We start from the raw sequence: 135448 nt of genomic DNA, 5'->3' as shown, positions 1-135448 counted from the left end.
AAATGTACAGTAAGTGGTAATTAGGTCGGGGAGGAAAAGGAAGAAGGACATCTTAGATATACAGTAAGTGGTAATTAGGTCGGGGAGGAAAAGGAAGAAGGACGTGTTAAATATACAGTAAGTGGTAATTAGGTCGGGGAGGAAAAGGAAGAAGGACGTGTTAAATATACAGTTAAATATACAGTAAGTGGTAATTAGGTCGGGGAGGAAAAGGAAGAAGGACGTGTTAAATATACAGTAAGTGGTAATTAGGTCGGGGAGGAAAAGGAAGAAGGACGTGTTAAATATACAGTAAGTGGTAATTAGGTCGGGGAGGAAAAGGAAGAAGGACGTGTTAATATACAGTAAGTGGTAATTAGGTCGGTGAGGAAAAGGAAGAAGGACGTGTTAAATATACAGTAAGTGGTAATTAGGTCGTTAAATATACAGTAAGTGGTAATTAGGTCGGGGAGGAAAAGGAAGAAGGACGTGTTAAATATACAGTAAGTGGTAGGAAAAGGAAGAAGGACGTGTTAAATATACAGTAAGTGGTAATTAGGTCGGGGAGGAAAAGGAAGAAGGACGTGTTAAATATACAGTAAGTGGTAATTAGGTCGGGGAGGAAAAGGAAGAAGGACGTGTTAAATATACAGTAAGTGGTAATTAGGTCGGGGAGGAAAAGGAGGAAGGACGTGTTAAATATACAGTAAGTGGTAATTAGGTCGGGGAGGAAAAGGAAGAAGGACGTGTTAAATATACAGTAAGTGGTAATTAGGTCGGGGAGGAAAAGGAAGAAGGACGTGTTAAATATACAGTAAGTGGTAATTAGGTCGGGGAGGAAAAGGAAGAAGGACATCTTAGATATACAGTAAGTGGTAATTAGGTCGGGGAGGAAAAGGAAGAAGGACGTGTTAAATATACAGTAAGTGGTAATTAGGTCGGGGAGGAAAAGGAAGAACGTGTTAAATATACAGTAAGTGGTAATTAGGTCGGGGAGGAAAAGGAAGAAGGACGTGTTAAATATACAGTAAGTGGTAATTAGGTCGGGGAGGAAAAGGAAGAAGGACGTGTTAAATATACAGTAAGTGGTAATTAGGTCGGGAGGAAAAGGAAGAAGGACGTGTTAAATATACAGTAAGTGGTAATTAGGTCGGGGAGGAAAAGGAAGAAGGACGTGTTAAATATACAGTAAGTGGTAATTAGGTCGGGGAGGAAAAGGAAGAAGGACGTGTTAAATATACAGTAAGTAAGTGGTAATTAGGTCGGGGAGGAAAAGGAAGAAGGACGTGTTAAATATACAGTAAGTGGTAATTAGGTCGGGGAGGAAAAGGAAGAAGGACGTGTTAAATGTACAGTAAGTGGTAATTAGGTCGGGGAGGAAAAGGAAGAAGGACGTGTTAAATGTACAGTAAGTGGTAATTAGGTCGGGGAGGAAAAGGAAGAAGGACGTGTTAAATATACAGTAAGTGGTAATTAGGTCGGGGAGGAAAAGGAAGAAGGACGTGTTAAATGTACAGTAAATGGTAATTAGGTCGGGGAGGGAAAAGAAGTTTTATCATAATTTTCAGAATCAATGCCTTTTATTGACAAAGGCATCGTCAAATGGGATGGTTAATAGGCAAGCTTTTTCAATCATTTTCCTTGGTGGCTTGAGTAGAACGTGTTTATAGAATGATGGGTAGAATTTATAGAAGTCATAAAAAGAATTAAACAACTTAAGGGAGGTAACTCGTAAATGATCACACAACAAGGTTATATTTACTACATAACCTGATCACATATACAGACAAATCCTATATACAAATGACTGTTACTCATCAAATGATGCATGTAAGTTACGTAATTAACTATCAATGTGAAATGGAAGGTATTTGATTGCTAGATTGACCTTTAGTCCATGATAAGTAAATAATAAATAGGTCGTAACTTTAACAACAAGTAATTCATAGGTATGTTTAAATTTATAACTTTAACTCTACTATATAACAAGAGAAATAAACCTATCAAAAGTCAGAGGAAGATATGTAAAGATATTTATACAGTTTTCACTGGGTATGCAATCTACAAAAACAGTTTGTTCTAGTGAACTGAAGAAAAAAGACATAGAGTCTTTGTACTGGAAAATAAAATTAATTATATTTTAGAACCGTATAAGTATATACATGTAAGTCAATCAACAAAAACACACTGATGAGGAATGAAATCAACAGCTACATTGAAGTAGTACGTAACAGTGACAGAACAATTCAAATAAGGGTTGATTTATGTAAAATGTTGAGAAAGGTGTTCCCCAATTTTTTTTTATTTATGAATTAATTAATTTCATATCAGTTTATCTATTTAATGAAATATATAAAATACGGATTTTACATAATACTTCACAGAAAATAAAAAGTAGCTACTTATAATTTGTATCCCAACTTTATCAATCATAAGTATTACCAATAACTGTAGTTCATAGAAAACGGAGCCAAATGTAGGGATATTAGTACAGTAATTGCTTAATTATATTGTTCATGTTTTATTCTCGTCTTTGAAATTAAAAAGATTTTTTTCACAACAACTCGGGAACAAGTTAAACTAACTTACATGAATTAATTTTCTCATCCGGATGGAGGCGCGCGAGGGTTCTTACTGCAGGTGAAACACGTAGTACCGGAGGAAAACCCACGTGGTGGGGTATACCTTTCCATGTCCGTTCCGGCAACCCGTATACCTTGGTGAAAGTGGAGTGCGTTCCGATTGCGCAACAAACTATGCCTTTCTCAATAATCATCACTTGATTTTTTCTTTTTTTCATTGCCTTTCTTTCGTTTCTATTTTGTCTTCGACTTTATTTATTGTTTCGCTTCTATTTCGTCTTCACCTTTGTTTTTTAATTCGTTTCTATTTAGTCTTCCCCTCTGTTTTTTTAATTCGTTTCTATTTTGTCCTCGCATTTCTCATGTTACTATTTTGTTATTTTATCCTACCCTTTCTTTTGTTCATATTCTGATATCTTTTCATTGACATGTGGGTATGTTTTTTCTTTTGTACTTTGTAGATATAATTATTTCACTTGTTGAAAATCTCCAGTAGATTGCGCTGCACTAGTTATCATACAAAAGTTGTGTTTAATCTCTCGCTGCTCTGTTACTCTCTAGTTGTCTCTTTGAGTAAACTTACTGGTTACAAAGCCCTGTCATTTTTTTTATTTCAGATCTAACAATAGATTGACATTTAGAATACGGAGTACAAATCATAAGTATACATTCAGTGAATACTTCCTCTTCTGTATGAAGGTGATCTACAAAGTTATACTCCAACACATATTCAGCTATCAAAAGTGATGAGATTTTTCTGGATTGAAACCTTGTAAAACCTTGTCAAGTTGAATAGCATTGAGAGCAGTATAAACCTGATAGTATATTTGCTACTAAACCGTTAATAACACAAAGGTTTGTCTAAGGTAAAATTGTTGTACATGTAGACCAGGTAAAACAAAACGACGTACGAGTCCTGTAAATTTTCTGAAGGAAAAATAAAAGGGTTTTACCTGTTACTACACACACCCATGTGGTAGACGTCGATGTCAGACGGACACAGGTAGAGAATTCTGGACAGGTATGGTTACGGCATGTTCCCATCAAAGTTTCATCCTAAAATATTGTAGAAACGTAAGGTTTTTGTTATTTAATTTTGAAGCGGTATTTGAAATATTTATGACTGTTGAATAAGTATTCTAATAAAAAAATCTTACCGGAGAAACATTGGCCCTGTTTCCATAAATAGACCTGGACTTTGCTTGAAATTGCCCTGGTGCCGTGCTGGAATCGTCTTCGATAAGTCGACATCGTAAATCTGGTGTATTGTATGTGAAGGATTTACATCCCGATTCCAAACCACAATGTCGAGCACAGTCATACAAACCAACCTCACTGATAGACTTAAATCCCGTACTGGACAAATAAAAGTTAGGCTGAAATCGGGGCACATCTAGTTGTATTCCACGAGTAAGAGCTAACATAGAAAATATTAGCACCGATGTTTTTAACGACATGGTTCAAGGAGTTATGGTTTGTCAAAATTCCCAATCAACTATTTCATACTAGTTTTGTCAATTAGATAATTCACTCGATGGCATTCCAGCGAGTGCGAATTTGTGTTTAACGAAAATAAGTCATATCAATAAGAACAATGGCACGCGACAAATCTATATCATAGAAACATTAAAAGACACATTACAGATACCAACAATTTTTATTACTGAAAACGATTAGAGAGTAAACTTGTAAGTATTTTAATATTTAAAAATCGTTAACCCATTTCAAATATTTGCACTGTTAAGTGTTGTTTGTATCCCAAATGGGCCATTATCACATACGTATTTGTAACGGGTGAAATAATCTATGCTTTTCGTTTGTATTGGATTAAGTGTCATATTTTGCTCCTATGTGACCTGTTGTCTGAAATTAAACAAAATAAATCCGTTTTTAGAACAAAAAGTATCAATATATCCAATATTTTGTAGTAAACATAAGGGTTTTTTTTTATTTAACAACACAAAAGATACATTTGGTTGCCTTTGGATGTGTTTAGTAGATGTCAGCATGTCTATTGATAAAGTTCACTAAGTAGAGTTATTTTCAACTGTATTTATAGCAATACACAAAATGAAACGCCACTTCGTCTTGGTCCGCTCGTAATGAGTAAAATCCCAGGTTACGCAACTTTAACTAAGAAATGGAAGTGACAGAATAATCTACCTATATCGCTATGGTAAAGATAAACTTATCTGAGAAATATTCAAAACGACATCATGCTTTTGTACCGATATAAAAGCTGTTGAAGCTCACTCTTTGTAAGATTACCTCCCTCAGATCGTAACTGACAATTTTTTTTCTATTTCATTTATCTATTTTCATTTCTATCAACTTAAACCACAATTATTTAAAGATATTCATTTCAGTTTTAGAATATTTATATTTCGCAATGTTTTCCTTCTGCTTTGTGTACACAATGGTTTTAACACCAAACACATGTCTACAGTCTTTCACAGTATTATCACACATGACAAACATTGTCTGTCCTGTACGTGGTGTATTTACATATGGTAAGTCGCTGTCTGTGAAAACAGCTGGATGGTTCTCCAAACCACATCTGAAAAATTGTCGGTTTCCTAGGAGAAAATACCAACCAAAGTTTTCAGATTTAGAGAAAGGGGTAAACTTCATTCCTTAACCAGACAGCAGAGCCTCGATTTTATCCTAGTAGAAGAAAGTACATTACATGTATTATCTCTCGTTATAGCAGCAGTTTTCGGATTCATAGTAAAATACAGACATAAATTTACAGGAGTTCAGACTTCTAGACAAACACCTGTATGATGACGTATCGTTCTGTGTCACAGAAGTATTTGTACGTTACAAGTTTTATAAATAAGGATATGGTAATAAAAACGATAATATTTGTACATTACAAGTTTTATAAATAAGAACAGATAATAAAAACGATAATATTTGTACGTCACAAGTTTTATAAATAAGGATATGGTAATAAAAACGATAATATTTGTACGTTACAAGTTTTATAAATAAGGACAGATAATAAAAACGTTAGTATTTGTACGTCAAAAAAATTATAAATAAGGACAGATAATAAAAATGATAATATTTGTACGTCACAAGTTTTATAAATAAGAACAGATAATAAAAACGTTAGTATTTGTACGTCACAAGTTTTATAAATAAGAACAGATAATAAAAACGATAATATTTGTACGTCACAAGTTTTATAAATAAGGACAGATAATAAAAACGTTAGTATTTGTACGTCAAAAAAATTATAAATAAGGACAAATAATAAAAACGATAATATTTGTACGTCACAAGTTTTATAAATAAGAACAGATAATAAAAACGATAATATTTGTACGTCACAAGTTTTATAAATAAGATCAGATAATAAAAACGATAATATTTGTACGTCACAAGTTTTATAAATAAGGACAGATAATAAAAACGTTAGTATTTGTACGTCACAAGTTTTATAAATAAGGACAGATAATAAAAACGATAATATTTGTACGTCACAAGTTTTATAAATAAGGAGATGGTAATAAAAACGATAATATTTGTACGTCACAAGTTTTATAAATAAGGACAGATAATAAAAACGATAATATTTGTACGTCACAAGTTTTATAAATAAGGATATGGTAATAAAAACGATAATATTTGTACGTTACAAGTTTTATAAATAAGGACAGATAATAAAAACGATAATATTTGTACGTCACAAGTTTTATAAATAAGGACAGATAATAAAAACGTTAGTATTTGTACGTCACAAGTTTTATAAATAAGGACAGATAATAAAAACGATAATATTTGTACGTCACAAGTTTTATAAATAAGAACAGATAATAAAAACGATAATGTTTGTACGTCACAAGTTTTATAAATAAGGACAGATAATAAAAACGATAATATTTGTACGTCACAAAAAATATTTTTGCAGTATTTATATTTTTCATTTTTCAAATATAAACAGTTCATTGATTTTACCCTAAAGTCACGCGACTATAAATCAGATTTCACAACACAACGTGCTTTGTGTTTCTTCAGAAATTATTTACATTTTCGTGGAGTGGAGTGATACGATTTCCAGAATGGATTAAGCATGGGAATTTTAAATAGGAAATCACTCCTTGTGTCAGTAACTGACGCTATTTTGTTTGTAACAGATTCTACGTGTTGTAATTTGGACTGTCAGATCGACGTGTGGCAGACGAAGTTGTAAAAGTTCTTAATCAAGTATGTTATTGTGATAATAATGTTTGAAAATAAATGTGTTCTGTTTTAATGTGATAGGTTTATAAAATTACTTATTTGAAGCAAATATGTGAAGGTCTCTTGCAAGTCCAACAACTTCAAATGTGTCAGCACACTGTATATTGATACCAAAGTGAAAGTAACCGGCGGTCAGTTTTGTGTACCTATAGCAGGCCTCTGGATTTATTCATTTCTACACCGACCGAATCACTGTTTATTGTAGTAAAGAGTCTGTTATACCAAACTTTGGCGTAGTAATGATATTATACATATAGTTCACTTTACGTAGCGTGTGGCAAATTTAATTAATCCGAACTTGTAAGAAATAAGGTCGCATTGTAGGTCTATCTGTCTGTCTCTGTTTCTTTGCTTATCAACTAAATATTAAAATTAAAAATGATATGAACGATCTCACAGCAGTGATACGATATGCTGACAATAAAAAATAACGTCTCATATATCAAAACTCGAAAAATCGCCATTTCAATCTACGAAACATCGGATCTACTTCCGGTACAATGGTGTCCTGTGTGATTAGACCTAGAACAACATAGAATTCAACTAGTGTGTGAAAGAAAACCCAATGTTAAATAATTCATCACATAGAAGTACATTTAATCAACAAGGCTTTCTCTTGTTACCTGTAAACGAGGTCATGATTTTTTCACAAAATACATTGAAATCGACGTAACATGTAAAAAGACTTCATGGAGACGGAGCGCCTTCCATACCACGGAGCTTTAGATCTATACATTCGGACAATGGCGCCCAGGAATATTTATCTCGCTGAGATAAAAATGTTTCGTTCTCTGGAGAAAATCGAGAGCTAGACGAGACAATTCGAGGGCCAATCTGGAAGAATCCAATCATAGCGTGTGGTCGTATATGTGTTGACCGTAGGGACGAATACAATCCGAAGGACAGGGTTAATAGGGGCAATATATTCAGACCGTCATTATATTAAGTGGCAGATATATTGGATCGTCATGGAAGGAGACCGAGGATGTAAACGATATGTTCCGCTGTTTCAGAAAGACCATGTCTACATCACTATGGGGAGTGCCTATAGAGAGGCAGGATTATGATTTTCCAGACGGAAACTTGACAAAAGTACCATATCGAAGAGATGTGATAATGTAAGGGTTGATATTCCTCGCTGTTTAAAATAAAATGAAATCGCGATACCTTGAACGAAATTTAAAGAGAACAAGACAGCCATGGACCTTATATATAACCCTCAGAATGATGTTTCAGGAAACATTTGGTTGAAATCTGTACCGGGGTAAGAGAACAAAAGTTCAAAGCAAAATCCCCGAAGTTTTCCATCCAGACTGTCCTCATTCATTGGCCCAAGGGGTCGGAATACCTCCAGGTATATAAATCACAATTGTCCTCTCCGGATGTTTCAGACTAAATTTTGTTAAAATCTTCCCGGACATATCTGAAGTAAAGAATTTCAAAGTCTTAACTCAAAATTTCCCCTAGCTGGCCTCACGCAACCATTAGATCTTAGGGGCCGTTTCACCTTCTTACAATGGACTTCCTCAACAATGTTCCATGTAAGATTTAGTTGAAATCTGTCTAGTCATATTTGAGGAGAAGAATTTAAAACTTAACCCCCCCCCCCCAATATACACGAACAGGCTTCCAAACCCCTTGTTGAAATCTATGCAGATATATCAGAGACGACGAATTTTAATGCCTAACCCTTAATTTTCCATAACATATCTCACCTTCCGGTCCCTATGTATCACAACATCTTCAGTTACACATGTTATAATCGTTTTCCCCGTAGTTAAAAGATCAATGAGCTTAGATGAAGTAAAACAGCAAGATTTTAAGATGCAACATTACACATATAATGATTTTTATTTCAACTATATCCTAAATGTACAATATGTATATGATAATAACACCGAGCTTACATCTAATTGCTACATTCTATGGTGTGTGTTCCTATTACCTTCAAAACACTTATTGTTATATACGATATATGGTTTAAGAGGAAATGACGTAATATCTATAATTCTCTAACCTCTTGTCCAAGTCTAACTAGAGTGTAGTTTTCCTAATGTTTCTGTGAGAGAAAATAAATTAATTTAGCCTGTAAACACGTGCATTACGAGAAAGAATATATATAGAACATCGAAACGATACATGCTTAATGAGAATACAGAGAAGCTGTCAATTAAAGACCTACACAGTTTTAACAGCACTGAGCAGGCGATATACTGATGTCCACTTAAACCAATCTGTAACTATATAATGTACATTGATTGTCTACATCACATCCGCTTGTTAATTCTATTTTCACAAAAAGATCGCCACTCCCCCTTGATGACGTATTTCCGGTTTGCCTTAATCATCCGAGTAGCGAACTGAACATTCTACCGAGGACTGATCGTTTGCGGCCGTCATAGAAACCTGCATTCATGGCAAAGCACCGAGCTGCCATAGAATCGCACAAACAAGATCGTCGTTTACAAATGTCGATGTCCACTGCAAAGAGAGACAAACAATTTTTTTCAATTTTTCTATATTACCCATGATACATATTAAGATTTATATATAGGAACCATTAGATCCTCAAACTCTTTATTGTTTTAGGGAGAAAAAAATTTCCGTTAAAACGTTTCAGAAAATTCCTTCCACGTCACATGTCCATCATTTGATAGGTGATAGAAAAGCAGAATATTCGAACTTCATAAGTAGATTTCAGACTGTGTTGTGATAACGAATTGTATAGATGTCTGTTTCAGGAGACTTCAAACAATGTGTTGTGTACCTGTTTTACTTTGTGTTTATTCCTGGAACATATTTTTGTCATTACAACTGCTTTCTGTGTACAAAGCAGAAATTATTAGTGTACATCCGGATGTGTGTTACTTACAACATTGGAAGTGACCGTTCTCCATGAACCATCTATACCGGGCAGTATATGGTTTCATCCTCACGAAGGACGGCTCCATGAGACAGTCATGCATGTTCACCTGGTCGTAACAGCGGTCATGATGCATGCAGCATCTGCAATGACGTCAGTGAATCACATAAACATCTAAATAACCTTGTAGATGTTATAGGAAGAATCAGATTTACATAGTCATCAAAACAGCTTTCTGAAAAAGTTGATAATCTATATCAGGACTCATTTACGGCTAGTTAATAGACACAATTCAGCGATGTGCTCTGGTCGATGGTTTTCTACCAAATCATTGGCAGCAATTGCAAAATCAATCGTTTTTGGTCAAGTGTTGAACAATTCTCTTTTTCTTCTGTGTTGTTTTTAGTTAATCTTATTAACGCCGTGTTGGCCGCAAACAATTTGCAATTTCTCACGCACTGCTTTCGAAAATTTAACATTTCTTTTCAATGCAGCCGACGGCCTGATAAGGATGCACAGGTGAAGTAATTATTTTCCTAGCCATATTTTTGAGTGCCATTCGGTACTACTGATAGACCACTGAAGACGTTCGAATTGTGCATGTTAACTGTCTTTTCTTCGCTTCGATTTATCTATCAGCACTTTTCTTTTGGGTAACAAACTGTTATGGAGTCGTTGAGGGAGATAGATAAAGATTGCTGTATCTGAGATTTACAAGTCAAACGGACCGGGAAGTCTGTTACGTACAAACTTTATGTTTAATGTAAAAATGTTTCTATTAGGAATAAATTCCTTAACAAAAAGACAGGCTGTGTTTAAAACTCTGTGCACAGACTGGAATGCATATCAACTTTCTGGGTTGTTCATGGTTTAGTTTATACATGTACATTTACAGACCTCGTTCTCGTAAAATGTCATCCCAAAAATTTGGTTTTAGCTACTTTCTAATATTTAAAATAGGTCATGGACAGATATACAGTTTAGAATATTCTGTCTAATATTGAGGCCAAACAACAGGACTGGTTTCCAATAGGTGTATTGGTTAAGCTGACATTCTAGGAACACTTAAACCTATATATCGTATATCTAGTCCAGGTGATAGATACAGAGGTAATCTCTAAGCTTAACACCTGTGAACAAACTTGGACCGTTCGGCATATTCCATGAAGAAAGCCGTTGACGAATCAACCTTTCTTTTAATTCACTAATTATCGTTACTAAGACATACACCACAACCATTCTCGGTATTTCAGGGGTTACGTCACTTCCGCTCTCTGTACCCCTGGGACATTCCATGGCAAAATTGAAGTTTCCATATGTGATATCTTTTGGACAAGTCAAAAAGACTAGTTTGATTCTTTGGTGTGCATCAAATGAATCTCGAGGTTGATTAACAGTATGTTGTACCGGATTTAAAGTTGAGTGTCGCTCCATTGTAATCATTAAAGAAGCGGATTAGTTTGCAAAATGGTCAGATATTTTTTTAAACTGGTTGTAGACCAATCAAATTTCTTAAATGTCCAAGGGCTATGGGTTATCGAGGGTGAACGACAATCTATCTCTAAGTAAGGAAATAATGGACGTTCTCTGCCCATCTATCGTAGTCATGGATGTTTCAGAAAATTTTCGATACTAATGAAAATTAAGACTACAGAACAACGATATAAAGGAGTATCTAGGCCGACTAACAATGTATAGACAGCTTATCAAACTAGGAAATTCCTTGTCAACAATACTTACTCGTCGATAGGGTCAAGAGGTACGCCATGTCCTCCCATCCCGCAGTAGTTCCCGTACCCGTTAAAATCCAGCCCGCTCCTTCCGGTTAGCAGCTTGATCATGGTACCGAACTCCCGAATACTCCTCTTGGCTCGCCGGGCTTCGGCTCCTGCAACCAAATCGTTTTATATTTTATATTAATTGTAAACATGTCTTGTTTTCGGGCAATAAGAAATTATGGTAATCTAAAAGTGCATGAACTAGCAAAATAGGCACACAATCTTCAAAAAAGGAAGTTTTACATTTAGAAGGTTTCAGTTAAATCTCTGAGTTATTAGCAATGTCATATTTAAATAGACTAAACACATGTTCTATCAGATGAACTGTATTTTAATTGGAATAGAATTCGCAAATTACGACATGTAAACAAAGGAATGCACGTACAACACGTAATATAAGTACAAGATTTAATAGTTGCCACAGAATATAATAACACGTATATGTATATAAAACATGTATTTAAAATTTTGTCACAAAATATTTAAAAACTTTGAATTACTAAATTTTCTAAAAATATGAATGAAAAAAAGTCAAATAAATGGTGAATAAGAAAATGAGATACCTAATACTTACCATAGCAGCTCCCCCACCACAGCAGAATGAGAGTTAAAATCCAGCTTAGTCGCATTAGACCTCTCAAACCTGGCAAAAATAAAGAGGAAAAATAGCAAAAAATAAAGGCAAAGCCTCTGTCTACATAAACAATGCAATATTTTCTAAAAATTAAGTCCTTAGCAAAAAATCAAAGGAAAGAAAGTGCAATCTGTACCAATTTCTTAACTTCTGGAACTCACTTTCAGAAAATCTGCCCATTGCTGTACAGTTGATACAACGGAAACAGTTCTGTACATGACTACATGTACATATTCACAGTCTGATTAACATACACTCATTTTATTGGCCTATTGATAGATCGGTACTGTCCTGCCATTTATTGTCATTTATATATTCCTGGCGTTACGTTGATATATAATGCAGTTGTGTGGTTTGACAGGATATATTTTTCTAATTCGTGCACAGAGCTTTCCTTTTCGTTAGAGAATCTGACATATCCATGATTTCGCGTACGGGGAAGCAGATCCTACATTTAATAAATTTCTTGTCCTTTTTCCAGACGAAGACATCATCGAACTATCTGGCAGAGAAATTTAAGTATTTTGCTATGTCTTCGTATCATATTCAGATCAACTAGTCCACCAATTCAACGTCGTATAAAAACATCGCGTTTCTCAGACTTTTCGGTTTTACACGTAGGTACACAAGCCAGTCTATCTTGTAACTTGTGGTTAAAATTAACCGATATACCTGGACCGTGTATGAAAACACCTTAAGCACATCTTAGGTGTTACAACTGCCACCAGTAATGTGATTCCCGGTTAATATTGTACACTGAGGATCACAGAGATGTTTATCAACAGCGCTAAGCCAGGTCAATAAAATAACACACAGATCCCTCAAGGCAACAAAAGAAACAATGTATGTCCGTAGATATGTTTTATATGCCTGGTTTTATTACTGTTATGTCGTATTTTTGCCTTGTCACAGTGACTTAAGGCAAAGCGATAAACTGTAAACCGACATTTATGCAGTGTGATTTCGTGACAACAAGGCGATTTTAAAGCTCACCCCGACAAATTGAAACTGGATGCGAAAAGCCAAAATGGTCCTTATCAAAGTTCACTTAGTTCTAGAAATATTTAGCGTAAAGCATGATGTCCATAAGGCCTATTCTGCTTACCTGTTTATAACGACGATGTCTCTGTTAGTTTCATTATACATTTGAGGGTGTAAAACTGTGTGAAAGCTTTACATAACAGGGGAAGGATTTTCAGACCAACGTTTCCCTTCGTTTCCCTTAAATGGCCCCTTCGTTTGCCTCGAGATTCTTAATTTGATAGAAAAGAGCCCTTTTAATCGAAGGAACTCCAGATCAAATTTTCTCTTAATCCTTGTATCCAGAAAGAAGGATTTAAGGATTCGCCATTATTTGTCATGCCGTGAGTTAAGTCTTCTTTTTGTATGCGAAATAAAATCCAATTCACCCAAGGATATCCCAGACTAAAGTTAAAAAAAAAACAATCTGACCTCTAAATCGATGAAACGAGCGTAAGATATGAACTAAAGAAAAAAATAAGATGAAGACGTGAAAAGTGCAAGGAGGATAAGGGCAGGTGTTTGGGAAGAGTTAGCACCTTCTGCTTCATTGAAGATAGACGCCGTGTAAATGTTGGTAAGTAAGTAATGCCATGTTCTCAAAGAGGAAATCACAAAGTATACCACGAACATCGGACACATCTTATAAGATTACAATATCATGATGACTACCGTAAAACCTCCACTTCACGAACCTGCATCTCTCTCAGCTGTCTTCTCTCGTAAAAATCGTAATATAGGGAATAAGCCATTAAATATCGACTGCTACAAATAAACACATCTTATAAGAGCTGCATCATCACTATCCAGAAAGGGAACAAAATAAAGCGGACATTCCTCGCTGTTTGTATACTAAGTGGCAAGCCGTCCCCGTGGAGAGTGGCTGATGTAGAGAGTCTGTAGTGTTCTTGGTTCCCATTTCCGGTGGGTATATACGATAAAAACGATCTGTTATTTAAGGACAAGACATCATCAGTATAATTAAGAATTAAACTGAAAAACTTTGGAAATTTTTTTTTATATTTGTATAAATGAGTTGCTCGATTAAGTCGATGCCAATGCGAAACCAGGCTTAAAATAACCATGTAAAAGTATTCGAAGTTGCCAACTAGAACCAAAATCATAAGTTAGAGGTATTTATATAAGGGTTATCAATAATGTTAATACTGATAATAATAAAAACATCAAAAACCAAACAAAAAATATACTTTTTGGATTAAGTCATTATAATTCCAAAAGAGGTTTCCATTTTCTTAAATCTGTTTTCAAAATATCCTTTAATCAGCTCACTTTTACTGTTATTTACAAATTTTTGAACCAGGAAATGATCTTTTATAACACTGATGAGTGCATTGCTGTTAAGGGTTTGGTGAGCCGAGGTTTTTCTTCTTTTTGGAATGCTGGTTATTACACCATGCGTCATAGTTTATGGTAAGGACAACAAAATTACCGAAATCTTTCCAAAAAAATCTGAAGTGAATCCGTCTGACCCAGGACTTTTATTATCTTTTATGTCTATGAAAGTTTTCCCTGCTCCATCAAATGCTATGCTACCCTCAATGTTTTCATATTCGGTATTACTTAGTGTTTTAAACTTTTAATTCTGCAGATGGATTTCTAAATAAATATTACTAACATCTCGATATTAATATAATATTTTTATAAAAAGACCGAACTTCTGCCAAAATATCCTCTTGGTTTATAATGACCTCATTTCTCTCTGAATCTTTGGAATAATTTTTGAACTTAAGTTTCTATTTTCTGAATTTAAGAAGTTTTCCCCTGTTTCCTCTATTCCTATTCATCATTGTTTACAGTTGTACAGGAAGCTCACAGAAGGCATTCATCTCCATTGTACCAGAAATACACTTAGGATACTTTTTCACACTCCACCAAGGCCTGAACAAAAAGAACAGTTCAAATATTTATGTCAAAGGTCAAATCAGAGCCCACACTGAGAATTAAGGTCTTATGAGAAAATCAGTCAATCTTCATAATTACAAGAGCTCTCATGAACGTCAGGAAATCCATTTGTAAAATTCCGAAATAATTATCTTTCGTCAAACATTCAGTTCCACCAGAATACAACATAGAGATAAACGTATATGTATATAAATACACGTACACATGTAAGCGGACATATTACCTGTAGATCTGTATGTTCTGAGAACAGTAATGACATCTGTCGAAAGAACACGTCTTGTGCAAAAATAATATAAAGCCAGCCATTCTAACAACTATAACATGAAAAGAATGTAGCTTACCACAGAGTTCCACATAATCCAAGACCAGCTAAACAAACAAACACTGCGAAGCAAATGAGTGGTAGTGTACCCTAGGGGTAGCTGAGGATGTCACGTGATCAAAGTGAATGATCGTTTAAATATCGTTTAGTGCACTTCCTAGTACGAGTTATACATCTATTTCTAATTGACATGTTCCTGGTCGTTATATAGCATTACATACAGTATATATATGTAACCATCATGTCGTGTCAACCGTAGGAGATCATGTTGTTGTGTAAGAGAGACATTTCAGTGACAGAAGCTACATATTTATGCGGATTACTAAATTCATTAGATATAATTTTAAAGTTCGTTACACATTATGAATTACAGAAAATTCATCGATGGGAGAAAAAAGATTGATAAAGCTGAGGAATCATCGTTGTTTTATATATTTATTATAATTACCATTATCATTCTATTTAAATCTAAACATAGATTCCTATATCATGACCTACATAATTAATGATATTCATTGCATTCTTTTGTTTCATTGTTTGTTTATGTATATTGTTTGTAAGTTTGTCCCTGTTGTTTCCTTTGTTTGTGTATATTGTTTGTAAGTTTGTCCCTGTTGTTTCCCTTGTTTGTGTATATTGTTTGTAAGTTTGTCCCTGTTGTTTCCCTTGTTTGTGTATATTGTTTGTAAGTTTGTCCCTGTTGTTTCCCTTGTTTGTGTATATTGTTTGTAAGTTTGTCCCTGTTGTTTCCCTTGTTTGTGTATATTGTTTGTAAGTTTGTCCCTGTTGTTTCCCTTGTTTGTGTATATTGTTTGTAAGTTTGTCCCTGTTGTTTCCTTTGTTTGTGTATATTGTTTGTAAGTTTGTCCCTGTTGTTTCCTTTGTTTGTGTATATTGTTTGTAAGTCTGCCCCTATTGTTTCCTTTGTTTGTGTATATTGTTTGTAAGTCTGTCCCTATTGTTTCCTGTTTGTATATATTGTTTGTAAGTCTGTCCCTATTGTTTCCTTTGTTTGTGTATGTTGTCTGTAAGTCTGTCCCTATTGCTTCCTTTGTTTGTGTATATTGTTTGTAAGTCTGTCCCTATTGTTTCCTGTTTGTATATATTGTTTGTAAGTCTGTCCCTATTGTTTCCTTTGTTTGTGTATATTGTTTGTAAGTCTGTCTCTATTGCTTCCTTTGTTTATGTATATTGTTTGTAAGTCTGTCCCTGTTGTTTCCCTTGTTTGTGTATATAGTTTGTTAGTTTGTCCCAATTGTTTCCTATGTGTATATTGTTTATCAATTTGTCCCAATTGTTTCCTTTGTTTGTGTATATTGTTTGTAAGTTTGTCCCAATTGTTTCCTTTGTTTGTGCATATTGTTTATTAGTTTGTCCCTATTGCTTCCTTTGTTTGTGTATATTGTTTGTTAGTTTGTCCCTGTTGTTTCCTTTGTTTGTGTATATTGTTTGTTAGTTTGTTAGTCCCTTAAAGATAAAAGGTTGGTGAACAAGAGTTTAAATATTGGAATCGTTTGAAAGATGAGGATTTGGCTGCAGTTAATCAGAACACAGTCGGTCTGGCGAGCCAGCAAAGACCTCAGCCCAGTCCACATCAAGCACTCATACATATGTGCTGCCTGTATCAAGAGACCAACCCAATGTGTTGTCTCTTCCGCCAAGTCATACTAAACTGGTGACTCGTCTAAAGGGTCATCTTAAACTGGTGACTCGTCTAAAGGGTCATCCTAAACTGGTGACTCGTCTAAAGGGTCATCCCAAACTAGTGACTCGTCTAAAGGGTCTACCCAAACTAGTGTTTCGTCTAAAGGGTCATCCCAAACTGGTGACTCGTCTAAAGGGTCATCCAAAACTAGTGACTCGTCTAAAGGGTCATCGCAAACTGGTGACTCGTCTAAAGGGTCATCTCAAACTGGTGGCTCGTCTAAAGGGTCATCCTAAACTGGTGACTCGTCTAAAGGGTCATCCCAAACTGGTGACTCATCTAAAGGGTCATCGCAAAGTGGTGACTCGTCTAAAGGGTCATCCCAAACTGGTGATTCGTCTAAAGGGTCATCCTAAACTGGTGACTCGTCTAAAGGGTCATCCAAAACTAGTGACTCGTCTAAAGGGTCATCGTAAACTGGTGACTCGTCAAGAGGACCATCCGAAAATGGTGATTCATCTAAAGGGTCATCCCAACGTGCTGCAATAATGACATATAAATGGCATCGATCTTACCGGCAATACCTGCAAATGCAATAACACCTAATGTACAAAAAACTAACACGTAGAGAACACCTGGTACCATCGGGCAGGTGAATGCCTTCCAACATCTGGTACATGCCATCAGGCAGGTGAATGCTTTCTCCAACATCTGGTACCATCAGGCAGATGAATGCTTTCCAACATTTGGTACATACCATCAGGCAGGTGAATGCCTTCCAATATCTGGTACCAACAGGCAAGTGAATGCTTTCCAACATCTGGTACATACCATCAGGCAGGTGAATGCTTTCCAACATCTGGTACATACCATTAGGCAGGTGAATGCTTTCCAACATCTGGTACATGCCATCAGGCAGGTAATTGCTTTCCAACATCTGGTACATACCATTAGGCAGGTGAATGCTTTCCAACATCTGGTACATTCAGGCAGGTGAATGCTTTCCAACATCTGGTACCATCAGGCAGGTGAATGCTTTCCAACATCTGGTACATACCATCAGGCAGGTGAATGCCTTCCAACATCTGGTACATACCATCAGGCAGGTGAATGCTTTCTCCAACATCTGGTACCATCAGGCAGGTAAATGCTTTCCAACATCTTGTACATACCATCAGGCAGGTGAATGCTTTCCAACATCTGGTACATATCATCAGGCAGGTGAATGCTTTCCAACATCTGGTACATACCATCAGGCAGGTGAATGTTTTCCAACATCTGGTACATACCATCAGGCAGGTGAATGCCTTCCAACATCTGGTACATATCATCAGGCAGGTGAATGCTTTCCAACATCTGGTACATACCATCAGGCAGGTGAATGTTTTCCAACATCTGGTACATACCATCAGGCAGGTGAATGCTTTCCAGCATCTGGTACCATCAGGCAGGTGAATGCTTTCCAACATCTGGCACATACCATCAGGCAGGTGAATGCTTTCCAACATCTGGTACATACCATCAGGCAGGTGAATGCTTTCCAACATCTGGTACATACCATCAGGAAGGTGAATGCTTTCCAACATCTGGTACCATCAGGCAGGTGAATGCCTTCCAACATCTGGTACCATCAGGCAGGTGAATGCCTTCCAACATCTGGTACATACCATCAGGCAGGTGAATGCTTTCCAACATCTGGTACATACCATCAGGCAGGTGAATGCTTTCCAACATCTGGTACATACCATTAGGCAGGTGAATGTTTTCCAACATCTGGTACATGCCATCAGGCAGGTGAATGCCTTCCAACATCTGGTACATACCATCAGGAAGGTGAATGCTTTCCAACATTTGGTACATACCATTAGGCAGGTGAATGCCTTCCAACATTTGGTAGATACCATCAGACAGGTGAATGCTTTCCAACATCTGGTACATACCATCAGGCAGGTGAATGCCTTCCAACATTTGGTAGATACCATCAGGCAGGTAAATGCTTTCCAACATCTGGTACATACCATCAGCAGGTGAATGCTTTCCAACATCTGGTACATACTATCAGGCAGGTGAATGCTTTCCAACATTTGATACATACGATCAGGCAGGTGAATGCTTTCCAACATCTGGTACATACCATCAGGCAGGTGAATGCCTTCCAATATCTGGTACATACTATCAGACAGGTGAATGTTTTTCAACATTTGGGATCCAGTGTACATGTAATGCTTTATTTGCACTTATATATTTCACAATGAAAAAGATCAAAATGTGAATCGATGAAATGGTCTTTCAAAACAAAAATGACCGATTCGCGATGTCTGGAGGCAATGAGTAGTTAACTGTAGCAGGGGAGGTGGGTTTTTTCTTATTATGATTTAACTTCCATATTCATATAAGTGTGTACAAGTTCGCTTTCCGATGCTGTGTATAATTCCTAAAGACCTCATTCCATTGCTGACCACCAGGATGTAATGTGCGGGGCCAAAAAGAGTCAATTGACTGAACTTTCAAAAATATTTTATCAAAAGTGCAAACATGAACGCAGGGTTAACATTTCCCTGGATACAGGAAACTAGTTTGCAATATTTTAACAATATTAAGAATAACTTATTTATATTTTACTGAAAAGAGCTTAAACTTGGTAAGAGCTATTAGTATTACGAGATGACGGCTTGATGGTCCAAGGTGTTAATGGGCGGGACCAACAGGGGTCATATTGACTCATGTTTCAGAGAACTTCTCAATACCCAGATATAATAGAATCTCTGATACACTATTTATGGAGTGAAGAGTTTATATAGGAAAATTACATTTTTAGTGTAATTCATATTAATGTCTATTGTTTCATTAGTCAGTGTATGCTGTTTCCTTAGACTGTGTCTGTTGTTTCATTAGTCAGTGTATGCTGTTTCCTTAGACTGTGTCTATTGTTTCGTTAGTCAGTGTATGCTGTTTCCTTATACTGTGTCTATTGTTTCGTTAGTCAGTGTATGCTGTTTCCTTAGACTGTGTCTGTTGTTGCGTTAGTCAGTGTATGCTGTTTCCTTAGACTGTGTCTGTTGTTGCGTTAGTCAGTGTATGCTGTTTCCTTAGACTGTGTCTATTGTTTCGTTAGTCAGTGTATGCTGTTTCCTTAGACTGTGTATACTGTTTCATTAGTCAGTGTATGCTGTTTCCTTAGACTGTGTATACTGTTTCGTTAGTCAGTGTATGCTGTTTCCTTATACTGTGTCTATTGTTTCGTTAGTCAGTGTATGCTGTTTCCTTAGACTGTGTCTGTTGTTGCGTTAGTCAGTGTATGCTGTTTCCTTAGACTGTGTCTGTTGTTGCGTTAGTCAGTGTATGCTGTTTCCTTAGACTGTGTCTGTTGTTTCATTAGTCAGTGTATGCTGTTTCCTTAGACTGTGTCTATTGTTTCGTTAGTCAGTGTATGTTGTTTCCTTAGACTGTGTCTATTGTTTCGTTAGTCAGTGTATGCTGTTTTCTTAGACTGTGTATACTGTTTCATTAGTCAGTGTATGCTGTTTCCTTAGACTGTGTATACTGTTTCGTTAGTCAGTGTATGCTGTTTCCTTATACTGTGTCTATTGTTGCGTTAGTCAGTGTATGCTGTTTCCTTAGACTGTGTCTGTTGTTGCGTTAGTCAGTGTATGCTGTTTCCTTAGACTGTGTCTGTTGTTGCGTTAGTCAGTGTATGCTGTTTCCTTAGACTGTGTCTGTTGTTTCGTTAGTCAGTGTATGCTGTTTCCTTACACTGTGTATACTGTTTCCTTAGACTGTGTCTGTTGTTTCGTTAGTCAGTGTATGCTGTTTCCTTAGACTGTGTCTATTGTTTCGTTAGTCAGTGTATGCTGTTTCCTTAGACTGTGTCTGTTGTTTCATTAGTCAGTGTATGCTGTTTCCTTAGACTGTGTCTGTTGTTTCGTTAGTCAGTGTATGCTGTTTCCTTAGACTGTGTCTATTGTTTCGTTAGTCAGTGTATGCTGTTTCCTTAGACTGTGTATACTTTTTCCTTATACTGTGTCTATTGTTTCGTTAGTCAGACTGTGTCTATTGTTTCGTTAGTCAGTGTATGCTGTACTGTATGTGTTTCCTTAGACTGTGTCTGTTGTTTCGTTAGTCAGTGTATGCTGTTTCCTTAGACTGTGTCTGTTGTTTCGTTAGTCAGTGTATGCTGTTTCCTTAGACTGTGTCTGTTGTTTCGTTAGTCAGTGTATGCTGTTTCCTTAGACTGTGTCTGTTGTTTCGTTAGTCAGTGTATGCTGTTTCCTTAGACTGTGTCTGTTGTTTCGTTAGTCAGTGTATGCTGTTTCCTTAGACTGTGTCTGTTGTTGTCAGTGTATGCTGTTTCCTTAGTGTGTCAGTGTATGCTGTTTCCTTAGACTGTGTCTGTTGTTTCGTTAGTCAGTGTATGCTGTTTCCTTAGACTGTGTCTATTGTTTCGTTAGTCAGTGTATGCTGTTTCCTTAGTGTGTCTATTGTTTCTTAGTCAGTGTATGCTGTTTCCTTAGACTGTGTATACTGTTTCGTTAGTCAGTGTATGCTGTTTCCTTAGACTGTGTCTGTTGTTGCGTTAGTCAGTGTATGTTGTTTCCTTAGACTGTGTCTGTTGTTTCGTTAGTCAGTGTATGCTGTTTCCTTAGACTGTGTATACTGTTTCGTTAGTCAGTGTATGCTGTTTCCTTAGACTGTGTATAGTGTTGTCTATTGTTACGTTAGTCAGTGTATGCTGTTTCCTTAGACTGTGTCTGTTGTTTCGTTAGTCAGTGTATGTTGTTTCCTTAGACTGTGTCTGTTGTTTCATTAGTCAGTGTATGCTGTTTCCTTAGACTGTGTCTAATGTTTCATTAGTCAGTGTATGCTGTTTCCTTAGACTGTGTCTGTTGCTGTTTCCTTAGACTGTGTCTATTGTTTCAGTGTATGCTGTTTCCTTAGACTGTGTCTAGTTTCGTTATCAGTGTGTATGCTGTTTCCTTAGACTGTGTCTGTTGTTGTCAGTTAGTCAGTGTATGTTGTTTCCTTAGACTGTGTCTGTTGTTGCGTTAGTCAGTGTATGCTGTTTCCTTAGACTGTGTCTGTTGTTTCGTTAGTCAGTGTATGCTGTTTCCTTAGACTGTGTCTGTTGTTTCATTAGTCAGTGTATGCTGTTTCCTTAGACTGTGTCTATTGTTTCGTTAGTCAGTGTATGCTGTTTCCTTAGACTGTGTCTATTGTTACCTTAGTCAGTGTATGCTGTTTCCTTAGACTGTGTCTGTTGTTTCGTTAGTCAGTGTATGCTGTTTCCTTAGACTGTGTCTGTTGTTGCGTTAGTCAGTGTATGCTGTTTCCTTAGACTGTGTCTGTTGTTTCGTTAGTCAGTGTATGCTGTTTCCTTAGACTGTGTCTTAGACTGTGTCTGTTGTTAGTCAGTGTATGTTGTTTCCTTAGACTGTGTCTGTTGTTTCGTTAGTCAGTGTATGCTGTTTCCTTAGACTGTGTCTATTGTTTCGTTAGTCAGTGTATGCTGTTTCCTTAGACTGTGTATACTGTTTCATTAGTCAGTGTATGCTGTTTCCTTAGACTGTGTATACTGTTTCGTTAGTCAGTGTATGCTGTTTCCTTAGACTGTGTCTATTGTTTCGTTAGTCAGTGTATGCTGTTTCCTTAGACTGTGTCTGTTGTTTCGTTAGTCAGTGTATGCTGTTTCCTTAGACTGTGTCTGTTGTTTCGTTAGTCAGTGTATGCTGTTTCCTTACACTGTGTATACTGTTTCCTTAGACTGTGTCTGTTGTTTCGTTAGTCAGTGTATGCTGTTTCCTTAGACTGTGTCTATTGTTTCGTTAGTCAGTGTATGCTGTTTCCTTAGACTGTGTCTGTTGTTTCATTAGTCAGTGTATGCTGTTTCCTTAGACTGTGTCTGTTGTTTCGTTAGTCAGTGTATGCTGTTTCCTTAGACTGTGTCTATTGTTTCGTTAGTCAGTGTATGCTGTTTCCTTAGACTGTGTATACTTTTTCCTTATACTGTGTCTATTGTTGCGTTAGTCAGTGTATGCTGTTTCCTTAGACTGTGTCTATTGTTACCTTAGTCAGTGTATGCTGTTTCCTTAGACTGTGTCTGTTGTTTCGTTAGTCAGTGTATGTTGTTTCCTTAGACTGTGTCTGTTGTTGCGTTAGTCAGTGTATGCTGTTTCCTTAGACTGTGTCTATTGTTACATTAGTCAGTGTATACTTTTTCCTTAGACTGTGTCTATTGTTGCGTTAGTCAGTGTATGCTGTTTCCTTAGACTGTGTCTATTGTTACCTTAGTCAGTGTATGCTGTTTCCTTAGACTGTGTCTGTTGTTTCGTTAGTCAGTGTATGTTGTTTCCTTAGACTGTGTCTGTTGTTGCGTTAGTCAGTGTATGCTGTTTCCTTAGACTGTGTCTATTGTTACATTAGTCAGTGTATGCTGTTTCCTTAGACTGTACCTGTTGTTTCGTTAGTCAGTGTATGCTGTTTCCTTAGACTGTGTCTGTTGTTTCGTTAGTCAGTGTATGCTGTTTCCTTAGACTGTGTATACTGTTTCCTTATACTGTGTCTATTGTTGCGTTAGTTAGTGCATACTGTTTCCTTAGACTGTGTCTATTGTTACCTTAGTCAGTGTATGCTGTTTCCTTATACTGTGTCTATTGATGCGTTAGTCAGTGCATACTGTTTCCTTTGACTGTGTCTATTGTTGCGTTAGTCAGTGCATACCGTTTCCTTAGACTGTGTCTATTGTTGCGTTAGTCAGTGCATACTGTTTCCTTAGACTGTACCTGTCGTTTCCTTAGCTTGGTTCCTCTCGTTTTCCCAGCTTTTATATTCTTCTATCTGATAAGCTTTGTATGATTGTTTACAACGGAAGTGTTTTCAAAATATAATGATTTTCACTACTTTAAGATAACATTTTTACTGATTAAAACAACTGTATATAATTTATTTATTTCACAATACCTTTTCACTTGAATAAATCTCTTGTTTGCGCTGACGGGTCGTTATCATCGTATCATGATGAAGAAGAGCTTTATCAATTAACAATGAGACAGGTATGGCATTCGTGTAAGATAGTTGTAAATAGTATGCTATTTATATCAGTTCAATGGGAGGTAACTCGGAGACTTTGATAGAAATTTGACGGCCATTAGATAGAACGTCTTACCCGTGACATGGCGTCTTACGCACCCAAATTGTACAACGACTCATGAATACCACATTTCATTACAAATCTAAACATGATACAGTAGAGAAAAACAATAACTTAAATTACATCATACAACTGGTTTGTCCTTTTTGGACTCGTTAATGAAAGGGTCTTAATTTTTATACATGTACCTAACAGACAATTACCTCAGGAACACTTTATTAAATGAGAATCAGCATAGAGTACGTGATACACTTGCCCAATGATTAAACCAAGTTTTTTTTTTTTTTTATAATTCTGATTCAATTCAGAAGAACAACAATAAATTAGATTATATTGTTAGTCTGTTACTATTCGCGGCATGCAGGCTGCGGCAAGATATGATCGAGCGAGTTAAAAAAAAGATAGGTTCGGACAATAAATATTACAATCAGCAAGTAAGCTATGACACGAAATGTGATCAACAAATTTGAAAGTCTGTTTCCATTTCAATTCTTGTTCTACCAATCAATAATGTATTGCTTTCTCTGTAACGGGCATGAATTTGGCAGTCAGTGTGGACATAGAGATTACGCCCGTCGTCTGGGAAACAAACAATACCATTCCTGAATTATCTTATTTTCTCATTACTCTGTCTAAACCTCACGTGAAAGTCAGTGAAACATATGTCTGTACCTTATTTCCCACAGAAATATAACATGATACTCAGTGAAACATATGTCTGTACCTTATTTCCCACAGAAATATAACATGATACTCAGTGAAACATATGTCTGTACCTTTCCAACATCTGGTACATACCATCAGGCAGGTGAATGCTTTCCAACATCTGGTACCATCAGGCAGGTGAATGCCTTCCAACATCTGGTACCATCAGGCAGGTGAATGCCTTCCAACATCTGGTACATACCATCAGGCAGGTGAATGCTTTCCAACATCTGGTACATACCATCAGGCAGGTGAATGCTTTCCAACATCTGGTACCATCAGGCAGGTGAATGCCTTCCAACATCTGGTACCATCAGGGAGGTGAATGCCTTCCAACATCTGGTACCATCAGACAGGTGAATGCCTTCCAACATCTGGTACATACCATCAGGCAGGTGAATGCTTTCCAACATCTGGTACCATCAGGCAGGTGAATGTTTTCCAACATCTGGTACATGCCATCAGGAAGGTGAATGCCTTCCAACATCTGGTACCATCAGGCAGGTGAATGCTTTCCAACATCTGGTACACACCATCAGGCAGTTGAATGCTTTCCAACATTTGGTACATACCATTAGGCAGGTGAATGCCTTCCAACATTTGGTAGATACCATCAGACAGGTGAATGCTTTCCAACATCTGGTACATACCATCAGGCAGGTAAATGCTTTCCAACATCTGGTACATACCATCAGGCAGGTGAATGCTTTCCAACATTTGGTACATACCATCAGGCAGGTGAATGCTTTCCAACATTTGGTACATACCATAAGGCAGGTGAATGCTTTCATACATCTGGTACATACCATCAACAGGTGAATGCTTTCCAACATCTGGTACATACTATCAGGCAGGTGAATGCTTTCCAACATTTGATACATACGATCAGGCAGGTGAATGCTTTCCAACATCTGGTACATACCATCAGGCAGGTGAATGCTTTCCAACATCTGGTACATACTTTCAGACAGGTGAATGCTTTCCAACATCTGGTACATACCATCAGGCAGGTGAATGCCTTCCAACATCTGGTACATACCATCAGGCAGGTGAATGCCTTCCAATATCTGGTACATACTATCAGACAGGTGAATGTTTTTCAACATTTGGGATCCAGTGTACATGTAATGCTTTATTTGCACTTATATATTTCACAATGAAAAAGATCAAAATGTGAATCGATGAAATGGTCTTTCAAAACAAAAATGACCGATTCGCGATGTCTGGAGGCAATGAGTAGTTAACTGTAGCAGGGGAGGTGGGTTTTTTCTTATTATGATTTAACTTCCATATTCATATAAGTGTGTACAAGTTCGCTTTCCGATGCTGTGTAGAATTCCTAAAGACCTCATTCCATTGCTGACCACCAGGGTGTAATGTGCGGGGCCAAAAAGAGTCAATTGACTGAACTTTCAAAAATATTTTATCAAAAGTGCAAACATGAACGCAGGGTTAACATTTCCCTGGATACAGGAAACTAGTTTGCAATATTTTAACAATATTAAGAATAACTTATTTATATTTTACTGAAAAGAGCTTAAACTTGGTAAGAGCTATTAGTATTACGAGATGACGGCTTGATGGTCCAAGGTGTTAATGGGCGGGACCAACAGGGGTCATATTGACTCATGTTTCAGAGAACTTCTCAATACCCAGATATAATAGAATCTCTGATACACTATTTATGGAGTGAAGAGTTTATATAGGAAAATTACATTTTTAGTGTAATTCATATTAATGTCTATTGTTTCATTAGTCAGTGTATGCTGTTTCCTTAGACTGTGTCTGTTGTTTCATTAGTCAGTGTATGCTGTTTCCTTAGACTGTGTCTATTGTTTCGTTAGTCAGTGTATGCTGTTTCCTTATACTGTGTCTATTGTTTCGTTAGTCAGTGTATGCTGTTTCCTTGGACTGTGTCTGTTGTTGAGTTAGTCAGTGTATGCTGTTTCCTTAGACTGTGTCTGTTGTTGCGTTAGTCAGTGTATGCTGTTTCCTTAGACTGTGTCTATTGTTTCGTTAGTCAGTGTATGCTGTTTCCTTAGACTGTGTATACTGTTTCATTAGTCAGTGTATGCTGTTTCCTTAGACTGTGTATACTGTTTCGTTAGTCAGTGTATGCTGTTTCCTTATACTGTGTCTATTGTTTCGTTAGTCAGTGTATGCTGTTTCCTTAGACTGTGTCTGTTGTTGCGTTAGTCAGTGTATGCTGTTTCCTTAGACTGTGTCTATTGTTTCGTTAGTCAGTGTATGTTGTTTCCTTAGACTGTGTCTATTGTTTCGTTAGTCAGTGTATGCTGTTTCCTTAGACTGTGTATACTGTTTCATTAGTCAGTGTATGCTGTTTCCTTAGACTGTGTATACTGTTTCGTTAGTCAGTGTATGCTGTTTCCTTATACTGTGTCTATTGTTGCGTTAGTCAGTGTATGCTGTTTCCTAAGACTGTGTCTGTTGTTGCGTTAGTCAGTGTATGCTGTTTCCTTAGACTGTGTCTGTTGTTGCGTTAGTCAGTGTATGCTGTTTCCTTAGACTGTGTCTGTTGTTTCGTTAGTCAGTGTATGCTGTTTCCTTACACTGTGTATACTGTTTCCTTAGACTGTGTCTGTTGTTTCGTTAGTCAGTGTATGCTGTTTCCTTAGACTGTGGCTATTGTTTCGTTAGTCAGTGTATGCTGTTTCCTTAGACTGTGTCTGTTCTTTCATTAGTCAGTGTATGCTGTTTCCTTAGACTGTGTCTGTTGTTTCGTTAGTCAGTGTATGCTGTTTCCTTAGACTGTGTCTATTGTTTCGTTAGTCAGTGTATGCTGTTTCCTTAGACTGTGTATACTTTTTCCTTATACTGTGTCTATTGTTGCGTTAGTCAGTGTATGCTGTTTCCTTAGACTGTGTCTATTGTTACCTTAGTCAGTGTATGCTGTTTCCTTAGACTGTGTCTGTTGTTTCGTTAGTCAGTGTATGTTGTTTCCTTAGACTGTGTCTGTTGTTGCGTTAGTCAGTGTATGCTGTTTCCTTAGACTGTGTCTGTTGTTGCGTTAGTCAGTGTATGCTGTTTCCTTAGACTGTGTCTGTTGTTTCATTAGTCAGTGTATGCTGTTTCCTTAGACTGTGTCTATTGTTTCGTTAGTCAGTGTATGTTGTTTCCTTAGACTGTGTCTATTGTTTCGTTAGTCAGTGTATGCTGTTTCCTTAGACTGTGTATACTGTTTCATTAGTCAGTGTATGCTGTTTCCTTAGACTGTGTATACTGTTTCGTTAGTCAGTGTATGCTGTTTCCTTATACTGTGTCTATTGTTGCGTTAGTCAGTGTATGCTGTTTCCTTAGACTGTGTCTGTTGTTGCGTTAGTCAGTGTATGCTGTTTCCTTAGACTGTGTCTGTTGTTTCGTTAGTCAGTGTATGCTGTTTCCTTAGACTGTGTCTATTGTTTCGTTAGTCAGTGTATGCTGTTTCCTTACACTGTGTATACTTTTTCCTTATACTGTGTCTATTGTTGCGTTAGTCAGTGTATGCTGTTTCCTTAGACTGTGTCTGTTGTTTCGTTAGTCAGTGTATGTTGTTTCCTTAGACTGTGTCTGTTGTTTCGTTAGTCAGTGTATGCTGTTTCCTTAGACTGTGTATACTTTTTCCTTATATTGTGTCTATTGTTGCGTTAGTCAGTGTATGCTGTTTCCTTAGACTGTGTCTATTGTTACCTTAGTCAGTGTATGCTGTTTCCTTAGACTGTGTCTGTTGTTTCGTTAGTCAGTGTATGTTGTTTCCTTAGACTGTGTCTGTTGTTGCGTTAGTCAGTGTATGCTGTTTCCTTAGACTGTGTCTGTTGTTGCGTTAGTCAGTGTATGCTGTTTCCTTAGACTGTGTCTGTTGTTTCATTAGTCAGTGTATGCTGTTTCCTTAGACTGTGTCTATTGTTTCGTTAGTCAGTGTATGTTGTTTCCTTAGACTGTGTCTATTGTTTCGTTAGTCAGTGTATGCTGTTTCCTTAGACTGTGTATACTGTTTCGTTAGTCAGTGTATGCTGTTTCCTTAGACTGTGTATACTGTTTCGTTAGTCAGTGTATGCTGTTTCCTTAGACTGTGTCTGTTGTTTCGTTAGTCAGTGTATGTTGTTTCCTTAGACTGTGTCTATTGTTTCGTTAGTCAGTGTATGCTGTTTCCTTAGACTGTGTATACTGTTTCGTTAGTCAGTGTATGCTGTTTCCTTAGACTGTGTATACTGTTTCGTTAGTCAGTGTATACTTTTTCCTTTGACTGTGTCTGTTGTTTCGTTAGTCAGTGTATGCTGTTTCCTTAGACTGTGTCTATTGTTACCTTAGTCAGTGTATGCTGTTTCCTTAGACTGTGTCTGTTGTTTCGTTAGTCAGTGTATGTTGTTTCCTTAGACTGTGTCTGTTGTTGCGTTAGTCAGTGTATGCTGTTTCCTTAGACTGTGTCTGTTGTTGCGTTAGTCAGTGTATGCTGTTTCCTTAGACTGTGTCTGTTGTTTCATTAGTCAGTGTATGCTGTTTCCTTAGACTGTGTCTATTGTTTCGTTAGTCAGTGTATGCTGTTTCCTTAGACTGTGTCTATTGTTTCGTTAGTCAGTGTATGCTGTTTCCTTAGACTGTGTCTATTGTTTCGTTAGTCAGTGTATGCTGTTTCCTTAGACTGTGTATACTGTTTCATTAGTCAGTGTATGCTGTTTCCTTAGACTGTGTATACTGTTTCGTTAGTCAGTGTATGCTGTTTCCTTATACTGTGTCTATTGTTGTTGCGTTAGTCAGTGTATGCTGTTTCCTTAGACTGTGTCTGTTGTTGCGTTAGTCAGTGTATGCTGTTTCCTTAGACTGTGTCTGTTGTTGTTTCGTTAGTCAGTGTATGCTGTTTCCTTAGACTGTGTCTATTGTTTCGTTAGTCAGTGTATGCTGTTTCCTTACACTGTGTATACTTTTTCCTTATACTGTGTCTATTGTTGCGTTAGTCAGTGTATGCTGTTTCCTTAGACTGTGTCTGTTGTTTCGTTAGTCAGTGTATGTTGTTTCCTTAGACTGTGTCTGTTGTTTCGTTAGTCAGTGTATGCTGTTTCCTTAGACTGTGTCTATTGTTTCGTTAGTCAGTGTATGCTGTTTCCTTATACTGTGTCTATTGTTGCGTTAGTCAGTGTATGCTGTTTCCTTAGACTGTGTCTGTTGTTGCGTTAGTCAGTGTATGCTGTTTCCTTAGACTGTGTCTATTGTTACCTTAGTCAGTGTATGTTGTTTCCTTAGACTGTGTCTGTTGTTGCGTTAGTCAGTGTATGCTGTTTCCTTAGACTGTGTCTGTTGTTGCGTTAGTCAGTGTATGCTGTTTCCTTAGACTGTGTCTGTTGTTTCATTAGTCAGTGTATGCTGTTTCCTTAGACTGTGTCTATTGTTTCGTTAGTCAGTGTATGTTGTTTCCTTAGACTGTGTCTATTGTTTCGTTAGTCAGTGTATGCTGTTTCCTTAGACTGTGTATACTGTTTCCAGTGTATGCTGTTTCCTTAGACTGTGTATACTGTTTCGTTAGTCAGTGTATGCTGTTTCCTTAGACTGTGTATACTGTTTCGTTAGTCAGTGTATGCTGTTTCCTTAGACTGTGTCAATTGTTTCGTTAGTCAGTGTATGCTGTTTCCTTAGACTGTACCTGTTGTTTCGTTAGTCAGTGTATGCTGTTTCCTTAGACTGTGTCAATTGTTTCGTTAGTCAGTGTATGCTGTTTCCTTAGACTGTGTCTATTGTTTCGTTAGTCAGTGTAAGCTGTTTCCTTAGACTGTGTATACTGTTTCGTTAGTCAGTGTATGCTGTTTCCTTAGAATGTGTCTATTGTTTCGTTAGTCAGTGTATGTTGTTTCCTTAGACTGTGTATACTGTTCCGTTAGTCAGTGTATGCTGTTTCATTAGACTGTGTCTGTTGTTTCGTTAGTCAGTGTATGTTGTTTCCTTAGACTGTGTCTGTTGTTTCATTAGTCAGTGTATGCTGTTTCCTTAGACTGTGTCTATTGTTTCGTTAGTCAGTGTATGCTGTTTCCTTAGACTGTGTCTATTGTTTCGTTAGTCAGTGTATGCTGTTTCCTTATACTGTGTCTATTGTTTCGTTAGTCAGTGTATGCTGTTTCCTTGGACTGTGTCTGTTGTTGAGTTAGTCAGTGTATGCTGTTTCCTTAGACTGTGTCTGTTGTTGCGTTAGTCAGTGTATGCTGTTTCCTTAGACTGTGTCTATTGTTTCGTTAGTCAGTGTATGCTGTTTCCTTAGACTGTGTATACTGTTTCATTAGTCAGTGTATGCTGTTTCCTTAGACTGTGTATACTGTTTCGTTAGTCAGTGTATGCTGTTTCCTTATACTGTGTCTATTGTTTCGTTAGTCAGTGTATGCTGTTTCCTTAGACTGTGTCTGTTGTTGCGTTAGTCAGTGTATGCTGTTTCCTTAGACTGTGTCTATTGTTTCGTTAGTCAGTGTATGTTGTTTCCTTAGACTGTGTCTATTGTTTCGTTAGTCAGTGTATGCTGTTTCCTTAGACTGTGTATACTGTTTCATTAGTCAGTGTATGCTGTTTCCTTAGACTGTGTATACTGTTTCGTTAGTCAGTGTATGCTGTTTCCTTATACTGTGTCTATTGTTGCGTTAGTCAGTGTATGCTGTTTCCTTAGACTGTGTCTGTTGTTGCGTTAGTCAGTGTATGCTGTTTCCTTAGACTGTGTCTGTTGTTGCGTTAGTCAGTGTATGCTGTTTCCTTAGACTGTGTCTGTTGTTTCGTTAGTCAGTGTATGCTGTTTCCTTACACTGTGTATACTGTTTCCTTAGTATGCTGTTTCTGTGTCTGTTGTTTCGTTAGTCAGTGTATGCTGTTTCCTTAGACTGTGTCTATTGTTTCGTTAGTCAGTGTATGCTGTTTCCTTAGACTGTGTCTGTTCTTTCATTAGTCAGTGTATGCTGTTTCCTTAGACTGTGTCTGTTGTTTCGTTAGTCAGTGTATGCTGTTTCCTTAGACTGTGTCTATTGTTTCGTTAGTCAGTGTATGCTGTTTCCTTAGACTGTGTATACTTTTTCCTTATACTGTGTCTATTGTTGCGTTAGTCAGTGTATGCTGTTTCCTTAGTCAGTGTATGCTGTTTCCTTACACTGTGTATACTTTTTCCTTATACTGTGTCTATTGTTGCGTTAGTCAGTGTATGCTGTTTCCTTAGACTGTGTCTGTTGTTTCGTTAGTCAGTGTATGCTGTTTCCTTAGACTGTGTATACTGTTTCATTAGTCAGTGTATGCTGTTTCCTTAGACTGTGTATACTGTTTCGTTAGTCAGTGTATGCTGTTTCCTTATACTGTGTCTATTGTTGTTGTTGTCTGTTGTTTCGTTAGTCGTTAGTCAGTGTATGCTGTTTCCTTAGACTGTGTCTGTTGTTGCGTTAGTCAGTGTATGCTGTTTCCTTAGACTGTGTCTGTTGTTTCGTTAGTCAGTGTATGCTGTTTCCTTAGACTGTGTCTATTGTTTCGTTAGTCAGTGTATGCTGTTTCCTTAGACTGTGTATACTGTTTCCTTATACTGTGTATCAGTGTATGCTATTCCTTAGACTGTGTCTGTTGTTTCGTTAGTCAGTGTATGTTGTTTCCTTAGACTGTGTATGTTGTTTCGTAAGTCAGTGTATGCTGTTTCCTTAGACTGTGTATACTTTTTCCTTATACTGTGTCTATTGTTGCGTTAGTCAGTGTATGCTGTTTCCTTAGACTGTGTCTATTGTTACCTTAGTCAGTGTATGCTGTTTCCTTAGACTGTGTCTGTTGTTTCGTTAGTCAGTGTATGTTGTTTCCTTAGACTGTGTCTGTTGTTGCGTTAGTCAGTGTATGCTGTTTCCTTAGACTGTGTCTGTTGTTGCGTTAGTCAGTGTATGCTGTTTCCTTAGACTGTGTCTGTTGTTTCATTAGTCAGTGTATGCTGTTTCCTTAGACTGTGTCTATTGTTTCGTTAGTCAGTGTATGCTGTTTCCTTAGACTGTGTCTATTGTTTCGTTAGTCAGTGTATGCTGTTTCCTTAGACTGTGTATACTGTTTCGTTAGTCAGTGTATGCTGTTTCCTTAGACTGTGTATACTGTTTCGTTAGTCAGTGTATGCTGTTTCCTTAGACTGTGTCTGTTGTTTCGTTAGTCAGTGTATGTTGTTTCCTTAGACTGTGTCTATTGTTTCGTTAGTCAGTGTATGCTGTTTCCTTAGACTGTGTATACTGTTTCGTTAGTCAGTGTATGCTGTTTCCTTAGACTGTGTATACTGTTTCGTTAGTCAGTGTATACTTTTTCCTTAGACTGTGTCTGTTGTTTCGTTAGTCAGTGTATGCTGTTTCCTTAGACTGTGTCTATTGTTACCTTAGTCAGTGTATGCTGTTTCCTTAGACTGTGTCTGTTGTTTCGTTAGTCAGTGTATGTTGTTTCCTTAGACTGTGTCTGTTGTTTCGTTAGTCAGTGTATGCTGTTTCCTTAGACTGTGTCTGTTGTTGCGTTAGTCAGTGTATGCTGTTTCCTTAGACTGTGTCTGTTGTTTCATTAGTCAGTGTATGCTGTTTCCTTAGACTGTGTCTATTGTTTCGTTAGTCAGTGTATGCTGTTTCCTTAGACTGTGTCTATTGTTGCGCGTTAGTCAGTGTATGCTGTTTCCTTAGACTGTGTCTATTGTTTCGTTAGTCAGTGTATGCTGTTTCCTTAGACTGTGTATACTGTTTCATTAGTCAGTGTATGCTGTTTCCTTAGACTGTGTCTATTGTTTCGTTAGTCAGTGTATGCTGTTTCCTTAGACTGTGTCTATTGTTGCGTTAGTCAGTGTATGCTGTTTCCTTAGACTGTGTCTGTTGTTTCGTTAGTCAGTGTATGCTGTTTCCTTAGACTGTGTCTATTGTTTCGTTAGTCAGTGTATGCTGTTTCCTTACACTGTGTATACTTTTTCCTTATACTGTGTCTATTGTTGCGTTAGTCAGTGTATGCTGTTTCCTTAGACTGTGTCTGTTGTTTCGTTAGTCAGTGTATGTTGTTTCCTTAGACTGTGTCTGTTGTTTCGTTAGTCAGTGTATGCTGTTTCCTTAGACTGTGTCTATTGTTTCGTTAGTCAGTGTATGCTGTTTCCTTATACTGTGTCTATTGTTGCGTTAGTCAGTGTATGCTGTTTCCTTAGACTGTGTCTGTTGTTGCGTTAGTCAGTGTATGCTGTTTCCTTAGACTGTGTCTATTGTTACCTTAGTCAGTGTATGTTGTTTCCTTAGACTGTGTCTGTTGTTGCGTTAGTCAGTGTATGCTGTTTCCTTAGACTGTGTCTGTTGTTGCGTTAGTCAGTGTATGCTGTTTCCTTAGACTGTGTCTGTTGTTTCATTAGTCAGTGTATGCTGTTTCCTTAGACTGTGTCTATTGTTTCGTTAGTCAGTGTATGTTGTTTCCTTAGACTGTGTCTATTGTTTCGTTAGTCAGTGTATGCTGTTTCCTTAGACTGTGTATACTGTTTCGTTAGTCAGTGTATGCTGTTTCCTTAGACTGTGTATACTGTTTCGTTAGTCAGTGTATGCTGTTTCCTTAGACTGTGTCTGTTGTTGCGTTAGTCAGTGTATGCTGTTTCCTTAGACTGTGTCAATTGTTTCGTTAGTCAGTGTATGCTGTTTCCTTAGTGTACCTGTTGTTTCGTTATGTCAGTGTATGCTGTTTCCTTAGACTGTGTCAATTGTTTCGTTAGTCAGTGTATGCTGTTTCCTTAGACTGTGTCTATTGTTTCGTTAGTCAGTGTAAGCTGTTTCCTTAGACTGTGTATACTGTTTCGTTAGTCAGTGTATGCTGTTTCCTTAGACTGTGTCTATTGTTTCGTTAGTCAGTGTATGTTGTTTCCTTAGACTGTGTATACTGTTCCGTTAGTCAGTGTATGCTGTTTCATTAGACTGTGTCTGTTGTTTCGTTAGTCAGTGTATGTTGTTTCCTTAGACTGTGTCTGTTGTTTCATTAGTCAGTGTATGCTGTTTCCTTAGACTGTGTCTATTGTTTCGTTAGTCAGTGTATGCTGTTTCCTTAGACTGTGTCTATTGTTTCGTTAGTCAGTGTATGCTGTTTCCTTAGACTGTGTATACTGTTTCGTTAGTCAGTGTATGCTGTTTCCTTAGACTGTGTCTATTGTTTCGTTAGTCAGTGTATGTTGTTTCCTTAGACTGTGTATACTGTTTCGTTAGTCAGTGTATGCTGTTTCCTTAGACTGTGTCTGTTGTTTTGTTAGTCAGTGTATGTTGTTTCCTTAGACTGTGTCTGTTGTTTCATTAGTCAGTGTATGCTGTTTCCTTATACTGTATCTATTGTTGCGTTAGTCAGTGCATACTGTTTCCTTAGACTGTGTCTATTGTTTCATTAGTCAGTGTATGCTGTTTCCTTAGACTGTGTATACTGTTTCCTTATACTGTGTCTATTGTTGCGTTAGTCAGTGCATACTGTTTCCTTAGACTGTGTCTATTGTTACCTTAGTCAGTGTATGCTGTTTCCTTATACTGTGTCTATTGTTGCGTTAGTCAGTGCATACCGTTTCCTTAGACTGTGTCTATTGTTGCGTTAGTCAGTGCATACTGTTTCCTTAGACTGTACCTGTCGTTTCCTTAGCTTGGTTCCTCTCGTTTTCCCAGCTTTTATATTCTTCTATCTGATAAGCTTTGTATGATTGTTTACAACGGAAGTGTTTTCAAAATATAATGATTTTCACTACTTTAAGATAACATTTTTACTGATTAAAACAACTGTATATAATTTATTTATTTCACAATACCTTTTCACTTGAATAAATCTCTTGTTTGCGCTGACGGGTCGTTATCATCGTATCATGATGAAGAAGAGCTTTATCAATTAACAATGAGACAGGTATGGCATTCGTGTAAGATAGTTGTAAATAGTATGCTATTTATATCAGTTCAATGGGAGGTAACTCGGAGACTTTGATAGAAATTTGACGGCCATTAGATAGAACGTCTTACCCGTGACATGGCGTCTTACGCACCCAAATTGTACAACGACTCATGAATACCACATTTCATTACAAATCTAAACATGATACAGTAGAGAAAAACAATAACTTAAATTGCATCATACAACTGGTTTGTCCTTTTTGGACTCGTTAATGAAAGGGTCTTAATTTTTATACATGTACCTAACAGACAATTACCTCAGGAACACTTTATTAAATGAGAATCAGCATAGAGTACGTGATACACTTGCCCAATGATTAAACCAAGTTTTTTTTTTTTTTATAATTCTGATTCAATTCAGAAGAACAACAATAAATTAGATTATATTGTTAGTCTGTTACTATTCGCGGCATGCAGGTTGCGGCAAGATATGATCGAGCGAGTTAAAAAAAAGATAGGTTCGGACAATAAATATTACAATCAGCAAGTAAGCTATGACGCGAAATGTGATCAACAAATTTGAAAGTCTGTTTCCATTTCAATTCTTGTTCTACCAATCAATAATGTATTGCTTTCTCTGTAACGGGCATGAATTTGGCAGTCAGTGTGGACATAGAGATTACGCCCGTCGTCTGGGAAACAAACAATACCATTCCTGAATTATCTTATTTTCTCATTACTCTGTCTAAACCTCACGTGAAAGTCAGTGAAACATATGTCTGTGCCTTATTTCCCACAGAAATATAACACATGATACTCAGTGAAACATATGTCTACCTTATTTCCCACAAAAATATAACACATGATAGTCAATGAAACATATGTCTGTACCTTATTTCCTACAGAAATATGACACATGATAGTCAGTGAAACATATGTCTGTGCCTTATTTCCCACAGACATATAACACATGATAGTCAGTGAAATATATGTCTGTACCTTATTTCCCACAGAAATATAACATGATAGTCAGTGAAATATATGTCTGTACCTTATTTCCCACAGAAATATAACATGATAGTCAGTGAAACATATGTCTGTACCTTATTTCCCACAGAAATATAACATGATAGTCAGTGAAACATATGTCTGTACCTTATTTCCCACAGAAATATTACATGATAGTCAGTGAAATATATGTCTGTACCTTATTTCCCACAGAAATATAACATGATAGTCAGTGAAACATATGTCTGTACCTTATTTCCCACAGAAATGTAACACATGATAGTCAGTGAAACCAGGGACGTCCCTGGTGAAACATATGTCTGTACCTTATTTCCCACAGAAATATAACACGTGATAGTCAGTGAAACATATGTCTTTACCTTATTTCTCACAGAAATGTAACACATGATAGTCAGTGAAACCAGGGACGTCCCTGGTGAAACATGTCTGTACCTTATTTCCCACAGAAATATAACACGTGATAGTCAGTGAAACATATGTCTGTACCTTATTTCTCACAGAAATGTAACACATGATAGTCAGTGAAACCAGGGACGTCCCTGGTGAAACATATGTCTGTACCTTATTTCTCACAGAAATGTAACACATGATAGTCAGTGAAACCAGGGACGTCCCTGGTGAAACATATGTCTGTGCCTTATTTCCCACAGAAATATAACACATTATAGTCAGTGAAACATATGTCTGTACCTTATTTCTCACAGAAATGTAACACATGATAGTCAGTGAAACCAGGGACGTCCCTGGTGAAACATATGTCTGTGCCTTATTTCCCACAGAAATATAACACATTATAGTCAGTGAATCGTGTCTTTAAATTCCCAACTAATTTCTAGAGAATCAGTGAATAAAAAATCTGCCCATCGAAATATGGCAAATATATATATAAACAATGAATCATATGTACATGTCTATAAAATTTCATATCAAAATATGAAATATCGAGCGTGTATTCGATGTTTTCTATGAAGGAACGATTGGAGAAACCATGGACTTCGACAGGTCCGTAAAGAAACAAAAAGAAACTCGGATCAGCTGCCGTAAACGAACCTAAGTCCGTGGATACATCACAAAGTTCTTGGTTACTTTTTCGTTCAGTTTCTTTAATTTCTTCCTTTCGTTTCGAAGCCGCCCAGATGTACTGTCGAACAGTCTACCAAATGAGATACAAAGCGAGATGTTCCTGGCCACATTTATTTATAGTCCTTATTTTGTGTTCTTAGTTGATCCGTTTTCCAAATAACCGTACATCTAGCAGGCTCGTAAAACTCTGTGCTATTCTGTATGATAAATTGTAATGCAAGTGTTAGGCCACCCATATTTGTACACGTATTTTAGTCAAGTCTCGCTGTTCTTATTTAGGTGCTTAGCCTTATTGTTATTAATGTTTAAATCAAATTCAAACTTATGTTATAAGGCCAGGTTGATAGGGGCTCGTCCAATCATGATCCCTGTCCGAAGACACCCTGAGCTTGTCTGAATGTTTTGTTACGTGACGCGGAATAAGTTCAATCCTCTTATCATTTAGTTTCCTAGTTGATCGTCAGTAAAAGTAGCGTAGCATCGTGTTCTGGCATGATCTAGAGGAGGAAATGTAAAAATTCATACTGAATTTTAAATCCGTTGCTAAAACTACCTTGCAAACTTGTATCGGGTTTTGAGAAACAAACCCCGCCATTTCCAAGTCCCGCCAATCAAAATCGATTGGATTGTCTCCCCTTACAGGAAGAACTTACATTAATCACGAGAGGGCTCTTATTCTCTACTTCCTAGATTGCTTTACAATCAACACACACATCTTGACCATCTGGCATTTCTAGGTCAACGATTACAGGTGCACATGCAGCGAATGACGAACCATTAACATAATTGACGTGGAAAAAGGCCGTTCACGATGACCAATCGGATATAAGGTACCCGCTAATAGCATACCAAGATATGTTGCATGAAAATAACTGTTGTTGACTACTAGACTTGCATATTCCATGCTATCGCCTTCGAAATATTTGTATAGTACTAATGGGTATTGATTCTATTAATATTTGCAAGTTTCTGATTGACACAACTACCAATGTGATTTTTGTGTATTACTTGTTAATATATCCGTTCATTACAGATGGTTTACCATTCGGGTGTTAATTCTTTGAATAGCTTTCAGAATTTGGTAGTTTCATAGCATGTCCCCAGTTTGACGTTTATTGATTTGATCATAGTATTTCCACAGATCGCAGTATTTAGGAGTTGTTGTAGTAATTATAAGGGCTAATGATTTAACACTGATGTCCTACCCACTATACTATGTGCTATTTTTTTAACATTGTGACTAAGATAATTGAGATACACAGAACTGAACCCCTAAAGAGTCCATATCAACTGAATTATTGATAAGCTCACCAAGAGTATGTATAGCTTACTGTTGTATTTGTATATATAGTCTCACTCTTGTGTTGATGATTTCTCTACTCTAGCTTGTACACTGGTTCATTAATCATATTTTTTCATCAATTTGGAATAGAGTTTTTTTTTTATAATTATATTGTAAGGATTATAACAGCTGAGATGCAACCTTTCAGGAGAGCACTGCAAACTTTAGAAATAATGCTAAAAAGCACATTATTTTATGTGACACAGATATTATAGTACAGGACTTATTCTTCACTGTTTTGACTTGTTTATATTTTGAGAGCCTGCTATCATCTCTTAATCTAGTGTTAATTTTTATCAAGGGGATCCTTAATTGATCAACACCAAGAAAGAGATCTTTGCTCTTGATTCACTTGAGAGATCTTTTGAAAACAGAAAGATAATTAAGTACACAATAAAAAATAAGTCATTAATCCCTGATAATCAGAACAACTTCTGCTTTGATAAAGGTACAAAATCATTAAATTACATATGTTAGTGTTTATATATACTGGTCCCGAACTTTGATTTTGAGGGTACATTCAGTCATAAACCACAAAGATTTTCCCCAAAATTTAACAAGTTTTAAGTCGAGCTTAGTTTTCAATGGTGTCCACCTGTGAATAGGTGCATGAAAAATTCTATGTAATTGAAACAGAGAAAGACATATTCTGTCATGTGCCCAAACAGCAATCAAGTCCTGGTCCCAAGCATAATAATCTACAACTCAGCAAACTGTGTGAAAAACACATGTTCCATCAATAGACTGACAGTGACTATATTAACACTTGGTACAAATACACTGACTTCTTTTACACTATATGCTCTTCCCGAATGCCAAGTAAGATTTTAGTGACTGGAATCAAGTCTTGGTTGTCTGCATGATAATCATTGGCTCTCCCAAAACGTAGAAAGTATTTAACACTATATATGTACAAACCTTACTGACCCATTCCTTTTACACTTTACCTTGTGTTTTTCTGTAGATTTCAAAAAATTATGTCAGCCCTCAAGTCTGAATTCCACAACCCATTAAATTTTTTGCTGGGTGTGAATGTGACAAAACAGGGAAAAATGCATTCCTGAGTGCCAATAACTGCCATGACATGAATCCAAACTGTGTCCCTTGCATTATAACCAAAACTGGTGAGGAAAATTCCATATACGTCGAAGAGCATAGATCATATTTAATATTCTATTTTATGCTACTCCTAGTATGTTTTTCTTGAGATTTCTCAAATATCAACTGTAGTGTCTACATTTCACAACCCATAAAGTTTTGTTGAATGCTATCATGACAGAACAGGGAAAAAGGCATTCTTACACAGTGTTTCAGATTGGGCCCGGCCATCGACCAATGGGCGAAAAAAAAATGAAAATGGCCAAAAAAAAAATGAATTTGGGACATATAGGCCCTTAGTATTTCAGGTTTTCAGACTAAATGGCCGATAAATTTTCCATTGAATAAGACATCTGATGATAAATTTCAGCAATTAATCAGTTCGTCAAAATACTCTCATTCAAGGCCTAACGAACACAGTTCGACTGGATTCCGACTATCTATTCTCTGAATGCATGTCATGGAAGCGCTTCTTAATCTTTCACTCGGAACACCTCGCCTAACCCTTCCAACGTAGTTTCTAAAGAAAACAACGAATGGTATTCCGAACGTTTCTATCGCTCAGACGCTTGAAATAAAAACAACATGGCGCCGAAGAAACGAAAGTACATTGAAGAGGGCCAAAAAATGTTATTTTCTTGCGGTGTTTCTAGACCAACACCGGAACAGGACGAAACAATTATAATTGCCAAACAAGAAGAAAATAAAACCACATCAGCCAGAAAATTTCAGCAAAAATGGTTACAACAATTTAAATGGCTGATGTACTCTACCACTGTGACTGTCTTGTGCATAAAAATAAATGTTTATCGTTTGAGTGTGGCCTAAATGTTTTTTGTTCTTTCGGACAAAATGGCCTTAGAAAATTTCAGTCTTTAGGACATCTGTCCTAAAGAAAGCTGGGCCAATCTGAATCACTGCTTACAAAAGTGCCATATGCAGTGACAGAAATCAAACCATGGTCCACAGGATAACAATTCTTGCCTTTAGAGATTGAGTTAAGGAAATTAGCTGTAAGCTGGGTAAATCTATGCACAACATGTCATGTAAAATATAGCTACATTTTGCATTTTCTAATTCTGTAAAGTGTCAAATTATTGATTTTTTTTTCAGGGCCCTAAGCACCAGATGGAAATTTTACTCCCCTTTTAATAAACCTGTCTACATTTAAATGTAAAGTTGATGTGGCAAAATATTTACTGTTAAAACTATCAGGGAGCTTGACAGCTGATATTGATTATATTCCGAAGGATTTTGTAATACATTTCAATTTTTATTGAAAGCATTTATAACTTTCATACATTCATGTCATAGTTTTGATATACATTTGAAATGTATGTACATGTATATGCTGATTGACTGAAAAAGGTGGTTAGTAATATGCATAATGCATGATATATCAGTGTTGCCTTGCTGAGAAAAACAAATTTATGATTAAAAGCTTTCCTACAACTTCCATGTATCAGCATATTAAGTGTATAGTTCAAAAGGTCAAAAATCAGTCCTTGTTGAGGGCTATACATGACTTACCAAGTCATACTATGCATTTTGTGTAAATACAAAATGTTGATTCACTTAAATTTCTGGGAAAAAGAGAAGATGGTCATTTTGAAGTAAATGTATTGAGATGCTTCCTATAGCTGATACATAGTAGATAACCCTCGTTTTGCTTTAGAAAAATATTGCTGGGAACCATCCAATAATGTGCATTGTAAACTGATATACAATGTACATAAAACACATTACATTGCTGCAGTGAAGCATTGTACCTAGTGTGTGGCGCTGTCGGTTTGTCCTGGTAATGTATAGAGATTTATATTCATGTAACATTGGAAGTCCACTCACTCATGTCATTTAATTGACTGTGTCACCAATAAGGTACACATTGTGTGTGTAACTTTCACTCTGATAAGTATCATAATTGTATGTATTTTTTGGTGGAAGTTAAAACTGATAGACCAGTGGAAGTGCAATATATATATAGTACAATTACATATATTGTACAATTACATGTATAAATTGCAAGAGAAACTCATTGTTTAACAGAATCCACTACAACGTTGCTAATTGATTTGATTTTCGTGAGACCTATTTAGTAATCAATCTACAATTTATTTTCATGAGTCCCTTTCATTACAATTAAGTATTTCTAGGAATTCTTTGAGTCCCATTAAAATTGTATGAGTAAGAGACTTGAGGCTCACATGTAGATTTATCACTACCTGTTTAAAGATATGATAAAGTGTTATACATGTATTTCATATAAATTATTACACGTAAAACAAAACATGAAAGTCAAGTTGGCTTTGTTGAAATAATTTGTTGACTAACAACTACATTCATAATGATTTAAGAAGGTGTGTGTTTTAATCAAAGGATATCTCTTTATTCACATATACATGGAATATAACCAAATTATCTATAGTTCCATTTAAAATTCATTGTCATTTCATACATTATTTCTAACCACATGCATAAGCATTGATCTGTTTTTGGTGGGCATTCATGAACATATGAATGCCAGTAGAATAAGGACAAATTTGAAGATGTGTGTCATTTATGTTAAGTTTACCTGTATCCAGTTAGGATTCATAATGTTAGAAAATGTCGACTCAAAGCAGTTCAATGCTTTTTCATTTTGTTAGAAGGAATGACAACCTCATTGTTTTATACCCCTCACAACAATGTTAAGGAATTTTTACTGGAATCAGCATGTCCGTCTGTCTCTAAATGAAATTTGTCTGTCAAATCGTTTACTAAGTTTACAAGGGATCCTTTTGAAATTGTGTGAATGGTCTGAACAGCATGAAGATGTGTACTCTGAAGTGACTTTACATTTTCCTCCCATTTCAGAGAGTTATCCCCTTATATATTAAAAACGAACCCAGTTTTGTCTGACATTCACTCAGTTTGCTATAGATCTTTTTAGAAATTTATTGGGAATGGCCAGTACAGTATGAAGATGTACTGTCTGCATTTAGTTTTTATATTTAGCTCTGCTGAGTGTGCTGTCATGTAGTTAATGATGGATTTAGAAGGCTGGTATTTTGCATACTATTAAGTCAAATTTAACAAATGATTAGTATTTTTCAAATATTTGCCATGCTTTTGGACTTGGTTTTTTATTTTTAAAGTCTGTTTTCTAATATAAGTTTATGCATTTAGTCATATTCTTCTTTTTGGATGTTCAGTCGACATGAAGGTTACACCTTGGTTGAACCATATAACATATACAGTAATACATGTTTTTTCCTCATTTAAACGAGAATGAATTTTCCCAATTTACGGTCCTTTTTGGCTAATTCAGTTTTCCAGAGTTAAGCTCTGCTTGGTGATTTTTGCATAGTTGATAAAAGATTTAGAATGTTTATTTCTTGTTTTCTTTCATGTTTAAATGATATATCAGTTTGTTTGCTAAAATGACACTCTGCTCGCAGTAATTGATATGTAAAGTCTTTGCATCTGCAGGGGATGGGGGCGGGGGTATTAGTTATTCACAGGATAGCATTTGTAGTTTACATTAAGTACAATTTCACTATGCTGTTGGCAGTTCATGATCTGGTAATACACAGCTGACATTTGTTAGGTTATCATATATAGCAATACCCTATAATAGTGAATATACATTTGTAATAATGATGTAGTTGAAAACACCTGTCAATTTGATGCTGATATATGTTCCACTGGTCTTTTGTCTGATGAAGGTTTTAGAATGTACCAGGTAATCACTGTTTATGAAGCATCATGCATTTTTTGTGTAGTCACTGATTAGAAACATCACACATTTTTCTAAGTGGTTGTGATGTAACCGAGTGTAAGAAAATGTTTCATTTATATATAAACATGATACTAGTTAATGCACTTTCGTTGCTCAGTAAAGGTCAAGCAAATGTACATGTACTTAGTGTACTAAGTTGTATGTTTATAAATATCTTTGACAACTGACAGCTTTAGCTTCCTCAGTAAGAACATACATATTCTGTTCACTAAGTTTCCAACAGCAAAACAGTATTTATGGTGAATTAAACTTCAGATGCATGCATGTACACAGGAGATAAATTTACCTCGAGATTGTTAATTTACTGGAAATTTGGTCAGAATTGAACTCTATTTATTAAGTATCCTGTTGGAAGTGACTTTCTTATACACGTGGCAGAAGCTTATTGTATGACATCAAATATAACTAATGTATAGTTTTCCTTTGAAGAAAAAGGTATTACAAAGCAGAAACAAGGTAAAGAAGTGAAGGCATTGTGCTGTAGTTTGCCAGACAAATGTTATACTTGTATCATCTGTTGTTGTACAAGGCTGCAGTTTGATAGTTTTTACAGTCCCTGTGCACAAACAACTACAGATATACACAAGTCTCTACTGCTGCATTTAACCACACTTTGTTTGTGATTACCTCAGGATATCAATATCAAATTGACATGTTAATTAATGTAAGTTTATTTTTATTTGCATTGCGAACATATCGCACTGCAGGGAAATTAATTCTTTCTGGAAATTACATAGCAATCTTATTTGTAAGTTCACTGACTTCAAGGATATTTGTAAATGCACTAGTTTCAAGGATTAGATTAATGTAAAGTTTCAATGTATGGTCTCTTTTATATCTTGTGTCTGTGTTTATTGTATGTTGCAGAAATCTCTGAGCCATATCAGGAATCTGTAGACGCATATATATATGATGAAACTGCATTAATTTCATCTTGTTGCTTTTATTTGTTACACTACGAAACAAGAAATCCTTTCATTATACACTGGATGAGGCTCAGCAGCATTACACATGAATGTTTTTGTATAACTCAGTAAATATTTTCACAAAAGTGTAATGTAGAAATTTTGGTTCTCTTTACTCTATATAGAGAGAAGATAAGCTGTATCTTGGCAAGGATGAAGAAAGACAAAAATAGATATATTTATCCTACAACATTGATTGAAAATCAGACTATTGAAACAAATAAAATTTTTGTTCAATCTGTGTTTACCTGACATTGACGTTACACTGAATTTTTCCTGGTGACATACACCAAAATAATTGCACTGTGTAGAAACAGTTCCAAACTTTGTCTAATATAACAACGATTTTATGATTTTCATAAATCAACCTGTTCATTACAACATGTAAAATTGCCAATTTCAACAACTATTTATACACATGAAATTTAAGTAAATTCAGAGAGTAATTCTGTTGAATTACCTCACTGCTGAATACAGCAAAAATATATGTGGTAGGTGTATTCCAACAACAGCAGTGCTAGCTGTAGGATTAATGTATTTATAGTGTGGTTGTGGTCATGATTATTGTCCTATTTTGATTAGTTGATAGGAATTAATATAGAAAAAAAGGCTATATTTTGTGATTGTTAATTTTGGACACATCTAGGTAATAAAATATGACATTGGATGGATGTGTAAACCTAGGACTGGTTGAGGTGTCTTAAACAAATAACACTACATGAATATGATTGATTTGTGTTACAGATTGGAGTTTATGAATACATATGGTGACAAGGTAAAAAATTCTCAAAGTAAATAAGCAAGGTATTGGTTGTTCAGATTAATAATCGATATGAGAGTGTTACCTCCCAAGTCTCTCTGATATAAGTACAAACTATAAGCTCAAATTGTTTGGTGCAATCTTGTATTAAAGTAGAAGGTAAGAGTAGATATGTGCCTAGCTCAAAGGCTTACAATAGAACTGACTAGTTACATGTAGGCTCATATCAATATACATGTATTTTACAATTAATTAACTAAACAATTGTCAGGTGAAAACAGGCATGAAATAAGTCTTCTTTAATCTGTAATAGTCATCAATTGGTCATATCTGACATATACACTGAGTAAGGTGTCCTGACAGTTCTAACATTTATATCACCCTGAACTGGCTAACAAGACAGCCTATAATTGAAAGATAACTGAAACACCAATTAAATTGTCACAAAACTTTAGCTCATTACTTCACATTTTCCAGAGAGTTATTTGAGAAAATTTGATTAATGTGAAGATCTTCTGGAAAAACATGGCGATTTTCTTCTGCTGGCATGTACATTTGTTCACCTGGGTAAAACTTCTTCATATTTACATGGTATCTTTGGTCCTAGAACATGTTCTAGTATCATATCTCTTTAATCTTAAATTCCCTGTACGGAAATACATCCGAAATCATTCCCGATTTCTTTAGTACAGATCATAAAACCAAGGTTAAAGAAATTTGTTTTCAGTAAATCTTGTACACTGCCTGTTGGAATAATGACATTTCACAGTTTTGTGCCAGGAATATACCTCTGGGAGAGCTTTGATGGAGATCGATGGCCACACATTTCCTGAGAAGGTCCTGCAGTAGTAAAAGTAATGGCCGATATTTCATAGGAAAATTGATCATTATTTCACGGTATTGCTGTAAAAATCACACAAATATGTCACATGAAAGCAATGAAGTCGAGTTTCGTATCACACTGAACTTTTGGAATGTTCATATTTATAATCTTATTTATTATCTCCTGTTATTCAAACAGGAAAAGTTGGTATATAAAAGAAAAGTTATAATTATTATATATTCTGGTTTTGCTAGACAATAAAGTATTCAAGGATTTTCAGACATAAGACAGTGTCCATAGTTTTGTCAGACATAAGAAAGACAGTGTCCATAGTTTTGTCAGACATAAGACAGTGTCCATAGTTTTGTCAGACATAAGACAGTGTCCATGGTTTTGTCAGACATAAGACAGTGTCCATAGTTTTGTCAGATATAAGACAGTGTCCATGGTTTTGTCAGACATAAGACAATATGCAAGGTTTTGTTAGACAATACAATACGCAAGGTTTTGTCAGACAATACAATATGCAAGGTTTGTCAGACAGACAATATGCAAGGTTTTGTTATACAAGACAATATGCAAGGTTTTGTCAGACAAGACAATATGCAAGATTTTGTTAAACAAGACAATATGCAAGGTTTTGTTAGACAGAAGACAAGATGCAAGGTTTTGTTAGACAGAAGACAAATGTTTAATAGGTATATCAACAAATAAAACTAGTGTTGTTCCGATTAATCGATTTAATCGAGTATCACTTGTTTGAGATGTTTTATCAATTAATCGAGTAAGAAATCTGTAATCGATCATCATGATGTATGAAAATAGATTATTTCAACATTGAAATTATTTTCAACATTAATAAATTTATTTTTAAAAAAACAATATTTGTTTATATTAAAAAGTATTCTGTGCAATAAACGAATAACAAGCACACAAAAAGATGGTGTAGGTACAACAGTTTTAGTAATTACGTGAATTGCTATTAAAACATAACACAAAATACGTATTTAGACTTGAATAATATCCAAAAACAGAGAATTAAGAATTAATCGATTTTAATCGATCATCGGTCGGTTACAAAAAGTTGATGATCGATCAGGAAATTTCAATGGATTCCCAACACTATATAGAACTACATGTATGTTTATATATTGTATAATCTGTTTACATATAATAAATATACATATACATATAATGAAATAGACGAACAGCAAGAAAAGAAAAAACACTTACCTATAAAAAGAAAATTATCCAAAAAATTTATGTTAATTTAATATTAAAATATTCAACTTGAACTTTATGTCATCATTCCCTGATAATCCTGGCCTTCTTGTATTACATAAAACTATCCTGGAATAATTAACTCTCAGAGAGTATAATGGATTGATACAGAATAAATCTCAATATTTACAAATGGAAATTGAGAGGTTTGCCCTGTGTATATACAATCTATATTTATATGTCTGCTGGTTGGAATCTCAGTATTTGTTATGTACTGATACCAGTGTATCTTCATTAAAAACTGACTCGTGTTGGGATGGAGACTATAGTAAGCACAGAAATATGTTGAGACATAAAATTTAAAAGCAATGGAAACAGATTGTTAGCCATGCAATGTTATGAAATGCTTTTATTGGAAGTATGAATCTTTGTGTCATCTCTCTTGAAATCAGTCATTGTGCAAATAATGTGCTGTTTACGTTCTCAGCAGACACCATATGTAAGTTTAAATATGTCTTGAAATCTTGATTTTACAACTAAGGTATAGGATTGTGTCTTGATCAACTCAGTTTCATATATTACAAGGGGAATTAATATATAAATCTACAGGGCTTTGTGATATATCAATCTACAGGGACTTTGGGATATATAAATCTACAGGGACTTTGTGATATATCAATATATAAATCTACAGGGCTTTGTGATATATCAATCTACAGGGACTTTGGGATATATAAATCTACAGGGACTTTGTGATATATAAATCTACAGGAACTTTGTGATATATCAATCTACAGGGACTTTGTGATATATCAATATATAAATCTACTGGGCGTTGTGATATATAAATCTACAGGGACTTTGTGATATATGAATCTACAGGAACTTTGTGATATATAAATCTACAGGGACTTTGTGATATATAAATCTACAGGAACTTTGTGATATATAAATCTACAGGGACTTTGTGATATATCAATCTACAGGGAATTTGTGATATATAGATCTACAGGGAATTTGTGATATATAAATCTACAGGGAATTTGTGATATATAAATCTACAGGGAATTTGTGATATATCAATCTACAGGGACTTTGTGATATATAAATCTACAGGAACTTTGTGATATATAAATCTACAGGAACTTTGTGATATATAAATCTACATGAACTTTGTGATATATAAATCTACAGGGATTTTGTGTTATATAAATCTACAGGGACTTTGTGATATATAAATCTACAGGGGCTTTGTATGCTGTGTTGAATGTGAACTGTTTTCTGTTTCAGGGGATGTCATTGACGGTGTGGAAACCTGTCACTCAATAATCTTGATAATATTGGTGGTACAACAAATGACACAAGGTATGTATAATCTATTATTTTACTCTGTTCACCAAAAATGTTGAACTATATTTATTTCTGTGTGTGCGAAATTAGATATTTCGTTGACATACCGAGTGTATGGCCAACCAAACCTATGCAGTGTAATGACTGTTGGGGGGGGAATGGTCATGTCTTTTCAAGACAACCTAAGGCAAGGATGATATTTACACCTCTTTTTTTTCTACTGTCTTGTAGAAGAAATCTGTAGCATACATACTCCATGTATGCAAATCCCTGACAGAAATACTTGTAATACACCAGTACAATGTGTCTACATGCTCTATGTTGACCAGTGTATGATTCTGACAGTATGTGATCATATGCGATGTAAACAAATTTCGCCAAAGCAATGGTAAACTGCAGAATGCTGTGAAGGATTCATCATTTCAAATATTTCTAAAAGGTTTGGTATCACTTCAAGTGTATTAGAAATTAATTAATTATGAAGGTAGCACTAATGGATAATAGTGAACAATTTCAGAAGAGGTAATGTGTTCAGTTGGATTACATGTATTGGTAAAACTGAGAAATAAATTTTGTTTGCACAACGAAATGTCACAGAACCACCATTAGCAGACAAACTTAAATTTTAGGCTGGAATTTACATCCTGGTTTAGCAGTACTTGTGTTTAATGTTTTAATTAGTATATTATGAAATAAGTGAATCATACCTCTTCGGAAAACTTTGGTTTGAAGACAAAGTTTTCAAGCTCTGGTATATTTGCCATTGAGCACATGAAGGGAACATATAGAAAAGGTACACAGACACTATTGCGTATGTCTGGTTTGGAATTGATAATAGAAAAAAATAGTGGTTTACACACCACCAGTGATCACAGTACATCAGACAGTCTAAGTATCTTAACAAGTTAAAACCTACATAAAAAGTTCCGTGACAATATTGAAGCTATGCTGGTTTCCTATTACATGTTCTTGTCTTTAGAGGTGATTGTGTATGTTTATATTAGTCTGCGTCTAATGCTCACAGTCCATGTTAGTCTATGTTGATTTACTATTAGTGTATGTGGAATTTGTAGTTCAAATTTGAAATCAATTACATCGTGTTAGTTCTAGATATATGCAAATCTCCAATAATAAAAACTAAATTGACCAAATATACAAACTTTTTGCAAGTGAACTGAAAATTTCACTAGTTTTAATTCCTATCCTGAAATTAAACGTTCTTTCATGTAATTCAAATTACAAATGATTATAAGCAAATGAAATAGAGAACAGACAACATAAATATTAAATAATCAAAAGTGCCAGTATAAGGACAAAAGGATAACATATTTCCTGTGAGGCTAAAAAACAGTCTGGTCTTAAAGTACCACAAACATTTGATGTTGTTTACTCAAAGCTTATCAACAGCCTGGTCTTATAATACCACAAACATTTGTTGTTGTTAACTCCAAGATAAACAAAAGTTTGATTGTAAAGTACAACATTTTAAGCCTTACATGTGAACAAAATTTTATGTTATATACTCTTAACCATTAATTATCAAAGAGTAATTACTATTAACAGTTTTAAAAGTAGAAATATGGGCTTATCAATGACAGCTATGGATGTAAATCACCATTGCTTTGTAACATTTTTCATCTGCAAAAGATATTTTGTGGCCTAAAGACATAGGCTTACTGCCAGAAAACAACAATAGATGACTTAAGCATCATCTAGATATGAATAAAAACTCTCATGATGAATTGATGTATTTACCCTTGTGTGGATAGTCTCTAGATGAAGCTTACCCACCACAATGTGTGTATTTATCAATATCTTGGTATTGGGAATAGGCATTGCAAGTGTATATGGTCGTGTCATTTAAGTTCTAACGGTTATAAATGTGTGTAGCTGCTTACATCGCTGAATTTGATGGTTTTGATGTGAAGAGACATGTAAGATGTTTAGATGTAATGTTACATAATGTATGTATTTGTAAATGGAAGCTTCAATTTAATCAGTTTCGCTTGGAATTATTTTTTGGTCATGGCGTCATCGTGACATTCAAGTGATGCCATTACCTTCTACGTTTGGTATAATATAGCAATATTTCATGATATAATCTTTGGTTATGAGAAGTAAATATAGGGAATTTTAATCATAATGCATACTGATAATTTGTAGTTATAAATCATGTTTAGGAACTCTTTTGAAATAGAGGTGATTTTAGACATGTCATTGAGGCAGCTCTGTTAACAAGCAAACTACTGGTGGCAAATATCAAGCTAATGATTTGTTGCTGTTCAACTCTGTCATCATTACCATATATTCTTTGTAAGTGTTCAATTTTGGCAGAAAAAGCTTCTATAAATAGAAATAAGTTGAAGCCAACGGTCTCGCATTAACAGAATATTAAGCATAACAAAGAAATAGTTAATATGTGATCAAGCGTTTCTTTTAGTTCAGTATGGAACTGTATTTTCATTTTCGTTATACTGTGTATATATTTGTAAAAGTTGACAGATTTGATATTTTCTTCTTCAAACACATATTCCACTATATTATTGCCTCTGAAATATTACAGTATATCCATGGTGATCATCTCTTTTTAACTCTGGCACTGGAGAATCAAATAAGGGAAATAACTTGTTTGCATTCTCAGTAACTGCTGTTCGATCTGTGAACAAAAGTACATGTAATGCATGGCAGTATGCGCATAACTTTATTCTCTAACCTTTCTACCATGATTGTGAGGTAGCAGTGATAAACGTCCAATTAGTGGTAGATTATACAGTGTCAGAATACACAGGGTCTTTAAAGGTATAATGGCAAGATTTAAGAAAAAAAAAAAAAACACACAAACAAAAAAAAAAAAAAAAAATTTAGCTTAAATCACAGAAGTCAATAAAACAATCCTTTCTGACTTTAATCAATTCCTTTTCCATTTTGAAGATTTCATATAATTGAAAAAGTATCGAAAACCTTGATATTTCTCTTTGGCAGACATGAGGCTGTATATTGATATAGTTGAAACTGCCTATAATGGGAGTCTTATTACAGAGTTGATAGATTCTTCCTCTTTGTCTTGGCCAGAAAGTCACTTACAATGGAAGATTATAACCAGAACGTGTGAATATCTCTGATGAAAAAAAATCTGTTTTGTATTTTCTTCTTGGATGGGAATCATTCTGTATCCTCGGAGACACATTTCCTATGAAATAATCAATGGCTACTCATACTTTGTCTTTCCTTTATTGTCTGTGATCTGCGTGTATTGTAGAAAGATAGAGTGAAAAATGGTCAGCGCTTACACATTTGTGCCAGCGTGCTTAGGCTCACATTGTTGTGATGTTACAAATTTCTCAGTTGTTTTGATTTTTAATTTTGTTTGCTTTCTTTTTTTTTATATGTGTGTTTTGTGAATTGAGACTAGCTATAGAAAACATGGTTTTATGTATATACCGAATATGAAATAAATTGATTTAATTTTCAGTTTTAATGTCTGTTGATTTATATTGAACCTTTTTACCAAAACAGAAATTTAGATAATCTTAATTTATTTTTTTACTGGCCTCTGCAAATACAGCTGTTGTGATATGATATCCTTGGTAAATATTATTTATCAATTGCAATTTGATGAAAACTTACATCATTCCTGCAGTGATTGCAGTGATGATGTAAGTTTTGTAGTTTTAACCAACCAGAGTGGTGTCCTCTAGGTACTGTATTGAAATTTGTCTTGAAATCTTGTTAAGATCTAAATGAAGTGAACGTTGAATAAGGTGATTTTCAGTCACATAATTTCTGTTTACTTTAAAGTTCTCTTATTTGGTATATAAAAACAATTTTGCAAATGAATCTTTCCAGTTACCAACATAAAATGATTACTAAGGTGGTATCATCTTGTTGTCAAGTGTATGTATCTGACATTAAAAAATGTGCTTATATTTCCCGAACTTTTTTTCATATTTTTCACACGCTGCTTTATTTGTGAAGTGTAAAAAAGAGAAAATTACTGGTTTCTTGTTGGACATATATATATATACTTCACTTGTATGACAGAATATATCATTATATTTCACCCGAGCTTTGCACAAAATATATGTAAGGAAATTAAACAGAAACCCATTAGATATTCTTTATATACTACATGTATTCTGGTGACAGACTGAACATTGCTATTCTATACACTACATGTATTCTGGTGCTGGAGAGACAGAACATTGCTGTTCTATATACTACATGTATTCTGGTGCTGGAGAGACAAAACATTGCTGTTCTATATAGTATATGTATTCTGGTGCTGGAGAGACAGAACATTGCTGTTCTATATACTACATGTATTCTGGTGCTGGAGAGACTGACCATTGCTGTTCTATATACTACATGTATTCTGGTGCTGGAGAGACAGAACATTGCTGTTCTATATACTACATGTATTCTGGTGCTGGAGAGACAGAACATTGCTGTTCTATATACTACATGTATTCTGGTGCTGGAGAGACAGAACATTGCTGTTCTATATAGTACATGTATTCTGGTGCTGGAGAGACAGAACATTGCTGTTCTATATACTACATGTATTCTGGTGCTGGAGAGACAGAACATTGCTGTTCTATATACTACATATATTCTGGTGCTGGAGAGACAGAACATTGCTGTTCTATATACTACATGTATTCTGGTGCTGGAGAGACAGAACATTGCTGTTCTATATACTACATATATTCTGGTGCTGGAGAGACAGAACATTGCTGTACCAATACATGATTGTTTTCAATAAAAACAATCATTTTCTGTCTAGTGATGGTTTGAAACCTTTCTAGTCTGTTCCACTTACAACTTAAATCATTCAAACATATGTTGAGACCTGACAGTTACCATTGGCATCACAATAATTGCTTCATGTAGACACTATTCACATCCATGTTAAATGCTGTGGGTATTGGAATATAAATGACCGTTGTAAGCACTCAGTAGCATCAGATTTTACACATACATATCACTTAATTAGCATTGATCCAGTGTGATTTCTTTCACATCTTGCCGTTGCACTATGCTTGTGCCAGTTGACACAACTTGAGGCCCCAACTCTGTACTACAAACAATTGGTATATACAGATCACATAATGTCAGTATGTGTAGGCCTTTTGTCAAAGAGCAACAGTGTTACACTTCACTTTTCCATAAGAGAATCACAACAAGACTTTCCCTACCGGTTATGTCAAATAAATAATTGTGGGAGTTTTAGAGATTTTAACAAACATTATTGCATAGTCATAAGTCACAGTCCAGACTCTGTATACTGATATGTCAATGCCAACTTCCTCCAATACACAGACATGTGATTTTATTCGGGCTGCATTTAACATGGTTTCTTCATCAAAATATTGCACGTGATGAAGAAAAAAATAAAACCCTGTGTTTTCTTTCTCAGCAATTTGTTAACATGTGCATTAATTTTTTTCAAAAGATAATCATATTATGATCAACATATTTTCAAAGTTTTCGGAAAATGGCATGACTGATCGGTAGTTTCCTGTCTTACCAGGACACTTTTTCATGCTTTTGTTAAGTCTGATAGTTAGAACTCAAAGTTATTTTCACAAGCATATTTCATATCATTTGAACGAGTTCTACACATTTATTTGATTTAGTTCACTCTGACAGAAGGTTTATTATACAGAAAGAGCTTCTTTGATTTAATCTAGAGTCATTTGAATTTATCTGATGATTCTAAACAAGGGAGATAACTTATACACAATTAGATTGATAAGTATCAAGATGAATGGAATATCAGGATTCTATAAGTAAACATATTCTTGTCTTTAGATTATTTTTGTATGATAACTTTTGATCAGGATGAACTTGATGTCTGTTATTAAGTCTAGACTATAAAACATTAATGATATGCAAAGTAACAGTCTCAACCTAAATATGAATATGCATTAATCACAAGCTCTACTCATCCTAATAAACAATATTTTTCTGTATAATATCTGACGTTGTGGTAGATTCAGTTTTTGTCAATTCTTTTTTGAACAGAGGATTTCTGTTTACTCATTGTATTTCCTGTTGGATTTTTGTCTACACAAGTTGTCATTGATTTGACATGACTACCATTAAAATCTGTGATATCTTATTGTGTAGATCAAAAATCATTTAAAGAGATTTATTCTAGATATATCTGAAACGAACTATCAAGTGAAAACACATATACATTGAGTTATAGTCACTATGTAATTCTAAGCTTTCTATAATCTGGTTCAGCTTTGATGTTGACCTTGAGCAGACATATCAGTTCACTCTGTCCTACTGATAAGAATTGAAATACTGTGATATGATACACTGTGTTTGAAAACTATCTTATATATTAGGGCAAGGACAGAAATTCAGTTAGTAAATATGACAATTAACATATTCAATGTTAGAAACTAGGACTTCAGGGATGTAATAAAGACAAATCTACCTGGTAAGTGTTTTGATAAAGTTTAATTTGATATAATCTCCAAAATAATCTCAAAAGCCACTTTGCAATACCTCAGGCTAATTGAAAATTAAACATCCAAATTGTATAACATAATTGAAACGTGTTTCTAACTGTGAATTTTATTGTAGTGTTCATATAATTTTTTGAAATTTTGAGTTTCAATGTTTCTGAGGAAATGTCATTTTCTGTTGGCATCAAATGTGTTCAAGATTTAAGGATAAAAATGCTGAAAAAGTATTTTAGGATAAGTATATTATATGGACTGGTACTGTAGGATAAGTATATTATATGGACTGGTACTTTAGGATAAGTATATTATATGGACTGGTACTTTAGGATAAGTATATTATATGGACTGGTACTTCAGGATAATTATATTATATGGACTGGTACATCAGGATAAGTATATTATATGGACTGGTACTTTAGGATAAGTATATTATATGGACTGGTACTTTAGGATAAGTATATTGTATGGACTGGTACTTTAGGATAAGTATATTATATGGACTGGTACTTTAGAATAAGTATATTATATGGACTGGTACTTTAGGATAAGTATATTATATGGACTGGTACTTTAGGATAAGTATATTATATGGACTAGTATTTCAGGATAAGTATATTATATGGACTGGTACTTTAGGATAAGTATATTATATGGACTAGTATTTCAGGATAAGTATATTATGTGGACTGTTACTTAAGGATAAATATATTATATGGACTGGTACTTTAGGATAAGTATATTATGTGGACTGTTACTTAAGGATAAATATATTATATGGACTGGTACTTTAGGATAAGTGCTTGGGTATATATGAACTCATGTAAATTGAAGATCAAATGAGCTGTGTCTTTTAATTATCATTTTTCAATGGAAAGTTCAGAAAAACGAAGAGTATCATTAGCCAACAGGGTTGAAAATGTGTATATCAAATAATGAATAGATGTGTTGCAATTTTTTAAATATCTAAACGAAAATAGATGTTTGTGATACTCTTGTTACTAGTGTATTGAACTACAGTTGTGGGGGTTTTTATGTGGCCACTGATGTAGAAAGGATATATACAGATTTTCGCAGACGTTTACTTAGGGTGAAAAAATGTACTTCTAACAACATACTATACTCTTAACTTGGTAGATTAGCATTTTCAGTAATTCATAAAGTAAGAATTACTAAGTACTGGCTAGAATCATTGGAGACAGATAATTGTATCTTGAAAGTATTGTATAATGACATGTTATCTGTATCTGATTCAAACTGGCTCAGTAGTTTAAAAACATTATTAATGACTCTAGGTTTTGGATATGTCTGGTTTAACCGAAATGTTTTTATAAACATCAGTTCATACTCAATGTCCAACAATGCTTGATTGATGCTTTTGTACAAAATCTAAATAACTATTATGAAAACCCTTCTAAATGGTTTTTGTATAGTTTTCTACCAGATGTTGATTGTCTTCAGTACTATCTTAGGAAATCTTTACCAGAGCCATATGCTTCAGGAATTGCAAAAATCTTCACAGGATCTTTGTATAGAGAGAGGTAGATACAAAAGTGCACCAAGAAATGAAAGAACATGTCAAAAATGTAACTTCATAGATATTGAAGATGAATTGCATTTAATTCTTGTTTGTCCATTTTACAAGGTTCTTAGAACTCCATATATAAATTATAGATATTACAGAGTAGGTTCATTTATGTTCAAACTAGTTAATCTTTTCTCTGTTAAGAGTAAGAAAGATTTAACTAATCAAGCAAAATTTCTAGTTGCTGTGACTAAGAACAGATCAAATATCAATACAAATCCTATTGTCCATCCTCCATAATATGTCTGTATCACTGTATTCACTAGTGTATTATTATATGTTGTAATTGTTTATGCTGATCAGCTCAAACACTAAAGGCCAATAAAACTATAAAAGCTGTCCTTTGATTCCTGATCATGATAAGGCAGGTGGGGCTTGGCCAAGTTTTCACACCTACGTCTTCATATATCCTGTCTGTATATATGTCTGCTGAGATTTTTACAGCCTATCTATTGAATCAAATGTAGACGACATTGTAAAACCCTATGTTCAATAAGATGATTATCTAAATATTGTCTGGAAGTTTGGGCTTTAATTGGCATGCTTTATATCTAAGGGTGATTAGTTCTCATATATAATATGGTCCGTGTCTTGGAGTAATACATTTTCATTTTGATAATGTGTTTTTCTGGGTTTTAATTTCTTTTTATATTCCAAGGACAAATTTGTCACATTGTCTAGCTGAAAATAAATATAGATTTGAAATATAAATCTTCCTGGAAAATGTAAAAGGATACTCCTGTAAAGTGAATTAGTTAGATTTTGATATGTTTGTCCTTGAGTGGCAGCTTCACTTGTATATATACACCCATCTGGTAATAAATTTGTTCAGAGCTCAAGGGAGATTGAAATTAAGTACATTTCCTAACAGTTGGTAAGGAATATCATTGTAGCTCAGTGATGGAATACAGTATATAAAATAATCAATGGAATCAAATAGTAATATACTGAGAAAATTATAACGCTCTTTAATATTTAATGTCTTAAAAGTTTATTTGTATATAAAATTGTCAGCATAACAACTCCAAATTATAGGGATCAGACATGGTTGTTGATCAGAACAAGATAAATTGTGGGTTTTATTTAGATGAATCTGTTGAGCTGACAGATTGTGTAGTGTGAGTTTAGATATGACTGTTGAGCTGACAGATTGTGTTGTGTGAGTTTAGATATGACAGTTGATCTGACAGATTGTGTTGTGTGAGTTTAGATATGAATGTTGAGCTGACAGATTGTGTAGTGTGAGTTTAGATATTACTGTTGAGCTGACAGATTGTGTAGTGTGAGTTTAGAAATGACTGTTGAGCTGTCAGATTGTGTAGTGTGAGTTTAGAAATGACTGTTGAGCTGACAGATTGTGTAGTGTGAGTTTAGAAATGACTGTTGAGCTGACAGATTGTGTAGTGTGAGTTTAGAAATGACTATTGAGCTGACAGATTTTGTAGTGTGATTTTAGAAATGACCATTGAGCTGGCAGATTGTGTTGTGCGAGTTTAGATATGACTGTTGAGCTTACAGGTTGTCTAGTGTGAGTTTAGAAATGACCATTGAGCTGACAGGTTGTGTAGTGTGAGTTTAATAATGACCATTGAGCTGACAGATTGTGTAGTGTGAGTTTAGAATTGACCATTGAGCTGACAGATTGTGTAGTGTGAGTTTAGATATTACTGTTGAGCTGACAGATTGTGTAGTGTGAGTTTAGATATGACTGTTGAGCTGACAGATTGTGTAGTGTGAGTTTAGAAATGACCATTGAGCTGACAGATTGTGTAGCATGAGTTTAGATATGACTGTTGAGCTGACAGATTGTGTAGTGTGAGTTTAGATATGACTGTTGAACTGACAGATTGTGTAGTGTGAGTTTATATATGACTGTTGAACTAACACTGAGTTATGTGGACTTTAAAAAAGCTGTTGAACTGACAGTCTATGTTATGTTGGTTTAAACATGAGAGAAGCACTGAGGTTTTGTGTTTCTGTAATTGGTTTTCTGTTTAAAGGTTGGTGATCCTAGCTGCAGATTGATCAAACTTTCCCAAATAAATGTCATCTCCCACCTCTTTCATTTATCATCTAGGTCTCTTGTGAATCGGGTTCAGGTGCTTCTCCTAGTCACTGACTCCATTGTTATCATGTCAGCACTAGCTCTTCTGAACCTTGAGAATTTTATGCAGATTAAAGACTGGAAGTTTTAAATTTTGTTTTTTAGGATCAATTTATTGTCACTATTTGGTCTAGTATACATGATTTACAATTTGATTAGGGATTTCTGTTGGACTTCGAAAAAGTCTTCACCAAGGTGACAATGACCTTTGCGAAGCAATAATAAAGGCTTGCTGTGTTAAAAAATGTAAAATAGAGTATGTGATACAAATGTTTTGAAGAAACTTCTTTGGATGGACATTTTTTTCTAAGAAATCCATGTACCTGAAGATTAGATATGTGCTCTTCAGAATAAATTATTTCTTCTAGACGAATTAGAAAAAAACAAAAAAATAATTCTGAAATACAGATAAATTTTTATGTAATGACAATCCATCGAAAAATCTTCTGATCCACTGGTGTAATGTAATGACAATCCATAGAAAAATCTTCTGATCCACTGGTGTAATGTAATGACAATCCATAGAAAAATCTTCTGATCCACTGGTGTAATGTAATGACAATCCATAGAAAAATCTTCTGATCCACTGGTGTAATGTAATGACAATCCATAGAAAAATCTTCTGATCCACTGGTGTAATGTAATGACAATCCATAGAAAAATCTTCTGATCCACTGGTGTAATGTAATGACAATCCATAGAAAAATCTTCTGATCCACTGGTGTAATGTAATGACAATCCATAGAAAAATCTTCTGATCCACTGGTGTAATGTAATGACAATCCATAGAAAAATCTTCTGATCCACTGGTGTAATGTAATGACAATCCATAGAAAAATCTTCTGATCCACTGGTGTAATGTAATGACAATCCATAGAAAAATCTTCTGATCCACTGGTGTAATGTAATGACAATCCATAGAAAAATCTTCTGATCCACTGGTGTAATGTAATGACAATCCATAGAAAAATCTTCTGATCCACTGGTGTAATGTAATGACAATCCATAGAAAATCTTCTGATCCACTGGTGTAATGTAATGACAATCCATAGAAAAATCTTCTGATCCACTGGTGTAATGTAATGACAATCCATAGAAAAATCTTCTGATCCACTGGTGTAATGTAATGACAATCCATAGAAAAATCTTCTGATCCACTGGTGTAATGTAATGACAATCCATAGAAAAATCTTCTGATCCACTGGTGTAATGTAATGACAATCCATAGAAAAATCTTCTGATCCACTGGTGTAATGTAATGACAATCCATAGAAAAATCTTCTGATCCACTGGTGTAATGTAATGACAATCCATAGAAAAATCTTCTGATCCACTGGTGCAATGTAATGACAATCCATAGAAAAATCTTCTGATCCACTGGTGCAATGTAATGACAATCCATAGAAAAATCTTCTGATCCACTGGTGCAATGTAATGACAATCCATAGAAAAATCTTCTGATCCACTGGTGTAATGTAATGACAATCCATAGAAAAATCTTCTGATCCACTGGTGTAATGTAATGACAATCCATAGAAAAATCTTCTGATCCACTGGTGTAATTGAATTGATGGTAAATGATGGAGAAATATTTGTGAGTAGAAATTACTCAAGTCTGTAAAGAGAATATTCTGAACAAATACAATATCCACATAACATGTTGAGCTTGTGTGATTTTAGTGTAAATTGCCTTGATGGGTAATTCTCAAGATGAGGCATTTGTGACTAACACAACGATGCAACTCATACCATACAATTTTAATTGTGTTGGATTCCTTTTACAATTTGCATAATATTGGCAATAAAATGGATTTTGTAGTGAAGAAGCTACTTTCCTGTAACCAGGCTGTCATAGGAATCCTCGATAAAAGGCAAGATATTATATTGTTCAAAAAGAAAGTGACACTCCGTGTTATGATATTTCTGAAGAAAACATGAGATCAATACAAACTATGTTAGTGCTACTCCTTTACAAAAATATCGTGGAATTATTGATTATTAAATATGGACATGAAAGTTTCATTTATAGGGGGTGATTTGGGATATTATGGATTTCAAAACAAAGCTTAACAATAAATATCAGATCTTTACTTCCTTTTTGATTAACAATGATTATAAGTCTCTATATAAAACCATTTGAAAAGATCCAGTCTTAGAATTGTGATGTTTACAAACAGCAATAAGTGAATATTAATGGTAATTCTATAACCAGACCAGGAAATTTGCTCCTCCTCAGGATAAGATTTAAACTATACAACAGAACAGCCTCAGTTTCAACTGTTAATTTGTTTGACATGACAGTTATAAGAGATTCTTTAAAGATGCATATACAAATACATAGATTTCACATAACTGGCCTGTTGTGTCATGTCTTACGGCCATGTCATAAATATTATAAGGCACATGTGTAATAACATGATACTATCCTGACATACCATGTCTAATGATATCAGTTCATCCAGATGTCACATTACTGTCTCTGTAGTGAAAAGTGTTTGTATAAAAATAAATCCACTTTATCTTTGAGTGGGGCTGAACTTTTATTGTTTTTCATAAATACACATTTGCATAGGTACTTGATTTCCTAGATAAATTTCACAAATACTTCCTCGTCAACTTTTTATCTGTTATTCAATTTCGTGGACATATAAATTGGTGGATTTAATGTTTCCTTGAATGAAATGAGAATATATCCCCCAGGAAAATACATTAATCACTAATTAGCCATGTTACTCCTGACTAATATCTGAAGGATGGATAGTTCTGTGGTGATGACTGACCATTAAGTGATCAGTCATTGGTTATTTGGGAACCTATTATGCACATGGACTTCGAAGCATCATCTAATTTCCTTAAACTGTTCATGACTATGATACAATGTACTTAAGATTCATTCATATCACATGTACACTAACAATTATACACATTTTTTCCATTTCACAATTAACTTGAAACAAAAAAGAAAAAATAAAACAAAGTATAGATACCATACATATATATATATACAGTCAAAGTGATTTTGAAGAGAAGTCTAGTCTAATTTTAGATATGAATTTCAGTGTAGTTATGGTATCATATATCCTTCTAATTAAATGATCAGTTTTTCTTATGATAGGCACTGAACACTGTATATATAGATTTAGATTTACAACTTTTTATTTGTTTTATGTCCTATGTATGTGATGTGGTTTATGTAATATTTGTGTCTTGATAAAAGGGCAAAATTTGACAATTCGCTTGTCCATACTGTTGCTATTACTTCATTGATCATATATTATATATACACCAGATATGAACTTTGTTGATATATGAACACACATATCACATGTATACATACTTGAAATAACCAAATGACTTTTCATCAATGTTTATTCATAATGAATATACAGTAATTAAGGAGCTGGGTTGGGGAGAGTGCAAATATTCTTTATTTTATGTATGCATTGTATGGAGTCATAATTAGTAACTGTAAGTGTGATGTCAATGAGACGGTATTGACAGAACAGCTCTTCACTCTTAGTCACTGAAGCTATTTATTCCACGCTGTTCATAATGGTATGTGACTGCCAAGCTTTGTGTTGTAAATATGAAAAAATATCATTATTATTGTTTTAAGCTACACATGCTGTAAGCATTATGAATATGTTTCTTGGGGTCAATGTCAGTCTATGTACACCTCTCTACTGATATTATTTACCATGTTGTGGGAGATCTTATCATTTTATCACTTTCTTTAGTGATCAACTTTCCTCAGTGACATAGACAGCCATTAGTTAGCATTACCACAATGTAAACATTATCAGGATAGCAGGTCATCTCCTCCGTTGTCAAACAGGTCTGGTAGGAATTGCTAGCCTTGCCTACCTTGTTTTCTATATACATGTGATAAGATAGCCTAATTATATTCTTGTACACCTGGTTCAGTCAGAACTTTCCAATGTCAAATATAAAAAGGGGATGTGTGTAACGATCATTTACAATTCTTAAAGTATATATATGTATTATATATTTTTTCTTTAATTGGTTGAAGTTTGGATTTTAATTTGGATGTACCATCGATATTTGAAGACTTGTAAGTATATATTATATTAGTGCATAGTCATAATTAGATCCACAGATTTAATATCCCTGTCACTATTAAAGTTGGATTAAAGGGTTTGTGAAAGATATACTACCCCTCTATATCAAAACACAGATGACACCAATACAATGTCCAAAATCAGTGTTTGGACAGGAATAATAAGACAGCCTATATATGTTTAATTGTAAGTTTTTTTCCTTTGGACTAGTAACTACCTGATACATTACTTGAGGGTATGGCATTTGTTCATCTGTTCAGAATCAGCATTTATGTATGTAAATGAACTTGTTTTCATTTATTGATATCATTATAATTATCTGTATACCCAGAATCGACATAAGAAACTCATTAAGATGTCTATAATAGAAGATTTTTAACAAGCTAGACATGGCATTATAGCTCCAATGGCAGGCATGTTCTCATTGTTGATGCTTGCAAGGAAGTAATTTTCTCAAAGGTAATGTGTAAGGAGCTGGAGACTAAACACAATATACACACAAGGTGCCATACACTTATATCCTCCGATATTGCTTCAGTGGTAATTAACTTGTTAAGGTAATTAGGGATGGTATCTCAGAGAAACCGGATCTTTGTATCTACATGGAAACACACTTAATCTTTAACATATTAGCATATCTTTTTCTACAAACTTTCAACAATTCATATTTGCTGTTATAAAAAAAAAATGAAATTTTTAATTTTTTTTTTAATTTTAAAGGAACATTTTAATTTGTAAATTTCACTGTGAAAAATAAAAAATGAAATGTAACCAGCAGGTAATATAGGTTGTAACTACACTGTATGAATTGAAACCCAATTGTTGGTAACCTTGGATGACACCATATATGTAGGATATGCAACATTATGGAAATATTGATAAACATGATTGATATCACAAAGTGTCAGGTTCGTGGGGAGAGAGAGGGTTTTTAAGTGCTACACTTTTATAGTAGGGGCATATAGTTTATGTAAACAGAAGTAGATATGTTTATATCTATTTAGAATTAATTCAGTTGATATTCAGAATCAGGATTTTTTGCATGAACAGATTTATAAATCACGCGTAAACTGTAGGTATTCAGACATTATTTGTTTAAATATATATCATTGTGTAACTTAACACAAACAAATACAAATTCTACTCATAATTCTGAATTAATGAGATCACATCAGTACTCAAGGCACAAACGTTCTTGTTTAGTCATACTTGACCTCTGAAAGCTGATCAGATAATCATAATGATTTTCGGTGACACATCTAAATCACACTGATGATCAGGAAACAGGAGTCCCTGAAAATAGGATTACCGATAATTAAAGCGGTTTCGTCATGTTGACCTTAGATAACCTTAGATATATATATGTATCTGTTATCTTATAAGGTTACATCTTTCTGTAGACAGTAATCATAGGACCAAAAAGATGTGTTGGATATGATGTATGAAAGTCATGTTGATGTGTAGATTGTGATGTCTGTAAGTCCTGCAGATGTGTAGATTGTGATGTCTGAAAGTCCAACAGATGTGTAGATTGTGTTGTCTTAAAGTCCTGCAGATGTGTAGATTGGGATGTCTGAAAGTCATACAGATGTGTAGATTGTGAGGTCTGAAAGTCCTACAGATGTGTAGATTGTGTTGTCTTAAAGTCCTGCTGATGTGTAGATTGTGATGTCTGAAAGTCATGTTGATGTGTAGATTGTGATGTTTGAAAGTCATGTTGATGTGTACATTGTGACGTCTGAAAGTCATGTTGATGTGTAGATTGTGACATCTGAAAGTCATGTTGATGTGTAGATTGTGATGTCTGAAAGTCCTACAGATGTGTAGATTGGGATGTCTGAAAGTCATACAGATGTGTAGATTGTGATGTCTGAAAGTCCTACAGATGTGTAGATTGTGATGTCTGAAAGTCATGTTGATGTGTAGATTGTGATTTCTGAAAGTCCTACAGATGTGTAGATTGTGATGTCTTAAAGTCCTGCAGATGTGTAGATTGTGATGTCTGAAAGTCCTGCAGATGTGTAGATTGTGGTGTCTGAAAGTCCTACAGATGTGTAGATTGTGTTGTCTTAAAGTCCTGCAGATGTGTAGATTGTGGTGTCTGAAAGTCCTACAGATGTGTAGATTGTGTTGTCTTAAAGTCCTGCTGATGTGTAGATTGTGATGTCTGAAAGTCATGTTGATGTGTAGATTGTGATGTCTGAAAGTCATACAGATGTGTAGATTGTGATGTCTGAAAGTCATGTTGATGTGTAGATTGTGATGTCTGAAAGTCATGTTGATGTGTAGATTGTGATGTCTGAAAGTCCTACAGATGTGTAGATTGTGATGTCTGAACAGTCAGGACAGATGTTTTTGATGTCTGAAAGTCCTACAGATGTGTAATTGGGTGTTTGAAAGTCTTACAGTGTGTAGATTGTGATGTCTGAAAGTCATGTTGATGTGTTAGATTGTGATGTCTGAAAGTCATGTTGATGTGTAGATTGTGGTGTCACAAAAAACCTTTGTGTAGATTGTGATGTCTGAAAGTCCTACAGATGTGTAGATTGTGATGTTTGAAAGTCCTACAGATGTGTAGATTGTGATGTCTGAAAGTCATACAGATGTGTAGATTGTGATGTCTGAAAGTCATGTTGATGTGTAGATTGTGGTGTCTGAAAGTCCTGCAGATGTGTAGATTGTGATGTCTGGAAGTCCTGCAGATGTGTAGATTGTGGTGTCTGAAAGTCCTACAGATGTGTAGATTGTGTTGTCTTAAAGTCCTGCAGATGTGTAGATTGTGGTGTCTGAAAGTCATGTTGATGTGTAGATTGTGATGTCTGAAAGTCATGTTGATGTGTAGATTGTGATGTCTTTCAAATTCTCAGATGTGTAGATTGTGTTGTCTTAAATGTCCTGCAATGTGTAGATTGTGATGTCTGAAAGTCATGTTGATGTGTAGATTGTGATGTCTGAAAGTCATGTTGATGTGTAGATTGTGGTGTCTGAAAGTCCTGCAGATGTGTAGATTGTGATGTCTGAAAGTCCTACAGATGTGTAGATTGTGATGTCTGAAAGTCCAACAGATGTGTAGATTGTGTTGTCTTAAAGTCCTGCAGATGTGTAGATTGTGATGTCTGAAAGTTCTGCAGATGTAAAGATGTATTAAAGTCCTGCTGAACAGCATGAATGATTTTGGGGTATAAGCATAAGGTTTGTGACAGGTTTTGTGCGATAATGGAATTGTGTAAGAAAGCCTGTTGGGACAGAAGTCCTCATTATGTGCCATTACAACTTGATGAAGGTTGTTTTTGAATCACATAAACTCTGTAATTATCTGTTTAATGGTGGTATTCAATCAATCTTTTCTACGGTACCAATTACAGTGTTTCATAACATTAGGTAATGTTTTGACACAGCAGGACGCATATGTTTTTGTTACAGAATTTCCCTCAAGTGAACTTTACTGTGTTTGTGCTTCAGTGCTTTAGAGACTTGTAAACAACTTTTCTTTGTATTGAAGTTTTAACTATGGTTCTCAAAATAGAAACTGTATTTCACAAATCTATCCAGAATGGATGGTTTACACAAAAAACCTTTGCTGTACGATAAACAGGGAAGGATCATTAGTGGCTTCTTACTTACACTCATTAGCCAGTATATATATATATATTCAATAGTATTGATAACTCACCTGTCTGCAATACTCAATGTATTTATTTAAAGACACTACAACAGTTTGACATCAGAGTGTCCTGTCTATAGAACTCTTTGTCATGTATCTGACATGTTTAGATGAAACTTGAATTGTCCTGAATACAGTAAGTCGGTCAGTTTCTCTTAACATATGTAAAAGTCCAGTGTATGAAGCTTTTTACATGTAATACAGACGTGTCTTGAATTATTAATACAACAAGCATATTCCACTTGTGAGCTTTCAAATTCTCAGTCATTTCATGATATAGGATGACGGTTAAATGTATAAACATGATTCTCAAAGGGGTTCATTATCCACAGTCATGTGTGATGGAAGTTCATATTGTAGAAGAGCCTTTGTAGTAGTGGTCAAAGTTTGATGAGGAGACTGGTTTAAACATTCAGCTAGAGTCAACTTTGTTAGTAACAGGTACGGAAAATTGGAAATGCATCAGATTACCGTAATTCATGGAAAAGTTAGGTAAATGTACTGTGTAAAGGTTGATAGTTATCAATACTTCACATCAGATACTCATTCTTTTTAGAAGAAGATAGTACCTGGTATAGCATTGGCTTCTTAAAAACACAGGGAAAAAGGAAATGAAATCAGAAAAATAACTTAGTCCTTTATATGTTAATGAAATTTAATCTTGGCTGAAGAATCTGAACACACTCAACCATGACCATTGGAACTTTCTGCTAATTGTTTTTAAGAATTACTTTCGTAGTTATATGCGGAACTATATATAGAAATGTAGGCAGATTTCCTCTAACATAAGATCTTATGACAAACAACAGTACTGAATATCTAACTACTGTTATATCGAAACTTTCCAAGGAGTCAGTGAATGTTGAATGACAAATTTTAGACTCACAAAAATGCAAAATACAGGTTTTGATGTTGGACACTAAACTTTAGACTCAAGAAAATGCCAAGTACAGAAAGTCTTTCTGTTGAACACTAAACCTTAGACCTATGTAAATGCCAAGTACAGAAAGTCTTTTTGTTGAACACTAAACCTTAGACCTATGTAAATGCCAAGTACAGAAAGTCTTTTTGTTGAACACTAAACCTTAGACCTATGTAAATGCCAAGTACAGAAAGTCTTTTTGTTGAACTTTAAACCTTAGACCTATGTAAATGCCAAGTACAGAAAGTGTAATTGTGTAAAATGTAGCCTTAGACAATATGTGAAAGTGCCATTTACAGAAGGTTTTCATTAAGAACAAATTCAGCAAATACAGATGCTTTGTTTGTGGAACAACAAAACTTAGAATATAAAAATTGCCAAGTGTGGAAGGTCTGTTTGTTGAACAACAAACCATAGGACTACCGAGGTGCCATTTAGACTGTGTTTGGTGAATGCACCGCAGGAAGTTATCAATTAAACATCAAACGAGCAATGTACATACACGATTTACCATCTTTGTATTTTAGCTATTGATTTTAAGCTATTGTATTGACTAGCTGTATAAGCATGTATCTAAGTCTGCCTGTGTCTATGATGGCACATTGGCTGTTTTAGAGACCCTCATAAACCCGTAGAATAAGATAAAACCTGTGTGGGCTATTGACCCATCTTCATTAAGTCAGTGGATTTTGATACATGCTATGTATATGTAGTTTGCAGCAGTGCTTTATATATATATACATTTTATGGATTAAGGTAAAAAACTATGAATAATGACTTTGACACTGTGCTTGGAACTCCTACTAACTCCTAGTTGGACCCATCTGGTCACCTCCGATATAAATTTTCGATGGGAATAGCAGCAGATATTTGAAAGATACCTTAAAGCTATCAATGGAAATCGTGATGATCCTCTTAATTTTCACCAGCAATCTGATCAACCATTGCCAGTGATACAGTGATCTTTGGTGGCAGGAAGTAAGTGCAGATAACTCTCAGTAATTTAACAACTTAGTCAAAGGTTTCAATTCATTTGTACCTCCTGCTTGGGGTCACTGATGTAATTTATTAACTGAAGATATTAACCAGTATTTTTTTCATACAAATTGTTTTTCATTACCTTGTCATGATTAATGATGTTGCTAAGTTGCCATGTAGTCAATAAGTTGTAACATTGAGAAAGGTGAAATCTTATCAACCTATCTGTGTTACAGGATAACTATATCTAAGTAAATAAAACAGTGTTGGTATTCTAGTCTTCAAACACAGATAACCATTGTAAGTAATGATAAAAATTACGTTAGATTTGTCTGATCGGCTTATTAATGTAGGCTAGAGATCGAGTTGTATCCTTATGTTATTTGAATGATAAATGGTGTTATTTGCTTTTAAAATCTTACAAAAACTGCAAGGTGTTCTGTTGAGGTAAGTGTTAATTTAATAGTATTAATTATACAGATCGAAATAGACTATAATACCTGTTAAACAAGAATATTGTATTTTTCAATATGCATACATCACAAAGTAACACTTTTTTTAAAATGAAAGTTTATTGTTTTTATAAGGATAAAGATTAAAACCTTAGTCATTTTCAGACACATCAACTGAAAATTGAGGAGAATGTGTGAAAATTATTATGTTGTTTAAGGTACGTAATACTTCAGTATAACGTGTATCAAGACTGCTTGCATTGGCCTGTGTAATCAAAGAAGGTTCTGACTTAAGTTTTAATAGTTATGTTTCATATAAATAATATTTTTGACCAGAACCTTCGGAAGACTTTATCATCAAAATGTTCAGTTCTCTTTTTCCCGATGGACAATTTATGGAAGAAATATTACCCTTTGTTCTTGTAGAGACTTTAATGTTGTTTCCTGTCTTGCAATTTTTCACCAAGCTCTTTAAATTTGGTGGGCTTCATTATAAAAAACAAAGCTTTGTCAATGACACTTTGATGGGACAATAATTGTTCAATTTCCATATTTTCATGCATTTTGATTTCATAATGTGTATTAAATTTTGTTTTAGCATTGGACTTGCAATCCCAGTGTAGTTGTTTCACTCCTTTTGAAATAAGAAACAGCTTTCAAAAATGTAGTCCCTTTGCACAGCATTACATTGTTGGTATGATAAAATGTTAGGCTGGTAGAGGGGAATAAGATCATCATGTCTTAGTAGATTTCAGTATATTGGCCTCAGCTTGATCATCATGTCTTAGTAGACTGATCAACATGTCTTATCATCATGTCTTAGTAGACTTCAGTATATTGGCCTCAGCTTGATCATGTCTTAGTAGACTTCAGTATATTGGCCTCAGCTTGATCATCATGTCTTAGTAGACAGCAGTATATTGGCCTCAGCTTGATCAACATGTCTTAGTAGACTTCAGTATATTGGCCTCAGCTTGATCAACATGTCTTAGTAGACAGCAGTATATTGGCCTCAGCTTGATCAACATGTCTTAGTAGACTTCAGTATATTGGCCACAGCTTGATCATCATGTCTTAGTAGACTTCAGTATATTGGCCTGAGCTTGATCAACATGTCTTAGTAGACTTCAGTATATTGGCCTCGGCTTGATCATCATGTCTTAGTAGACAGTAGTATATTGGCCTCAGCTTGATCAACATGATATCCCCATTCAAAATGTGCATCATAATAACTCATGTTAAGATTTATGAAACATCTTGATTAATCTTATTCATTTATAATTAATTTGTGGATATTTAATTAATTGTGTTGAATGTCAATAAAAATTGAAATGTTTGCCACGCTTCAATGAATTGTGGCAAGGCATATTGATGAATTACTTCATTTCTTAGCTGACATGTGTGCACTTAAGAATAGAAAAAATGAAACATGAAAATAATAGTGGTACATGTCTCCACGTCCTTAACTGTAATGTTTCAACATAACAAATGTAAATCACAATAAGATGACAATTACATATGCACTGTAGAGGTGCATCAATATAGTGTAAAAGTGCAGACAAACATTGTTTGTGATGGTGGTGTAACAACAGTTCTGTATTTGTTTTCACATTTTCCATGGAGCCCCTCCCCCCTCCCCCCCCCCCCTCCTCAAAAAAAGTTTGATGAATAATTTTTCTGTAACTACAAAACTTAAAAATTTCAGTAAAATCTAGTCTACATCTTACTCAGACATATGGACCCGATCCTCCTGATCATATCACTCTGACTTCTCCTTTTTGTTGATACTGTATATATGTATATACATGAACAATTGTGTTAAGGTCTACTTGGTACTGACAATAAGAATTGAAATGTTCAGTTCATTTTGGGTATTAATTTAGATATAATTTATGTCAGTGTGGAAGTTTTATTGCATGTCAGATGGAATTTTCCCCATTGTCAAAACTCAAGTACAATTTATAATACAACTACTTCATAAGTGATACATAAAAATAGACATTTATATGTTCATTTATGACACTATAATTGACACAACTTTTGTGGCAAGAAATGAAGTATTTGGACAGTTTTATATCAGGTATCTCTTTCCTCAAATATATAATTTTAAAGTCCACATTTTCTTTTTCTTTCCTGACATTTCTTTCATGCTTCCTTGATACATCAAATCTCATCCCTGCAATATTTAACTACAGTTCCTGATATTTACATTAATATTCAGGGCATATTTTGACCTCAGATAATCAAAAACATGTTTATATTTAATCAATATTTAATGCGGATATGTGATTTTCTATGTTGATTTATTTACAAGTGGCTGTGTACATATGTAAATATTTATGTGGGAATTGAATTATTGAAATGACCTTAGACTGAGCAACCTGGTACAGTAACAAAGATCTGTCAGAGTGGTATGAATAGGTATGTATATCAACTTAAAGGCTTTTCAGAGTTAATAAGAAAGTTGAACTATATTTAATTGAAGAGTTCTCATATCATGTGAGCTGAGACGAGGTTTTAATCTCCTACTACTGGTTTGTCTTGCAAACTGTCATTTATCTGTTTGTAATTGCCATTGTGGAGATTTCTTTACATATGTTCAAAATCTAAAGGAAAGTACAATACTAGACTGAAATAATTCACTTTTGTCAAACTTTTACCAAAATAATTGCTGAATAAATGGATTTTAGAAAGGATGATGACAAAAAGAAACTTTCCTTCTCCTTTTTAATGTGTCTGGAAATTACAGAATTAGCCTGAAGGAGTTTGTGTCACTCATGAAACAAGTTTTACACGACAAGTTTCAAGTCCTAACAACTTTTGTATGAATGCCAGTGTGAAGATGAAGGTACATTTGTTGCTTCCTACGGATAGCAGTCTGTTATGTTCGTCAGTTAATCTTTATGATACAATTTAATGTGTGGTTAAGATTGATCAAAACAACAGCTAGTCATTCATGTTATATACTTTTTATGTACAAGTTTTTCTGAACCCAAAATTTGAACAAACTTAGTGATGATTGTGAAGCCTTTCTTGTTTAACATTTCCCGGTGCCTTCTGTTTGTGTTAACTCATATCCATACATCTTTATTCATTTATCAGCAATTAGGAACCCAGTTATATAAACATATATTATTCACTTTTATTGGTCTTGATGGATGTGTAGGATAGGTATTAATACTTTGATAGGATACCTGAGATTACCTGAGAAACTGGAGATACAGATTTAATTAAACAATGATGCGGTTAGACTGTGAAGATATTACCTAAGATTATATCCTTATGTTCTTAATTATAAAATAAATGAAGGAAAATAATAAGTCTTAACACAAAATAGCTCTGATAGAGTTGTTTATCATAACCGTGTATGATGTATTACTTTTCTGGTTAAATACATATGTCAGGATCCATGTTACTTAGATATAAAATAGTTTAGTTCCTAGGTAGTTTTTTGACTGCCACATGCCAACATTGTTCAAACTGAATGTATACTTAGGTTTTTCTTTAAGAGAGATAAATTTGTTTGTATATAGTGAAGCCTTTCTGTACTTATAAACCGGCTGATTTCAAAGTGTAGGTATATCAACATCGTCATTGGATTTTATCAGAAATGATTCTGTGATATCCTGTCCTTAGCCCAACATCTTACCTCTGACCATTAACAGTGAACCTCTGAGAGAGATTTATTGAAGGGCAGAAATAGACAGGTTTATGACCTGGCATTGGCTTATTGAATGATAGAAATGGACAGGTTTATGACCTGGCATTGGCTTATTGAAGGCTTATTGAATGATAGAAATGGACAGGTTTATGACCTGGGGAAGGCTTATTGAATGATAGAAATGGACAGGTTTATGACCTGGCATTGGCTTATTGAATGATAGAAATGGACAGGTTTATGACCTGGCATTGGCTTATTGAATGATAGAAATGGACAGGTTTATGACCTGGCATTGGCTTATTGAATGATAGAAATGGACAGGTTTATGACCTGGTGAAGGCTTACTGAATGATAGAAATGGACAGGTTTATGACCTGGCATTGGCTTATTGAATGATAGAAATGGACAGGTTTATGACCTGGGGAAGGCTTATTGAATGATAGAAATGGACAGGTTTATGACCTGGTGAAGGCTTATTGAATGATAGAAATGGACAGGTTTATGACCTGTTGAAGGCTTATTGAATGATAGAAATGGACAGGTTTATGACCTGGCATTGGCTTATTGAATGATAGAAATGGACAGGTTTATGACCTGGCATTGGCTTATTGAATGATAGAAATGGACAGGTTTATGACCTGGCATTGGCTTATTGAATGATAGAAATGGACAGGTTTATGACCTGGTGAAGGCTTATTGAATGATAGAAATGGACAGGTTTATGACCTGGTGAAGGCTTATTGAATGATAGAAATGGACAGGTTTATGACCTGTTGAAGGCTTATTGAATGATAGAAATGGACAGGTTTATGACCTGGCATTGGCTTATTGAATGATAGAAATGGACAGGTTTATGACCTGGCATTGGCTTATTGAATGATAGAAATGGACAGGTTTATGACCTGGCATTGGCTTATTGAAGAAATATTAGAAACAAACAACCTTGTTATCTGGCATGGGCTTACTGTAAGTTAAAAATAGATTATTATCAGGCATAACCTTTTTATTGAATTGATATGTTATGTGTTGGTGAATTCTTATCAGTATTTAAAATCAGGAAAGTCTGCATTGTGTACAGTAATAGTTTCAGAATATGGACATAACCTATAGCTCATGTAAAAAGTTTCAGTCATAATACATTATGTGTAATCAGATAGCATTGAATGTTCCCTAAATTTCGATTCTATAACCTGCCTCTGAATTAATTTGAGATAATCATTGTTAATCTCAAATAAGAGACTTTAGACTGCTAAAGAGACACACTAAAATCGTTACACTCACTTTAAAGATCCTTCTTTTTGGTCACCTGAGACAAAGTCTTAGGGTGACTTATTGCAGTCCCCATTTGTCCGACATCGTGCATCATAAACTTTTAACATTTTTTTTACTTCTTCTGGAAAACTCCTAATCAATTTCAATGAAATTTTACAAAAACCTTTCATGGCTTCAAGTGCACCAAAATTGTAAATTATATGGTCCCCAAACCCCAGGGGCCTGAGTGGCAAGCCAAAAAGGGTCAAATTTATTGAAACTTCAAAAATCTTTTAACCCCCGTGGGAAGGGTAAAGTTTACTATAATTTATGTAGGAAAATTACATTTTTGAACATTATTTGTTTATTTTCTGTTGGAAGTAGTTCAAACTTGGTTAGAATTTATTTTTATTAGTATAAACTGACTGTTTGATGAGATGCACAAAATGACATTGACTTACCCCCAGAGGCAGATGGGCAAAGTGGGGCAAATTGACTGAAATTTCAAAGATTTTCTGCTGGATGGAAGTTTTTATAAAGGAAATTTCAAATCTTGAGCGAAATTTCTTTTAGTTCAAACTTGGTTTGAGGCCATAGCAAGGGACAGCAGTTAATGCATACACAATTTACATTTGTATTATGTGTACAATATAGTTAAATTTATATTACTTGTTTTAAGAAAATCATTTCTCTGACATGTGAACCATTGTAAATCAAGTGACTGTTAAGGCCCTTGTGCCTCTTGTTTACAGTAAGTAAAGCTAATACAAGATACCAACACAACAGGCTTCACTTTGAGAGTTCCGTTCAAGGAAAGATTTTCTATTACTGTAGATACCAGAGCATGTTGAAGTTATCTCCCCCTGTGACCAGTGTTCTGGTCCCAGTGTTTGAGGTGTAGTGATTATTTGGCTTGTCTAAGTATGTTAGCATCCAGCTGGTATAGACAGTCTTTTCTGGCAAGGGGGAGTCTGTAGTCTATCAAGTGTAACCAGCCTGTGATGAATTAAGTTCCATGTCCTGTTTTGATCGACATGCTGTGTTCCTTATATAAAGCATCCTAGAAAAGCATCTTTCATCTATATACTTCAGTGTGCAATTTAAAGTGTGGCGCTTGCATTTGTGAAATGGGGTTTTTTTTTTGGTGGTAGATTTTATCAGTAAATTCTACTGTTAGATTGAATACTTGATGGTTTTATTTCATGTATTATTTCGGGATGCTTTTATGCTGAGCTTTACTTTTCTGATTTAAAGGTTTTAGGTGACCTTGAAAATATCTGTCAAGGTTACCTGTATTTATGTAAACAGATATTTCTTAATTACACCCACTGAAAGAAAAAGGAATTCTTAAACTGTCAGTATTGTAAAATGCCTATGGCATTTTCGTTAAAACAAATGAATTATTCAGGGGTTGAAGAGACTGGTTTTGTTATACATTAAATCAATAAATTTTCTTTCATTTTGTAAAATTCTTATAGTTGATTGTTGAGAATGCTGCTCCAGTTTATTTTTGGAGAAAGGCATTCCGATGAAAAACATATTCCATTTGCTATTTAACTCAAACCTGTGATATACCTGCTATGGTTGTTTAAATCCTCCAGCAACTTCTTCTCAATAACCGAAAGGAACAGATGTTTGATATTTGTCCTGTAGCATGCTGGGATGAAGGGCTACTTAGCTTGTTCAAATGAATGACATTGACCCACTTTCAAGGTCAAAGGTGTCAAATACATTAAAATCTTAAAACAGTTTCTTCTCAATAACAGAAATGCCCAGGAATCTGATACTGGGCCTGTAGCATGCAGAGATAAAGGCTACCAAATTTGTTCAAGTGAATGACCTTGACCCACTTTCAAGGTCACAGGACAAATGATTGAGTATTTGTATTCGTTTTAGTTGGAATTACAAAACAGGATTAAATTTCATTGTAAAGGAGGTTCAATATTTCATCTTTATGCTAGATATTGGACAGGCAGTTTTGTTCAGTTTGTGCGTATCTTTTATTAAAAACAAAATTTCAGCTGAGGTGATTGTTAAGGCCTATTGGTCTCTTGTCTTAAGAAGTGGTTCATGGATCTTTCTCAAATTTCATTTGAAGGTTCCGGTTTGTCCCCAGTATAGAGTCAAAATTGAATTTGGTTAGTAAAACAAAATGGCTGACAGATATGACAGATAGCTTTCTTAGATTTTGACAATTGAAGTTTATTATTGTTATTTATTTAGAAGTACACCCATAGCTGATGGATCATCACAGAAATCTACAATGGTGGGCACCAACATCCTCAGGGATATCTTGTCTAGGCCACACTTTTAAATATTTTCTTCACCAAAGAAAAAACTCAAAAGCATAGAAGTGAAATATATTCTTTCCAATATGGCTTTTTTTTCTGTCAAATAAAACATTGCTCCGTTTAATTTCCAGGACACCAGAGGTCCAGTCTATAAATACTTCCAGATTTATACTTGTAATATTTCAGAAACCCGAAACTTGATACAGACATTTTTATTGTATTAAAGGGAAAGACCCACTTATTTCTGCTATTGGAGAGAAGTGTTTAGCTAAATCATATATGTAAATGTCACACCAATTTATCTTACTTGCATCATGAGAGAACTATGAAGTAGATTTCCTCTTGGTTGTTTTCATAGGTTATCTAATTATGTACTGTAGGAGCAGTCTGTTTGATCTTTCAGAAATTGGTTTTCTTTCCCCCCCCCCTTTTTTTTTTGTAATTTGTATTTGTTTTTCACTTAAAAAAATATTACTTTTTTTCTTTCTTTTTTTTTCACTTAAAATTTTCAGAAAATGGGCACTTTTTGTGTTAATTATTTATCAAAACAGTTGTTTCACTAATGTATGAAAGTTGATTTGATTTCAGTAAGAACTACATGTATTGGGTTGTCCTCTGATATGGCATGCTACCTGTTACTTCCATCTTGATGCTTACATAGCATGAAAATGTAAGAGCCCTTCATCCAAGATGTAGGTACCCTATAGTCATCAAGTTTTCTGTCTGTCTTGTAAAGCAAGATGCACTCAAACTTTACATGGTAATCAGGTTCTGAGGGCAAAGGTCACTGATACTATAAATAGAAAATCGGTTTCTGCAAAATATCTTCATGGTGATTTCTGTTTAGATGATTACACAAGACTTTCTTCTTGCTTCTTCACTGGAAGTACTAACACTTATTGTATTTCATGTTCAGGAGTCAAAGGTTAAGGTCAACATTACTATAAGTAGAGATGTAAATATACAGCAAAAATAAATGTCGCAATGTTATTTGCTGGTTAATATTAAATTTTATATCATACTTTACTGAAATGAAATAAGAAGTCATCGGAACAGAATGTCACTGTCAGATTTGAAATATTTTACTGGCAGATGTTTATTTAGGATATAATGGAGCTTTATTGACTGAAATCAATTTAGAAGTCAATTGACCATAATGCCTGTCCCTTCCTGGTGCCCTCCTGACGTGTGTCAGTGCTCTAAATTAAGTTGACATATAACTTATGTACTTAACTGCTTCAGTGAACTTTGGAATACCTCACTTCAACTTCCTGTCTGAATGTAATACAGGTCATGTTATGTATATTACAACTGGTGAGAGCACATGTTTATAAACAGTACTGGATATGTCTCCCAAATAAAGTAATGATATGCTATTAAATATAGCTGACATTCTGATCTCAGAAAATTGTAATGAAGTACATATTCAAATATCTTACAAATGCTTCAATTCATTAACTTTAACCTCTGTTTTCAAAATGTAAGTGTGTTTTATTTCCCTGTGTCTTTCCATGTGTTATCAACATGGCTGTGTGGGTCTCAATCTAGGTAATATTTACTATGGAATGGTGCATTATGGATTTTCAAGTTGATGTCTATTGATAAATCCTAGACATTGTGTTTGCCTGGTTTGTTGATATTGTTGAGATAGATCAACTCAGTGATTCACACTTGAAATGATCTGGGATGGTATAACTGACTTACAAGCATAAGAATTGATAGAAGATTCTAATATATGTACTTTTTAACCAAGATCTTAATGTTAAGCAAATGCATTGTCTTCATATTCATTTATATAGTTTCACTTCTTGAAGTATTTTATGAAATTTCCTATGAAGGTTTTGAAATTATCTAACATTGTAGTGATATTCAAGAAATTATCTATTATAAATTAGGCATCAACTCTGCATTATGACAAGGTGCCTTACACAAACCTATCAAAGCCTCCCAAAGGATCTCAAACTTTAAAAGTGCATTAAAAAGTACAAAATTTTCATAATGATTACACAAAGATTGCACTACTGCTCCAGTGCCAGTAGTAGCTCCCCCCCCACCCCCCACCTCCCCCACCAAATTCAGATCTAGAAAGCTTCTAAGAACACATGCACTCATCTAGCATATATTCAGAGGCTGTACCTCAAGGACAAAACCTTCAGCGATTTTTCACCAAACAAAAACAGACCCTGGATGTATTTTGTCATGAATTTTCATCAACAGTTATTTACAAAGGTAGAATTTCTTACCTATCATTGAAATCTCCACAAATTTCACTGATGAATAAACAAAAACAAACAAAAAAAAAATCTTTGAATGTCTGTTTATAGCAGTGTTAGCCGTGATTGAAGTTTTGACCTAAAAACCTTCCTACTTGATGCCATCGTTATCAAAGTTTTATTTCATGAAAATAACAGATATAGCTCTTGCATGCTTTAGCATTTGTCTGAACACTTTCTGATTAGAATATACAGGCAGAACGGAACGGGAAAGTTGGCAGGTTGTTCTACAGAATCCCAAGAGTACATTCAAAGTTGACTTGGCCGTATGTACAACTGTAACTCAGGATATACTCAACACACATCAACTCAGACAATAGATTTATTGGTCTGTACATACATGCTGTTTCCTCGACTAAATTGCACCTTTTTTTACCCATGTTCTTGATTAGCAATATTTCCAGCTTTAAGGTGTGACAACAATAACAGATTGATCCCATTGTAAATAAAACAATAGTTACCTCCCACTGGGGACCAATTGTTAAAACATGAGATGTCTCACTATATTGGCAGGAGTTGTGGCTGGTTAGTAAGGTGAAGGAGATCATTACCACTAAGGGGGGAAGTTGACAGAACAATAGGGGTATATAGTGTTCAGTGTTTGTAATATTAGTATGATGAAAATGTATCATACATCACAGGTAACTTCAAATGAGAGGTAGGGGTTTATTGGTTCCCGACAAGCTTGGATAGAATAGCAAAGTTTGCAATGAATGCTAGATAAATAAAAGCTTTTTTAGATTTAATGGAATCCTTCTGAATAAAGTTTGAATGGAATTTTAGAAAACATATTGATCCTAATATTATATTGATATATTAAATAAGGCATCGAGAAAATGTTTACAGAATCTTAAATCAAACTAAATATTTATGAAATTAGGGAAAAAATGTATTAAAAGAAATATTAAGATAGAGACCTTTGAAAATGAGAAATAAAAGCAGGTGTTCAACAAGGGTAAGCATTTTCTACTTCATCGAAGACACCTGCCATGCAAACCCTTGTCAAGCTAAGTAAGTAATGTCACATTCTCAAATGAGGAGAATCTTACAGAATTAAAAACAATAAAACCACCATGCATACTAACAAGCATCAAACACATCTCCACAAAGAAACAAACAAACCATTGCTTCAAAATGTTCTCCTCTGCTAATGGAGCAAATGGAAAATTTGCTGAATGAGCAAATGGAAAATACCCTTGTGGTGAAGGACTGGATGAGCAAATGGGAAATTCCCTTGTGGTGAAGGACTGGATGAGCAAATGGGAAATTCCCTTGTGGTGAAGGACTGGATGAGCAAATGGGAAATTCCCTTGTGGTGAAGGACTGGATGAGCAAATGGGACATTCCCTTGTGGTGAAGGACTGGATGAGCAAATGGGAAATTCCCTTGTGGTGAAGGACTGGATGAGCAAATGGGACATTCCCTTGTGGTGAAGGACTGGATGAGCAAATGGGAAATTCACATAATGTGGTGAAGGACTGGATGAGCAAATGGGAAATTCCCTTGTGGTGAAGGACTGGATGAGCAAATGGGAAATTCCCTTGTGGTGAAGGACTGGATGAGCAAATGGGACATTCTCACATAATGGAGGATTGGATCGAAACTGCTATCATAATACTAACAAATACCGATTTGTAGACTCAAGTGAAAGTTGTCATAATTGTTATTATTAAATCACAAAATACACTTTCCTTTCACAATTCCTTTCATATTCTAAGCATTCAAGAAATGTGTATGACTTGTCTATTGAAGTGAGTGAGGTTGTATGTTCCAGACTTTTTGCATTGTCCTTTCCTTGATGTCATCTTATTGTTATAGATATATCTGTATGTACAGGATGGGAAAACAGTGTGTTGTCAGACAAATGTGGGTAAATCACATCTATATTTTTGTCTTTGTAATGCAGGTATGTGAACTTATTGTGACACTTTTGGCACTAATATATAGAAGCTCAGGATTTGTGGACACCTTGGTAGACTTAAGGAAAAAAGCTTGTGCTAAAAATTCATCATACAGCCTGCATTTTTTACTTTGATGTTCATAAGGAGCTAGATATATGGAGTAAAAGAATGACATTTTGATTATGAAGATCAACTTTTAACAACTTCTGACTAGCAGAAGCTGAAAAAGTGACATCATTTTGAAATGTCTATAAGTCATAATTATAATTTCTAGAGTGTTCATAGACTTCTTCTGAAAGTTGCTTCTATAATTTTTAAGCATTATTTGAGTCGAACTTAATATTCATACGGGAACAAAAGACACTTGCCAGGTATATCTTTGATGAAAAAATTGGGGAAGACATTTATATACATAGTAATTGAAGCAGGAATAGTACAAAGGCTACTTAACATGAGTACTGTAACGATACAGATCTCAATCTTGTTGCCCACCACTGAATGATCTTTATTGATACTATTCAAGACTGATCTCTAAATCATTTGATAACAAGAAACTCCTACATGTGAAATCTAAGAAAGACCTAAGAAGAACTTTCCAAGTAATAGCTATGACAAACTTCAAGTGTTAAAATCCAAGATCAGGTCTCATGTCAGCCATTCTCATTTCATGGGAAAGATACCCAGATATCCTTTGTGTTCTCATACTTTTCGTGAAACGGGGATAAACAAACTCTGTCAAAAATAAAAAATGGCCCCTGTAAGTCATTTTGTTTCACTGATCATTCTCAAAATCAAATAAGCAAAACTAGGGACAAAGGGGAATCTAAACACAAATTTTGAGAATCATCCCTCGAGTACTTCTAATGAGAAAGAGATAATAAGATTTGAAGGTATAATAATTTGTTGATGGTGGGCAAAAAAGATGTAACCACAGGGTTGTCTTTTGAACTCTGCTATATAATCATTCAATCTACCAGTCAGCTGTTGCTTTCAAATTTTAAGTACAAATCTATATATATTTTTCTTTGACTTGTATGGTGTTGATGAACTTATTTGTTAATGTGATATTGACTCTTAATTGACTCTAAACTTCGATCAAGCTGATTACCCTGTGAGAATTGTCTAGTAGAAATTGTGTCCATTAATCTTACAGACAGCATTTTATCATGTTTACAAGTCCTTTATATGTCTCCTTTATATGTTGCCCACTTGGCTAATAAATTTTATCAGATTATTGTCATAAGGGATTCAATTAAATACTGCATAATTGATTATCTATTAATTAGCCAACAGGCATAATAAGAAATCCTTGAGATAAACGATCAACTGTCAGGTTTGATATTTATTTAGCCTTGTTAGCTTATCATACTTGGAACAGCAGTAGAATTGATTGAAAGGAAATATTTCTTACAACAAATAAATCTGTTGTAAAAGAAGCTGAATGATTTGGAATGTGGAGCAGAAGGTGAGATAGCTATCACAGTGTACACATTATAACACTTGTATGATGTGTTGATTGTAACACTTGATAGTGAAATTTCAACATATCATAATGTAGCAAACACTATTTCATATCAGGAAGTGACAACAAATCAGTTTCTGAAACTGAATCCTGGTCTGGCCTGAGTAAGTCTTCAGCAAATCTAAAAGTAAGTGTTTAAGTCAAAAAAATATACGCTATGTTGATTTCTTTAAAGAATAGAATTCTAGTAACTACACATTTTGTGTTAATTATGCAGGAATGGCCTGAGTTTAACAATATTAAAGCAGTTTTTGTATGTTAAGTATTGGGGGTAGGTCTGTATTATCCTATATGTTGAATATGTAAGTATTCTATGATTCTGTAGGTTGAATGTTGTAAGTATGTATGATTCTGTAGGTTGAATGTTGTAAGTATGATTCTGTAGGTTGAATGTTGTAAGTATGATTCTGTAGGTTGAATGTTGTAAGTATTCTATGATTCTGTAGGTTGAATGTTGTAAGTATGTATGATTCTGTAGGTTGAATGTTGTAAGTATGTATGATTCTGTAGGTTGAATGTTGTAAGTATGTATGATTCTGTAGGTTGAATGTTGTAAGTATGTATGATTCTGTAGGTTGAATGTTGTAAGTATGTATGATTCTGTAGGTTGAATGTTGTAAGTATGATTCTGTAGGTTGAATGTTGTAAGTAAGTATGATTCTGTAGGTTGAATGTTGTAAGTAAGTATGATTCTGTAGGTTGAATGTTGTAAGTATGTATGATTCTGTAGGTTGAATGTTGTAAGTATGATTCTGTAGGTTGAATGTTGTAAGTATGTATGATTCTGTAGGTTGAATGTTGTAAGTATGTATGATTCTGTAGGTTGAATGTTGTAAGTATGTATGATTCTGTAGGTTGAATGTTGTAAGTATGTATGATTCTGTAGGTTGAATGTTGTAAGTATGTATGATTCTGTAGGTTGAATGTTGTAAGTATGTATGATTCTGTAGGTTGAATGTTGTAAGTATGTATGATTCTGTAGGTTGAATGTTGTAAGTATGTATGATTCTGTAGGTTGAATGTTGTAAGTATGATTCTGTAGGTTGAATGTTGTAAGTATGTATAATTCTGTGGGTTGAATGTTGTAAGTATGTATGATTCTGTAGGTTGAATGTTGTAAGTATGATTCTGTAGGTTGAATGTTGTAAGTATGTATGATTCTGTAGGTTGAATGTTGTAAGTAAGTATGATTCTGTAGGTTGAATGTTGTATGTATGATTCTGTAGGTTGAATGTTGTAAGTATATATAATTCTATAGGTTGAATGTTGTAAGTATGTATGATTCTGTAGGTTGAATGTTGTAAGTAAGTATGATTCTGTAGGTTGAATGTTGTATGTATGATTCTGTAGGTTGAATGTTGTAAGTATGATTCTGTAGGTTGAATGTTGTAAGTATGTATGATTCTGTAGGTTGAATGTTGTAAGTATGATTCTGTAGGTTGAATGTTGTAAATATATATGATTCTGTAGGTTGAATGTTGTAAGTATGTATGATTGTGTAGGTTGAATGTTGTAAGTATGTATGATTTTGTAGGTTGAATGTTGTAAGTAAGTATGATTCTGTAGGTTGAATAACTTAGATTGACATGTATGGTTCTCTATATACTAGTAATCATATAATTAATCAGCTCATATGACTTGAGTGACATATATATAGTTGAGTCTGCACACTTTGAGTACTGTGGAAGTATACAAATGATTTGGCAGCCAGCTGTGTGTGTTGTTTGGTGGGCATTCAGACTAGAAGCAATAGCTGTGTATTTATTGATCACTGAGGTTTCTGTCATCCTCACATAACACCCTGCATCGCTGTGCCAGTCAACACTAGATTAAGTGATCAGTACCGCCCAAAGTTAACTCTTTGTCAAGTAGACTTTAATTCACAGACCTTATAATTGTTATAGATACACCGAGGGTAGCAACATTAGTCAGCCAAATTTTTTTTTCTGTCCAAGTTTAATATAAGTCATGTAATGTACTAATATATACACCATGTATAGGCAGATTTTTAGACCCCTAACGGTGAAACGGAGGAATATTATTGTTTTCCTCTCCATCAGTCTGTCCATCTATCTGTCCCTGCATCTGTGAATGTTGGTCAGTGCTTAAGCAGCTTGAGAGATTCTCAACAAACTTCACACATATATCAAACATCGAAATATCTTTGACAAGTTAGAGGGATTCTCATCAATCATCACACACCCATAAAGCAGCAAAATATTTTTGAGAAGTTTTGAATTTTAGGGATGTTGGGTCGAGGACAAGGTCAACCTTACTGTCTTTAGAAATTCAAAATGTCAGTGGGTTCTTTCCTTATTGGATATTGATAAACCTATAACACTCACAAATGACCTCAACACAATATTACACATTGATGATGAATTAGTATTGTCAGAATGTCATACTTATTTATTGCATTGTTACATTAAAACCAGTTTAAAAAATTAGATACTTTCCTTTTTTTCCAAATTAGCACCAAAAGGCACCGTTTTTATAAGTAGTACAGCTTAATTGCAGGACCCTAGTGGACATGTATTGCTGTAGCATTAATACTGAGTATGTTTTTTTTTTGTCAGAATACTGAGGTTTTTATATCTCATTGAGGTTTTGGGATTCAGTACTATACTGAAATGTTTCCCAGTAAATCAGTGTAGACCTGGTAACTTTATATAGAGGTGGTAGGGATTCATCAGCAGTAACAGTAGTACTATACTGAAATGTTTCCCAGTAAATCAGTGTAGACCTGGTAACTTTGTATGGTCAGGTGGTAGCTTGGATTAATCACACATATATAAACAGTAGTACTCATCACACACCCATAAAGAAATTTTTCCCAGTAATTTTATCAGTGTAGACCTGGTAACTTTGTATTTAGAAATTCAAAATGGTGGTATTGGATATCATCAGCAGTAACACAATATTACACATTGTACTATACTGAAATGTTTCCCAGTAATTTAGTGTAGACATTGTTACATTAAAACCAGTTTAAAAAATCAGCAGTAACTTTAGTATTTAGCACCAAATGTTTTTATAAGTAAATCAGTGTAGACCTGGTAACTTTGTATAGAGGTGGTAGGGATTCATCAGCAGTAACAGTAGTACTATACTGAAATGTTTCCCAGTAAATCAGTGTAGACCTGGTAACTTTGTATAGAGGTGGGAGGGATTAATCAGCAGTAACAGTAGTATGGAAGGAGTATGACAAGGCTATTTAGACATCATTTTATCAAAATGTTTTATTTGTAATTAGCTTGTCGTTCTGGCCCATGTTTTTGTCTTGAAAATTCAAGCGTTCTACTTTTGATATAGTTGTCTTCCTTGTACATGTACCCTTAGAGTAGCAGTCTGCAAGTCATGAGTACTTGCGATCTCCTTGACTAAAGGTAGGAAGGATCCAAGGCTATAATGTGAAATTGAGTGGATGTGACATGTAGCTTCCTTATGTGTACTTCAGATTACATATATATCAACTTACTGGTGACCAAGTTTTATAACAATGTGGTACAAAACCTTTACTTTGTCATGACCGGTTTCCTATTCATGATACAGGGAAGAATATTGAAAAGGGAAAGCGTTGGATTTGAAAGACATTTTCAAACGGCATTTCATTAAAAGGTTTTACAAATGGTAAGGACTCGCCTGAAAACATTTTTTTCAAAGTTCATAGTAGTGTTTGTTGTATGTTAGGATTAAGATATATCATTATGAATCTGAGCTGAAATTTAGATCTTACTCTCCTTCATGTGTATACAGATGCAGTATTGTGATAGAGGGTAAATAAAGAAATCTAGATTTATTTCATAGTTGAAAGCCTGTGTCAAGATCAAGACCACTTTAATATGAAGTAAATTTTTCTAAATTTCACACCTGTAAGACACAGAGGCTTTTCCCCTCACAATGGCAGTGAAAACGGACAGGAACCTGTGTGTTTTATTGTTGAGAGAAAGCTGTTGTTTTATTTGGAATTGTGTTTGTGTCAGTCTTCATATAAAAGCTTACAAGCTCTATGTAAAGTGTTCCTGGTGTGACGGCAGTATATGTCCTCACAGTTAAGTAGACTGGCCAGTGATTTAGTGCTTATCTGCTGGTCATTGATCTTTGAGCATCCTGATTAGTCTTCGTATTCAGCCCCATTGCACAAACACTAGGAGTACAACAATATTTATGTATTGACTTCTATATTTTGTGTTCAGCTTCAATTCCATCCAAGCTTGGCCACAGCGTATGTATGTTTGTGTTAGGAAGTTTACACACCCAGACATTTGAAACTTTCCGTTAAAAGATTCTGTTCAGGATCCTTTGATTAGTTTGTAAAATTTTTATTTTAAGTTGTGAAAGTAGCTTTGGAAAATCAGAAATAGCATCTTCATAAATAACCTTAATTCATTAGAAGTGTAGATTTAATGTGAAACAAAAAAAAAATGTTTCAAATTGTGGTAAAACTTCTGTGTCAGTATAAATGTTAAGATTGTCAACTTGACAGCTATATTTGTCATTGTATGGTAATGCTTCTGCATGATAGTACCAAAGTAAGCTGTTTACTACCAGCTTTTATAATGAACTGTGTAGGAATGTTGAAAGTAATGTCAACAAATTGAGGTTATCTCCCATTGTAACAAGATGAGAATTGAGAAATGATAATTGTAAATGTTTAACTATGATTGTCAACTAAATAAAGACTAACTAACATGCCCCGTTTAATTTAATTCCTGTTGGCATTCAAATTGCCATGAATGCCTACTGACAGCACATCAATGTTAAAATGATTCAAACCACAGTGATTGTGGTAAGTTTGGTCACCAGATACAACCAATATATCATTAATTATTTTTTCTGTAAAGTCTATGACCAATCAATTACACGTTACTTATGTTAGTGTAGCAATCCATTTAATTGAGACTGGTAGAGATAACCACATAATTGTCATTGGGTTTGGAGTCTCTGGAACACGAAGTGATCAGGACTCTAGAACAGGATGTAGTCAGGAATGAAGGACAGGTGCACCTTGTGAAGGGCTGTTAATTAATCATCTCATTTTGACTAAATGGGTTTTGGATGTGGCAGTAAGTCTTAATTATTTGGAACAATTACAAGTGAAAATGTCTTGTTTTTTTGTTATTTCAATTCCCGCAAATGTAGGTATATTTATGTATATGGAAATGTCTTCATTTGTTGATTCTTACAGCCATCTTTCTAGAATATTTTAGATAATTGTACTGTTTAAGTTTGGGAGAAATGACTACTGATGTCAAGTACATTTGATATATGTTGATATGAAAACCTAGACTTATTTTTCCTTACTATTGAGGATTTTAGAATTTCAAATGTTATTGAAGGAAATTTATAGTTTTTGAAAGTGATTTGAAAAATAAATCTTTTCTTGCTCGAAGCAAAATTTAAAGGAAAAAGAAATTTTGTTTTAACAGCAAAAGGAAATTTTAAAATAAGAAAAGCCTTAGTTAGAGTGGCCTTCTAAGACTCGGCAGTGATGCTGTTAGAGCCTAAATTTTGATCCAAGGAGGCAACTGAGGAAATCTAGATGGTGCACTACACAATCTTAGTTATTCATGACAGATTTCTGTCTTGTCCTTTTATCGTGTGGATTATCTCAATGAAATAAACAAAATTGATTATTGACATGTACATGTGCCAGTCATGTTCATCTCAATACCATTTCAGTTGTTATTTTGGAGAGTTTTCTGTCGACTTTTAAACTATTGCTAATTTTGATTTGTTGTTATGTATGACATCATTCTCAATTAATAATCATTGAACATCCTTTTCTGGGATATTCCCAGGAGTAACTTACTTTAATCAGCAATAAGAAACATGTAATACTGATCCCTGGTATATCAAGATATTGACCCAATCTGGATACCAGATCCATCATGGACCCGTGTGCCATAGTAATCATATTGTATAGAGTCAGTTTAGAAGATAACACCAGCAGATTGACTTGAAATATACATATACTTTCATTTTACCAGTATTTTTTAGCTGATTGTTACAGATGACATAGTAAATGTACTTTCACTTTTCCCATATTTTACAGGTATGTAAGGAGCTGAAATGGGCACACTAATAGTTATAACCAGCACAGTTTTGCTGCTGAACATGCTCAGTATACCAGTCGCTCCACAGCAAGCCAACCAACAGCAGCCTCAAGCCTTCCAGGGTAAGTCCCTCGTAGTTGCTGTACACTTTCCTCTTGACATACAGGATAGTGTCAGATACCTCACTCAAACTAGGACAAGATTTTTAAAGAGTGTTTTCCAGTTTAATATTTGTGAAGATATTTTATGAGCAGAACATGTAGCTTTTGTGATTAGACAAATGTGTGATTAACCTTCCTGGGAAAAATTATCTGTTGAAAGCATTTCAGGTATAGTATCCTGTATATACTAAATACTTTTATGTATATCCTGTGTTTTAAATAAGGATAAGGAAGTTTTGTGTGTACAGTAATCTGCATGATGTGAAAGTTCTACTGTCTAACATCACCTAGGTCGTTTGCTGATATTAATTTTTACATCTGAGCAATCATATCTGCACAATATGATATTTATTATTTATCATTACAGTTGTTGATAAACAAACAAGATTTTATTTTTACTGTATGAGAAATATCATGTATGTAGATAAAGAAATAAAAAAAATTGATTAAACTAGACAGATCCAATTTAAAAATTTTGTCTGATAAGTTATATTCATATAATAAAAAATATTCTATGTGAAATAATAAACATGTATATAAAATGGTGATAGTGTTGTAGAATAAAGTGTATTTACTAGACACGAAGGTTTAATCAAGTAGCAACGCTATGACACGTGTGGAATGCTCTTCTGCAAAACATGTGTAAAAAACCTTACATATACATAGGAACATAGTGATAACTGGGCCATTCGAGTTCTCAGCAACTTTTGTAATTATCAAGGAAAAACATTTTAGAAAAATATTTGTATCAACAGAAATGGTAACCAATGATACTGTAAAGAAATTTAGTATATGTAGTTTATCTGTTGTCAACCGTATTAAGACTTCTGAAATCAGCCAATAAAAAATATTAAGCTTACAAGGTTCCCCAAAGTATTTGATGAGAACTTAGTGTGTAAGGGAGAACACTGATAGCTCTAGCCCACAGCACCACTCTACATCTTGATAAGGAGTATTCTGGTTGCACTGTACCACTAGTTGATATAGCCTGTATTAAATTGTAACCCTGCATTTCTTTTTGTTCGGATCAAATATAAATGGATTCCACTTTTAATAATATCTATGTCTGTCATGCTAGTTAACTTACATGAGACTTTAGAAAACAGTTGTATGTGTTCCCTGATCTGTAAATACTTCCTCAGGTTATAGTCATTATCAGTGTGTACTGTACATACACTGCAGCCCTGAAGTCAAGATTTGGAGTGTTTCCTGGTGGGAATTGGAAAACCACTTTAAGATGCTTTTGTCGCTGCAGAGTTTCTGTGTGCATGAGTGTGTATGTAGCTGTTGACAAAACTTGCTGTATATTATACATATATATCATAATAGGTATAAAAGTCACCACATTTCTATACAATAATGAAGTAAGCTATGTAATTTTTTACAAACTTTAACTATACTAGATATATTATCACAAAGGTTTTTTGTGGCAGATATTGTTACAGAAAAGTAACCATAGTTACATTGTTATGCCAATCTTACCAGTAGTAATGGGTATAACAAATTTCTAGGGACCTGAAAAAGTAGTGTGTTGTAAACAAAGTTTGATAAACATCTAACGCAAATTTTGGATATGGTTGAAGTATTACTAGATATGCAGAATTTATTACATGATTTAATGAAATATCTTTAGTAGCCCATCTTCTAGATGATGTTGTTATCTTAAAAAGTCTTCATTGTCAATAACACAATATATTCAGAAGTATTCCTCATTGTTATTACTATAGTTGTCATTCATGTTTGATGTGATTTTATGTGTATCAACTGCAGAAAATACGGAAAAATACAGGAGAATACACATAAAACTTGGTTTTTTTAATTCAAAATTGTTCGACGTTGACTATTAATGCGGTAATCTTTTTCTCTCACACCTGTCCTACTGCACAGTAAGCTTTGTTACATAATAAACATAATAAATAATAAACCAGACATAATCAGCACCCTTGTTGCTATACAATATATACATGTATGTAATAAAAATTTGAAAAGGCTCAGCACCAAATATAAAAAAACTTTGTAGATTACCGAACATTAGGGAAGCTCATATCATTAGTCATCACCATAAGATGGTGGGTTGTTCAAATCACCCTGCATCTGTGGTCTGTCATCTGTCTGTCCTTAAAGAATGATTCCTATTGCTATTCCTTGAGAAGAACTGGATGGATCTTTCTCAAATTTCATGCATAGATTCCTGATGTTCTTTGATTTTTGGAATAATTGGAAAAACAAAAATGGCTGAATAGGTGACCATCTCGGATTTGGCAGTTCAAAAAGTTAGAAGAATTTAAAATACCAATATCAACATAATCATTATCCAAAATTAAAATCAATTAAACTAGGGCAAAATATGAACAAAAGAAAGATTTACCTGAAGATTCCTGAAAAAGTACAGGGAAAATGATATCAGGTCTGAAGAGAAGGTGTGAGAGTAATCTATGAGAGAAAACAGAGGAAAGCAAGAAAAGATGGGAAAAGATCCAACTTTTAAAAAACAAATAAAGATCCAGTGATGGTAGATGCCAAGATTTCTCTGGGATCCCTTGTTTAGACATTTTTACGATGTCATAGTCAACACAGAGACAGCAATGTAATGAGTTTTCATTTAAAAAGTATTCATTGTGTATGATATAAATGATGAAACCACTATATCACGTTTATTCTAGAACAACTTTTTAAATATTATAACATGTATTTGTTATAATTGTATGAGCTCTGCATTTATTTGCATAATTAAGCATTTGAGTCAGTTTTAATGAATATTTTTTGAATTTATGAGACTTTATTAGAGAAATGATGTAAAATCTTTGCCAACACTTATCCCTACAGTGATGTGAGATGTATACATGTTTTACCTGCCTGGCTGTGTTACTTTTGTCCAGGTGTTCACAAAGATTTATATTTTGTCGTGTTCATGTATATTTTCAGTGTTTTTTAAAGATGTTTCTTACTTATTAATGTATAAGGAAACAGAATCTCTGTTTGGCCCCAGGTTTGAATTTTATCTTCTCAAATGTTACATTTCTTAAGATAACAGGCTTCAAGTTTAAGCATGATTAGGTGGATGTGTAAACAAGGTATGGCCTGGTCAACACATTCCCGTGACCCACAGCCAGGGTCACAGACTCGCAGCTATATATGATAGTGGTGACCTTGGGGCATGACCTTAAAACACTTGACTCTTATATGTAAACTTGTGTTGAGTGGGATTCCCAAGGATTAAACAGATAAATGTATGTCTGCATATATCTATTACACTCACAAAAATTCTGGCTTCTGTCCGAGGTTAAAGTATTGTCAGCTTCTGTCAGACATATAACACTAAAACACCATGTTCTACACATTCAGAAACATTGAAATTCAGAACTTAATGTTTCATGGATAGAGATGTAAACATTGTGTTTATTTATCTGTTTGTCCATCCATCCATTAAGACTTTATCTCGAATCAAGAAATCTGAAATTCCTGAACTTTCAAAGAATGAATCATAATTTATTTGCAGATCAAGTCTCTGAGGTCAAGGTCACTGCTAAGTTTAAAGGGTTTTGGTTTATTTTTTTTCACAATGCTGTATTTCAGAATCTAAAATGATGCAATAATGTATAGTCCAAGCTCTCCTGTCTTTCTCTCATCTCTCTCAGAACACAGACAATTGGGAAAGTTGACCATGTCCCCTTTAGCTTAGTCTGGTGAATATGCACATTTCTAATGTGAAATGAGGTCATGTGACACATGATGTCAAACTTTGGTGATAGTGATAGTCTATCAACCTATTTAAATTCTACTACAAAGGTCACGTTTATATTCACACACAAATGTTTAGAATCATTTTAAAATGAAACTTTCCTTTGTATATAGTTATTGTTTACATAATGATGTATGACAGTGAAAAATGAAAGGTTTTTTCTTTCTTTTTTAATTTATTTTGAAAGGGATGCTATGTAAGGGCTATATTTAGTTACAAACAACCCTGTCTGAAGTGATTCATAGCCTTTATCTAGAATAACTACAGTCGTTACTTTAAACTTATATCTAGATTTTTACATGATGTGAAATTTGGTAATAGCATATGTCATAGAAATGCCACAGTTGATGGTTATGTAACGTACATTATTGTGTCACAGCATTCCATACATGGATATTTATTATTTACCAGCTGATGACCATATCTTAAGGAAAATAAACAACTTTTATCTTATTTCAATAGATGTTCTAAATAATGCTTAAAGGGATACATTTCAAGACCAAATAATACTGATTTTTATTTGTCAACCAAAGACATCTCTGTCCAAACGAACTTCTCCAGTTAGTCAACAGTGAAACTGAATGAAGATTATAACTTGCGGTACTGTTTAACCTTCATGTAACTACAAGAGTTAAATGTTTGTTCTTTTATGAACCTGTTATAATTACAATGTGAAAGAAACAGAATATATTCGGGGCAACTGTTTCAACATGCACAACTGCTTGTCCCACCTGTGCACACACACACACATAAACACACATGTACACTACATGCATCTACCACAAATATTATGGATATATATGTATATCTAAATCTGCCATTTCACCCTGCCTTTATGATAATTTCAATTCTATAAATAAAGAAGACTCTTTCTTGCACTCTGATACTATAATATCAAAATCTAAACTTGTGTATCCGAATACTACTGAACATTTCTGTACGTACTGTCAGTCAAAGCAGGTACATGAGAATGACATTTGTATTGAAAAAAATGCAGAAATCTCAATGCTCAAAAATCAAAAAAAAAAAAAATCAAAAGTCATTTAGCTCATATGCTTTTACTGAAAAAAATGTCACTTGGATTCATAATTTTATTAAATAGTTCTGGATATCTGCGTAAATCTCTTGATTACAATATGATTGTTAACACACGTTCACATGAAACTAAGTACAAGTGCCAGGTGTAACTTCTCAAAACAATGCTGTATCTTCATAACTCACAAGAAGAAATCATGAAAAAAATCCTAAACACCTGTTTAATCATATTCCATGTTGTATATCATAAAGTTAGTTCATAACAGTAACAGCCGTTTTTACCACAATCATGTATTCAGAGACGTACAGGTATAATGCTGACTCGTGGTACTTTGATGTGGATTTTCCTCTTATTTAGGTTTATTTGCACAAACTTTGTATTGCAATGTACAGACCCAAGGGTCTCACATTTCCTCCAGGAGAGGGGGGAAATTTTATTATAGTTTATTTAGGAAAGCTGGATTTTTGAACATAAGTTGTTTAAGTGGAAATATTTCAAACTTGATCAGAGTTATTAGAGAATGACAATGGGTTGATGGTATGCACATATTGATCCTGGCTGACCTCCAGGGCTGATAGACAGGGCTAAAAGGGATCAAAGTGACTCATATTTCAAAAATCTTCTTTTCAACATCCAGATATGGTAGAATCAATTGATCTTCATTAATGGAAATGTCGAAAGGTGCTTGACCAAAATTGTGAATTTCATGACCCAGGGGCTCACATTTCTGGCTTGGAAAAGGGTGAAGTTTTTTTAGTAGTTTGATAGAAAAATAGGATTTTTGTGCATAAAATTTATTTTTCATTAGAAATAACTTGGCTATGATAGTATAGGATACATATATTGACAATGGCTGACCCAAAAAACTACAATCATATCACTTTAGTCTTACAATCATTAATGTCACAATTTTTTTTCGTGACACTTGAAAATGATATACCCTGTAGATTTTATAAGCAGTCTTGTTTATACCATGGCAGCTAGGTCTCTTGCTCATTAATTCATTTATATTTTTTACTACTTCTTTGTCTTTTAATAATTTGACGTGGTCTACCATTCGTTCATTCTGTTGTCATTTTGAATTTATAAAAAAAAAGATAAATTAATTGTCATGTTTAGTATACGGACTGAAAGGTTTGATACTGTTCAGAACAAGAAATAAAAAAGCACATAATGATGGAATGGTGACTTTTTAGACAGTATATTTTGTTAAAATTGTAACTCTCCTAATGAAGGTAGTTACATGACATAGTGTATACAGTAGTATGCTCATTCTTAAGTTCTACAGTGATGTTGAATAAGAGATGGAAACTAAAACCTTTGGATTTAAAAAAAGTTGTGCCTTATTGATAGAATTAATACATCACTGTGAAGGTTGTTGTTTTAATGGGTTTTATATTTTAGTAGTTTTGAATAAAACTGTGAAAAATGAAAACAGTTTCGAAAATGAAAGTTATAGAAAAAAAAGCTGTTAGGTAATGACTCTTGGGAAAATACCTCCATTTTGATTAAAGCTTTATTGAAAATGGTGAAAATAAGTTGTATCTAAAGAAGTAACATCAACAGACCACTAGATATGACAGTATAAGATGTGTACAATTTGTGGATGAAATTTTACTCATGGTGTCTTTTCTTTAACAGTGCGGTTGCCAGACAGGCAGAGCAACACTGTTGAAGCAGCAGCAACAGGAAATGATGAAAAAAGTATAGAATATCTAAATTCTCTGCTGAAAAAACGTAAGACCAAAGTGAATGTTGATGACACGGGTGACAAACCAGTACTAAAATCACGAGTGAAGCGGAAAAAGAAGAGGAGTAAAGTGCAAGAGGATAGTAAAATTCAAGTTAATAAAAATCAGGCTCCAGGAGATCTCGGGAAATCTCAGGAATTTGTGCAGAAAGCCAATGTAGTGCCTCAGAACAATCAGAATATAGTTGCACCAGTATTGGGTGGAGTCAACAATAATTCGGGAGGAGCCAATAACATTGTAGGTGGAGTTAAAAACATTGTAGGAGGAGCTGATATTGGGGGCGGGGCTAAAAATAACATTGTTGGTGGTGTTAACAGTATTGGGGGTGGGTCAAATAATATTATTGAAAACAAAATCAAGTCAAATTTACCTAGTGCTTTCAACAATAATAATGATAATGATGCTTTTGGAAGGGCTGAAAGCAATAATGTTGTGAACTCTCGAGTTAGAGTGATGGAGAATTTTGTGGCCCAAGACGGGGCCCATCCTAAGGACAGTGTCCCAGTGTTACCAGGTAACGTTTTAAGACATAGTAACCCAGATAAAGAAAAAGCAGTAGATGTGGTAGGAGGACCAAACATGCTACAGAACCCTGCCCCACGGGCAGGAGACATTCCAGTCAATGCTCACAATAACCTGGCCGATTCTCCTGTTGGAAATCAGGATATGCCGGATCAGAAACCCATTGAAGACCACAGTGACAATCGTGATGTTGCACATGATGAGGTCCAGGGTAACTCTGATAATGTTGTAGAAGCAAAGAACAACATTATACGTGACAACAATAATCAAATCCATGTGAATGACCAAGGTGTTGGCAATATAGTCCATAATCAGGAGAATAACTTCCAGGATAGTAACAGGAATTGGGAACCTGTGGTAAATAACAACCCACCTGTACAGCAACAGCAAATCAACAATAAACCAAAGAAGCAGGACAGTCAGCGCATCATGTGGGACTGGAGTGACTTCCTCATCAATTATGAACAGTATGTCATGCCGGAGCAAAAGGTGAGACGAGCACCTCATGCAACAACAGGTGAACCTTGGCCACTGCCACAATATTATATAACATCCCAATCAAAACTCTTTCGACTGGATCGTGAAAAGTTCCACTTCCGTATCTCCAAAGAGACTTGTGACATCATTGAAAAAGCTGTGGAGCGATACAAGGACTATATTTTGTATGACAGCGTTCAGGACATGTACGACAATTTACAGCATGCCCAAGGTTCAAGTCTAGATGATGTGTATGAGAAATATGGAGATGAGGTCCACACGCAAGCAGGTTACATAGATGAACTGAATGTTAAGATCAGGCAACCCTGTTCAAGACTTCCCCATGACAAGATGGATGAATCTTGTAAGTCTCTCATTATATCTACCTTACTCTCTCACTACTTGTCTTGTAAGTCTCTCTTCCTCCCTGTCTGTAAATCTTCCCTACTCTCTCACTACTTGTCTTGTAAGTCTCTCTTCCTCCCTGTCTGTAAATCTTCCCTACTCTCTCACTATTTGTCTTGTAAGTCTGTCTTCCTCCCTGTCTATAAATGTTCCTTACTCTCTCACTATTTGTCTTGTAAGTCTGTCTTCCTCCCTGTCTGTAAATGTTCCCTACTCTCTCACTATTTGTCTTGTAAGTCTCTCTTCCTCCCTGTCTGTAAATGTTCCCTACTCTCTCACTATTTGTCTTGTAAGTCTCTCTTCCTCCCTGTCTGTAAATGTTCCCTACTCTCTCACTATTTGTCTTGTAAGTCTCTCTTCCTCCCTGTCTGTAAATGTTCCCTACTCTCTCACTATTTGTCTTGTAAGTCTCTCTTCCTCCCTGTCTGTAAATGTTCCCTACTCTCTCACTATTTGTCTTGTAAGTCTCTCTTCCTCCCTGTCAGTAAATGTTCCCTACTCTCTCACTACTTGTCTTGTAAGTCTCTCTTCCTCCCTGTCAGTAAATGCTCCCTACTCTCTCACTACTTGTCTTTAAGACCGTTTAAATCTTGTTATAAAATCTATTTTTATCTATAATTGAATTAAATTAAATGAAAATGATGCAATTTCTGTGGAAGATTATTTCATAGAACACAAATATTTTGTGTCTGGAGAAATAGATGTGTATAAATTGTCATTTTTAAAAAACAGAGAAAATAAGATAGAATATTACGTGAGATAGTTAGGTAATTTGTTTATTTGCTCTTGTCATCAGATGACCTTTTTATCAAACGCACTGGAGCGTTTTTATGGGCAAATGAAGTGTGGGGTGCTTTGCGTGGGCTGGAGACCTTCAGTCAGCTTGTCTTCAAGGGCACAAATGAAGAGGTAAGACTCTATAGTGTATTATACAACAATGCATCCCTGTGTAACATGTCGTGTATGAATGATTAGCTACAAATAAAAATATATCTGTTGGCAGTAGCTGGTTACTTTGAACCTCAACATTTTACCTTTTATATCTGTAATCTATATAAGGTTGAAAAATCTATAAAGATTGGTTTGTTTAAAACAATTCAGGAATGGAATTGATTTTTGTGGGGAAATTCATCAACAGAAATTCTGGAGTATCTTGTTATTTTCTTATTTTGGATTTAAAGAGAATTAGAGTTCCACTAATAATGTAATACAGATGTAAAACTAAATTGTATACTCTTTATCATCATTCAGTAAGTAAGGATCTAAATAATAAATGGCTGTGATTGACCTTCAGATTTAAAATCAAATGGATAGCTTTAAGATATCATCATTATTATAAAGGTTCTAATTGTACAATATTTTCTTCTATATCAAAACTTGTGAGGTGAAATAGCCCGTTTCAGATATTTGACTTAAAAAAATCCAAACATCAGTATCAAGATGTCAGTGTTTAATGATTTGTACTTGATCAGTGTCAGGTTATGTTTTATTCTTGTTTCATATGTATCTGTAAGTTGTCCTGATCCTCTATGAAAAAACATAAGATCAATATGTTATTGCCCTGTAGGCAGATGATTCCTTGATTTCAGTCTCCCAGGTCACTGAAAACATCAGTCAGCTGATTCCTTGATTTCAGTCTCCCAGGTCACTGAAAACATCAGTCAGATGATTCCTTGATTTCAGTCTCCCCGGTCACTGAAAACATCAATCAGCTGATTCCTTGATTTCAGTCTCCCAGGTCACTGAAAACATCAGTCAGATGATTCCTTGATTTCAGTCTCCCAGGTCACTGAAAACATCAGTCAGTTGATTCCTTGATTTCAGTCTCCCAGGTCACTGAAAACATCAGTCAGTTGATTCCTTGATTTCAGTCTCCCAGGTCACTGAAAACATCAGTCAGATGATTCCTTGATTTCAGTCTCCCAGGTCACTGAAAACATCAGTCAGATGATTCCTTGATTTCAGTCTCCCAGGTCACTGAAAACATCAGTCAGATGATTCCTTGATTTCAGTCTCCCAGGTCACTGAAAACATCAGTCAGCTGATTCCTTGATTTCAGTCTCCCCGGTCACTGAAAACATCAGTCAGATGATTCCTTGATTTCAGTCTCCCCGGTCACTGAAAACATCAGTCAGATGATTCCTTGATTTCAGTCTCCCAGGTCACTGAAAACATCAGTCAGATGATTCCTTGATTTCAGTCTCCCAGGTCACTGAAAACATCAGTCAGATGATTCCTTGATTTCAGTCTCCCAGGTCACTGAAAACATCAGTCAGATGATTCCTTGATTTCAGTCTCCCAGGTCACTGAAAACATCAGTCAGATGATTCCTTGATTTCAGTCTCCCAGGTCACTGAAAACATCAGTCAGATGATTCCTTGATTTCAGTCTCCCAGGTCACTGAAAACATCAGTCAGATGATTCCTTGATTTCAGTCTCCCAGGTCACTGAAAACATCAGTCAGATGATTCCTTGATTTCAGTCTCCCAGGTCACTGAAAACATCAGTCAGTTGATTTAGTTTATGTAATCTCTTTCTTTTGTGAGATTTTACACAAGAAATTAAAATTTTATTATATAACTAAATTCATACTTGTGAGATATTTGATGAATAGCAATAATGTCAATATTTTATCCTATTTAGTGATAGGATTTTGTGTAATAACTGGTTAACTAGTTGTTTTGTAAAAGATAAACTATTGCTACACGTACATTGCTGTATCCTAATGCTGTTGTAGCTTTACATAAGAGACACAGTCATCAACGATTACCCACGATTCTCACACCGTGGCATCCTTCTCGACTCATCAAGACATTACCTCTTCAAGGAAACCATCTTTGATGTCCTGGTAAGTTTACCTGAATTGTCGTACCTTACTTATCCTGTTATAAGTCCAGGAAGCCAACATATTGCTTCTCACTTGAATTCAACAGATGGGCTTATAACAGCACAATCAAATAGCATTGGTTAAAAAATTTTATTTTAAGAGCTATATGTATTGCTGGGTTTATTACCAGGCATGGGCTTACTGCTTGAAAATTACGGTAAATACGAATGTATCACATGTCCTACACTTTACCAATATTTGATCACTAGTGCTGATGATGTCGGAATCTTCAGACCACTCAATATCTTAAAAGGCTGTACATTTCCATTGAAATGAAACCAGCCGATGAAGTTTGGGTACTTGTGCCAGGTTACATTATTTCTACATGTATGCCTTATTGTATCAGTTGTCAAAGTTTTTATAAAGTTTGTTTTAAAAAAATTGTTGAAATAAAAAATGCCCAAGATTTAATGTTGCTGTAGTATTAGATGTTATCGGTAACAACACTCAGTATGCACAAACTGCAATGAAACATTGTCATTAACAGTTTCGTTGTTTGTAATCAACATGTCATTTGTTTTCGTGACGCGTAAATTCCATTTAGCATTTATCGACACTTTTACCAATTTAATCAGCAATGAAAGGCTCAGGTTTGTACTAAATGGTCATCAATTACTCAAACATGAACAAACAAATGAGCTACTGAGTCAAGCAGGTTTATATGTAGCTATCGGTAGAATAAATGATATAGGTGAAAAAACGAATACAGATTAAAAATTTTCCTCCTCTAGTATGCTCAAGGGCAAACAATGCTCTTACTCATGTCAGTGAATGGGCTTATTATAGAACAGTGATACAGAGTTTATTGTTACAGGACAATATACCTTATTGTGCTTTATTTTTGTCGTTTACAAATTGCACCATTTGGTTTGAAATCCATAATACCCTAAATACAGCCTTTTTACTTTAATAGTAATTAGCAAATGCAGGTTAATTTATGTAAGAAACAACGAGCTTATTTTCAGGATAGCTTATTTTTGAGGTCAGATTGATTTTTTTGGTATCTTATTTTGGCTAGCTTTTCACCACTACAACACATCAGAAACTGAAACTGAATTTTGAAGGCAGTATTTTTGTAAAAATAGTGAAAATTACTCCTGAAAATAATGCAGTATAAGGTTGGGGTTATTGGTATATATTAGAAATGTTGAATTTTGACAAAACTTGTTACTTATTCGAAATTCAAAAAGGAATAATTTTGCAGTAATTTTTAGATACATTTCTATGTATGATTTCCTGATTTACGAGAATTATTGTGAAATGGATTGGTTTTATGTTGTAATAAACTGAAAAGTAATCACAATAGACAAATGCTTGGCAGTGAAATGTCATGTTTCAGACAAAAAATATACATTATCATTGATGTATTTTTGTTACCAAGGGATGATTAATAAGATCTAAGAGAATTCTTCATGTTCAACAATGTTAAATCAATGATTTAGAATTGATCTAAGTTCTGTATAGATTCAAGGTACACATGTATTTACTAACAGTGACTTCACAATTTGTCTGTGACTTTATGTAACACAATGGGGATGTAATATCTGCTGAAGTATAGATTCTAGGTACACATGTATTCACTAACAGTGACTTCACAATTTGTCTGTGACTTTATGTAATACAATGGGGATGCAATATCTGCTGAAGTATAGATTCTAGGTACACATGTATTTACTAACAGTGACTTCACAATTTGTCTGTGACTTTATGTAATACAATGGGGATGCAATATCTGCTGAAGTATAGATTCTAGGTACATATGTATTTACTAACAGTGACTTCACAATTTGTCTGTGACTTTATGTAACACAATGGGGATGTAATATCTGCTGAAGTATAGATTCTAGGTACATATGTATTTACTAACAGTGACTTCACAATTTGTCTGTGACTTTATGTAACACAATGGGGATGTAATATCTGCTGAAGTATAGATTCTAGGTACACATGTATTTACTAACAGTGACTTCACAATTTGTCTGTGACTTTATGTAATACAATGGGGATGTAATATCTGCTGAAGTGACAGCTTGTATCTTTTCTAGAATTTTTCATTCACAAACATTTTGCTGACTTCTGTTAAAAATGCTTCCTATTTGAAATTGATCCGATACAGTTACTGCCACCCTTACATTGGTTAGAAAGAAACTTCGATTACCCATGCAGTCTCCAGGAATCTTGAGAAATAAAGATGTGTTATTTGCGTAAGGAAATCTGCAATTCAAATTACAAAAGACTGTTGTATTTTTAATTTATGTCATATTTTTGAGTTATGATCAAATACTCTTTTTTGATTTAAAGCATAATTTAAAATCTTGCCCTGAAACAGAAATACTTTGGATTATAATTGGGACACATGTCTACAATATTTTGACTGTATTGCTCTTGAACTTCACTGGTGGAGTTACTGAGTAGATTTGATGTGCTTTTACATTGCGAAATGGATCCACGGTTGAGAAATGATGTCCATTTGCCTGGATTGATTTTTATGACATAATTTGTTGGCAGGGAATAAGATAGATTTGTTTTGGACATTGATAAAGCTGATATGGGATTTAAAGCTGTCTCATAACAACATTTCCAAGTTGTATCATACAGTCTCTGATATTGGATATGTAAGTGGTACAGGTCCCAGGGGCCTTTTTTTTCTTTCTTAGTCGAAGAGCTTATTCCACAGACTAATTATACAAGCACTTGGGGTCGATTGATTTTGTGGCTGAAAAGATCAAAATTTATTTAGAGTGTTTATGGTTTTATTTAGGAATTCCAGCAGTGGAATTGCGTTTGAGGAGTCTTATGTAATAGTATAGATGTCTCCAATGCTATGAAGGGATATAATGAAATGAGGCTAGGAAGGGATTAGTCTGCGAGGCTGGTAGGGGGCATGGTGCCTGGGACTAGTGAATTTTATGTTGGGTTGAGTGGTAAATTCCATTATCTGTTATGAAATGATAGGTTCACAATGTACTTATTGATTTGTTAAACATTTGTCTTGGTTTGAACACCCCTGGGCTGGGCAAGGGTGTCGTCTTTAAAAGAATGTATATATATATATATATATTGTGAAAATGAAGGGATAGAAAGGTTACAAGGAAGGAGTGCATTAGAATGAATCAATCAAATACGTGAGAATGGATGAATGCCAATGGAAAGGAGAGAATGCCATTAGTGGCGTGTTTAGGGAAGGGCCATTCTGGGTAGAAAGGGATTGATTTACACTGGGTAGGGGAGGAATAGTTAGGATGGGGGAGATATTGCAGTGTGGGAGAAAGGGATTGATTTACACTGGGTAGGGGAGGAATAGTTAAGAGGGGGAAGATATTGCAGTGTGGGAGAAAGGGATTGATTTACACTGGGTAGGGGAGGAATAGTTAGGATGGGGGAGATATTGCAGTGTGGGAGAAAGGGATTGTTTTACACTGGGTAGGGGAGGAATAGTTAGGATGGGGGAGATATTGCAGTGGGGGAGAAAGGGATTGATTTACACTGGGTAGGGGAGGAATAGTTAGGAGGGGGAAGATATTGCAGTGGGGGAGAAAGGGGTTAATTTACACTGGGTAGGGGAGGAATAGTATTGGGGTGGGTGGAGAAAGGGATTGTTTTACACTGGGTAGGGGAGGAATAGTTAGGAGGAAGAAGATATTGCAGTGGGGGAAAAGGGATTGATTTACACTGGGTAGGGGAGGAATAGTTAGGATGGGGGAGATATTGCAGTGGGGGAGAAAGGGATTGATTTACACTGGGTAGGGGAGGAATAGTTAGGATGGGGGAGATATTGCAGTGGGGGAGAAAGGGATTGATTTACACTGGGTAGGGGAGGAATAGTTAGGATGGGGGAGATATTGCAGTGTGGGAGAAAGGGATTGATTTACACTGGGTAGGGAGGAAGATATTGCAGTGGGGAGAAAGGGATTTGTTTTATACTGGGTAGGGGAGAAATAGTTAGGAGGAAGAAGATATTGCAGTGGGGAGAAAGGGATTGATTTACACTGGGTAGGGGAGGAATAGTTAGGAGGGGGAAGATATTGCAGTGTGGGAGAAAGGGATTGATTTACACTGGGTAGGGGAGGAATAGTTAGGAGGAAGAAGATATTGCAGTGGGGAGAAAGGGATTGATTTACACTGGGTAGGGGAGGAATAGTTAGGAGGGGGAAGATATTACAGTGGGGGAGAAAGGGGTTGATTTACACTGGGTAGGGAGGAAGATATTGCAGTGGAGAGAAAGGGATTGATTTACACTGGGTAGGGGAGGAAGATATTGCAGTGGAGAGAAAGGGATTGATTTACACTGGGTAGGGAGGAAGATATTGCAGTGGGGAGAAAGGGATTGTTTTACACTGGGTAGGGGAGGAATAGTTAGGAGGAAGAAGATATTGCAGTGGGGAGAAAGGGATTGATTTACACTGGGTAGGGGAGGAATAGTTAGGAGGAAGAAGATATTGCAGTGGGGAGAAAGGGATTGATTTACACTGGGTAGGGGAGGAATAGTTAGGAGGAAGAAGATATTGCAGTGGGGAGAAAGGGATTGATTTACACTGGGTAGGGGAGGAATAGTTAGGAGGAAGAAGATATTGCAGTGGGGAGAAAGGGATTGATTTACACTGGGTAGGGGAGGAATAGTTAGGAGGAAGAAGATATTGCAGTGGGGAGAAAGGGATTGATTTACACTGGGTAGGGGAGGAATAGTTAGGAGGAAGAAGATATTGCAGTGGGGAGAAAGGGAGCAGTCAGGTTGAGAGTTTCAAGAAAAGTTTGATTATCTGACATTTGGAGAAAAATACATGGAAAATGGTTAGTAAGAAGATGATGTGATACAGAAGACAAATAACATGTGCAAGAGAAGCATTGTCACCTTAGAGAAAGTCAATCATGAGAGGGACCTTAAATAATTCTATGTTACTCTGATAAAAATAATCACGACGAATATGCAGGTGCCGTCATCTGAGCACTGTGAAAATGGTAATGTATCAATACTGACAGATACACAATGTCTGTTAAGGGCATTTGGACCATGGATCTGGCGATGACTTATCTAAGATACACATTGGCGATTATTAATATTCTAAGTGTGAGTAAAAGGCGTAAGAAAGTGTCTGAAGACTTACACAGTTCGTGTGGTAGATACGAATTCAATTGGTTTGTAACGCCTAAAGGCTGAGGGAGAGACAGACAAATTCATCATATTGCACATGACAAGAAATCTATGTTGATTTCCTTTCGTATTCTCTGTAACACTGATATTGTGTTATTAGATTGTTTAACCAGAAAGTGAAATTGTTTAAATGAGCATGAAAAAAAGATAAGATAGATGATATTTAAATAACATTTTTAACCTTCAATAAGATAATATGTTACAGATGATTAAGATAAAAGAAAAAAAGATAAAAAATGTAAATAAATAGTTAAAATAAAAAACAAAACACATGTCTACATCTCTTTTATATCAGGTTTATTCTGCTGCTCACAAATTTCACAATTAACCTAATTTAGTCATTTCATATTTTCACCTTTGAAGTGCAGGAACTGAAAAAAATACCCAGGACATATCAACACCAATCATATAACACTTCTGTAAAATTTGGCCGAGCATTATTGTGAAAATTTGACTCTAATAAAAAATAACATGGTTTACAGTTACTTAATTATACTGTTAATAAAAGAAAACAAAAATCAACAGAAATTTAAAACTCTTTTTCTTGGAGTTATATCAACATTTTCAATTTCTGTTGTTCTGTGAAGTATTTTAAAAAGTTTTTTAATTTACTTAATGCTCAATGATTTAAACCTAACTGTTTTTGAAACCTAAACTTTGCCTTTAAAGAAATGTAATCACGTCTGTAGAGAAATGTTGAATGTTCACAAAATCCATTTTGAGGGTATTTATTTTTTCATCTGTACACACAAAAGACATTAATTGTCTCCAGACTTTATAGGTTCCAATGCACTGCAAGGCGCCATCTCCATACATTCAGAATGAAACACTGTAGTATAAGCATGTAACCAAGTAAAGTGCAATCCTGTATTGTGATAGATTGTTAGACATATATCTGTAGCAAACGCTTCCCCATGCAGTGTAATTCCAGGCTAAGTGTTGATGGCAGATCCTTTCTTGTTCCAGTACTTACAGTATATTGCCTCCCTAATTTTTTGTAGTTTTCTGTGTTTATAAAACAACACAAATTATCTTTAAGTAAATAAATGTTGTTTTTTTTTGGGTGGGGGGGTGGAGGGGGGAAGACTTTTATTTCAGTACTTTTGACTTTCAGCTTGATTGTATGGGTAATTCAAAAAGAAGGAATGTTGAGCATGATTTGAAACTTGTTTGGAAATTATGATGAGAAAAACAAAAGAACAATTTATAAAAACAAATTTGAAGCAAAGTGGATTTGTGAAAGGCATTAAAGCAGTAAACACTGTCTCGGAGAATTACTAACAAAATACCCTGTTCTTCACTGTTATATTTGAATTTTGAAATCGGCAGAATTCCAGACAAATCTTGCTTTTTACTGAAGTCCAATTAACTTGTTGCCTTACAGTAAACAATTTAGTGAGGATATTGTTAATTTATTGTCAAAGAAATCACTTTCAGACATTTCTGCTTAGAATTTAATTGCATTTAGATGCAGAATTGGTCTGGATGGAAGCAATACCTATCTGTCTTAAATGACATTGATAATGTTTGGTGTTGTTAGACACATAAAATTTACGTTCCACATGTGATGTCAGTATATTTGATGCATAGAGGATTGAGTTGAAAGTGAGAAATACACTGGATCAATAGAGCTGTCTATATACTTGCTTCTATTACTGACTGACATTTACTGCTGCACTGATACACCAACAAAAAGAACTTTCATATCACGTCCTATAACTTGCCATTTAATGATATCCTTTTATCATGCTTGACATAAAGTTATCAAAAATGTTTACTGCTTCCTAGACTAAAGAAGCTGCCCTGGGGGGGGGGGGGGGGGGGGGGGGGGGGGGGGGGGGGGGGGGGGGGGGTAGAACTTGTAGGTTACAGGGTGTCATTTCCAGGCCATTGCAAATGTTAGAATGTAAGTGGAATAGTGAGTATTGTGACAGTCCAACTCGACTGTTATATACACAACCTCTACCCCACTTCCCTTTATCCACCAATTACTTGGTGTAAAGTGGTCTCCACACTTGTGTCCATCTGACCATCCTTGGGGAGGTGGTCAGCTGTCATGAAAGCTTATATCTCGTCAATCTTTCATCAAATGTAAAATTCAGACTGTCAGATATGTTGTAATAGTTGGGGTTTCAAATCTGCAGAAAGCCAACTGTCACCATTACTAAAAAAAGAGATTTGTTGTTATGACATTATGTGTCCTCTCTTGTTAAGAATCATTGGATACTGAACAATTATATGAAAATGTGAAGAAAACATATAAAGGATCTGGATTCTGTCAGTTGATTAATGCTTAACATGCTAGGCAGCCCATCAATTATTGGTAATATTTTCTTTGGTTATTATCATTGCATAACTTGTATAATGAATATAAGTTACGATACTTTTCCTGTTAAATGGTAGATAAATGATTCGACATGTAGGACAGATTGACTTATAATTTTTACAGATGGATGCTTTGCACCAGAGGAAAATATTGATAATCTTCTTTAATTATAAAATATTATTCTCATGAGAAAACTAATAAAGATTCTTATTTTAGCTTTTGGTAAATATTACGTAAATGAGAATCCATGATGAGTCAATGGATCATTGTGCATTTTCTTCATTCAGCCACATACTGGGATTGTCAGTGAATAAACAAGGGAGTTAACTCTGAATCTGCCTTGTGTAACAATACATCAAACTGGACATGTAACAAGGAAAGACAAACATGTGGAGAAGTAGCTGAAAATCTCTTACAGTGAGACTTCATTATCTCAAAGTCGAAAAGATTGTGTACAATTTTGGAGACGTATGAATACTTAGATTAATTACAACTTTAGATAAAGAGATAAGATTTTACCATATCTAGAGAAAAACTTAAGATTATATGGTGGTTTCAGCTTAGAGTTAGAGAACTCAAACAGATGCCCCTCTTATTATAAAGCTTTATACTAACGCATAATGAGTAGGTCACATCTGCTGCTCCATCTAATCCTATAACTACATAATAGGGCAAAATGGGGTCTATTTGATTATTATTATCTTTTATATAACCTCAGATGGAACCTGGGAGAATTGATCAACTTTTGTTTATGTATACAGTTGTATTGATCATGGAAATTTTATCACATTTTATATACGTTTTATATCAGGTATAAACATATATTGATTTAAGAATATCTTATTACGGTATTGTTACATTATCACCACAGATCTGCACTATATTTCATATTTTGAATATCACACAGAATTTGATGTCCAATTTGTTGCCTTGTAGTTTATAGAAATCCTTATATGTGATTTTTTTCTAACTTATCTGATGCAAAGCGTTCAGGTGACTTATTGTTATTGTGTGTCATGCATCATCATGCGTTGTCCACCATGCGCTGTTTGTAAACATTTCCTTTAATACTCTATTCCTGCTTATTGCTTGAGCTGATTTCTGCCAAATTTAGTCTGAGACATAATATTTAGGGTGGGGAACCATTTCTTAATTCAGAGAGTTGATTTAATCCCTGGAGACCTTTGGATGGGGCCCCAAAAGGGAAGTTAGAGCCAATGCTTTTGCTTTAAAATGCTTTAAAATGGGGGGGGGGATGAAATCAGGCACTTCAAAACTCTACTGATCTTTAATGTTGAATGGATTTCATTCAAATTTTGTCTAAAGCACCATTAGGGGAGGACAATAATTCTTAAATTCAGAAAGTTGATTGGGCTTCTAGAAACTTAGAGATGGGGCTACAGAAGGGGAAATTAGGGAATATTATGCTTTAAATTGCTATTCCTTCTTAATGCCAAGGTGAAGATGGTCTGAAACATTATTAGGGGGTATATCAAATGTGTATGAAACATTACTGTCCTCCTACTTGTACAAAACTGACCCCAACCTGCACATTACTGTCCTTCTGTTTGTACAAAACTGACCCTAACCTTCACATTACTGTCCTCCTACTGGTACAAGACTGACCCCAACCTTCACATTACTGTCCTCCTACTTGTACAAAACTGACCCTAACCTTCACATTACTGTCCTTCTACTTGTACAAAACTGACCCCAACCTGCACATTACTGTCCTCCTAATTGTACAAAACTGACCTCAACCTTCACATTGCTGTCCTTTTACTTGTACAAAACTGACCCCAACCTGCACATTACTGTCCTCCTACTTGTACAAAACTGACCTCAACCTTCACATTGCTGTCCTTTTACTTGTACAAAACTGACCCCAACCTTCACATTACTGTCCTCCTACTTGTACAAAACTGACCCCAACCTGCACATTACTGTCCTCCTACTTGTACAAAACTGACCCCAACCTGCACATTACTGTCCTTCTGTTTGTACAAAACTGACCCTAACCTTCACATTACTGTCCTCCTACTGGTACAAAACTGACCCCAACCTTCACATTACTGTCCTCCTACTTGTACAAAACTGACCCTAACCTTCACATTACTGTCCTTCTACTTGTACAAAACTGACCCCAACCTGCACATTACTGTCCTCCTAATTGTACAAAACTGACCTCAACCTTCACATTGCTGTCCTTTTACTTGTACAAAACTGACCCCAACCTGCACATTACTGTCCTCCTACTTGTACAAAACTGACCTCAACCTTCACATTGCTGTCCTTTTACTTGTACAAAACTGACCCCAACCTTCACATTACTGTCCTCCTACTTGTACAAAACTGACCCCAACCTGCACATTACTGTCCTCCTACTTGTACAAAACTGACCCCAACCTGCACATTACTGTCCTCCTACTTGTACAAAACTGACCCCAACCTGCACATTACTGTCCTCATACTTGTACAAAACTGACCTCGACCTTCACATTGCTGTCCTTTTACTTGTACAAAACTGACCCCAACCTGCACATTACTGTCCTCCTACTTGTACAAAACTGACCCCAACCTGCACATTACTGTCCTCCTACTTGTACAAAACTGACCCCAACCTGCACATTACTGTCCTCCTACTTGTACAAAACTGACGTCAACCTGCACATTACTGTCCTCCTACTTGTACAAAACTGACCCCAACCTGCACATTACTGTCCTCCTACTTGTACAAAACTGACGTCAACCTGCACATTACTGTCCTCCTACTTGTACAAAACTGACCCCAACCTGCACATTACTGTCCTCCTACTTGTACAAAACTGACGTCAACCTGCACATTACTGTCCTCCTACTTGTACAAAACTGACCCCAACCTGCACATTACTGTCCTCCTACTTGTACAAAACTGACATCAACCTGCACATTACTGTCCTCCTACTTGTACAAAACTGACCCCAACCTGCACATTACTGTCCTTTTACTTGTACAAAACTGACCCCAACCTTCACATTACTGTCCTCCTACTTGTACAAAACTGACCCCAACCTGCACATTACTGTCCTTTTACTTGTACAAAACTGACCCCAACCTTCACATTACTGTCCTCCTACTTGTACAAAACTGACCCCAACCTGCACATTACTGTCCTTTTACTTGTACAAAACTGACCCCAACCTGCACATTACTGTCCTTTTACTTGTACAAAACTGACCCCAACCTTCACATTACTGACTTTGTGCTTTATAACTAATCAACATAGGGTTTCCCTTCTAATCTGCCATTCTCTGATCCTTTCCTGCAGTCACTGAACTCAACCTGCACATAAGTAATCTTCATACTGCATATCACTGACTCTGCACACGTCAATATCCTAGATTTACATATAGTTTTCAATCAGAACTTACATATTCTAAATTCTCTCCCAAAATAACCATTATACTATTGAAGCCATCTTCTGCTGATGAGTTTTATTTCAGGATGGTATAATTGTATGTTGTCCTGGATCAGATTTTACTTTCTGTAAGAATAATGAACATACTTGTAATTGAATTTTAAACTTACCTAGAAATAGTTTGTAACTCAAATGGAAATGAAGATTGTTGGTAAAAATTATGAACGGAAATTGTTTGAACTTTAAGGTTGAAGTACATATACTGATTAGGTTTAAGTGCGAGATATCTGAGATTGAGATCAAGAGAAAATTGTTCTTAGAGCAACCAATTTGCTATATATTTGTCATTGATAGGAACTTATATTAATGATTATATTACAGCATGGTCTATGGGGTAATGTTACAGTACTTTTCTGATAATATATCATTTATCTTAGGATGTCTTGATATAAAGCAATGATATCATGACATGTTTGACAGAGACACTGTTTTATCTCTTAAATAAAAAATTGTTGAAATATCCTTCCTTGTCATATATCAAGGTTGAAATATGTGATATGAAGTAACTGTAGATGAAATTGTTTTGTTGCTATTTTAGGAAAAGTCTGCTAAGATATCACCTACATTTGAAAAGTTATTCTATATAGTATTTCAGGAAACTTTTTCACTTGTTAACCTGATTATAGAAGATTATATAAAAATGAGTCCATCTCAAATTACATGATATACAGAACAAAACAGATGGTGTAACAAGAGACCATCATGTTTCTGATCACATATGTTCAAGTACCTTGATAGGAAAATGTAATTTATAAGGGTTTTGCCAAGTGGTGTCATTAATATCATCAGTTTCAGTCCTAACAGCTCAAGCCATGGTAGACTTGGAAAAAACTTTCAGAATTCATTAATGATTAATTTCCTCATTTTCATGCCGATAATTGGATACATGCTCAGTAATTATTTCCCAACTAGGATATACAAGAGAAAACTACAGTGCTTGGTGTCAGTTCATCCATTTGTCAGTCCATCAGAGTTGTTAAGGGCACATCTCATATACATTTATCATTGTCAAAGATCATGTTATAAGATGTCAGATACTGCAGTAAGGAAAGTTGTATGTAATTACATATAGAGTACTGAGAATTTCATTGTACAATGAAATGGGATGATTGGGTAATGCAGTGGTAGACACATTCCCCTTTCACCTAGATTGGAGTTTAATTCTTTAATAAGACATGAAAGAAATGCGGTCAGTCCTGTCTATCTCATAGCTTTACCCTTTGTACTTGGGTTTCCTAGCTCCAACAGAAAGACCTCTCACGAGCTTCACTCTGGGCCAACAAGAGTGTTTGATATAAGCTTTCTGTGTTTGCAGTCGTTATAAATGAAAGTGATACAGGGCCTTGATTCCACTGTTTGCTGAGTTACTGTTAATTACTTAGATTGGAGAAATAATAAATTCTGCAAATGTACCCCTTAAGGCATATTCATGAATATATAAGTCTGATCTAAAAATAACTCTAAGTTTGCAAGTTATGAACTGGTATAGAGACCTGGACTCACCAATATTGTTAACGGATGACTTCCTATTGGTTACCATTTTGTTTATGAGAATTATGTGTCTATACCTGAAAATGTCTGAACAGACAAGGTAAACATGTAGTTAAGTATTGTGACTATATGATGTGGAATTTGTTGTGGAATCACCTTAGATACCATCCAGAGTTGTTATTTTTATTTCCATACAAAAAATCATGAGAGACTTGAATTTGTCATTGACTCTCTTCAGGTTATAACTTTAGATATATATGATTTACAGTTTGTCCCTTTGTTTATCGTCCATCTGTTTGGTCATACTCGGTCATCTATAACTAACAAAACATGTATACCAGTACCTCTTGGGATTTCAACTTAGTGTTAAATAATTGAATTAGGATATACAGCTAACTAGGTATTCCAGAATATCAGGAAAAATGCTTCCAAGGATAATTAATATCTTAATTTGAAGTATTTTCTATAGATAAGGGACTTAGAATTGTTTACAATAACTTGCCTAGAGGATTTATCTGTAATAGTGACATATCAATAAAGACACTAACTAATATTGCTTGTTCTCAAATATATCATCTAGACATTGGTTAAACTGTATTCTTTTTATAGAAACTCTTGGAATACAAGACTGTGTATCATATCTGATTGGGATAATACTCAGTCATCTGAATTATATACTTGATAAGCTAGGATATCTGTTATTTAAAGCCCTGAAATGTCCCCTACAGTTATTGACATTAAACACAGTCTACATTTCTTCTGTAGTGTGGTTGGAGAGATAAATCAGCCAGGCGGATGACAATAATTTATATACACACTCAAAGCCATATAACATGCTTTATAGAAAATGCACATGAGATAGTTGATATGAAATATTTAACAATGATACCTTATTTCAGCCAAACCCATTGGCTGTATGCTGTGTTGTTATTATTACAGTAGTCAATGTCTGTAATCCAAGTTTGATCTTCATCAAAGGCTACAGAAAAAAAGGATCAATTTCATATATCTCAATCGACATAAAAACAGGGGGAAAAAAACATATTTTAGGAGATTTCTGGTATATTACACAGCAGACCGAATATAGATTATCACGAGAATTTTTGGTAAAACATTGGTGTAGATGATGATTATATGGTAACCAAAATAATGTATTATATTGCCTATCAACAAGAATGATGGTAATTATTCATTTGTATACATACATTAATACGAAGTCAATGTGTGAAATCGGACTCACTAGGATATTTAATAAGGTTTGAGCCAGACTTTTTCTGTTGGTGATTATGCTTGGTGATATATATGACTGCTATATCTTGTACTATATCTATCTATATCAGCCCGACCCTCTTAACATGCTGGATTTTAAAATGAATTTAAGTAGGCAATATTATTAATTTTGAAGGAACTATTTGGCATGACAGTTAATCTGTATCTTTTTGTTAAAAAAAGAGTCATTACTGAAGGTGACATATCTTCTGTAAAATGGATATTGTCTAAATCTCTAAAACCACCCCCTTTTATTTCTTCACCTTCCCCCTGAAACTTGAAAGATTGGTGTGGATCCCTGGTCATGAATATCAATCAATCAATCAATTATAATGAAATAAAAATATCACACAGATATTCTAACATCGGGTTTGTTCTTATGTTTTCAGGAGGCAATGTCACAGAATAAAATGAATGTGTTACATTGGCATATTGTGGATGATCAGTCTTTCCCGTATCAGAGCAAGGTCTACCCTGACCTCAGCGACAAGGTACGTACATTGATCAGCATACAGACATTTCTGACCACATGCAGTGTCGGTTGATCAGATGATGAGCATTGCTGTGTCTGCCTTTACATTACCATGATAACCAAACACTTTCAATTCTTTTTCTCGAGAGCCCTGAGAATAATTTATTCACAATTAGCATTTTGTAATAATTCCACGGAAATTGTATATAAACAGAGATGTAATTCTCAATTTAATTTCAGGGCCAACATGCCTTGCTCTAAGTTGCAAACATATACAAGTTTTAGAATTTCTAAACAGGAAATCTGTCTTTAGTGATAAGCTGTTTGTTAATTCATGTAAATTCTATAGAAACAATTGGTTGACATGGATTGTCCAGACTGAAACCTTATAACCCTGAACACTATAGGTTTGATGCAAAAAGCAAACATTATGTAAGATTTGCATAGTTTTCTAACTAGAAAGATACACCAGATTATTGTAACAGGGGTCATATCTTGCCTTTATACCTCAGCTAGGATTCGAATTAGGAGGGTTACATACTTCCTTTCAGGAAATAACTTACCTTCGAGTTTCCAGGGCTCACAGCAATGTCTGTAGGACAATGCTTAGTATTATTACCGAGTCCCTACCTGGGCACCATAGTAACAGAGACCATCATTTATTTTAAAGCCTCTGCTACGGTTTCTAACTCTGGACCTCTGACTTACTAGTGTTGCTTAACCAATCAAGCTAAAGAGAATTTCTCTCTAGCTGTACGATATATTGTGGCTAGTTTTTATCAGGGTTACATTATGATAGACAAACACTGATTCAGCCATAGACTTTGATTCTGATACAGGTGTGATTTCATTGTCACTTTATGTGTTCCATAATGAATGATAAAAATTCCACAGAATCATAAACAATTTTTGGATTGTTATGCTTTAGATATATTTTATCCTTACACTATATACCAATTGACAAGGGTATATCTGTCTTAAAAACCACAACACAACAATGAGAACATTTTAAACCACACAAAACTTATTTTTAAAGTGTTTATGGATCACTGTATATGATATCAACTTATTTTCCATTACATATGACAAAGCTGTGGAGCTTACTAATATTGGTGTATGGTTTTATAAATTTTGTTTATTCTTTAAATGTTCTTATTGTTTTGTTCACATGTTTAAACCACTCAGGTCAATCGCCTTTTAAGGTCACTTGAGACAAAGTCTCAAGTGATTGTGAGCGCCTTTTGTCCGGCGTCATAAACAATCTACATTTTTTACTTCTTCGCAATAACTGGAAGGCCTAGAGTTCTGATATTTGGAATGTCGCATATTGAGATGAAAGGCTATCAAGTTTTTTTCAAATGACCCACTTTCAACGTCACAGGTGTTAATTATCTTGAAATCTTCAAACGACCCCTTCTCAATAACCAAAAGACCCAGAGGTCTGATATTGCCTGTAGCATTGTTGGATTAAAGGGTACCAGGTTTGTTCAAGTGAATGACCTTGACCAACTTTTAAGGTCACAGGGGTTGAATGTTTGAGTATTTATTTTTAGTTGGAATTATAAAACTGTTTGTTCCCAATGTTGCCTAGTTTAGAGGCAATAATGCATAATCAATATTACAGTAACAGAGACAATAAGTTTAGGTGCAAGACTATTGGCTGTTAATTTCAAGAATGATATGAAAAAGTTGACTTCTTAGCAGAAGTTTCCCAGAAACTATTACAGGTATGTAAGAAAGGTAAATCCCCAGTGAGATGTATTAGATGTCGCATGCTTTTTTAAAATTCTTCAAAAATATCATGTAAGTCTGAATCAGATGTGAAATCTTATAGAATATCCTACTAGAAATTATTAATATTGCTAGTACCACTTCTTGATTCAGTTGTAAAATCTCTTATACTCCTCTATAATTATAGGGATATTAAGATTTGTAATGTGAAATTCAGCATCTTGGGAATTGTGTCATAAATTTGAAGTAGTTAAATAGAAGTTCTTATAATACAACCACAATAATGTTCCAAAAGTAGTTAGAAATAATGTACAGCACTCCTATTGGATTTGTTGTAACAGTAAAAGACGACTTTCTCTATAAAGATGGTGTGTATGTTAATGTAGAATTTACACAAGCTACAATTATGCTGTAATTGAACACCGTATGTGCTCTCATTTAGCAAAGCATTTTGTAGAGGTGTGCTGGTGAACAACACATAAAATACTTGGTGTTTCGGTGTAAGAAAGTGATAAATTCCATTCAATTATCGTACTTGCCTGCATATATGAATGCAAAACAGCGACAATTATCGCTGCTGTCGGATCCATCTCAATTGTGTAATATGACCACGGAGGGACTCTAATGGGCAGGCAACCCCAAGACTCAGAACCAGGATTAATGCTATGGATGTTTGATCATGACCAAGTCGCGACGGGGTAATCAATCTAGACTTGGAATTGACCTTGACAGGGTTTTTGACCTTCAGACTTGCTTCTAAGGCTTAATCAATAGCTATTTACTCATCCATGTTCAAACCTTACATCAACAGACCCTGGTAGTTGGAACCAGTATGAGGTATACTGCAATATTGAGCTGATAGATGGTAGATTATATACATTGTGCAATTCAGACTTGTAATGAATTCTCTTTCAGTTTACCCAGGCTGGATTTTTTTTCTGTTTCCATCAAATATTTATTTTATTGAAAGTATTAGAAAATCAATAACATATTAAAGATGATTTGCTAAATGAAAAATAAAAAGAACCAAAAATATTTCTTTCTTTGTTTCATAAAGACTGTCATTCAGTTGTGCTGTCGGAAGCACAAGGCATTTGGCAGATAATGGTTAAGCTGTAGACTTTTAAGTAAGTCTCTGTAATTAGTAATCTAGCTATTATAAAGCGGTATTCCTGTCAATTTTTCAGGGAGCCTACCATCCTACGTTTGTCTACACTCACGAGGACCTGGATGAGATCATTGAGTATGCTAGAATGCGTGGGATCAGGGTCATGCCGGAGTTTGATACACCAGGTAATCAATGTTCAACTGATGCCAATGATGTGCTGATATACTCTAGGATTTACTCTGTACAAGTGCAGTTCAGGTGATAATGGGTTTCATTGAAAACTATAGGTATCTCCTGAAACTTGCAGAGTCAACAAACAATAAATGTCATGCATTATGTAAAATTTGTAATATTTTACTATTTTTCTGCATTTCCTTAAAAGCAGCATGCAGGTATATCTTGTATTGTCTAGATTGGATAGTTTTGTGAATAAGGAAACTGAAGTCAAGGTCATTGTTGCTATAAATAGAAAATCAGTCAGAATCTCTCCTGAATTAACTAAGAGTCACATTGTCCAGGTATATGGTCAGTAGTGTCGTTAGTTTATTGAAATGAAAGACCTTGACAACAATATCAATAGTTAAAATGTGAATGTAAATATATATAATCTGTATTATGAATAAATTTGAAAGTAATTCTGTCTAGTGATATCTGTAGCGATATTAATACAGATCCAGTGGGCCTCTTTGATAAAGAATTGATTTGTCCTATGTACCTCTGACTTCAAGGAAGGAATCATCACAATCTGTTTAACGCTATACAAGCTAGGTACCCAACCAAATCCCAGTCCATATCTTGTTGTAACATAACTCAATTTCCTTCACACAGATAGGCTAAAGAGGGCTGTAAAAGTCCGATGAAGAGCCTAATAGAAGAGTTGAAATTGATATCTAAAGACAACAAATGTTGAAAGCCATTCACTTAATGTAACACAGGAAATAAAAATCTGGGGGCTAAATTTGATATCTGAATTTGTTCACATAGATCTCATATTTACAAACACTAAGCACATGTAAAAGACTGATTTTGATAGTATTGAATGACTGTAAGGGAGTACATTGGAGACCAACCATATTAGATACACGGAAGCAGCTGAGTCAGCAAGGACATGCTGTGCTACTAAATTACTATTACAATTTCTATAGGATCTTGACAACAAAACAGAATATCTTAATGCAGCTGCTACTAGTACATGCCATTAAATGGTCTATTCTGTCTGTCTGTCTGTGTTGGTCTGGCCATCTGTCTGTTTGTCTGTCTGTCTGTATGGCCAGGCGTCCATCCTTCTGTCCATCTGGCCATCTTAAATTTTTTTTTCAAGATTTAAAATTTAGCTCCATGAATCTTCTAATTTAGGGACGGTACCTTTAAATGTAGGTCACTGTGACCAATAATTTCCTGCTTCTTAAAGACTTTGGTAAGAAATTTTCATATGGTAGCTCTGTCTGATAAAGAAATTGAAAAACTCAACTGCTATTGTGACATAGATATTATTTCCCAGTCCAGAAGGGCCTGAAATAGGACTAATGATGAGTGGTGGGAATGGGTCCAACAACCAAGATAAGTTGTTAATCCTGACTAAATAAATGATAAAATTTTAAAGTACATGGCAAGGCTGTTTCTGACAAGTCAATGTTATACATGTTAGTTACAGTATCTCAGTAATAGCTTTATTACTTACAGGATAACAGTAGCTCTGTTTGTGCCTAGATCTGAAATGTCATCATTTGAACCGTGTATGTCTTTTTCTTGATAAGACCTTCTAGAAAAACACCTTTAAAATGGTGACCAAAGGTGAGAAGTAAAAGTGTAAATGTTTCAATCTATTAGTGTAGATATCAAGTGTGTTTTAAACAAAACATTGAATTGATGTTGGAACATTTTGTAAAGTCAATGATAATAGGCTGTGTGGGAAATTTTACAAATTGCTGACAGGCAAGTGGAGGAAGGGTGGTGCTGGAATTCACTATCAAGTTACATCATTATTGGATTACAGCCTGACATATGTCTTCATTACATTGAGATACAGAGACAGGAGACTAGTCCTGGTCAATCCATTTATCCTCTTGATACTGTCCAGAAACCATAGCTTTTCTCCAGCCTTTCAACATCATAGGAATATTTCAACCAGAAATACATTCTGTTTCACTCACAACAAGCAAAGGCAGATTTTTTTTTCCTTTTCACAAAATAGTAATTTGGTATGCAAGTGAAGATGTTGTTTAATGTACAAGTAATCCAACTTTGTTAAAAAATCAGTCAGCCTTCCCCCCAAAAAAAACCAAAATCCTACAGTTTTTATGAAAGATTTAGGCCTTGTAGTGATATTAGAGGAATAATGCTTGTAGATTACTGATAAAATGTTAGAAAGATGTTTTTTTTTTTTTTTTTGATGTGAGATATTTTGTTGAAGCCACCATGAAATATTATCTTGAGAGAAAGTAGGAGATACTTGTACTCTATGGTAATCCTTTGTACTGAAGGTCAGGTCACATAGCAGTAGCTGGTGGCTCCCTCACTGAACAACATACAAGAGGACAATTAGGGTGCAACCACTACAGCACTTAATTGTGAGGCTGAGTCATTTCACAGCTTTTTGAGCAGATGATGTTCACATTTACAGAATAAAGACAACATATAAGTGGAGAATTAATTTAATAGATTACTAACACCAAACTGGATTGTTAACAGAACCTTTGGACAATATCACAGTCAATTGTACATATAAAACTTGTGACTGTCACATTTTTAATGAGGATTAAGATACTAGACAGGGGGTTATTTCAAAATTGTTTGATAAAAATTAAAGATAAGTTACTTTGTCCGAGTGAAAACAGATAAAAGAAAAAATTGTAGAATTTGTCTTGAAAACTTTTCTAAAAACTTCAACATCTTCAGAATAGAGATGATTTCACTGCATGACATAAAGAGAAAAGAATGTTATGTCTCATTGAGCATAAATTAATATTTCACCAAAGTAGAGAAAAGTTCATGTTACAAGATTTTATGAAGAAAACTTGAGGATATGGCAGAGATGGGGACTGACTCTGTGTATGAACTACAAGAAGTATCACTAGATATTCAGTCCTTGAGGGTTAAAGAAAATCTTTTTAACAAAGTGATGTAAACTTCAATATTGTATGAGTTTAGCAAGAAAAAGTATTGTATGACAGGGAAATCTTATCTTTAATTAGAAGTTTTATGTATGTTAATGTGCTGAGGTAGGTCAGTTACTCTTGCTCAGTCCTGTCCTTTTGAAGACTTAATCAATGGAGAAAATGAAGAATTGAACATATTCTTTTTCAATTTGTTTAAAAATCCTGTCTGTGTACGTGGAGGTGATTCACACTGGTAGTGATTACTACAGAGATGTGCTACAAAGACCTGAAACTGTTTTTTTCTCTTGAATAATTTAATAATATATGGGAAGAAAGCAGACATGCAGACTAAAGTGTAGAGACTTGAACATCACTAGACAGTTTACACTACCTAATTGTGGTTATATTGGCAATCAAACTGGCCTGTTGTAACTTCTTTTATAAAACCTTTCACCCCAAGGACAAGCATGTCAGCTTGTCATTTATACAATCCACGTCCAATACATGTTTAACATTACGTCACATGTCACAGGCGATACAATGCTAACATCCAGAGACAGATTTTAAACATTTTCCTGAGACGAGGAATGTTGTCACGTTAGAATTATATTAGAAGGCTGTCATTTCAGAAACAGGATATTGCTCTGTACTGCAGTCAGCAGGTGCACTCAACAGGTCTCAGTTTTGTCGGTAAAGATTGGACTTCTGTTTAAAGAAGACCAAAGCATTTGTCAAGCTCTAATTTTTACCTTTTTTCTTAAGAAGGTTCTATTTAGCAACAGCACAAATTTTTTTTCTCATAAGAGCACTGGATTTTTTCAGTCATTTTATTTTGAAGATATCACATTATAACTTCCTTAGCACTGCGTAATGAGGTCTTTCAGCTTGAAATATTTTCTGCCTATTATAGGCTTCATTTATTTAAAGAGTAAAGGAAAATACAAAGAAACAATATTTGTTAAAAGTGGAAACTCTTGTGGTAATGAAAGCTGAACGACTTTGTGTTAATTGGATGGAACAGTTCCACATTGGGAATGGTTCTGAAATATGTATTTTACAGAATTATCCATGGAAGCTGTATCACTAATTACTTAAAAAGTTTGTTAATTCAATTGGAAGTAGAAGCTATTACACGCCAAGTGACTTGCTGTATTTGTTTGTTATTCTAGTTCTTCAGCTTTTATTCTAGTGATCAATAAAATTGCTGCACTTTCTGAGAAGATTTGGCATCATTATGACAGTATGAAGGGAAGGGCTGACGGAACGTCATTTATTGTTCCACCCAGATCAATATATATCACGCTTTACTTGTGGGATGGAGCTTTGAATAACCCTCATCAAAACTGTACTTGTCATTCTGTTTCTGTGTTCCCTGGAAGAAATCTAAATCAGATAAAATGGGATATTTTCTTCAGATCCAATTTTCAACTTTCTGGTTAAACACAGTTTTGGAAAAGAAGTTTTAGAAATATGTGTGAAGCCATAAAATGATGTTATCCCAATTTAAAAGAAGTTCTGTTTGTACTGGAATATCGTATTGGTATTTTAGAAAACTATTGGGTTGTCCCAGAAGTCTTCAGATTCTGAATACTGTTGGCTCATTTTCAGATATGTATAATTACACCTAATTCTTACTTAATATTAAACATTGCTTTGAAATCAATATTTATATGATGAAAAGAGGTCACTTTCAATTTTGAATTGTGTTATTCAACATATCCAGAATTCAGAAGTTATGACTTTTAGAATATGTACTGCATAAAAATTTGATGAAAATTCCATTCTTTCTAGGATTGAAATTTATCAAAAATACCCTAGCCAAGGTTAATAGAGTGATATTTCAAACTTGTGACACCAAATTGAATTTTTTCGGCTTTAGATATGCATACTTTATGTTATAAACATATATCTGTGTTCTACTTTGTACAGGACATACATATTCTTGGGGTCTTAGTCGACCAGACCTTCTCACTCAGTGTTACCAAGGAACCCATCCAGTCACAGGCTACCTGGGACCCCTCGATCCAAGCAAGAATGAGACATACCGTTTCCTCAAGAACCTTTTTAATGAGGTGCTCCATGTTTTCAAGGATGAATATATCCACCTTGGAGGGGATGAAGTCCCCATGACTTGCTGGTAAGAATTGAAAGAAAGAAACTGCATTTATCCGACCATAATCCCATGTCTGGTAATAAGCCCACCCATATATCTATTGCTTAAAATTAAAGACGGAGTCTGCTTCCTTGTCCTTTATTAAGCCTGACTTTGTGTGCTGACCCCCTGGAATAGATAGGGTTACAGCAAACTTCCTTATTCTTTCTTAAGAAATTTAACTTTACTTTCAAATACATTCCTGTTGCAGTTTGTTCACCAAATCAACTATCTCATTAACCTTTTTTCAGACAAAGGTCAACAAAGACCATATATCACTCGTTAAGAAATCATATCTCTGCTGTGATTGGAAGCCCTCGTGTAAATTAGCGGTTTTTTGTAGTTTGGTTGTAAAGACAAAAACAAAATTGACCTGATTATTTCTGTAGAACACAGTTATATTGAAGGAAATCATTGTCTTCATCCCTTTTTACAAAAACTACATGTAGACATGAAAGTTTTGGATCAGTTCTGAATTACGTTGAAGATTTTGTTTGGAAAAGGAAAATCCTTGACTTATATATCAGGATACAACATAAAAAAATGGGAAGTTTGTCATACTTTTCATTTCAGTAGTAATGCATTGTGTTACATTTGTAATAAGATATTGATTTAACTATTTTAGGTCATCTAATCCTGAGGTGCTTCAGCTGTTGAACAAGTTGGATGGAAAACCAGATGAACCAATCAACCTCCAGAATGTTGACCCTTACATGTACAGTTACGACATCCGGAAGGTCCTTGAGTTCTATGAAAAAAGGTACTTGGAAGTGTGAATTAGATTGATGAAGTTTGTCAGTGTTCAGCTGCTTCATTCCTTCATTCCAACGTTACACATTTATAAACCATCAAAGTATCTTAGACATTTAGACATTGTCAGGCTTGCTAGGTTATGGTTACGTTACTATTTTTAGAAAATCATTACTAGCACTCTAGAACCCTTATTCTTCCAGGGATTGTCATCAATCTTCACAAACTTTCGAAGCATTAGAATATTTGGAACTTATTTAAGTTGTTAGGCCAAGGATTTTTTTTTTTTTCTAAGAAAATCTTAGTTAGCTTAAGGCGTTTCATTCTTTATAGGGTTTTAATCAAATCCCACATACTTATAAGTTTGTTTTTCAGGGGTGTTGGGTGAAAGTCAAGGTCACTTACTGTTTTTAGTAACATATTTCCCAGTTGTCGAGTTGTATCACATGCACTATTGACCTGCGTGTCCTGGCGCCCTGATAATTTTGTTCGTTGTAACATGTTGCACTTCCAGAAAGAATAAGAAATAGTGATTTAAACCAAGGATACCAGTACACCAGTACCAGAAATCAGTACCAAGTTTTTGAAGAGTAACTGTCCATCATGTATTAGTGACTGAAGAAGAACCACATTAATATCTTCTGAACTTTCATGGTTGCTTCGAAAGCCATAGCAGAAGGTTTACAATAGTCTGTTGCATCCTTGGAGCGATAGATCTTCGGATCAAATTCTAGAACGACCGCCAAGCTTGTTTATGATAAGAATGGCTTTGTGTAACTTACAAGAAATAATATGGGACTATAAGAATTTTGTCAGCATGCAAGGGCCTTCATTAATATATATTTAATAGTACAGACACCAAAGGGGATATTGATAAACAAACAATACATAACATCAGGCCCTATATTTGTGCATGTACAGTCTTTGAAGGCTTCAAAGCCAAACAGTCACTGAGGTGACATGTATTGCTTCAACAATATTCAGTAAGCTTGTTGGTGTTTAATGTCCAGTTTTCAATTTTCAGTTTTCACTATGACAATCTGGATAAAATTTTTCTCTAAATGTCTTTTTCTTGCAGACTGACACAGGATTTGAAGGAAATCGGCCGACGAAGGAAGAATGGGGTACGATTTGTGATGTGGCAAGAGATTATGAACAACAATGTACAGGTATGTTTAACAACAAAATTGATAAGTTAGATCCTGTGAACCTAGTGGTAGGGGACCCACAGCTTTTACTTCTTCTTATTCTTCAGATATGGACTCAGAAGTCACCAGGTTGAATTGATGCTTAAGGTTCACATCAGTCTGGACACTTGACTGTTTTCTTGTCTGTGCTGACAAAATGGCTTCTGTGCTTTCTTAGTAGACATAGATATTTCAAAGAATATGTTTTGTTCAGATGGCTATGACCAACTTTTAAATTTAAATATTTAAATGGGTCACCTGTCCCTGTGATTGGTGGAGATCCATCCTCAATTTCATTATTTGTAAACTACTGAACTTCAAAATTGTGAGCAAAAGTTCTTCATTGGACCACATTGTGCAAAAATCAGATTTGTCATGCAGAAATGACAACATTCCCTATGTTTGCCATAGGTCAGGACTGTGCTGCAACACTTTAAGATGTGTTATGGTCCTTACAGTATCTGTAAAATTTCAAAATGATGATGATAATGAATATGCCCCCCTAACCTCAATTTCACCTTGGCTATACAGACCCAAACATGATCCAAGAACTCAAAGGAGTAAGATTAGGAACAGCAAATTTGACCAGATATCTCAATTCGGCCTCTATCTTGGAAATTGCACACAACACTTCAACAGGTAAAGAATTATGACACAAAGCCCTGTTACAATGAATTTGGCCTTGACACCCCATAGACATACATGTCCATTTTATCATCCTACATATAAATTCCTTGTCTTCTCTGTTACAGCTGCCCAATGACACCATTATCCAGATTTGGCAAGGAGACATGGGTGATGTCCAGCGTGCTATAGACATGGGTTATAACACACTGTACTCAACCTGCTGGTATCTTGATCTCATTGAGTACGGTGTTAAGTGGCCCAAGTATTACAACTGTGATCCAGCTGACACCAGTATGGGTAAGTCAACTTATCACTTAAACCATTTTAATTTCCAGAATTAACTTATTACTATGTTTGAAAAATTACAAGAAAATTGTTTTAAAACAATTTGATAAAAAAATAAGTGGTACTGGTCAGCTGCCCATTGAAATTCATACTTTGCTCTCTCACAGAAAGTTTTTGCTAGAAATTTCTTTTGAAGTTCAAGAGTCAAAGGTGAAGGTAACTTTTTTTTAAAAATAGATTCCTTACAGTATGAATACTAACGAGTTTTATTGGATTTCACATGTTATCTGCTCCTTACTTGCATGTTAACCACCGTTTAATCACTGCTTAAGCACAAGACAGCCATCCATTTCAGTAACTATCAGGAGATAGGCATTTTTTGTGATTCATCAATTCCAACGTAACACAGAAGCAAACCTGTCCAAATCATAGGAAATATTAACCTTTTGAGAAAGAAACATTCTTGAGATAGAGTTGTCACAAAGGTAGCATACATCCTTAAGTGTCTGAGGTTTTGAGAATATGCTAAATGGTTACCATTGTTGGTTTGGCATGTTACATGTGTGGGTCTTCTGGATTTGGTGATGAATTCCCAAAGTAGAAAACACTTTTCTTACTAAATCTGCCGACAGATTGTGTAGAGGCATGATTTGTCATGTTATTGACGACATTTTCACCAGACCTAAGTTTGTCTCATCTCAGGCAGTGAGTGGGGTTTCTCAAGGATATTTATTTGTCACTGTAATGGATTTCTTGTAAGAAAATGCCAAAGAATCTAGCAAATGGTATAAATGTAGAATGTACAATGTGTGTGGGCTTTTATAAAAATTGGAGATGTCATTGTTATGTAAAGAATACCACAGTGATGTGTCAGTGTTTGTAAGTATTGGCTACAGATCCTTTGTCTTGTCTACACATAGGGCTAAATGATGTTCACTGGTTTCATTCTGTAAGTCATGAAATGTACATGTCACTAAATTCTGCTAATTTGACTGAAAAGTTGAGTGCATGTTACCAACTCTTAGTCATCATTTCAGTACAAATATAGTTCTCAAAATTGAGCTAATTAAAACATTTTTAATATGATTCAACAAAATTAACATCAGTGTTGTATTAACTGTAATTTATTGTACTCTTTCAAATTGAAATGAGTTTTAGAAAAACAAATTGTATATTATTCTATTTGAAGATTTTTTTTGAAATCTGCTTAAGAAAATGCCACTCATTGTTTTATATGAATCTAGGTCTAATGGCAGTTATCACTTGAGAATTTTATATTCCTTCATTGTAGGGTACCAGATTGATGAAAAGAAAGTTCTAGGAGGCGAGGCCTGCATGTGGGCAGAATATGTTGATAATGAAAACCTCATGACAACATTGTGGTATGTTTATATTAGCATTTTTATCAGATGTCTTTAATTTACTAAGTGATGATCAACAAGTGACCCTAGGTCAGAAAAATCCATATATATATATGTATATATCAGATAAATGTGAAAATATCATCATCATCATCATCTTCTTCTTCTTCTTCTTCTTCTTCTTCTTCTTCTTCTTCTTCTTCTTCTTCTTCTTCTTCTTCTTCTTCTCCTCCTCCTCCTCCTCCTCCTCCTCCTCCTGTTTTATAGAAAATCTATTTTTAGAATTATTTGCTTAATTTCTATTGGAAATATCTCAAATTTTGTTAGAATTATGAACAAAGTATAAAAGCTTAATGGTATGCACATATTGGTCCTGGCTGGTCCCCGTTGACAGATGGACAATGCCAAAAGGGTCAAACTGACTCAAATTTCAAACATCACCCCAATAAGACAAAATCCAATGCTCTTCATCTGTGGAAGGGTCTTTTCAGTGCTTTACCAGAATTGTGAATATCAAGGCTCTACATCTCACGTATCCCCCTGGGAAGGAGGTGAAGTTTACTATAGTTTTAATAGTATACATATATTGACTCTACCTCGGACCCTTTTCCATGACACATGAAAGCTACTTTCCCTATAATCTTTATATTCAACATTGCTTACCTCAAGTGACCGTCAAGGCTTCTAAGCCTCTTGTTGAACAAGTAAGTTGTTTATTTTCCATTGGAAATTACATGGGAAGAATGGAATCTGTATTACGATATGATGACAATTTTAAATTTAATGTTTATATTGACACTGGCTGACCTCAAAGGGCATAAACTGCATTACTTAGTCTTACACTCATCAATGTTGCAGTTTCTTTTTTGTGGCACATGGAAACTATTTACTCCACAAACTTTATTTATAGTATTGCTTATCTCAGGTGGCGGTCAAGACCTCTAGGCCTCTTGTTTACAAGTAATCAATGAACTGAACATATTTTTACATGTTCGATATATTGGTTACTCTTGGTCCTAAATGTTTTGAATTTGCGATAGGTAACTGATGGATGTTTAGCAACTTTGAATATCTTGAAAGATTATGGAAAAAATATATGACAAATGTAGGCAGGTTCATTCATGTAAACACAGTTACACGTTGAACTTATATTTTTGACTATTTCTTGTGATATCAGGTTGACAAAAAGAGACAGAAAAATGAATATTTTGGTAAATTAGATGTATGAGAGGTAATTTGTAGAGTGTTTTACTATGAAATTTTGTTATCTATTTAATCACTGAAACATTAAAAGAATACAGAAGTCACACAACTGATACCCACGTTTATCAAATACTAAGTCTATGTTTTGTAATTGTCCATTGGACTTATCAATTGAATATATAAAAAAATTTAAAGTTAGGTCAGTGAATTGTAGATTTATGTTAAAGATAATATAAACTCTCAAAATCTTGTTCAATGAGAAAGCAATAGTGTAGATGATGCCATTTCTTTGTAGGCCTCGAGCATCTGCCGTGGCGGAGAGACTGTGGAGCAGTAAGGATGTGAAGGATGTGGATGCTGCCGGTAAACGTCTGTCTGAACATCGTTGTCGTATGCTGAGGTATAACACAAATATAAATATATACATTGTATAGGACATCTTATCAATCATCAATCATATTGGTGATCTGAATCCACATTCTGAAAATATTCTTCAAACTCTAAAAATCATTTCAGCATCGACACAAATTAAAGTGAATCTGTTAACGGTAACATTAACAACATGAACATGTCATTGAAATAGACAAGATGTATCATGATGATGTCATTTTTGACAGCAAATCAAGTGCTCTGACAATAGAAGTCTGTCCAGTGTCAGCTTTCTCAAGTCTTGTTTTCAGAAGAACAAGTCTTGTTTTCAGAAGAACACTTAAAATTGTAATGGATATGTAAACAGCCTCTTTCTCTGGAAATAAGGATTTTTCAATACCTTTGCTACTCATGATTTCTGTCAAGACAGTTGTATAATGTTTTATCAGTACCTGTCATCCAACTTGGAATAAATCTCTAGATCTTACTCTAGCCTTTGTAATAATAGATGTGATATATATAAACAGAAAACTTTTTTGAACCATTTAGGAAATACACTACCCGTTTTTTATGTATTGTAACACATGGTGGTTATTTTGATTTTTGTCAACTAGTCGAGGCATACAAGTAGGAATGATCAGTGGTCCAGACTATTGTCTCCGACGAGGACATCGACGCGACAGAGACAATTCGTCAAACTGCTCTGTCGGTCACTGCTTCCAGAGCAAGGACACTGTCCAGATAGAAAAGATCAACGTCCGTGTCCAACAGAGAGGTCACAATCTTCCAGTACCAGACTGTAACCAGGTAAGGAAGGCAGGCAGAAATAAAAGTATCTTAAGAATATTTCTTTGAGACATACAGATATAATTAGTGTTATACAAAATGATAAATTGTCACTTTGAGGTATACCTTAAAATAGTCTTTTCTGCCCGTCTTTGTACAGGTAATTGTGTTGTATGTGTGTCTATCTGGCTGTATTAAAAGTTTACGATGATATCTTGGTTATGATACCTAAACATAACTTAACAATTGGAGCATGGATTAATTTCCCACACGAGTTCAAACTGTTTCCGGGTTTTACGTGCGACAAGAAGTGACATATATATGTAAAGTTGATGTAACACATGGTGTATAGTGATTACCTGTAGTACAATATCACTATACTTTTTCTGTTAAAGATGATTATATTACCAACTGTTACATAGTGACATCATGGTTTAAGTCATTAGAAGTTAACTCAATAATCTCATCGCCTCTTATCTGGCATCATACATCATCCAATTGTAAACAATTGACATTTTTGACTTCTTCTTAATAGCCAAAAGACCCAGAATGCTGATATGACAGGCTACCAAGTTTTATAAAATGAATGACCTTGACCCACCTTTCACGGTCACAGGGGTCAAATATGTTAAAATCTTAAAATTCCTTCTTTTCAATATCCAAAACGCCAAGGATGTTGATACATGTATAAAGAATACAAAAGATGTTCTACTCTTCATGGATGGAAGATTTTTTATCGGAAAATTCATTTTTTGAGTGTAATTTCTTTTAATTCAAACTTGGTCAGAAGCCTTAGCAAGGGACAGCAGATAATATGTACACAATTTACGTTGGCATTATGTGTACAATGTAGGTAAAGTTATATTACTGTTTTAACAGAATCATTTCTATGACATTATTACAAGTACCATTATGACTCAGGTGAGAGTTCAGGCCCTTGGGCCTCTTGTTACCTTATTTTAATTACATATGTGTCATCAACACTAAAGATGATGTTGATATGTTTCCTTTTCAGATCATTTCTCAAGGAGGAAACATGATCACCATAGCAATAGTGATTGCAGTCTTTATCGTAGTTGTGGTCAGCATCAAAGCAACAGGAAACAGAATGATGCAAGGACGGTTTTGTCGAAATAAGAACATCTTCTTTGCATTTATTGTCATCATTCTCATTTACTTCATGTGTTCAACATCACTATGGATGCAGGTCCTGGAATTCAAAGGATCCTTTGAAAAACGTGTGAAATCATCCTACTCTGACAAGGGTTAAATACCATGTTGTGTTATATTTATATTTTGAATGGCTATTTAAAACCAAAATATTTTAACTATTCATCTGAGTTAATTGTTTTCACTAAGGATATAGCCTAGTCATTTAACTTCCTTTATTTTATGGCTCCAAATGATAAAATGGATATAGAAAAATCAGTGTTCAGAGAAATTTGTGTTTGACAAAATTTCAAATGAAGATTTTTCTGTAAAATTTATTTTGTTTTTACCTTTTATCGTTTTAAAGTAAAAAATGAATTTAATTTTTGTGGTCAAAATTGCCACTAAAGCATAATGTTTGTGTGATAAATTTGTAACTTGAAGACGGCATTCAGGGTCAACTCTGATTGTACAGATTTGTCTATGAGTGTATATCATTGACAAGAGCCAGTATAATTGGTTTTAGGAATGCAGTTTGGAAAAGACATTGTACAAACCTACTAGACCCTCTCAGCTAAGTTTAGTTTCTTAATATAGGATTGATTGTGCTTCAAAAGGATTTCAATGAAGGCACCATTGAGTGATAAAGCATTCCTTTTTGCCTCAAATTTGCAGACACAACTTTGAATGTATATGAAATGCTGCAAGAATGAGAATGGAGTTTGTAACAATGCACTTCTGAAATACAATCCAACAATGTAATGGCAATCAGTTTATTTCGTAAACTTTTTAACTTATTTTTTATCAGTGTCAAAAGATTATTTATTCAGAACTTTATTGATTTTCATATGAAAAAATGAAATCTACACTTTATTTTTGTTATTAACTTCCTGTTTAGCTCTTGTCATGTTTTTGTACAATATTGAGTGCAGGAAAAATTGTTTTCATGACTATTTCCAGTCCTTTGCAATTCCTTGGTAATAGTTTTTTTTCTCTACCAAAAAAGTTTAAATATATAGAGATGTGTTTTCAAATATTTTGAATGACTTTGGCAAAAATCTAAAATTCCCATATGTAAAATATGTTATATTTTAATCAAGACATTGTTGAATCTCTTTGGAAATTAAAATTGCATCTTTTGTTTTCCCATTTTAACAGCTTAATGAATATCTTTCTGATCATCTGCTTGTCTATCCGAATTTCTGTGAAAACTGTCGAACTTGCACGAGTTATATGGCTCCTGATATTAGTGTAGCCTCTGCTTGCATGCATCATTGGGACAAATATGTATTGTTGATGATTTTTATGGATGATTTTAATTATTTAGAAATCTGGTCAATGACAATAAGATATTAATAAAAATGTTGTCAGATGTGTTGCTGAGTGAATAATCTACATACAATACTAGGAACCTGTATTGGACATGAATCTAATTGATTTGTAGATAAGTTTATGTTTTTTTTATTTAATTTCATCTCATTACCAGTATAATTTTAATTAAAATGAAGCAGTAGTTGTGAATCCAATGCTGTTTTTGTGAATTTCTTGACATTTATCCACTTACAAGTACATGTACATAGCAGCGCTGTGCCTATTTAGTGCAGATATGCCAGGAAATATTTGCATATTTTTGAACTGCTGTACAAAGAAAAGTTTGATTTCAATGATCGTTTGTTATTGATTTGTTGATGTTATTTAGATTGGGAAGTTATTATTATTATCATTTTTTTTTTTTTTTTGCTGTTGTGTATGGACATTCTGTTACAATCCAAATATGAAAAGGTCAACTAAAAAAGACATGTACGTCTCATGATCAGTAAGTTGATTATAATTGTTTGAAGTGCTGTCCTATGTGACTCCAGAAATATATTAAAGTACATACGTCTTTATTGATGAAACAATTTCACAATCCAGTCTACAAAATAAAATTGGACGTATAAAGCAGTATGATACGAATGTTGTGGAGTTTATCATGTGTAAGGTATGCCTGGAGAGAGCTCAAAAGGATCTTTTACAAATTTTAGATCAGTAAATTAATTAAAGTGGATGCCGGAGACCTATATCTATAATCTCATTGTTTTTGTATATAACCTGGCATCAAATGCATATATGATTTTGTTTGATTGTGTTTATGGGGAAAATGTGTGAGAATGTTTAATCAAGAAAAACACTTTTGCATTTTAAAATTGATATCATCAAAATCTATGTCAACTATATACTGTAGCCATATATTTAGGTTGTATCTATACAAGGACAGATGAAATCACCGGTTATGTCTATACAAGGACAGATGATCACCGGTTATGTCTATACAAGGACAGATGACATCACCGGTTATGTCTATACAAGGACAGATGACATCACCAGTTATGTTTATACAAGGACAGGTGACATCATCAGTTATATTTATACGAGGACAGATGACATCATCAGTTGTGTTTATACAAGGACAGATGACATCACCAGTTATGTTTATACAAGGACAGATGACATCATCAGTTATGTTTGTACAAGGACAGATGACATCACCAGTTATGTTTATACGAGGACAGATGACATCATCAGTTGTGTTTATACAAGGACAGATGACATCACCAGTTATGTTTATACAACGACAGATGACATCACCGGTTATGTCTATACAGTGACAGATGACATCACAGGTTATGTCTATACAAGGACAGATGACATCATCGGTTATGTTTATACAAGGACAGATGACATCATCGGTTATGTCTATACAAGGACAGATGACATCATCGGTTATGTTTATACAAGGACAGATGACATCACCAGTTATGTCTATACAAGGACAGTTGACATCACCAATTGTATCTATACTAGGACATTTTCCTTTATAAAAGAAAACATTTTCATTATATTTGCTATTTTCATTGCAACTTTTGTTAAAAGTAAAGGGGGAAAAAAATAAGAAAAAAAAACCATCACCCTTATGTCTATTAAATAATTGTGTAGTTGATTATTTTTCTGTACATATTTAAATCTGAAGTCCTCATAATGTCTAGAATGTTCAACAAAGACCACTTATCTAAAGAAAAAATCCAGTCACAAATTATTATTAATCTGTATGTCATGCTCAACACCAAATATTATAAGCTTAGAATTGATGAGTACACTGAAATTTTCTTTGAATCAATTAATTTTCAAATTTACTTTCTAAGCAGAAGAAAAAAGTTTAAAGAGAAATAATTGAAATGACGTTGGTGCAATTGATCCAGAAATAAGATGGTTTAATTCTTTCATATGATCGTTTGTGTTCTACTATGCTGAAGTAAAATGCATAAGTGTGTATATAGGAGCAGCTTGAGCTGTTTATTTCCACTGTGTGGAATAAATTCTAGCTTTTATAATCATGTATACACAAGTACATATACAACATATCATTTTGGATGTTACTTTTGCAGTTTGAACTTTTTAACAGTCCTTCAAGTTTCGCTGATGTGCCATCTTATGAAAACCAATTTTGATTTTAATCACCAAAAACCTGCATAATCTTTGGAAGTAACTAACATTTTACTTGTTTAAAGTGCAAGAGAGACTATCTCAACAGCAATCCAATCTTATGTTTATAACAGATGTAATTGTGCAAGCTGTTATCCATTTGTTTTAGAAGTAAAATATAAGTATATGTAGTCAAATACAGCTTTCTTTTTAAATCTGACACTTCCATCGGATTTGAGAGTATCCTGGGTCATAATCTACATTGATTGTCAGTTCTAAATAATGTAAGTTATCATAATCTACATTGATGAAGAATTTTGTGGTATCTGTATCATTAAAAAGACTCATTGATATAGATCTGTATCAAAAGGTTTGTTTATATTATGTCAATTAATAAAGTCATTGATATAGGTCTATGTCAGTTGAAAGCATTGTTAATATTGATCTGTGTCAATAAAGAAACTTGTTGATATAGATCTACATCAATTAAAAGCTTTGTTAATATTGATCTGTGTCAGTAAAGAAACTTGTTGGTATAGATCTGTATTAATTTAAAGCTTGGTAAATATTTATTTGTGTCAAAAGACTCTTTGATATAGTTCTGTATCAATTAAGGGCTTTGTTGATATTGGTCTGTATAAATATCATAGAAGAGTTTTGTTAAATCAAAGTTGACATTTGTATCAAATGAATGCTTTTCAATTAAAATCTGAGTCGATAAAGAATTTACTAAATCAAAATAATCAATATGTACCAATGATTATGGTTAGGATGTGAAAACAGAAACTGATGTTGTATACCACTGGTATGAGCAACCCATTATAATGTTACATGCTTCTTATAAATAGCAACCTTATAGCATATACTCACATTTTGACTCTTTGTAAACCACCTGATTGGACCTTTAAGAACTTAACAGTCCTTCAGATGTTGTCATTATGTTATTATTTCAAAAGGTTTGTTATTTTCTCTCAGGTAGTTACCCCATTGTGTAAGATACAAGTCCTAGTAGTTAGGCTTTTTTGCGAAGATTTTATTGTACCAGAGGTAAAGAGATAAAAGACTCTTTTTTCTCCTAATTCTTTCACAGGATTCAGTAATGATATTTTAAATGCAGCAAGAAATGTTGCTTATCTAATTAATATACTGATATATAAACATGTGGGAAAAGTTAAGCATACTGTTCTACAGGTATACACAATTCTAATTCTTATCAAATATTTACAATATCCCTCTCACGAGCATTACTGACATAAGAAATCATGCTAAGGTCACAAGTTCACCAATTTGAAGTGTTGCTGAAGTATTGTTCAAAATGTTTGGGTTTTTTTTTTAACTTTCCTATTTTCTGTCTTGTTAAACATTGCAGATTGTATATTTAAAAATTATTTTCAAAACAGAGACTTAAATATTCTATCTTTAAGTACCTGCTGTGTGCAGTCCCTTGTTCACTCCCCTACAATAGGTAAGGTACATTTATATTGGCACACAAAAAAACAGACAGACAGACAGACAGACAGCCAAATCAAGGGACAGAAAGCATTAATCTTAAAACCCACCTAGTAATTATGTTCAAATTGGAATGTTTGAAGGACTGTATTGTTAGGAGATCACTGATTCACTAATTTCTAATGATATATCCAAAATGTAAAAATACTCTTCACAGTCGCTGTTTTATAGATTTATCAATATTTTTTTATTTCATTCTTTTTTTACCTCCAACCCTCTCTATTTCAGCTTTATCAGGTACACACTTTGATATGTTCTGACTTTTTGACACTTACATTGTTTTTGGAACAGAGTACCTTTCATAGGTTCTCTGATTTTTTCGTATTTCATGGTGTTATTTGAAATTGTATAAGCCCTTGTACCATTGTGTTAAGTTTTTGCTGTCACTGTGCGAGTTGCAGTGAAGAAATTCTATGCTTTTGTTATTAGTCACTATGCAGTTTGAAGTGTAAATGGGTTGCTGTTTTTTGTAAATTCTATGTGCAGTGTTATTTCTGTATATATAAGCATGGTTAGGATATCTAGAGACTAATGTTGAACACAACACATTTTTTACTTTTTTGGGAATTTTGATTTTGGCATGAAAGTATATAAGTTGAACATTACTACACAAATGGAAGCTAAAAGTAAACCTGAAGTTTACATATATATCTTTATAGAAATCTATAGTTTCTACTCCAAAAATATGAAACCATGAAAAAAAGGAGAGAATGCCATTTTACTCTGAATGAGTGTTCTGGGTAATTAAAACATATAGTCAGGTGAGAGTTCTGAATAAGATTTGAGAGTTGATGCATGTATAGTAAATATTTTGTGATTTTAGTCTAGGATTTAAGAATTGTATAGTGTATATTTAACCCCTCACTGCTTTCAATCATTCTTACTTTTGTTTTTGAAAAAATTAGTGTCAAGTGCATGTTTATGTTTCCAATTTTCAGTAGTGCTTCTTTCATTTGTTTTCTTCATTACTGTAACACTGGTCTTTAGCTGAAATCAGTGTCTGCATAATAGTATTATTGTTACAATAGGCAATTCAATTGGAAAGGATCTGGCTATTCATATGAAAAAAATTATTGTTATGATAAGCAATGGTGTACACCACATATTCTCATTATATAACACCAAGGTAAGAAGGAAATGATTATTTAAAAACATTCACAAAGATATGGTACATTGATTGG

The 135448-nt window shown here is 34.7% G+C and overlaps 3 protein-coding genes across 3 annotated transcripts in view; 1 reads left to right on the top strand and 2 right to left on the bottom strand.

The window, feature by feature from the left end:
- The window catches only part of LOC132560622 (sushi, von Willebrand factor type A, EGF and pentraxin domain-containing protein 1-like), a 10360-nt gene extending 6342 nt beyond the window's left edge, over nucleotides 1–4018 (bottom strand). The window contains exons 1-2 of the mRNA XM_060225285.1: nucleotides 3719–4018; nucleotides 3515–3617 (exon numbers count right to left, since the gene is read on the bottom strand). Coding sequence (XP_060081268.1) covers nucleotides 3515–3617; nucleotides 3719–4018 — 403 coding nt within the window. The remainder of the gene's footprint in view (nucleotides 1–3514; nucleotides 3618–3718) is intronic.
- Nucleotides 4019–9153: 5135 nt separating this feature from the next.
- On the bottom strand, nucleotides 9154–12264 carry LOC132560621 (acidic phospholipase A2 Cc1-PLA2-like). Its single transcript, XM_060225284.1, has 5 exons — nucleotides 12246–12264; nucleotides 12025–12093; nucleotides 11413–11560; nucleotides 9682–9815; nucleotides 9154–9290 (listed from the first exon to the last, which is right to left on the bottom strand). Exons 1-5 carry the CDS (start codon nucleotides 12262–12264, stop codon nucleotides 9154–9156), a joined length of 507 nt encoding a protein of 168 aa, XP_060081267.1.
- Nucleotides 12265–38546: 26282 nt separating this feature from the next.
- Nucleotides 38547–129541, top strand: LOC132560642 (uncharacterized). Its single transcript, XM_060225305.1, has 16 exons — nucleotides 38547–38620; nucleotides 49068–49142; nucleotides 88342–88464; nucleotides 94923–96395; nucleotides 97233–97345; nucleotides 99174–99284; nucleotides 113408–113509; nucleotides 116409–116514; nucleotides 121357–121564; nucleotides 122205–122339; nucleotides 123408–123498; nucleotides 124269–124440; nucleotides 125720–125810; nucleotides 127288–127392; nucleotides 127976–128168; nucleotides 129163–129541. The coding sequence occupies exons 3-16, from the start codon at nucleotides 88359–88361 to the stop codon at nucleotides 129415–129417; spliced, it is 3261 nt and encodes a 1086-aa protein (XP_060081288.1). The 5' UTR covers nucleotides 38547–38620; nucleotides 49068–49142; nucleotides 88342–88358; the 3' UTR covers nucleotides 129418–129541.
- The last annotated feature ends 5907 nt before the right edge of the window (nucleotides 129542–135448 follow it).

Source organism: Ylistrum balloti, unplaced genomic scaffold (assembly GCF_031769215.1).
Source record: "Ylistrum balloti isolate Yb309-2 unplaced genomic scaffold, AGI_CSIRO_Ybal_v1 Utg371088, whole genome shotgun sequence".
In the NCBI taxonomy this organism is placed as follows: domain Eukaryota; kingdom Metazoa; phylum Mollusca; class Bivalvia; order Pectinida; family Pectinidae; genus Ylistrum; species Ylistrum balloti.
This window is presented reverse-complemented; position numbering and strand designations above follow the sequence as displayed.

Bases quoted from the DNA above. Each gene is read 5' to 3' on its own strand.
- LOC132560621 (XM_060225284.1), bottom strand. The intron at 11,561-12,024 runs GTAAGTATTAGG...ATTTGGTTGCAG, and splicing joins GTGGTGGGGGAGCTGCTATG to GAGCCGAAGCCCGGCGAGCC. The intron at 9,816-11,412 runs GTAAGTATTGTT...ACGTCATTGCAG, and splicing joins CCTCTTGACCCTATCGACGA to ATGCTGCATGCATCATGACC.
- LOC132560642 (XM_060225305.1), top strand. From the start codon at position 88,359: ATGGGCACACTAATAGTTATAACCAGCACAGTTTTGCTGCTGAACATG. The intron at 113,510-116,408 runs GTACGTACATTG...TCAATTTTTCAG, and splicing joins ACCCTGACCTCAGCGACAAG to GGAGCCTACCATCCTACGTT. The intron at 123,499-124,268 runs GTATGTTTAACA...TCTCTGTTACAG, and splicing joins TTATGAACAACAATGTACAG to CTGCCCAATGACACCATTAT.